This window comes from Phoenix dactylifera, chromosome 9 (genome assembly GCF_051530095.1).
Source record: "Phoenix dactylifera cultivar Ajwa chromosome 9, Ajwa_hap1_PhDact_Kaust_v1.1, whole genome shotgun sequence".
Taxonomy (NCBI): Eukaryota; Viridiplantae; Streptophyta; class Magnoliopsida; order Arecales; family Arecaceae; genus Phoenix; species Phoenix dactylifera.
The window spans coordinates 30402687-30541912 of NC_143198.1; the positions used below are offsets into that span (position 1 = coordinate 30402687).

Sequence of the window (139226 nt, forward strand, 5' to 3'; positions counted from 1 at the left end):
ATTGTTGTCTCCTTCACCCGATTTGCCAAGGCGAATCATTAACAGGCCAAGGACAGCAACTGGACGGATCACAAGAATGGCAACATTAGAGGAACTAGTTTTTTCCCCGGGTATTGAGAGTATGCACAAAGGTGTTGGTGTGGCTGACTTCCTGATCCTCCTCACTAGGAATCAGGAAGTATGAGAATGTCCTCAATGATAACCTAGTAAGACAATAGGAATGGAACTGTACAAAATAGATGATTAGAATTTTATAGAATAGAAGCACCCAATACTCCAAAGTAATTAGCCTAGAATATCATGATGTACTTATTTCAAGTAGATATCAATATATCTACGAAAACATTTACAAATAGTGTTTGTTGCTAAAAGCATGAGTGCCTCACAAAGCAATATAGATATATTGAGGGGGGAAAATGAAAATAAGACAAGCTTTTATATCAACAAAAAAAAAAAATCAGCAGCACATGAAAATGTCAAAGGCAACAGATCTACCAATAAAATACCTATAGATATTTGAGTGCCAGTCATAGCTTCTCCAGTGCAACTGCCTGCCATGGAAACCAACAAGCCACCCATGCCGTTGCCACTGCCTGGTCCAATGGAGGCTGATTTAGCACCATTTATCTTATACCTGATATACTTCAATTATGGCCAATTCTGCTGGGAGCCTGAAGACTAAGAATCATGGTCCTGGAGAAGAAACCAGAACATTGTACTCATTCAAATGCCTCTGAAACTGAGCCAGACGAGCCTGCAGATTTACAATTCCAGCAGCCTTCTGTGAGAGGAGAGCGTTCAATTTGGATATGTAATCATCCAACTTGCTACCAGGTTCATCTGCTTTAACCAACAGGTTCATCTCCTGTAAAACGAAAGAATGAATGGACCAAAAAAAAGGAAAAAAGAATGAAGTTATGTGATGCAGTTTTCTTTTACTGGTCTATATAATAAAACACACTTGCCTCCCTAACAATATCAATAGTCTCCTCCACTTGTTTCCGATGTGCAACCACCAGATCTTCCTCTTCCTAACATTCACCAATCATCATGAGTCAAATGGGATGTCCATGCATAGAAAAGGAAATATCCGTGTTGAACCAGTTCCTACCTGCAATAGAGCATTCAGTTCATCATCTTCGTCATCATCAGCCACGTCCTTCCATTTTTGAGGTGGTGTGTTAACTCTATTCACTCTATCTTCCAAAGATGAAACTGAGTAGATCTCTGCTTTTCCTTTCCTCCATGAAGTTTTTCCCTGCTCACATGCCATTGCGGATAGATCAAACTCCTCCGCCGTTGTTGAACCCTTGCTTCTTTGCTCCTTGAAATATTCACCATTTAACGAAGCCACATGCACCTCCTCCCTCTTGCTCGGGACATGGTCCATATTAAAAGGTGGAGATGTTTCTCTTCTAGATTGTTTGGATATGCCAAATTTGTTTTTTTCATTGGCACTATCATCGTTGCTGCCCTCAAGGGTGGAGACAGGCTGCAAAATTGAAGATAGGGGCAAAGCAGTCGACTCTCTTAAAATTGCTGATGGAAGATCCTTCTTGGGGTTGCTGCCCTTTGAGAGGCTCTTCACCCTAGTAAAAAACATAAAGCCTCTTTTCTGTAAATAAAACAAAGAATATGTGATTTCTTATGTATATGAGTATAAAACCAAATAGGTTACCTATCAGCATATCTCAATGTGTTAAGAGTGTGTTCACATGAGCCAGAACTTGGAGAAATGCATGAAATCATAACAGTGCGTGAGTCTCCAACAAAGGAGTCCCTCAGAACTTCCGTCAATTTACTACCTCTGAAAGGAATATGAACTTGATCATTGTCAAGTGCTCTAATACATTCCTTTAGTGCAAGCAAACTTTTGTTGATCTCCGCACCTTCAATTCTGCATTGTATTTTTGGGACTGACTTCTTAGAACAGAGAGCTTACACTGCCACAATTATGGTGAAGAAGTTCATGAAATTATTACCTTGTCTGCTTATCATTATCAGTGGTATCTGCACCACGCTCACTGCCGGCAAGGTCGATGAAGGATAGTTTGCCAACAATTCGAGGTGGCTTTGATTCACTACCATCAACTGACTTTTTGATAGCAAGCTGAAGAATGGCATGAGATCGTGAAGATTCTTCATTCGCACCAGTAATACCTGTACTCCTGGTTGCATTTCCTTTTTCGATTAACTCCCTGATAGCATCCACATTGGAAACTCTATACTCTTGTAAACCCACAATGCAAACTTTCTGTTTACCATCCTCTCTCATGCAAAGCTTTCTGCAAAAGCCAAATTCAAGAGTCAACACACACACACACACAAAAAAAAAAATCCAGAACTAAAGTAAAAACAATTTTGACAAACCTCCTGTCATTTAGAAGATCAAAGAGTTTCCCACCATATATCTCAAAGAAACTCACAAACAACTGGAAACCTTGATTGCAGTATGTATGGTGCATGAGTCTCAGAATATCTTGTGATGCTCTAAGGGGGAGTGGTTGCATTGTATATGTCTTTCCGCTACCTAATAAAAATAAGGACAAAACAATAGAAGCTTTTATAAGTTAACTTGGAACCAAGATGGCGAAAGCAACATAATCTAAAACAGTCAAAAGTGGCACTAAATAAAAAAAGGCATGCATTTAGAAATATATAATCTGATAAAACGAAACTGCACTTGCTCCATAAAATGTAGCTATAATACAATCTACATGCAAAAGATTGCATAAATCCAGGTATCAAAATGATTTAGACTATGGGTATCCACCTATTGACCTCATCAAGAGAACACCAAACAAGTGCCTAAAGGACATAAATCAAGAGTGCTATATGTTAAGACATTTGAGTTTATTGTTACAAAAGCAAACTACTGGCAAAATTGACTTTTGATCATAGAGTAAAAGGATTTCAGGAAGTAATTAACGAAACCTAGACCAAATAAGTCATGTAGAGCACAACAAACCAGAGTTCATTAATATCTTAGACCATTAATGCGGCTTCAACCATCTCAGCGCATATAGGCATAAGCTGCCACAATAGACTGATTATGATGTTCCCATAGCATAACAGCAACTGCTTCAGAAATTATGAGAAATTGCAGGTAGCACAAAACAAAGTATCAGAAAAGTGCTGCAGATTCGGAATATCACAAAAAAAAATTAATGTGTACAAAGCATAAGAAATGGTCATAAAAGGTAAGAAAAGGAGTACATAGGATGGCCTTTGACTTGGAGAAAATAGAAGTCAATTCATGAATTGCGCATAAAATACACGATAAATACGATCAATGTTTGTGAAAAAGGTTTTCTAAACATCAAGCGACAATTTTTCCATCTATAAGAGAATCAAAACAGCAAACAGAATGCCACAAATCTTTCAAAAATGTTAAGCATTGCAATACCGAAAATGCTACTAGAAGTAATATGAAAAAATGTTACAGTGTGGGTTTTTCAAAAGCAAATTGAAGTCTGTTGAACTCTCCATATGAATATACGAAACAATCACTTGCCTGTTTGTCCATAGGCAAAACAAGTTGCCTTGGTACGCTGAAAAATTGCAGGGACAACTGGCTCCACTGTCTCCTGATAAACCTAGAAGACCAAACAAAAATCAAATATTGGTATAGAGAATATTCCTCAAGAAAATTTTGCATCAGCATCTTGCACTTACTTCATCATTCGAAACATCCTCATCCAACACAGCATCAAATACAAATTCATGTTTCTCAACATACTCCGTTAGGTCAACCTGCAGGAAGACAAAAGATAAGAGGTGAACAGCATACACTGTACAGTATAACTAAAAAAATATGAATCAAAAAAAAGAAAGAGGAAAATTCTCTCCAGGTGGCAAAGATGATGTTTCTTAGATCTGGGGCAAAAATTGAGGTACTGGACAAGAGTTCATGGACAACTATTGCTTATAAGGAGTGTAGGATAAGAAACGATGACAGCAATCATAGTTTACAATGAGTGGCTTCCCTCTTCTAGATTGCTGATCTTGAAGCAATCAATGTATTTTAATTTTCCTCGTTTTTGAGATCTTGTAAACCCCTCTGTTGTCCATGAAAGGAGATTAGTGACAAAAGAAACTCCCATTCCTGGTTGAAAAGTAATGGGCATCTAAAAGGCGATGGACAGAGTGTACAGCAATAGAGTTGCATGCACTCTTTTGTTGACAAGTGTTTTGGGGATTTTCTATTAAAATTTCAGCTTAAGTTTCTAACAGGTTGGGAATTATGTTAATGGAACAGGCATGGGATTTAATCAAGAGAAATTTTTTTACTCAGATATGTTTCTAACAGTTCTTGAATAATTCATCCAATTATGGGTAAAGAAAATACAACTACTGGTGACAGATATAAATAATTTAGTCAAAATATTTGAACTTTTCAATTTCATTGGGGAATGAATCATGATAAGCAAATACATTGATAGCAATTTTGTCTCGTGCAGGAGGCAAATGAAGTTAAAAATGAGAAACCTCACTGCATTGTCATAGCTGCTGCCAAGTCCTTTAGGTCTATAGAACATTTGCTTTAAGTATTTTACTGGCTTTTGGATGTGAACTTTCATCTGGTGAAAAAATAAAGTTTTGTAACTAAAGATCATTGAGATGCGCTGCAAGATCACTTAATGAAGATCCATGGATTATCTGATTCATGATTTTTGCAATAGTGACTAATCAGATCATGATTTTATAGTGCAGAATTAAGTTTTAACAGATTTTATCTGAGACATAAAATTTTAATATGCCCTGATTATGCAGAAGGACCTTCATATACGTAAATCTGGGGAAAGTTTCATCAACAGATCCTCTTGAATCCATATTTTCAATTCTTGAGGGCATGTGGGTTTTCTGTTACATGAATGTTGACCGATATCAATTAACATCAACACCTTTGGCGCGTTCTGATGTCTAAGACGTTTAATTTTGTTGCACATATTCCGACTGTTCAAGTGCATTTGGTGAACATAAATCAAATGATTTTCAGGTTATTGTGGTGCCCATGGGTTTTTTTCATCCTCTTACAGGTGACCAGGGGCTAGGATAGGGGTTCTCCTAAATGTTTGCCTAAATGCAGATAAATGAAGATTGGGGTTTTTTCCTTGAAATTTTGTCAATTTTGAAGCATTGCTCAGATTGGTCCATTCACTCTGAAAAAGTTAAGGGCAAACAATTCCTGGAATATGGTCATTGGTTTGTGACTAGCATGCTCACAAACATGCGTGACCCCTTCAGATCAGCTTCACTTGAAGGTTCACACTTTAAAGCATGGTTCTGAAGATAATTTTTTCTATAAGTCCTAGAAAACAATAGTTTCACAAGCTGAAATGCCTACATTACAGTCCAGAAACAGCTTGGCGAGAAAAAAATACCCATCATCACTTCGGACATGTTTCTATTAACCAAACAGGTTGCATCAAAAAAATAACCAAGGAATCAATAATTGAAGCTTTCAAGGTTCGATAAGGTAGCAATCAGAAGACTTTAACAGGATAGAATTGGAACAACCCAAAAGACACTCACCTTCAGTTTAGTCTCATGTACAGTAAGAGAATTGGAGCTTCGTTCTATTGTGATGATGTCTTCCTCTTTCTTTGCTATTTCTTTTTTGTTAAGTGGCCTCTTGCGCACCTGCATTCAGAGATCCGGACTATTAGAGGGCTTCCTTACCACATTAAAAAAAAAAAGGATAACTTTTTTAGCCAGGGTATAGAACATGAGCATGAGATTGCATCTATCTCTTGTGACAACAGAACACAGTCTAATGTCACAAATATGCACTACAGCCAAACTCATGAAGAACACTACTAATTACAGATGTTAGATTAATTTTAAGAGGTTATGATCATATCCTTCTGACCAAACATACTATAAGCCATTTGAAGGCAAGCAGTAATAATTTCGCAGACATCATACCACTACTTTGATCTTGGCAGCAGAAGCCAGCTTCTCTTTGTCAACTGAGAAACTTTTCAAGGGATTGATATCTGCCTTGCTCATCTGTTTGCTAGTAAAAAAGCTTGGATCCAAATCATCAAAGCCTCTACCTTGAGCATATCCTAATGGTTGAACACCATCATACAGTACAGGAAGTGGAATCTGCCCACATTGGTAAACAAAATAAGCAAAAAAACACAACAAAATTTTATCTTGCCAAAACTTGAACAAATTAATGGGCAAACTGTATAAGGTATAATTTCAAGATATGAAATGTAGCATTTAAAATATATGATTTGGGAACTTTTAAACTTAAGAACCATCAGGATGGAGATACGAAAACAAATAGAGAGCGGATTTACTTCAGGGAGGAGCTCAGTGTCTAGGGAGTGGAGATCCAAGATCCCAGGGCTCAGCTGGCCGGTCGACACGGTATCATCCCCATTCCTCCTCTGGCTCGAAGACCACGAGCCCAATGCTCGCGCCGGGGACTCAACCGACAAGAAGAGCTCCCCTCCCGCGCCTCTGTTCACGCCCCGCGCCGCCCTCGAGTACTCAACCTACATGCCAATCCAATCGAAATCGATCAAGATTTGATCTCAAATGCCAAGAAGAAGCCATTGATTTCGAGTAGATCTCGAGGGACAGACGGCGATAGACCGGAATACCTGCTGGGAAGGAGGGAGGCTGGAGGAATAGGGGTGGTTGAGGCCGGAAGACCCGAGCCACTTGCCGCCGGCACCACCGCCGGCACCGGCGCCGGCGGAGTCGAGGAGGAAGTGGTCGGACGAGAATTGCCGCTGGTGGTGGCCAGATCGCGGCGGTATCTGCCTCCCACCGACCGCTGCGCCGCTCATCGTTCCGTCCTTTTCGTTCCGATCGGTCGCGATGAGATTGCCGGCCGGCCGAACGGTGGGTAGAAGAAGAAGACAAAGAACCGTCCCCTTCTCGAAATCGCAACGCGTCCGAGATTTTAAATTAAAGGCGAGACGGTCGTTGGGGGAGATTTGATTTAAAATAAAACTAAGGAAAAGTAATCACACCAGCAGCGATCGATTAAAGCTTATTAAATAATGGAATTCTAACGCATATAAGAAATGGGTGTGAGATTTCAAAAGTTTGAAAGGGGTAGGTGGACCGGGGGGACGGGAAGCGCTCGGGACGAGGGAGGAGAGTAAAGCACGGAGTCGCCGGTCGCGTGTTCTCGGCCAGGTTCATTGGAGGGGTGGGTCCTGGTCGGTCGCGGTAGGATCCGACGGAGTTCTTCTGAGTGTTGGCCCACCACGGACGGTTCGTTCACACACTGCAGCATGGGCTGGGCCGGCTCTGGGCTGGGCTTGGGGCTTGTTAGACTTAGTTATAATTTACATATAGACATGGCTGCTAAATATTTTGGATATAAAATAACTTAGTTAAATTTAAATTCCAAAAATACGAAAATCTGATCAATGGTTTTAATTTACAAGTTTTTCTAAAAAAATATTTTAACTTATAATTATTATTTTTAATATTCTATACCTATTTTTTTTCCTTTTCCATTCAATTTTTCTTACATAATTTTTTTTAACTAAATCAGTTTGTTATTTCCAATGTCAAGCAATGTCGGAATCTCTTTTTTCATAGAAGTCTGGCATGTTGTAAATTTTTTAAGAGAGAAATCTGATTAAGATTATTATAAAAATATTTTAAATCTTCTGATCGAGATTGCTTTTGAAATTGAAGAATTATGAAATGAAGTTGTTTTTGTACAATGCAGGGATAGGGACTAGTAGGCTTTGCGAAGGCCTATGGTGTCAAGCCACGTCTGGGTTTAGCAGCTGTTAAGATACAAAATGATGAGAGATCCTGTTACGATTCCAAATTAAAACTCGAAATATTTTTAGCCATGAGTGGTTTAGACTTGGTCATGCCTCAATCGCTGATAGAGAAGACCAGCAGCCCCTTTTTTTTTTAACCTTGCAGGATGTCGGCTGAGAGGTCTGTTTGATATGTGCCAGGCCCAATTTGGTTTTCCCCAAACAAACAAACGGCATGATGCTCGTGAAAACTGAGAAGCATGCAATTCCTGATTGAGTGAAGCATGCAAATCCAATTAACCCTAGCAATATCAAGTTCCATAATTTAACTCTAATCCAGCAACATCAGTCCTTGCATACTCTTCTCTATTTTTCTTTTCTTCATGATTACTATTTCTATCACTGCTTTTGTTGCAGTGCAGCTGCTCCTATTGGCGACAATTGCTCGCTCCCACCATAATACCTACTATCGATACAGATATTCTTTTTACTGGAAAAAAAATATATACACACTTATACTAGATATGAGAACACGATTAAAGTTGGAATCTCCACTCCATTTCAAAATTCAGCGAAGCAAATATGGCATTTAAGTACAGTGCCCTAAGTTCGTATGTGCACACACTGCAACAATTTCTAGTTGCCGTATCGGATTGGTAAATTGAGCAATGACTCCTAACATGTTTCTTTTTTTAATATACAATACACCAATTCCTAAGTTCTATGTCGGATGGATGACCTAAACAATTAGCCGCGGTTGATATCTAGCCATATTCTTTTTATTTTCTTTTTTCTTTATATATACCCAGTTGTAAGGTATTCATTTTTCTTTATTTTTCCCTTCATATTTTTCCCTCCAACTACCACAACTCCAATTGCAAGGCTAAATTAGTAAAAGCCAAATATTCCCACTTCCATGGACGTCCGCGGCCGCTCCTTCCATTATCGTCGTCGTTAATAAAAGGCGAAGGCTTCTCCTCTTCGCCTCGAGTTTCCCTCCTTCCCTCCACCAGCGATGAAGGTTATCGATAAGATCGCCGGCGACCACGACGGCCCCGTCGTCTTCTCCTTCGAGTTCTTCACTCCGAAGCTCTCCGGCAAGCTGGAGGACCGCGCACGCGCCTCCGACGCCTTCGTGGCCAAGGTTGCCCGCATGGCCGCCCACGGCGCGGCCTTCTGCGACATCACGTGGCGCCCCCGCGACGCCGACTCCACACTCGCCCTCGCCGGCCGGATGCAGCGCGAGGTCGGTGCCGAGACCATGATGCACCTCACGTGCCTAGGCATGCCCCTCGACCGCATCGACCACGCCATCTCCGCCGTCCGCGCCGCCGGCGTCCAGAACGTCCTGGCCCTTCGCGGCGATCCTCCTCAAGGTTCCCCCGATGCCGCCGTCTCCGCGGACGAGGCCGCCCCCAGCGGGCCCGCCTGCGCCCTCGATCTGGTCGAGCACATCCGATCCAAGCACGGGGACTACTTCGGCATCGCCGTCGCCGGGTATCCAGGTTCGTTCCCTTCTCTCTCTCTCTCTCTCTAATCACCCGCCATCCATTTCTTGATCTTCTCTCATATCCAAGGACGATCCCCGAACTCTCCCTCTCTCGATCCCCAGAGGCGCACCCGGACAAGATCTCGGACGGGAGCGAGGTCGCGACAGTGGAGGGATACGAGAGCGATCTGGAGTACCTCAAGAAGAAGGTGGAAGCCGGGGCGGATTTGATCGTGACGCAGCTCTTCTTCGATGTCGATATTTTTCTCAAATTCGTGGGGGATTGCCGGCGGGTCGGGATCGATTGCCCGATCGTGCCAGGAATCCTTCCGATCGCGACGTACCGGAACTTCCAGAGGATGACGGAGACGTGCAAGACGAAGGTGCCGGCGGATGTGAGGGCGGCGGTGGAGGCCAAGAAGGGGGACGAGGCGGCGCTGGCGGCGTACGGTGTGGAGCTGGCGACGGAGATGTGCCGGCAAATCTTGGAGAAAGGGATGAGGGAGTTGCACTTCTATACGATGAACCGCGAGGAGCCGACGCTGGCGGTGCTGAGGAATCTGGGGCTGGTTACGGGAGCCGACAAGGGGGTTCCGAAAACTTTGGGAGAGATCCAGAACGGCGAGAAAGCGGAGTCGGAAAAGAAGCCGGCGAACGGGACGCCGTAGATGCGGGATACTTTGGTAGGTCCCAAAGAAGATCTCAACGAGGAACACGTTGTTGACCAAGTATCGTCCAAGCGTTCACACTATAGTTTTGTATTGGCACGTGGGACGCGGCTCCGCAGGACGGAGGCCAAGTAATGGGAGAAATATAGTAAGACAGGAGATGATAGCAATCAAGTGGATAATTTTTTATCACTGATATCGCATGAAAGAACAACATATAATACTCATCTTGTTACACCTGCAGGACAATTCTATCTGTTATTTGTAATCTTAAAAAAATGCAGTTCCCCTTCTCACTTATCTTCTTCATATGCCTCCTTTTAACAACAAAACAGAAGATTCAACTTGTAGGAAAAGTTTGAACTCTGGTATTAATATATAAAGTTGGGTTCAATAAATAGTATGACACTGAGGAGAGGTAAAATAGCATTATATAACTAGGATCCAGTCGATCTCATTTATGCAACTTCACATTAAAAATTTGGAAGTTTTTTGAAGAAAAAATCCTGTTGGATTAGAAAACTGTTAAGAGTTTTAAAGAAATAAGCGCCGACTCCCATCAAACAGAAGATATAGACTACAAAGCATTGATTTAATTACCGAATAACATTTTTTCATGACTGATGTTAAGTATGACACAACTTTACCTTTCGTTTTTGGTGATAGCAAAATTTACGACAAAAACTTAAAAGGCATCAGATCCCTTATCAATTTAAAGAACATGTTCCTTTGACATTTTCACCAAAGAGCCAGTGGCTTTATTCCATGATGTTGTGTTAGAGAAGGCAGTAAGCTACAGGAGAAAACGATCTTTGCAATACAAGATACTTTGTAGCTGTAGTCCGAATTTTCCCTGACTAGTGTCGATAAATTAATGAACCCTAATTCTATACTACAACCGCACTTCCTCCAAGTCTTTTTCTCCAGAATCAATACCAAAAGTCTATCCATGATCATGACCATGCCTCGATATGGAACCTACCAGCCTTCTCTAGTTGTCTGAGCCATCTTGCAGCTGATTCCTTTGAAATCCCACTTTCTTCTGAAATAATCTCTTCCAGGGTTGATGTCACATTGGCTGGCATATTTACGGAAGACCCTGCAATGTATATGGCAGCTCCAGCACTCAACAAACTCCATATCCTTGTTCTCTCTTCCTTCATCTTATGCTGCACATAGACCTTTTGGGGCTGATCTCTAGAGAAGGCAACAAAGAACCCTCCACCCTTCTCCTTCGACAGCACCCCATGATCTTGTGCATGAGATAACCAGAAATTATTGTATAGAAAATCATTTTCCTGATTCCTACAACCAAAGAAGAAGATGACTGGAGATGTTGACACAGTCACATTTTGCATTGCCCGTTCCTCCACAAATGCATGGAAAGGTGCACAACCCGTTCCTGGTCCAATGAGAATGAGAGGAAGAGATGGAGGAGGGGAAGGAAGGGCACCTCGATGGATCCAAGCAGGAATATAAACTCCTGTTTGAAATTTGTGAAATTTTAGCAATTCATTCAGAATCCTGTGTGATAGCAATTTCTCTACAATATCTACGGGCATGTACCTTTACTTTCATATGGATCAAGTGCAGCTAGCCATGACGAGCAGAGGCCACGTCGCTTCCTTTTGAAAGGAGTAATCCATGATACAATGCTCACAGTTAAGTGTACTTGGTTCGGATGAGCTGAAGGAGAAGAAGAGATGGAAAATGCTCTGGTTTTTAGTGGAGGAACCAGCTGCACCAACCATTCAAATGGCATCTGCACAGATGGAAAATCCTCTAGTACCTGCAACACAGGGCTAGCCATTTGTAAGAACTTGATGAGCTACGACAAACAGTGAAAGCAATATACAGCCCCTTGTTGTAATATAACACTCTTCATGCTTAACTAAATTCTTCAACAGAAACAGCAGAACTGTCTCCTTGAAATCAGACAGCTACGTAGAATCAAAATAAGCACGGCTGAAATTACAAAGTTGCCTACCTCCAAAACAGTTCTTCGTTCCTTCTGATTATACTGATATAGATCATCCCTCCCTTCAGGAGAAGCAAAATATTGAAGCCTTTCCTTTTCGTGTTCTGCCATTGCATAAAAGCTCATGACCTGAAATGCATGTACATTTAATGGCAATATTAACTGATAAAATATGACCAGGTCATGAAATCATTCTTACAAGTATGACAAAAGGGCCCAATAGATAGTAAGGCAATGTTATGATTAATTTTATACTTAATACTCGCATTCTTAAGAAAAAAAAAGAGCCTCTCATGGGATAAGGAGAAAAGCCCTGTTCCATCAACTTGGGATAAGGCTCAGAATTCTGTATCTATTAACATCTCTTTGGAATAACTCTCATAATAATGAATATGATAGCTTTGCAATTATGGATTCCTCTCTGATCTGAAATGTCACTTTGATAAAAATCACGAACAACCAATACGGTTAAACATACTACAAGCCATAAACAAACAATAGATAGGTTGCTTAGAAAAACAAGTTTCAATAACTTAACTTACTGAAGTTCAGGTTTAATAGGAATGGACTTTAGCAACATGCATGAGTATGTATCATTTTGCATCACAACATACTTCTCACTACCTAGGATGCATTGCAACACTGACCAATGCTGGGTAATACATAACCTCAAAGATATAGAGGTACAGATTGCGCTGTATATGCACCAATACTTGAAAACCTATATAGAGGAGTGCATGCACAACCAAGAAAACTTTGAATTGTTTCTTAAAACTGACATCCTCTTTGGCTACGAGTAACTTAGAGAATATTCTCCAGTGCTTAGAAGACAATGTTCTTCCCACTGTGTACATACAATTTGGGGCCTGGTATTAGCTGCACCTAAAAGCAATTATTGGACACTTAACCCTTGGCTTCTGAACTATGGGGAGTCCTTTGAAATCACATACAAAGCTAACCGAATGTCAAAGCTGACACCCGCTCAAAATCTGTCAATTGCAACATAAGAAACTAAATTCGTCGTGCTTTTACATGAAATGACGTAAAACTGATACTCAAAATGCAAGATTATGTAATGTATTTAAGAGGTCCTGGTGAAGCTTGACTGAGTGTAACATCATATTTTTCAATTCAATCCTCCTGATTCTCCATCTCTTGATAATATCTTGAGGCCACCACCTCCAATCCTCCTCCAGTTGGAGTCCATGGCTCATTGGCTTGACCCTCCCCTTACTAAGCCTTTTGAATTTGAGATACCACCTGATTGAACGTATGCTGATTGTAGAGAGCCGGCATGAGGAGACACCTTTGTCTCCACCCACCGAACAAACCCTAAAAATTGCAACGAACAGGTTCAACAGGAAAGCCAAAGTGAGACAAGGACAAAAACCCCTTAATCTATCCCCAAGAAGCGAACCCTGAACAATGATCGCTAGCTGAGTGAAAAATGGCAAACGTTAGGAAATTGGGAATGACCTAAGAAGACATGGATGGACGAGGGGAGAATTATTTGAAACAAGCATCGTGATTAAAAATCAGAACCTAAAAGATGGAACAAATCTTGATGTTTATTGTTCTTATTTGTAAGCATGTCTGAATCTAAAACCATATCTGAATTTGATTCGAATATGGATCTGGATCAAGTAAGATCCATAATCCATGCTCATATCCACAATCTAAAATCCTAAATATGTTTTGAAGTCTAATTTATGCAGAACTTAATCTTAAGCAAACCTCGGAACAGTCTTATATAGAATTTCATAGTTGACTAGTCCATAGGGCGCTACATGCAATAAACAAAAATTAGTCAAAAATATAAACTATATTCCTTCCGCTTTCTCTTCAACTTCTATTCTGCTACTTGCCTATTTGATTCACAAAGTTCTAATAAACTTAGCATGACATCAGAAAAGAAACTACGGCTTCTTCAGTAAAATCTTTTCAGTAACTATTTAAAATTATATTGGATTACAATATAACTAAATTTGTGCAAAATATTTCTTAGACTGCAATGTTTTCTTGATTTTTAAGTTAGACAGTTTCGCATTCATTGCATACAGACTAACAAATGGACAAGAAAAGACAATTTTTATGCATTTCTGATGAAGAGCTGCATGTTTTAGAGTTGACTGCAGTTTTCAAAATAAGATGTAAGTACTTAACATACAACTATCTTGCCTCAAAGAAATACCGTCGAGGGGAAGCTGATGCAACATCCATGGTCAGTGCCACGAAGTCTTTTAATTTGACAGGATGCGTCAGGCTTTTAACATGTGAATCAATAGATTGTTTCTCATTATCTCTGGGTTGGACCTGAAAGATTAAGAAGTTGTTAATCTTCTATACATTTACATGAATATGTAAAAAAGCAAAACAAATGGTAATCATTCAATTTATATCCTTAGATTTTTATCATAAAGACAACAAACTGAAAAGATGAGACACAAGTCACAATGTTAGACTATAAGATACGCTTAACACATGAGAGAACAAATACTACTGCAAGTTGGATGTTAATATTGTGAGAGCCAACAAACTTTATTCTTTCCTGATGGATAGAAATGTCTAGCATGTAATATGAACCTATGATGGTAAAACACACCTCAGTGTATGATGCAATATGAAAATTTTAACTGACTGAGAAAAAAAATATCACATACTGTGATGTAACAGTCTGGATTCAGGTTACAACGTTGTATGAATGCATCAACAGCAATAGGATCTGGACTTGGAAGAATCTCTGCAATATCACCAACTTGATAGTCCATACCCTAAGAAAAGTGTCAATAGCCAGATCTATATTTATCCAGAAATATATAAAAGAAAAACTTAGACCTGGATTGTGCATGGGAGGGTCAATTTTATATAGTATACTACAGTCTCAAAACAAACAACCCATTCAATCAGGATGGTACAAGTAAACTTACAAGTGATAAAGCTTCAAACTCAAAATGACGCACATCTCTATCATAGTCCACTTTGGTCAAACGTTGATTTGTTATCTATCAAATTATTCACAAGCAGTTCCATATATTAGAAACAGAACTTACATAATAGATACAACAATCATAAAAGTAGACATACTAAGAAGTAAAAATGTTGCTAGATACACAAATGGAGGGGGCAATATGACTTCATTTGTAGTTTTTTCCCTTAAAATGATATAAGCTTTTTTAAAAAAATATTTACCAGGAAAACTTCTTTCAAATGTATAATCATGTATTTTTTAAAAATAAAAAAAGAAGCATGACCATGTAAGTATATGAAAAACTAGCACCTAACCCCACAATTTTGTGCTCTCTTCCTTCTATATATTAATAGCATCTATGTTTATTCGTAATAAAACTTTTTATGTATACGTATACATGCACGCATGCATGTATGCATGCATAAAAGCAGACAGTTTGAGACTTTGAGTGTTCCTAAAGTGTAAATTTTTTGATTATGTCTCGGTTCAAAAATACTTGTGCGAGCCATTCAGATAGATTCCTACCATCTAAAATGATACAAAATATTCAACGTCAACTTTGGTTCACATGTGCGCTAAGTCGCACAGATTCTAGAGAATGGCTGCATCGACATGATGATATCTGCATCAAGTTTGCATGTTGCAACATTTCAGACTTCCTTATGGAATGAAAAAATACAACCTGCCAAACTCTATCTAGTAAGTGTGGTTTGAACACAATCACAGCAGCAGACAAACTCAAATAATGTTGAAACTGAAGCTCAAGAGAACTAAGTAACGCTCATTGAGCCCATAGGCTGACTCTTGGAACACCTCATTTGAACATCATATACTGGGGGATAAGCCAGCTCAGAGTTCTAAACAGCTACCAAAAAGTTGAATATGCCTAATCATGCAACCAAACGTACTCCAAACAGATCCAGGTAGGTCCAGTTGATCCATTGTGTTTCAAGTGATCCTCCTAGATCAGGGCACAATGATCTAAGAGACATCAGCAAGGTGCGAGTCTCAGATTTGTGTTGAAAGGTGAACAGAGAGGAATACTACTACAACAACTTGAATGGAAGTTGTAGCAAAGGATCCAAAACAGACCACAGCAACTGCACATGTATTCATTATGTGACAAATTCACAAAGTTTGTTAAAAAATACATAAAAAGGCATCACAAAGTTGAGATAAGGCTTGATGATTATGAACTTCTGTCTATGGTTTAATATCTTTCAAGAAAGAGCATACATAGTTTGATAGCATATCAAAGAGGGAAAGGGATCTGCTGTAGCTAAATTTGTTACTTTGCATATACGCCTAATAGTAATAGAAGATACTATTTGCATTAGATAAAAATAAACTGCATCCATATTAAAGAAAAAAAATGATCAATTAGGTAATTCATACCATCCGCAAGAAGTAATGTGGCTTATTATCATCACAGAAGCAGAATGCTGGAGACATGGAACGAGCACTCTCAATCATCTTCTCGGTACTCTTCGAATCTAACACATACAAGAGTCACATTTTGACAAACTCTTCAACTAATTCTACAGCCAAAATAATAACAGTTTTAGAAAGAAAATACCTGAGATGGTTGACATATGTGCTTCTACCTCATCAGCATTATGATATATAACTTGAAATTTCGAAGGATCCAAAGTTTTCATATGAGAATTCGAAATATCTGAAACTCTTGGTAAGATTGTTGGGTTCATTTGATTCAGCATGTTCCACAGAGATGACAGCCAAGGGTCAAAAGCACCTTCATATCTATAGAGAATGCATTCCAGGAGTCATTTTGACGTGCTTATGTAGTACTCCGCAGTGTTTTCAACCAACTCAGATGAAACAATCAACAACACTAACTTACTGATGTACAGATATCTTGCACCATTAAAAAAAAGTTTATCCAATAAAGATGCACTCACAAAATATCAAAAGAAGACTGAATAATGGACATTGAACATGAATCATATATCTGAAATAACACACTGCAGAACAGCATAAAATACACCATGAGAGAGTGTAAACTAGAGATATACCCTGAAGGGTGCTGGTCATCTCCCAAACCTTTTTCAATTATTGATTTTGCCCCAAGATCAGCAAGCCTTTTATCCAGCTTCTTTGCAGTAAACTGCAGCCAAAAAAAAAAAATACAAGTTTATCTAACAAATTTAAGAGACAATCAAGCAGTTTTGTAATTTGCTGACATAATATATACAGAATAAGGCCTACTTCATCGGATACAGGTTATAAATTGGTTAAAAAGGTATTTGAAAATGGCTTACTACAAACCCATGTCAAGAATGGATGCGATAGCATTGAATATATAGCCTAGGATTATTTCAAAAATATTTTGCTGGAGGGTCAAGCTTTGCTTGCTCTTGTATGAAGCTGAAATCTGAAAGTTATGATCCTGCCTTAATAGTCATCAATTAATCCCTCAGTCTCTTCAATGTAAGGAACAAAGGCATGATGGGAGCGTTACAACCAGATCAATAGTGAACAACCACCATTCCATACTCGAGCTATTCTTCTTGCCTTGTCCTTTCTTTATTCCTTAATCACTTTATAACCCAATCCCCTGTAACTTTAACAGATATCCATTTAAAAATTAAAAGATAATAACATATGCAATGTGCTTTCTGGGCTGACTAAGAGAATAAAAGTTCATCTTGATCCAATACTGACAAGTCAACTAAATATATCACAAGCTCAAAGTCAACAGATAAAATTGTTAATATAATTGTTACGAAATTGTATACATCATGTATATACACAAACAAATAAAGAAGACATGTTCAAAAAAGAGATTTCTACAACCATAAAACTGGCAGCCACAATAAGAGTATGATGCAAGATTGTGTTGCACCAACAAAATGGCAAAGAGAAAAATCAAGGCAAGAACAGCAGACCAACATGGAGCATGCACTAATCATGAAGTGCACTATGTCGAGGTATTTTTCACGTAATGGTGGTGTAAAAGAGGAAAAGACTTAACAGTCAAAAATAACAGTTTCTTCCACTGTAAACGTTTCCTAGCGATTAGTGACTTGACACAGATAGTTAAGCATGATTTTACGTGGCTATTCATGCAAATATTCATCATTCAGCTTGAATAGCGAGCCACGCACAATGTTTAACATGTCTGTGTAAAGCAAAACTGAAGCAAATGATTCATGATGCAACTAAAAATGATGGGCTTCAAAAATTCAACAATAATGTGTTAAAAGATTAGTAGTGATTACGTTGTATTTCTGGTATCCGGAGTCACCCAGTCCAAAAACCGCGTAGTGAAGACCTTCCAGCCACCTATTGCTGAGATTTCTCTGCAAAAGAGACCTCCAGAACACCTAGAAAAAGCAAATCCAGTCACAGCCAACAAATGAAACAATTCACAATAAATAAATGAAGACCAACCTTCATGGAATCCGGTGCATCACCCTGACCAGTAGTCGACACGACAAAAATCACCGTCTTCTCATCCCGTAAACGACTCTGCAAGAATTTAAAAAAAAAAGAAAGAAAAGAAAAGAAGAAAAACTGTAATAATTGCATCGAAAATTGGGGAAAAATTTTGACTCGATTTTGTAATTGCTAATAAAACTAGCGTTTGTTTGTCTCTAATTTCAGTTAAACGGATAAATAAAAGAATAAGAGGGGGCAGAGTGAAATCTAACGGCGTCGAAGCGGTCCATGGAGAGGACGGTGACGGAAGGGCAGCCGCCGCGCTCGGCCTCCCTCCCGACGCGCTCCGCTGCGTCCATGGCGTTGCCGGTCTGGGAGGCGTAGAGCACCAGAAGACGACTCGGCTTCTCTTCCATCGCCTTCGCCATTCGAGAACTGAAAGGGGGAGGGAAGGAGCAAGGAAAGGGTTTTGGCCGTGGCTTTATTTTTGTCTGCCAGGTTGCAGTATCAGCCGTTTGATATCAATCTAATGGCCAGCAGATTTGTTAGAACATGGTGGCGGAGGGGTTCCAGATCCGGCGGCTGGGGACGGAGACCGCGACGGAGAGTGCGGGCGAGGCCGCCGGGGTGAAGGCGGACGGCAATAGTGAGGTCGGGGGAAGATCGGACGGCGGCATCGTGCTGTCCGGGCGGAGCTTCCTGAAGGGGATCCAAGTCCATGGATCAGAATTCAAAGCATAAAGTTCTCGTGGACTTCCCAGAGCCACCGGTAGAGTTAGAAGTGGGCCCATGCTCCGGCCCACCAAAGTTCAAGTTAGATTTGGACCTGAACGATGTCAGGCTAGGCTCCGGTCGATGTTTAGCCCGGTCCGATCCAACCAAAGCCCAAGCCTCTAAGCGGCCCAAAGACCGGGATGGGCTTTGTTAATATTAAAATTAGGGGTTTTTTTTATATAAATACCCTCCTCAATATCGAATTTTACATGAATACCATTCCAAAATTGATATTTGCATGAATACCCTCATTAAAACTATTCTACCCATTTTTTATCTTTATTTTTGCATTTGTACCCATGCAATCTAACGCCGTTAAAAAATTAGCAATTGGTGTCGGCCACCCCATACTCAGGGCATCTAGAGGTTGGTTTCCAGTTGCCGCAAGATTCAGATTGCCCATATGTTCCGAGAGGCGAACAAGGCTGCAGATTGGGTTGCCTCTTTTGTGGCCCATCATTTAGGAGATGTTTTATAGACTGAGATTGATGTTGCCTCCTACCTTTATGTCATTTTATTTCTCTTGATACTAAGGATAGCACTCATGCTAGATTGACGTGAGCTACTGGTGTACCAAAAAAATTTAACAGTTTTAAATTTAAATAACTAAAATATTCTTAATAGGTAGATATGCGGAAAAAAAAATTATAAGACAATCGTAATGGAGGACACAACAAATAATTTTAAAATTTTATTTTATTTTTAATTGAAATAAATATAGTTTTTATTAATGGTGTTAGAAGAATCGTTGTATTAGAAGTGTTTATGCAAAAAAAGTATTTTACAATAATATAGAAGTAAATATAAATTTTAAGTAGGTATCCGTGCAAATTTAAATTTTTAGAAAGTATTTATGTAAAAAAAAAAAAAAAGACGGCGTTGCCCGTACTAGCTTCAAATTCAGAGGCTGCGCATACCAGGAGAAAGAATACGTGAAGTCTGGGCAGCTGCGCTACTCGCTGGCAGATGCATCACTCAGGGCTCGTTTGGTTCGCGGGAAAAGAAGGGAGGAAAGTGTGGTCAACGGAAAAGTAATGAGATGCCTCTTGTTTGGTTGGAGTTTTCAAAGGAGAGAGGAGGGAAAGTTATATTCCCATGGGAATGTGATTCCCACATTTCATGGGAAAGTCTTTCCCATGAGAAACATGGGAAAGTTACTTTCCCATGAGGCGGGAATCACTCCATTTTTACTTTTTTCCAAAAAGTCCCTTCAGCATTAAAGAAGCATTAAAGAGGCATTAAAAACCTAATTTTTATTAAGGGCATAATAGGAATTATATATAACTTTCCTAGGAAAGTGGATGGCCAACCAAACATAAGCACTTTGGAAATTTGTCACTTTCCCATGGTCAACCAAACATGCCAAAAGTACTTTCTTAGGCATCCTCTTCCTAGGAATTTGTTTCCCAGGAATCATATTCCTAGGAAGGAAAATGCTTCCCGCGAACCAAACGAGCCCTCAATGCTTTTGGTTCCGATAACTCATGTGATCTCATGGTCAAATTGCAAGGTATGCTTAACGTATTAAAGGCCACTACATTGTGCAACACAGAAATATTTAAGAGCATACACGGATAGACTGATGTATATCCTTGGAAACCAACAAAGATGCTCTGAGTTTTTACTCATATCCTTCCCACCCGTAGCACGCCGGCCGTTTTTACTCATATCCTTCCCACCTGTTGCCCGGCTCGGTTATCTTTCTGGGCTCTCGACCTGAATCTCCGTGTGAATAGGTATGATATGACTAAGCTCCGCCGCTTGCACACGGGCACTCTCCACTACAAGTTTCGGTGACATACTGCATTCGCCAAAGGTACGAACGTTCCTAGCCAGCCAAATATGGTAAAACGTACAAATCGCTTGGGCCGCCTCCTGGCGAAGCAGTGGGGACTCCGAACGTCGGCGCATGGCTTGTAAAAACTGGTCCCTTCAGCCCCGAACCTCCAGCGGGATTGCTGCCAATCGCCAAGTTGCCCTAGCCCATGTGCACTAAAACAAGGCATGGTCTACTGTTTTGTCCACACCATAATTCTTATATACCGGGGGAATTCTCAGTCCTCGTCCACTAAGTACTACTCTCATCGGAAGACAGTCTCAGACTAACTTCCAGAGAAACAGGGCTACTCTCGGGTGGAGTTTCAAGCGCCAGATCTAGATGCAGTCTGGCCCAGACTCATACTACCATTGGAGAATACATGAGAGATCGCCTACCGTGACGCTGGCCCAGGGCCCTCTTACGTTGCTATCAGCACAACAATAAAAGAAATTTTCAACTGATTTATTCCTGAAGGATCCGGAGGCTGCTGGGCTGACACGGCGGTGGGGTCGAACTCCTAAATGGCCTGAAAGAGAGGTGGGCCTCCTACAGTCGCCCAACTGTGGAAGCACACCCTTTTCCAAGAAAGCTAGAACCCACTATAAGGGCAAGTGGTGAGGTGCACATTTGATGGAAGGATGGATTGGATAAAGATTTGTTTGAGATCACGTTGAGAAGGAGTGGTGCATCAAACGTAATCTAGATGGATCCCCGCTTAAGGACCATTAAGATCGTGCTATGACCAAGAGAGCTCATGGTGGGTCCTGGGTGGGAGTGGGCATCCCCCATTCCCTTCTCATGGATAAGACCTAAAAGGAGGTTGGCGCTGAATCAGTGGTGATCACGACTAACACGTAGAGAATTGTTGTGGTTTGCCACTATTGAGGACTAGCGTTAGGTAGCTGTCACCAGAAAGCCTTGTTATCCATGTAACATGACTTTTTTTATCCATTCTACAAGCGCAGAAGGCCTTCGGCAGAAATTGTAGTTTAGGTTCATCACGCAAGAAATGTTGCGATAGTTAGGAAGAATAATATTTATACACTTCGATCTATTGACCTATATCCACAGACAAAGATAATATAAAAGCTTTACGATAAAAAAAATAAAGATTATAAAGTGCAAGATTATTACACAAATTTTAGCTATTAATACATCTGATCTCTGGGTACTCAATTGCCCTTTTTCTTTTGATATTACAATAAATATTTATAATAGAGTAAATTGATTTAGACTCAAATTGATATTTCTATAATAATTAGATTAGGCCAATATATAGGCGGCGTCCTAAGTCGGCAAAGATTTGAACTGGTATCCTATCAACCTTTTAGAACTGAAAAGGTAACAAGACTGGAAAGAGATAGAAAATACAAATCATCGGTTGGCATGTGATGCCGCATTTGGTTCTCTAAGATGCCATATAAGAACCTACTTAGCCTTGTTTAGGGGAGCTTTTGAAGGGCCAAAAAGAACTTTTAGATAAAATAGGAGTGTTTGGTAAAAATTTCAGGAAGCTGTTTTAGCTTTTCTAAAAAGCTAAAAATAGTTTTTTGGAGGAAGCTCTATTTTGGAGCTTTTCGAAAAAGCACTTTTAGATCCGGTCGGAAAGTTATTTTTTTGCCCAAAATACCTGTGATAATATATAACAATTATACAAAATGTCCCTTTATAATCCTGAAAATCTGCTAGAAAATTTATTACAGAGATAAATGGTCATCAGGAGGGTAAAAAGTTAATTTACACGAATAATTATAATATTTTATACCTTTATTATTGTATTATACTATAAATATAATATTATGTTACATTATATCATAATACATTAATATGTTATATTAAATAATTTAATATTATGTTATATTAAGAAAAAAATAATTTATACTAATAATTATAATATTTTATATCTTTATTATTATATTATACTATATATATATTACATTATATCATATATGTTATGTTAAATAATTTAATATTATATTAAATTATTATGCTATAGTAAACAATATTATATTTTATTATGCTCTCTTGTATAATACTATATATTATACTTTATGGTCATTTTGTCCTACGAAAAGTATTTCTTCAGTTTGTTTACCAAACATATGTTAAAGTATCACAACACTTTAGAAATATAGCTATCGAACAACAAATAACATTTTATAAAAACTCTACTTCCAAAAGCTCTACTTCTGAAAACTCTACTGCCAACAACTCCTTCAAATATGGTTTGAAGCTCACAGCTGCTTTTTATATACTCTGTTGCATCCCATGCTCTAAATGCAGTTCCTTGATTAAATCCATCCAGGGGTGGTCATTTGTACCTGGACAGAATAATCCAAAGAGAATAATAAGAAGCTAGCCCCATGTTATCATCCTCTCGAGCAACAGAACAACAGAATAGCTTGGCCCATACTATTAAAATAATGTCTTCCAGGTTCGACCAAGACGACATGCGCACGCGCCGCGGTGCCGTAGCGGACGCGCCCGCGCTGGCTGCATCACCCCTCGCGCCTGCTCTCCCCGTCGCCCTCGTGGAAGGATTCGTCAAACAGGGCCGGTCCCCCACCCCCAAAACTCCAGACGCGGGTTTCAGTACGACTCCCACGCCCCGTTTCATCACCCTGTTTTTTTTTTTTGCTTTTGTTCATCACCCTGTTTTGGCTGACGAATATGTTGAGGAAATCCCCTTTTGGATTGCGTTTTGATGCGATGGATCGACGAGTATTTTGATTTGATCCTATCCAGTATCCAATTTATATAAACATATATATGTCCTGTCACGCGAAACAGACCTTGACCTGTTCGTTTTTGCTGGACCTTTTTTATGATTTGGACTCGGTGCACCCAATCAAATCAGCATTCGGGTCCCGGTCCCCCACCACTTCCGCTCCCGAGTCGTCCGTTCACGGGCACGTATCGGCCGACGGCATCGCGCGGTCCTTCCCAGCCCCGACGTCCCTCGCTGTGGCCCTGCGGCGCAGTTTATTTTTATTTCTATATTTATTTAAAATAAAATCTATATGAATATTAAAATAGTTTTCATCTTATTTTTTGCTAAAGATTTTATATAAATAAATAAAGGACTCAAATCTTTGATCGTGTGGGTAAAGTAGGAAAGATGATGGAGGTTGCGGGCGGTGAAACACGGTCTCGTGCATGGTAAAAGTTAGTATTACATTGCTAGTATAGATTTTATGACATATTTCAGAAGCTTGTGATATAAATACTGTAGATTTATCCTTTTGATATTAATAAGTGTTTAGTTACATATCTAAAGGAAGCTTCTTTTTTTTTTTTTTTCATAACTGTGCAAACCTCTCCGGCAGTACATGTTCTAGAGAGACAGAAAGGGATTTAGTTTGTTTTTTATTAATTGGCGGTGCACGAACGAGGGGGTGCGCGTGGATTGTGAGGTCGTAAACGACTCTGTTTTTTTTTTTAAAAAAAAAGAGAGAGATAGCGAAGGAAAAACGAAAAAAAAAACATTTTCTCACTCCTCTGACATTTTCACAAAGTCAGGTTGCGTAGAAAAAGCGGCGTTTCAGTCATGGGATAGCGGTTTTGGATTTTGGAGATCCATCACCGCTCACATCTTGCACCGCCGTGACAGCCACCAAACCCATTTATATAAATTCCCACACCCCGCTCCTCTCTTTATGCTAAAAACTCCATCCCAAGCTTTCCTCTTCCCTTCGCTCCAGCCTTCAGTGAAGTCCCAGGCTTCCCTCTCTAATGCCCAAATAAAGCTGCATTGAAGTCCCAACAAGTCGTTCAGCAATCCAAATCCATGGACGTCGACAACTGGGATCTACAGGCAGTAGTAAGGGGATGCTGTTTGACAAGACCATCAACAGATCCCTTCTCTTCCTTCCCCCCTCTTGTCCTAAAGGAGGAGCAGGTAGATGGAGGAAAGGACATTCTTTTTGACTTTCCAGACATCATGGACACAGAAACCTCTTTCCATGAGTTGGAGGAGCTCTGCAAGCCCTTCTTCCTCAAACCCCATCAGCAACCATTACGGCAGCAACCATCCCTGCTCTCCCCCCAGCTTAGTAGTCCTTCCCAACAACAGCCGAGGCTGCCTCAACGGCCAGTAACTGACACCCCTCGTTCCAAAAAAAGGTAAATCTTTCCTCTCTCCACACTGTGTCTTCTCTTTAAGCAAATAACAAAGGAGAAATCTTTTATCTAAATCTAATGTATCTGAGAAATAAGAAACAGGAAGAACCAGCAGAAGAGGGTGGTTTGCCATGTCCCCGCCGACGGCCTCCCTTGTGACCTGTGGGCTTGGCGTAAATACGGCCAGAAACCTATAAAAGGCTCTCCCTATCCCCGGTATAGACTATATAACTCCGCTTCTTCTCTTCCGTTTGTTTTTTCTCATTAGTCTTAAAGATTCTAACTTGGAGGGAGAACAGGGGATATTACAGGTGCAGCAGCTCGAAAGGGTGCTTGGCGAGGAAGCAGGTGGAGAAGAGCCAGAGTGACCCGGCGATGCTCGTCGTTACCTACACAGCCGAGCACAACCACCCCCTCCCTACCCACCGCAACTCCCTCGCCGGCTGCACCCGCCAGAAGCTGCCCCCTCCCTCGTCGCTTGTCTCCACCTCTCCGTCCGCCTCCGTTAGCGACCGGATGACACCCTCCATCCCCGCGTCGTCGTCCGTGAAGGACGAGCTCCTCCGGCAGTGGAAGGACATGGAGGAGGAGGAGGAGGAGGAAGTGGAGGAGATGTTGACGGTGGGAGACATCGAGATGGCGCGAGAGGAGGACGTGGTCTTCTTGGGGGTGGAGGGGCTGGTGGAGGGCACGGACGTCGGCGCCGCCAAGTTGCCGGCCCTCTCGGGCTTCTACGCCGACGGAGGTGGCCTCGCGGAGTATTTCTTCGCCACCTGGCTGGCCTCCAGCAACGCAGCAGCCGCAGCTGGTGGGAGTTGACATATGAGGCTGAAACTAGAGCATCTGAGCCGTCCATTTCTGTTTGGTGTACTTAATAGCCGGTCCTTTCATTGGCCGGATTATAACTTTTGGTCCTGTTTGAAACTTCCACTAGCATCCTAAATTCTAAAATTTCTTTAATTTCGAATTCCTAGCGGCTGTGCCTACTTTTTCTTTAAGTATGTATACCCGTCCAAGGATAACATAACTAAAGAGTATAACTGTGCGGAAAAATAAAAAAAAAAATATGCAAAAAAAATATAAATGTGTGCAAGAGTAAAAATTAAATGATAATAGTTAGGGAACCGCATGTTAAAGTCCAGTGGTAGAAAAGATTTAATATTTTGTCAAATTTATAATGCTGATTCTATCTGTATATTTTTGACTTTTTGATGTGTGGAGACTGGAGAAAGATATCTAATGGGAGTAGCAGCAAGACAAAAAGAAGGGAGTGTCAACAATAACTCAATATCTTGTGATGTTCTCCTATTATTTAATACCTCAAAAGTCTGGCTACAATGTAAGGCTAGGTATTTTTCAAAAGTCAAAGGTGACCCGGTGTAATCTTATCTCCACTTCCACCAATATTTCTTCCTTGCAATATTTATGCCGTATATATCAAAAGATGAGTCATATATACACTGTTGAATGTTTACTGCTAATGAATTGAGATTTGTCACAAAAAGCCTAAATTTAATTCTCTGAGTCTTGGCTAGTGCATCCCTAATAAGTATTTCATAATAGACAATAATAGTGCGTCTGAGTCTCTTTCTCTCTAAAATCCTTCTTCACCTCGCATGATAAAATCATTTTATGCTACTAAATAATGGATTGCTCCATAATAGATGGCTAAACTTTTAGTTGCTTACCAATCTGACGGATTATATAGCAGTACTAAATTATAAAGGATCGCAAGCTCCACTCAATAATCTGGTATTTCTGGACAGGTCCATGTCCACTTTGAAAAGAATGATCTACATAATCCCATAATTTGCAAGAACGGACTTGGAGAGAAGAAGATGAAAGAAAGGGACTTCTTGTATAGATAGCAGCTCTTCTTGTGAATCCATTGTGCGATTCTGTCACTCTTTTATTAGATTTTTTCCATATCCAGTTGTCATAATCTAGCCGCGAGAGAGCTTGGCTGGTTGATGCAGGCTTGTAGATATACAAAGAATATTCTTTTTATGGTCATACAAACTCTCCGCTGGAAAATAGAACTATCGACCATGACTCATCCGCGGATGAGAAATCCTGGCACGATCCAAACAGTGGCTGGTTTCACGCACGAGCCGAATCTGGAAGGAAGGAGGTGGCTCGAGCGGGTTCGGTGCGTCCTCCGCCGGTCAAAGGACCAGAAGGTGGCGGTGGTTTCTGACGCCGTGGAAGTGGAGCTGACAACCCACGTGGCACAAGGCTGGCCGCTGTCTGAAAGACGTGCAGCCGTTGCTTTTACGGATGGGTACGGATCTCACCGGGATGACTGGTTTTGATTGTACGGAGGCTTTTGGCAAACGCGAGGCAGCATTTTGCTTATCCGGTTATCCCCGAAACGAACAAATCACTCCATAATTAGTTGAATAAGTGCTCCGTTAGCTGCATGGCTTTATTCCCCACCTTGTGAGACGCGGAGATGACCAAAATAATGATTTGTGCCTTATTGGTTTGATCTGATCATGCTGGATTTGATCCATTTATTTTGGCATATAAGCATATGGTCTGTAAGCACTGGCATCTAACTAGAGGAATAGCTCGCATGACGTGGGATGTTACATTATAGCACTGTATTGTGCCATTTGGACTTGCATGACTGGTATTTTAATTGTTAACACTATGCTTGCTGCTATTCTCAGGTTGTTCTCGGAGGAACAGCGTTCCTATTTTCAGGAGAAACACTGATGGTCCTCCACGTTATTAAACGGCACGACACGGTCTCCTAAGATCTGGTTCATTCCAGGAGCAAGGTGTAGCTCATGGCCACAAGAGCAAAACCTAGATTCTAGGTTTATTTGACTTGCTGATGTCTACTTCGAGTAACAAGTAGAGTGGTCCTTTTTTTGTGGCAGAATATTCGGGCCATGACGAGCGGCGATATGATTTTTCAAGCCAAACATATGTTCAGAAAGGCAAACAGTGTCGCAGACTCGATGGTTTCGTACGTCGTCGGTCATTTCAAGAGCACCCCGTGGGTTGGAAAAAGAAAAGTTGCCTAGAGCAATTCGGAACTTGCTGTTTTTTTTATCTTATTGGATGTATTCGTATTAGACCTGCATTGTATGAATCATCCATTTTTTTTTAAAAAAAAGGAGGGAAAAAAATTTCAGGTTTATCTTAAGAGTTTAATGGGCCGTTCTTTCTTCTTGTTTTCAGAGAGAAAAAGGCCCATTAGATAACGAGCCATGGCACAAGGTTAGCCCACTGCCAACCCCCATGACTTGCCCAAGTCACAATGAAGATGGAATTCAAACCTAGATTTCTGATACCACCATCGAAAGATCTCATGAATAGACTAAGCTGGAGCCTTACAAAATTAATAGGTCTCTAACCATTGAAACATAATGCAACATCGCCTGCCATGATTAGCTAACGTATACTTTATATAAAGTGAAATGACAGCAGCAAAAAGTTTGCAAGATACTAGACATTTCAGATTCTAACACAGCGAAGGCACAGTTTGTATTGCGCTCCACTACCACCACGGTGGCTCTATACATGATGCTTGATGCCTCAGTTAAAAGTTAAGCAGATGTTCCACGAAATACTCCAGTTGTTCAGTGCCCCTGCACCTGAAAGGTACTAAACTGCAATCAAAGGAGTTTGCTTACACTTCCTATGCAATACCCTCATGCAACCAATCTCAAAGAAGATACATCTAGGACTATCATTAAATCATCAGCAGGCAACTTAAATTCCTGGTATTCGCTAGCACAAATAGCACTTGACAGTATATACACAATTGGTAAAGATAATATGAAAATTCTAGGAAAAAAGCAATATACTTTAGTTTCAAATCTTAATCTACTCCACAAGCAAGCAACATAGTTTTGTTACAGTACAAGTCAACAACATATTTCAGTGAAAGCCTGATAAGTTATTCTTTGTCTCTGCACCAAGGAGCATTCTTCCTTCAGCACAACTGAAGCAACATCCAGAGAACATTAATCCAGTTGCTTCTGTACCATGTGGGTCTGACTTACCATAAAGTGAAAGAGATCGGATAAGAATCACATAGTTAATGAGACTTCAACCTCTACATCTGCCCCATGGTTCCTTCCTTGGAGATTCTAACAGATCCGGAAGAGAAACTGAGGTCATGGTACTCTTTCAGACGGCAATTACCATAGGCCAGTATCCCATGCAATATGTAACATAACTGAACTGGCATTGCAAAAGCTTATCTCCCCAAAATGGAACACACCTGAAATCACTTACAGGCCAGGGGACCTCATACCAAGAAAAAATGCTGAAATTTGAGTATCCAAATTTCTCGTCCACCATGTGGAACTTGGACACTGTATCTGCTAAAGATGAAATCATAAGATTTCAGGTAGCCTCTGCAGCCGGCAGGTGGCCTCAGCTGCAGATACTTGTGGTCAACCATAAAAACAGACAACCCTTAGATACAAAAACGAAAACCAGTTATGCTCTTAAGCCCATCTGCGACCAGTGGGAGCTTAACATAATAGACATACTCCATAGCATCTCTCTCCCTCACACACATGCTCATCCATGGTAGAAATTGTTTCTCTGTTTTCCATGACAGATGAGCTCAGTTCAATGAAAACAACCTCCAAAGTACCTATGCTCTATAAAAGTGGAGGACCGCTTCTGGTCAAGACTATTTTTGTGAGATATCAACCCCCTTCCCATTCACAAAACGTCTCAGCCTCTCCATCTCACCTATAGCTGATAACCATTCTGTAAGAATATCCATAGTTACGTAATCAGGATTGCATCCTTCTTGTCTCATTCGATCCATCAGCTGAAAGGCTTCATCCGACATATTCCTGTCACGAAGACCCTTAAACATGGCATTATACGTTATAACATCAGGAGGTACGCCTTTCTTTTGCATCTCATCCATAAGAGAAATTGCAATATCAATCTTCCTATCCTTGCAGAGAGAATCAATAAGACTGTTGTATATCACAGTGTTTGGGGGCACTCCAGCAGCATCCATGTTCTGAAAAATCTTCGAGGCCTCATCAAGATTGCCAGCCTTACAGTAACCATGGATTAGGGCGCCGTAAGTGACCACGGAGGGCTTGCAGCCATCATTGACCATCTTGTTCAACAACTGACCCACAGTTGGAAAATCCCCGGCTTTGCATGAAGCGGCAATCAAGGTGTTGTAAGTGAAGACATCAGGTCTAAGTCCAGCCTCCTGCATTTCCCGGAGCACCTCACGCGCCTTATCTAGCTTCTTCTTCTTACAGAACCCACTAATCAAAATATTGTAGCTTTTGGTATCAAGTTGGAAGCCATTCTTTTTCATGGATGATGCGACAGAGCATGCATCCTCCAACCTGCCAACCTGGCTCAATCCAGATATCAGCGTAAAATATACAACCGAATCTGGAGAATGTCCTTCGCTAACCATCTCATCAAACAAATCCATGGCTTTGCCCACATTGTTTGAATGGAGGAAAGCACTAATCAGAGTGCTATAAGTGACGGCATTGCCTCTGACATCGGCCCAAGTGTGACGCTTCTGTCGAAAGAAGTCAAGGGCACTGCCAAGCCTGCCATGCCGGCACATCCCAGACACAAGAGTGTTCAGCGTGACCACACTGGGAGGAACGCCTTCTCGCTCCATTCGGGCCACCAATTCATGTGCCATGTCCATCTCGCCGGCCTTGCAGAGACCATCAATAAGGCTATTATACGTGACAGTATTGGCGCTACACCCATGTCGGATGCTCATCCGGTCAAGCAGTGCCATCGCATCATCCGGCCTGCCGACCTTGCAGAGCCCATCGATGATGGTGTTGAAGGTGACCGTATCGGGGCTCACCTCCGAGTCAGGCCTTGTCATTACGTCGAGCACCTGCAGTGCCTCATCCACGCGGCGGGACTTGACCAGATGATTGATAAGGATCCCAAAAGTGACAACATTGGGGCGAACGCCCATATCCTTCATCTCGGAGAAGAGTAGATTCATCTTTTGGAATTCCCGGTCTCTGGCGAGGCCGGCCAGGAGAGCATTGCACACCGGGGTCTCGATGGCACCACCGGCGTCCTTCACAGCGCGAACAAAATCCCAAGCCCTGGCTGTGCCGCCGCCGTAGCAGAGCTTGTTGACTAGTTCTGTGAATCGGAAGGCATCGGATCGAAAAATTCCCATCACGGCCATCTGGACAACGAAGTGAAGAGATTCGTCCTCCACCGGCTGGCTTCGTTTGGAGAGATTGGAGAATAATATCGAACAGGTGATGCGGTCGGGTCGGCAAGTGGAATCCGGACGGAGCATGTGGCGGAGGAGGGCCAAGGCTTCGGCTCGGTGGCCGGGTTCGCCGGAGCGGAGGAGGGAGCGGAGGAGGTCGTTGCAGAGGGGGGTGCGGCGGAGGGAAGGGTCGAGGGAGCGGAAGGCGAGGAGGGCGTCGGAGGCCGTCTGGGAGGCAGCGAGGGAGCGTAGGCAGTGATCCTCGCCGTGGTGGCCGCTGCGGCCGCCGTCGCCAGCCGTCGCGGGGGCTGCGCTTGCGGCGGCGGCGGCGGCGGCGGAGGCATGGCGGGAGGGTGAGAGGCGGCGCAAGAGCACCGTTAAAGACTGGTTCTTTATCACTCTCCGCCCGGTCGACATGAGGTGGGTTTGAAACTGATAGGAGGGAGGGGATGGCGGCGGAGTGAAGCGGCGCTCTCAGTTCGATCAATACCTTGGACGTCAAGCTGATCGTGGGCCTGGTTCTTCAAGAATGGCCTGGTTTACCACCGATTCAATACCTTGGACGTCAAGCTGATCGTGGGCCGGGCTCGGACACAGAAAATGCCAAACACTATAAAGATAAAAATATCCGAAATCAAATTCAAATTAGAAAATTATTTGTATTAACTTTCTTTTTTTGAGGTCTGAACTAGTCCAGGAGAGCTTCGTGCTAGGACAAGTTAAAACCCACACAAGGGAACGTTGCATGGAAATCCAAATAAATTGCTATTATCACAATTTAGTTTAAGTTTTTGGAAGTGAACTAGTCCCGTCATGCCAGCTGCTAAACCGGACTTTTTGGTTCAGCTTATATTAATTTTTTAAAATTAGTTTTGGTTTGAAAAAGTTTTAAACTCAAAAAAATTTGATTTGATTTTAGTTTGAGTTTTTGAAAAATCAATTCAAACCAACCCAACCCATAAATATCTCTACATATAAATTTTAATTTTATTTTTTTATATTTTTTTTTATAAAATAGAATTTATATGTTTAAACTAAGTATAATTAATTTATTTTAATTCATTGAATATCAACTCTATGTATAATGGAAATTTTGCATATTTAAACTCAACCCAGCCCATTTAGTCCAACCTATTGAATACCAATCAAATAAGCCGAACCGGATCAAAGCAAACTTTTAAGATCAACTCTAATTTTTATAGATGGTTAGCTCCATCACGATTTCGGTTTTAGAAAATCGATTTAAATCGATTCAGTTTTGGGTTTAGCTCTAAACTGACCAGATCCAATCCATGCACACCCCTATCAGCTGCCGGGACTAATTTAAACCTGAGCTAGAAAGATATTGCGTCGACGTCCTTACATGTTGACATTGTCGCATTTTAAGCATCTTGAATTTTTATAAATGTAGTTCGAATGCTGGGACTAGTCGAAACATGATGCAAGAGAATATTGCATCGAAGTCCTTACAAGTTATAGATACTACAGTTAAGTCCCTCAAGTCTCTCTTCCTCCCTCCCCCAAACTACCCCACCCGATTCGTTGGTCCGTGGCCGAGTTCTTAAACCCTAGCCGAGCTCCTCCTTTCGGATCTTTCCTCCCTCCCTCTAGCCTCCAGCGCCGGCGCACCTCCTCCGCCGCTCGCCGCTCGCCGCCTCCGGTCCATTCTCATCCGTCATCTGTTCCTCTGCTCTCAGTCTGAGGCCGTCCATGGCGGAGGAGGAGAACAGTTCTTCGAAGCCCAAGGTATCCATCTTCTTATCTCTTCATCCTGCTTCCTTTTCCCAAATCTTTCGTTGATCATGTCTTTGTTCGTCCAATTCCTGGCTCAGGAGACGTACCCTCTATTCTCCTTCTCGAATCCCAACCTGCAGGGCCTGGGGTTTGGGCTCTTTGGTTCTCCGGAGAAGCCTCTTCCTCCCCCTCCTCCTTGCGTAGAAGTGCTCCTATCTGAGGTAATTCCGTTCCTGTTTTCCTTGCCCATTCGGTTTTTCCGCTATGGATGAGTAATTTTTGTTCATAAAAACCAGTTCTTTATTTTCCAATTCCCCTGAATCGTGTCCTGCTCACAGGAATCATCGACAGTGAAATCAAATGCAGAACCCATTGTTATTAACGACGAGCTTACACTTCTCAAGGTATCTGATTTATATATTAATTCGAAGGAAAAGAAGGAGCTCTGTAGCTTAGCACTCTTTGGGTTTTCATTTTTAGGGAAGAGTAAGTACTTTCGATGTTTTTGGGGTGGTCAATTCGGATTTGCTCGCGGGAAAATACGAAGGTGAAATCTTTATTATTTGCTGCTTTCTTCTTGTTTGCTAATAACTTTTGGTCTTTAGCACATTAATTTAAGCATATTTTTACAAAATTGTTTACATCATTTATGAGATTAGGAGGATTGAAGCTGTGGGAAGGGTCGGTTGATCTGGTCAAGACCCTCTGTTCTGAGGTCCGAGAAGGTCGGTTAATGTTTAAAGGAAAGCGAGTATTAGAGGTGCGCTGCTTGGTCTCAGGTGGTATTTTGTGCTCTCAGGTCGTGAACTTCACGGGAAATGGTTTTGAAATGGATTTTTGTTTGCATTATACTTGGATAATTAGCAATTAGGTTTTCTTGTTTCCATGATAAGGCATGAGCGTGGAATGAAATTTTCTTCCTAACTGCATCATGTCAGAAAAAATACCATATAGTCACAAATGTCTAGTTAATGGATTAAAACATTGTATTAGAATGGAATTTTGTGGATTTGAAAGTCAAGTTTCTATATTTGACAATCACAATAATAAGTTTTGAGGATTTCCTTAGTGATAGAGCATAGATTTGAGCATATGTAGCAGTATGTATATGATAATATTACCAGATGATTTAATGGGGAAAAGGAACAAGAGACAAGTTAGTTTAAACATGTTATTGAAGATATCTATTTTACCAAAAAATAGATATGAACAACTTACAAGTTCCCAGGAGCTTGTATAAGTTTTCATGGTCTCATTAAGTTATCTTATTGAGCAAGATGTAGATATTAAAAAGTAACACCTTGTACACCTTTACTAGCAACAATATGCATGTATGCAACTTCTTTCTAGGTGATAATGACATCACTGCTTGATAATGTATCATGATGCTATGTTTTCAGTTTTCTACAAATGTGCAATTAGTGTTCATATATTGGCAATCAAGTATAAAGGTACAAGAGGGGCAGTTATAATGGAAAAACTGTATATCAAGGTAGCCAGGTAGGCGATTTGGTGATAGCTTCCTTACATAATGGATGAATTTTTCTTGTCGATGCATTGTGTTGACATGGAGCAAAGCATGATATAAGCTGGCTTAGCTGTAGTTCATGCAGTATATTTGTGAGCAGTAGTAACCAATGAAGCTGCACCAAATTGCATGCCTGTTGTATCTACAATACATAACCTTTTGAATTCTGGAAAACAAGAAAGTCAAAGTTGTTAGCTGAGGATTATTTGTTTTCCTATCCCTAAAATGCTTAATATAAGCAATTCCTTCTAGTATATTCCATCAAATCAATTGATCATTTTTATGTCTATATAACAACCTATTCTCAAAAGTGTGTAGCAATGTCTTTTGCAAGTAACAATAGTTTTCCATTGTTTGAGGAGAAAACATGGAAATCCTCCTTGATGGGCAATCCATCCAGCATGAATTGGAATAATTTGCTTATCTATGCAAATTCTTAAGAACATTTCCAGTTCGTAAACAATAAACAAACCAAATATATGGGAAAGGATAGTTGGTTGCCTGCCCATAGACTGTTTAATTTGCAGTATTAATTCCAGTATATGCAGCTGGAACTATTGATGATCTTCACAATGACATGAATTATGAAACATATGTTCGCAAAGTGTAGAATTGCCTTCCAGGACAATGGTTCAAGCTTTTTTGTGCAGTCAGGCAATGCAATCATTTTGCCTAACTGATGCAAGATTTGTTGGCTTCAGCCCCACAGCCTGTGGGGGAAATCAGTGTGCATATTTCCAAGCATGTGACAGTAGTTTAAGTGTGCTTCCAAGTTCCAATTGCAAGGAAAACTATGTAAAACTGCAATTTTTTTTTTGATTATGGGCTAAAGTTGCTTAAATGAGAATCGATTTTTATGTGTAGGATGGAGGATTCTCATGTTGTTTTTTCTTATTGAAAGTTTTCCATGAACAAGGCCTTGCTCGCCCATTTTTCTTTTTAATCAATATGTTTTGTTTTAATGAGTGCTGGAATAATAAGTTTCCTATCATGTTCCATTCTGCATATGAAAATAGTGACCCTCATATTTTTGTCTTGAGATGTTGGCAGTCAGCTCTGAAGTTGCCCTGATTGCTACTGACAATAGTTGCTTTTCTGTCTTATTTTCAGCTTGGATGTGGTCACGGTCTTCCTGGGATCTTTACAGGTCTTGAAGTATGATTTCTACTGTTTCTGATTAGTTTACTTTGGACTTTATTTTCAATTTTTTGATTCATGTGTTCCTTTATTCATCAGGGTGCAGCTGTTATACATTTCCAAGACTTTAATGCTGAGGTCCTCAAGCATCTGACGATACCAAACGTAAAAGTCAACCTCATGAAAAAATTGTCTCAACAACATTTTCTGATTACAAACAAGACGGATATGAGTATCTCCCCTGATGTACGATTTTTTGCTGGTGATTGGAGTGAAATCCACCAGCTGCTGCACTGTGGATTTAATATGGACCAACAAAAAGCAACAGATGATCCAGAGCAAAAGGGATGTGATGGCTATGATATCATATTGATGGCAGAAACTGTGTATGCATTATCCTCCCTCCATAGTCTTTATGGGCTTATCAAGAAGGCAAGTGCCCTTAACATGAATTGTTGCTGTTTACCACTGGCATATAGTTCTTCTCCCTTTGTTATATGTTGGTAATCATTGAGATTAAGAATATATGTTACAGTGTTTGCACCATCCTTCTGGAGTAATCTACATGGCAGGAAAGAAGCATTATTTTGGAGTAGGTGGGGGTACTAGACAGTTTCTACATTTGGTCAAAGAAGATGGTAAGATATGCTCTTCTTTGTTTTATTGAAAAACTACATCTTGGAGAATATTTGTTAGTCCAACCTAAGCTTAAGCCAGTAGGTGGGTGGCCCATGAGTATATAAGCACCTTCAGGGTCCTCTTAACCTATCCAGTGTGGTACTATTCCTCACCAATATCATCTTTCATGCTCTCAATCCTTTTTTTTCCACCCTGTGTTGAAAGCCCGCATTGCTATACGTTGACAGAGATATTTCACCATATTTACCTTTAGATTGCATACCTAACTATGTATCCTACCAGGAAGCATTCATCATTACTCATGACTTCTAGAGAAATGCTTGTGCATTTAGAATGTAAATTCGTTCAATGCATCAACTTTCCTTACTGGGTTTATTGCATGCATGCTATGTGATGGGGATTCATGCATATTTTTACATTTCAACATCTATTCTTCTTCATGGCTCTGTGATGGGGATTCATGCATATTTTTACATTTGGATCAACATCTATTCTTCTTCATGGCTCCATCAAGTCTAAATTTATTACTCGGGGCCACTTTCATTAGGCATCATGGAAGCTTGTTTGCTTGCTGAAGTTGCTGATGGTTCATCCAACGTCCGGGAGGTGTGGAAGTTTTCATTCAAGTAGACTCGTACTTTTGACATACGCAGAGGAGCAAGCTTTTAGGTAGAGGTATTTTTCTTCAAATGTATTCTTGTTCTTATGTTAAGCTGCTTCCATTAGTCCTCCATTTGAGAACAAGGTCCAGAGCAATCATATCATTGGGATTGCTAATGCTCAACATGCCAACTTCTAATGTACACTATAAATGTGCCACTGTCCCTCTAATGGTAAGATATTTTAGATATTGCAAATTCCATGTTGCTTCCTTATGTAGTGGATATTTGCACAGCACATAAAATTCTCCTGTTTTTGCCTCTGAATATTTTCTAAAATATTTGTTCTCGGCTTTCTCATTTTCCAATGAACTTCACAGTCCAACTTTTATTATTGATTTCTTCAAAGAAAAAGGAATCAGTGAGCTACTTTGGTTTCCAATCTACATTGAAGTAGTTTCAATCAGTTAGCTGATTGACTCTCAAAAGAGTTAAACCCGCCCCTCAACAAAAAGGGAAAGAAGTGAAGGGGAGGAAGGAGGGAAGGAGAACTAAGCACTGAAAGATGCACACAATTTCCCACAGTACTCACTGCTTAAGATAGGAAACATGGATATTGTGTAGAACTTCTTGTAGTGATATTAAAAAAAAAAAAGTTTAACACAGGCCCCTTATTTTATTTGATAAAGATTCTCCTTTACTATTCTAAAACTAATGCTTAAACAGTGTCTATAATTTGTTTATTTTGTCCGCCCATATCCCCTTGCTGGAAGAACTGAAAATTTGATTTCAAGAAAACATTTTTGGGTTCATGCAAATCTCATCGAATCCCATTACATTAGCATCATTTATCTAAACATTCAGCATCCACCCTGATGAAACAAATAGCACAGAATTGGAACCAGACAACTAGGCCTGAGTTTTAAGAATGCCAGAAAGTGTTTATTTTTCTGAGCTATAACAAAGCCACGAAGGTTTATTACAATCTCCATAAATGATATTTTTACTAATATGACATCGCACCATGAACTATCATAATCATCTGCTGAACTAGGAAGCTGATGCCATAAAGCCTCCATCATCCAGTGGTAGCTGCAAGCCACATTTTTCATCGAGCAGAGGTGCTGAGGCACCCACAAAGGCTGCATTCATGTAGGTGGTGGGCTCTGAGTGTATAGATTCTGATCTAACATCACCAAACTCATCGCCGGAATTAGGACCACCGACGATTGCTCCGACGTGAATGTTGGCATTAGGGTTGTCGGTGTTAAAATAATCTGCGAAGCCTTCGCCGCAGGCCACCTTTGCTGGATGAACTTGGACGGACGGTATGGATGCACCTCGGTGGTGTATACGCCTCGGGTACTTGGTGCCGAACCCCACCATGTATGAGTAGCCAAGTGGATTCTTGCCTAGTATGTAATCCACCTGAAAGAAATTGTACTAAAAATTTGTTAATCAAGAACTAATTCGATGCCCGAGCAGTACTGATTAACCAAAACTATGATGTTTGCCTGTGATTTAACAAATGCTCTGATTTGAGCAGTGGAAAAATTAGCTGAGCTGCACTGGACTTCGCTAATCCCAGCTGAATCTAGGGTATTTGAGTAGTAAAACAGCACCATAACAGCACTCGTCACGTATTGCAAGTTAACAGTGTCCCGTGTGAACAGAAGCCCTCCTGGAAATGGCATTACAAACAATATGCTGTAAGATTAAGATACTCAGGATCCAAAGGAGAGTTGCATTCTTGTGTAGCGTACGAAGAGAGAAGCATGGGCGATGTCTGAAATCTACTCTTGCTTAAGAAGAAATATTCGGTACCGGGTGTGGTTTGGATTTTCACAGTGCCACTTCCTGGCATCAACGAACATACAAATCCATCAGCATGGGTCTTGTATATAGCTAAATCTTTCTTCCCTGCCAAATATTCCTGAAGGAAGAAATCACATTAGAAATTTTTGGAGGGATGTGATCGTTATGTGCAACAGAGACCATCTCTTAGAAATGTTATAGAAGGTTGTCTATGGATACTTTTGTTAGCAATGCTTGTGCTCCAACGAATTTGTTGTCCCAGCTGAATTCAGGAACAACACCACTCCAGTTCTGATTATTTGATACAAATGTCAGAAATTGGACGTCTTTAGTTGCTTTGTAGAGCCAAGTAGCACCCCATAGAAGCTCATCCTATATACAGAGTAAATAGAACTGTTACGATTACTCTTGAGACAAAGTTATAGCTGATCAATGAGAGTCGAAGTCTTGCCTGGTAGCTGGAGAAGGAGCAATAGAACGGACAAGAGGCTTGGTATGACCCTCTATACTTATCGGCAAATTCGAAAAGCTGATCAAAACATCACTAATAAGCGCATCATGAGAGAGAAGATAATTTTGTTCTTTCTCAAAAGAATGGTTTCTATGTAAAGAAGAAATCAAGTCAGATGCATCGATCCTGGCCAAATGGATCAAGGAAGAGAGTGCAACCATCTGAGATTTTCTTCATCACTTACTGCTTTTGCTTCCTCCAAAAGTTTTGCTGCATAGTCGGGGTCGACACTCTTCAATACCATGTAAGCAGAGGCGAGGGCTGCTGCAGCATCTGCAGCCACCTCTGTGCCTGGTGAACTTTCAGTGATCTTGAAGAGATTACGAGGCGTATCCATGTCTTCTGGACGCTCCCAGCAGGAGTGGTCCGATCCATCACCTACCTGCCAATTGCCAAAAGAAGCATTCGATCTTGCTGCTTAATGGTTGCAATGGATGCATCTTTAGTTTTTTGATGTTTCCAAAGGCAAGGAGATCGACCTGAGTATAGAGTGTGGTTGGCGAAGTGTGAGCTTTCAGTATGAAGTCGGCTCCCCATCTGATGGCCGAGTGCAGGTGGTCAAGCTGGCCAACTGCAGAAATCTGTGCCTCGTACTCGGTGGCGGCCCAGCTCAACAGGGCGACGCTAAATGACATGGGCCAGCCAAACTTGATGTTGTCTCCAGCATCATAGTAGCCGCCGGTGAGATCCACCTGAAGAGAGGAACAAAACGGTTGGTTATATTTTGCTTTCTCAAAAACAAGAAGTATTCTGCACCATCTTTTATATGTTTAAACTCACATTATTAGGTTTTGTTAGAGTCCAAATCATTATAAGTTTACCAGATGGTTATATTTTATCTTATCCCGACTCTCTCTTTTTTGAGAAGCCGTATCCTATACCGCATGCACTATGCCAATCACATCATCTCATTTCTATAGATCCTATTCGTTATGTAATAAGACTTGATTGGTATGGTGTCTAATAGCCCTCGGCTAGGTTATGCTGCTGCCTAAAGCTGCATGCAACATATTCTCCATGCTTTTAAGAACTATATGTTGGAGTGTACTGAAAAACGGAGCTAGAGAAAAAGAGAAGTAAAAAGATGAATGCGAAGCTAATTTTGGATTGTTTTCAGTATGCACAATACGCTACTAGGATTACATTGTCTATCTGGCCATCTGTGAGAGCTGAGTGGGCCCTCCATTCAACTCGCTGGTCGGCAGGCAGCTTTCCAGAGCGCTGCCCTTCGAAGAACAGAATGGCCTTCGCTAGGGCATCGGTGTAGTTGTAAGACCCATCACAAAGGACCCTGCCCTCACCACCCTCATCTACTGCACTCCCTATAGCTAAACCAAATACCAGTGCCCATAGGCATAACGCAACAGCCGAACCATTCTCCTTCCAGGCCATTGTCTCTAGTTCTAGCTACTGCTATAGTACTATCTCTCTTGCTATGATTTTATTCTTACGGAGACCTGTATATATAGTGATCATAAAGCAAAGATATATATGAGTGTTTAAACACTATCTACACCCAACATAACAGACTACAAGTAGGATGACAGACCACCCATACCTTCTGTTTCTCCATTTCACTCTTTGCACCCTCCGACCCATGCCACCTTTGCCTGCTTCCCTCCTAAAAAGCAATGATCTCTTAGTTGGAGAAGTATATACCGAACAACATAGGCCTTGGAATGGTGCAAGTTGAGTAATTGCTGACATAAAGAAAATAAAAGGCTGTTATAAAAACTAAAAGGAGAAGAACGAGCTGTTAGGTAGTTTTGTGGAATGAACTTTTCGTGTATCAGTTTGTGCCTGAGATTGTTGTAAAGAGAGCGAGGAAACCGCCATAGTTCTATGGCTGGGATAAGAAGTTGCAACCAAAGTGGCCGCCTGGTTGGATGAATGCCTCGACTTCCCCTTATAAGCATGGCAATATGACATACGTTTCATGGTATAAAGCAAATAACCAAATAAGCTTATAACTTGTGCCAATCGGCATGAGATATAGCTAGGGCCCATTTTGTAGGCCATTTGACGTCACTGAGATTCGCTATTTCTGAGAAAGTATGGTGGTGCTTTTGCTCTACTTCGGCTGTAACTTGCATGTTGGCTCTCGAGGAGCACTTAACAGGCGTAAAAGTTGCACCGATAGTGAAATCCAAGGTGCCAATCTACGGTGCCCAAGTTGTACGAACCACAGAATAAGGATTTGATGGACCCTTTCCATCTCGGCATTTTGCATGCAGCTTGCGTTGTAACACACTACAACTGATTAAAACATTGAACTCCTCTCTTTGTTGCATGGCATCAGTATGGAAAAGTGCTCAAGTTGCAGTGTTGTTTTATATAAAACGGCGGTCCTTAATTGGCATTAATATTCACTGAGATTGAGATAGATAGATAGATAGAGAGAGAGAGAGAGAGGTAGGTGTACAAAAATATTTGCGATTGGGAATATTGCACTAAGAAAAATACTTCAGGATGTCCGTCGTACACACAAAAAAAGTTTATCAAATAGAGCAATTTTGTAATTAAATGATTTGAGTATGTGAGTTGTGCCAATCTTTTCGCACAACATGGCAAAAGGATATCGTTTGTGCTTGTTAACTGACACTTATTTATGGACAGATTGGTTATTTAGTGGAGTAGATCACCAACTATAAATTGCGTGAAACCACGGAAGCCTGAAGCGTGGACCCATACGTATGTAGTTTCTTCTATTGCATTTACCACTACCCTTCTTACACAAAAACTACAAATCCATTTGTTTATGGGTAGATATATATTGGCAGAGGCGCGCGTGAATGCGAAGGATGGCCATGGGGTACATCGAGATGCCTATTTGGCTTCATGATCAATTTTTTTTTTTAATGTATTGTTGAACTTCTTAGTTGTATTATGTATAGGTCGAACATAAATCTTAAATTTCACCACATATTATACATTTGAGCGTAACTTAAAAACCACCGTGTAACGTTACAATAGCTTATTAATTTGCATTGCATTGCATTTGTCCCCTTACAGTACGTACCAATATTTGTGTAGCCTATTACATGACCAGATGGCTTGTATTTAGGAGATGTAATTTATCTTGTTGATTCCTGTGAATTGCCTATAGCACCATGATGCAATACTAGAATTAATACCTATTATATATTTTTTTAAAAAAAATATTCTTGTTTTATGTGCATAAGTGCTTATTTCGAAACCGACTCTAAATTCAAAAATCTTTTCATTTCATTATGATTGTTAAAATTGGATTCCAAATTCTAACACTATATTAATATTAAATTTAAATCCAATAAAAGAAATTCCAATGATTTTTTTTTAATAACTTAAAGGGTCTTAATAATATGCTTTAAGTTGACAAGTGCTCCATTGATGTCTTGATTAGTTTAGCAATTATCAAATTTGGATCCTTTTCAAGTTGAGGTTGTTCTAGGGATACTCAGTCTTTCACTCACTACAGTGTGTATTATGTGAGATTTGTAATTACAAATATCCCATACAATGCACAGAAGTGCGAACTGCATTATTAAATCATGTAGGCTTCTTTAGTTATAGCCAACATGTAAAATCTTAGGGCCTCACTCAAAAAAAGTTAACTAAGAAGATATTATTTAAGGACCTCACTCAAAAAGTTAACCAACAAAGTATTATTTAGATTTTTTGATCATATATAATTATCCAAGATCGTCCTAGCACTCAACTACTGCGATTAAACACATGTTTCATATAGGTTCTCATATAATCTCCTTGTTTAAGCCTTCATATCCTTATTAGATTTAAGGTCCATCTAGAATACAATCACATAGCACAAATGGCTCACGGATAGCCCTAAAAGTGCTCGTGTTATAGTATCACTTAATCTATATAGGCTTTGAATCAAGTCCACTTTGATACTATTTGTGATGATCTAGGATCTCGTACCAAAAGATTAGCCAAGTATAAGTATTATTTTGATTTTTTTAGCCTCATTTAAGTATCCAAAATCTCTTAGATGTGAGATTAAATACACATTGGCATGGTCCTCACACATCTTGTGCAGTACACACGTTGTCCTGATTGATATGTTGGCCCTTTTGGTTCAAGGTCTGGAGAGGGCCCCATCTCAAATATTTCAGTTGTCTATATAAAGACAGTCATGTTGATGACTTTAACAATTGCTTTTTTTTTGACAATAAAATTTCTTTCATACCGGGAATTCCATGAATTCTTGAAGATAAGCCTATAGCAATATTGTTCTATAAAACTCCAGATAGAATGGCCATGGATCAAATCCAACAGCCCTCTTTGAATCATGCCACTCCCTTGTGAGCCGCACAAGTAGACAAGTTAAAAGCAGGTTTGATTCACGAGGAGAGCTCTATTCTGGTCATGAACATATATATATATATATATATCTTCTGGTGCTCGTCAGTTTGCAAGAATTTTGTAAGGCGTATTCGGCCGTCTTTAACTGGGTATTCAAAGTTAATTCAACCAAGCGAAAGACCACTTCGGATATTTTGTTGGCTAGTGAATTCCTGAAATGTCACATAGAGGCCAAAAAATTGAGTCAGTGAAGTAGACTCCTGCTTAGGCCTCGAAGTGTTCTGATGAGTCTTTTTTTTTTTTTTTTTTTTTTTGTGCGGATGTTTGTAAGGTAACCGACGCTTTTGCCTCATCCGGGGAAATGAAACCCGCAGGAGCGACTGCATATGGTGGTTGAGGAGCGGTTATACTGATCGTAGGCAGCAGTGGCCGACCAGTAGGTCTTTTGGGCATTCGGATTCGGAAGCGCTCCTCCTTCAAGTTTAGGATTCTTTCCCTGCTATGCAGTATGGCCTGTGCAAATTACTTTTCAAGATGTGGAGGAGAGCATTCATCCAGAAAGAGATTATGGACACCAGAAAATTATCAAGGGCGGTGGCGGCGGCCGCTGGGGGGGGGGGGGGGTGCAGTGGAGGCGCTGATGAAGTAGGGTCCTCGAGTGTTTTTTATAGTATAATGATGGATACAACCAACAAAATTTTTTTAAAAAAAGTGTAAATATGGTTATCTCACAAAAAACCTCCGAAGTGATGAGCGGCGTAAGAAGCAACCCAGTCAACAGCATTGTTCACCTTCTAGTAGGCATAAGTGATCCGGAAGGAATCACACTCTCAAGAGTTTGCATATAGAGGGGGGGGGGGGGGGGGGGGGCATATGGTAATGGTCATTGGAATGTTTTCAAACAGCCCATAGAAAAGGGCTGTGGCTACTGGCAACTTCTGGGGGCTGGAAAGTCGCCATCTTATCCGCATCACCCTCCCAACTAATTGGTATCCAAAAGTTGGTTTCCGTGGTTGCCCACAGTCATGCTATTTAAGAGCCTCTAATTCGGATTAACGCCTTCCAAGCATTTCTTACCTGACTTAGATTTCGTGGCGAGGGCGATAACTTTAGGTTAACGACACGTAATCCATGTCATGTTCCACTTAATGTTCTCTCCCGAATACATTATGCTTCTAAGCAGACACTTTCTTTAATTATACCCTCTTTAAAGGGCTAAAGCCCAGCTACTACTTGCGTGCTCCTTTTAATTTTCCCTTTTAACCGTAGAAAGTAGATGTCCTGGCGCTCAATCATGTCTCGTTCCTTCAAAGTCAAGCCTCTCATGAGCAATCTTATGGTTAACTCACTCCCTTTCGTCACAAGAATAAAGAAGAAGAGGAACATATTCAAATCATTTAGCCCGGTCCACTTTTCCAGCTTTCCTGTTTAACTAATTTCTTAACAAAAAAAACTCTTTCCATCTAACAAATTAAAGACGTTTCATATAAATTGTGTTTATTGTAATAACATTAGACAACGATCATTATGATTAATATATATATATATATATATATATATATATATATATATATATATATATATATATATATATATATATATATATATATATAGGCCTCTATAGCTTGGAAGTTGGCCGTGTATGTGCCTGCCTGCCTGCATGCATGCAAGCATAGAGAAATATCATTCTGCTCTTCAGTCATTTCCATAAATAGAAAAGAGCCAGTGCCAACCATGGTTAAGTGATCGACAAGCTCCATTCAAGATTTCAAATGGCTAGGGGACGGGCAGGGCAGTTGAACTGAAAGAAAAGTAGTTGGATATTGTTGGTTCTCTCTAGCACGTGTGCTTCTATTATCTTGGCTATTACAGTTTGACGCTTCCCGACCTATTCTCACCAGTACATCTAATCTCCACAGGAACAAAACTTTCCCTCATCTCTCCATCTTTCCTTCCTCCCTTTAAGTCCTGCAGGGCTCCCTAGCTATATCCTTTGGTGGTCGAACTGGTACGAGTCCAATGGAACCCTTGGACGGAGACGCACCACCCGTGCCTCAATTCCCTTGCTTCTCACCGCCACTTGCACCAGGCTTGTCTCAGTACTACCCTCCTGCTCTCTCCAACCTGCAGCAGCAGCAGCAGCAGCAAGAGTCTTCCTCACTGAGCTGTGGAGGGGCACCACCAGCCATTGACTGGGCTTCACTGTTCTTACCGAGCCCGATAGGGCTGCAGCAGCCGATGCCGGCAGGATTGTTACAGGCTGTGGGGAGGCCAGGCGAAGGCGAAGCCGATGCAACTGGCGGTGGTGGCGTCAAGGAGAAGGGAAAGGGTACTGGAAGGGCAAAGAAGGTAAGCAGGCCGAGGTTTGCCTTCCAGACCAGGAGTCCCAATGATATCCTTGATGATGGTTATCGATGGAGGAAGTATGGCCAGAAGGCGGTGAAGAACAGCACTTATCCCAGGTCTGTTCAAACTCGGTCTATAATTCTTTTCTTCACCAGTGTAAACGAGAATTAGTCTAAAAGACAGATGCTAATAATTAAGGGATATGATGGAAAAAGGTCTTGTAAATATGATGGATAATAGAAGCAGACCGAAGTAGTTGTGGGAATAAATAATAAGAATGCAGCGTACATTTGTCTGCTATTGTTGATACCCCTGAATAGTGTAATGAATGATAACGAGTAGCCGAGAATACCCGAGATTGGAGAAATGGGAGGTGTAGTCACAAGTTCCATGATCTTTATATATAAAATACATTTAGGAGAGGTCATACAAACCGTCTCCCAGGGCTCACCCAAGGTTTCCAAGTTGGGAACTTAAGGTAAAGAGAGAAAATAGCATAATATAGGTATGGCATTAACAGCCATTTATTTCCTTCTGATCGGGTTGTGAAATTATCAGGGTTATTTTTGTTGTTCTCAGAGCAATATATAGATTGAATATTATCTCCTTAATTTCATGCACAACGTTCAAAATATACACTGAGGGGTCATGGTTTATTGCTATAAAAACAACAAAATTAGCTCAGTCAGTATCGCTATCTCTATTAAATCTCCAAATTAACCTGTTTGAATTAAGTGACAGCTAGGAGTTTATTTCGCACGACCTCAAATTACAAACCTCAATGTTCCCAATTTTGTTAGAATTTTATAGAGATGCTGCTGTAGATTATTCATACTCAGTAATATCCACAACAGTAAAATTCATGGCAACTTGGACGAAATAATGCATGTCCAAGTTCAAGGTGGAATTCAATTGCTATATGTACACTCGCGAATTAGGACATGTTAGATAGCCAGCCCAACCAAATGCATAAATGTTGCAAGTTAAGCTACATGATACTGAATTTGCTTAAGATATTTTAAAAGAAACTTCAGTTATTTAAGAAAAAAAAGGGGTTAGCATTGAGGCCAATCGGTTTAGTAGAGAAGTGCATGAATATTTTGGCATAATTTTAAGAAAATATGTTAATAAAAAGGGAAAAAAGGATGCCAGATTTGCTTGCATTCCATGTATTAGCAAAAAGCTTATATCTATAGGGAAACTTGGAATAGTATCAAAGATAATCTTAGAAATATTTGACAAATGAGAATTCACAAAATCAATCCCAAATAATTAGGAAAAGGCTAGATGATTATGATTATGATATATGCACAAATACATACATGTATGTTCGATTATTTCTATTTGTGCAATTTTTATTATTTTTTATCATTACCTTTCTATATGACTCTAGCATATTTATATCTTTGTTCTTATCTTCGGATCTTGTTATTGTGTCATTTTGTGGATGAAGGAGCTATTACCGTTGCACTCACCACACATGCAATGTGAAAAAGCAAGTTCAACGTCTATCCAAGGATACAAGCGTTGTTGTCACTACATATGAGGGAGTACACAATCACCCTTGCGAGAAACTAATGGAAGCTTTGAGCCCTCTTCTCAAGCAGATTCAATTCCTCTCTCGGTTTTAGAAATGCTTTCATTAAGTTGGGTAAAGGAAAAGGCTGCCCATCTTGACAAATTGTACTCGTTCTATTGCATAAGATGTATAAAGACAACTCAAACTTACAGTTTATAAACTTGTTAAATGAAGAAGGAAAAAAAATACTTCTTTATTAACGCTTGCATTACCATGATGCACCTTATTTTTGTTATGTTGTTTCATTTTTCTTCTTTTATTGGACATTAATGATGCTCCAATTAATGGTTTGTAGCGAAGAACATACATGCTTGAGAAACAGGCCAGGATCTCAAACTATAGGGCTCGTTTGGTTCGCGGGAAAAGAAGGGGGGAAAGTGTGGTCAATGGAAAAGTAATGAGATACCTCTTGTTTGGTTGGAGTTTTCAAAGAAGAGAGATAGGAAAGTTGTATTCCCATGAGAATATGATTCCCACATTTCATGGAAAAGTCTTTCCCATGAGAAACATGGAAAAGTTACTTTCCCATGAGGCGGAAATCACTTCATTTTTACTTTTTCCCCAAAAAGCCCTTCAGCATTAAAGAGGCATTAAAGATCTAATTTTTATTAAGGGCATAATAGAAATTATACATAACTTTTCTACGAAAGTGGATGGCCAACCAAACATAAGCACTTTGGAAATTTGTTACTTTCTCATGATCAACAAATATGCCAAAAGTGCTTTCCTAGGCATCCTTTTTCTAGGAATTTGTTTTCCAGAAATCATATTCCCAGGAGAGAAAATGCTTCCCGTGAACCAAACGAGCCCATAGTTCTAGATGGGACTTATAGTCCTTCTATGAGTTTATAATTATGGATATAAAACTTTCAAGGATAATACTTTATATGAGAGTAATAACAATGTTGGGAGCTTCATTAGATAAAGGAAATGTGAACGCTCCAGCCTGATGCGTCCCTTTAAGGAGCGCATTGAAAATTAATTTGTCTTGATTAAGAATCCTTATTTCATATTTAATTGGTTTTTATGAGTCACTGTTAGATCAATTAACTATCAAAAAGACTTGTGATCAACTCTCAATTTTATATTAGCAACAATTCTAATACGAAACTTTTGCACACAGTGGACATAGCCAAATATTTTGAAGATTTGACCATATATATATATATATATGAAAATTTTCAAAAGCAAGTTGTTGCTTTCGAATGCAAATGATGAATTAGTAAACAAACTTATCAATTAAATGTGAAGCTCATGCATGTGATTGAGATCTAGGTATAGACATACTATAGGTAGTGATCCAGCAAGAGCTACAACCATTATTTTAAACAAAAAACTTTTTATTTGATTCATATATTCATACTTTTATATGGGTAAAATAAGTTATGATATCTTTGTTTCTTTTTACGGCATCATCTCAACCTAACACCAACTTTCGAAAATCTTTGAGTAGCTTTTACGAGAGGCGTTGAGCTTTAGGCATCATATTCAAAATAATAGAAACTAAAATTAATGACATTCAAAACAAGAATTAGTTAAACTTTAACTCGTGAATATAGACTAAAAGACCTGTTTGGGAGAAATTCCATTAGAATTAGTTGGACTGGCTATGGAGCTGGAGAAGAAAATATGGTACCTAAGAGAGGCGTCTTAGAGGTTGTGGGGCTTGATCCTCGTGGGATTAAAAAAATAAAGCCCTTTGGGGACCATCTCTTCTTCTCTAGCACTCTTTCTTTAGTTAATTCCACAATCTCCATTCACAGGCTTGGGCTCATGCTCCTACATCAATTCTCTCCTGCTGAGAAGAGCTTGACTCTGTCGAGTTGGGGCTGATTTGAAAAATTCTGCTTTAGATGGAATTCGCCATTTGGTGCACGCATGGGTGCAGATTGATGCGTGCCAGGAGAGCTCACAATTCATTCTAAGAATAACAAGTAAACACAAAATTTCTTATTCATATGTTCTGCATCCACATGTTATTTATAATCAAGGTGGAACAGCTTGGATACGTTTTCAGTTTTTGATAGGCCTAAACATTATACAATTAACATACGGCTTTTCACAAGAATGACACTCCTTGTTAAGTTGTATAATAACTAGCAGTTATTTCCATTCCCAATTGGTAGATTGTTTTCACAAATTCGTATCGTAGGAAGTTTGTTATATATCATTTAGAAACCAAGCAGTGGATTGGAGACCTTGAATGCTTCAAGAACTCAAAAGTACGCCCACATCCTACATTGTCTTATATTTTAAATGCAGATGCCTATAGTTTTACAGTTTTGAGATATTTATTTTGAGGCTTACCACTTCTTATGTATTAAAAGAAGAAAAGACTATAGGAACCAAATTAAAAAAAGCAAAAGCTATTCCATGATTGTGATGAATTAGGACTGATCCCTTTCTTCTCTCTCAATTATTTTTTTTTTTAAAGGTAAAAGCTATATATAGAATCTCTTTTAGGTTGGCAAGAGTAACCAAGTTCCTAATGATTGGTGATGCACAATTTATCATCTTTTCATACCTTTATATTCACCAATAGCAAAATAACATGCTTATATTACTCACCAATCATCAATAATAACTGCTGATGTTGACGAGCATCGCATCATCATCATTGGAAAACATAGAAAAATTCTGATCCACATTTTTTTATTTTGTTGATAGACTAAGCCAATACTTATCCATCCATTGATTCATTTTCCAAAACCTTTTTAAATTATATATTGTTGACTAGGTCTTCTCTCAAGCCAGAGGGTGGAGTCAAGTCTACGCTCCATTATAATTCGAACACTCTAGATTTTCATCTCTGAGGACCAAAATTTGTTCGGTCTTCTATCTATTTTATTTTTTTTCTGGCTTTATGGGTTGCACCCGCATCTATTGTGTAAGTTTGCGAAGTACCAAAAAAAAAAAACAAAACAAACAAAATTCGTTTCTTGCAACAACAGACTTGGCGAGCGTACCAGATTAGGATTAGATTAGCCTAGCTACGGACCCATTGTACCACGAAGAGGCCGGGTCTATAAGTAGTCTCGCCGGCCGCCTTTTTTTTTTTTTTTTTTTTTTTTTTTTTTTTTTTTTTTTTTTTTTTTTTTTTTTTTTTTTTTTTTTCTCTGCTGCTAAACCGGGCATCTATGCAACATATGGATACACCCAATAAAATCGGAAAACAAAATCTCCCGGAGCTCCCGAGGCAGCTCCGCCGGCGTTGTGGTTCGCCCACCGGTGGCGGAATCTGAACTCAAGAGTCCGGAGTCCAGTCTTCCCAAGATCTCGGTCGTTTCACGGAAGCCTCCAGAAACTAGAAGGTCCGTATAAACTAATACCTCCTTCTTCCTTCCCCCTCTCGCTCCTTTAAACTCCGCCCTTTCGTTAATTCTCCTCCGCCTCGCCCTTTGGCGGTGCTATTCGCTTCTCTTCCTCAGTCCTTCTCCTCGTCTCTTTCGCTCTCGCTCGCAGTTCCCGTCTCCCATGGCATCAGATCTTGAGAAGAGGGCGAAGGAAGCCTTCTTCGAAGACGAGTTCGAGGTCGCCCTTGATCTCTACTCGCGGGCTCTGGAGTTGGATCCCAAGAACGCCGATCTCTACGCCGACCGTGCTCAGGCCAACATCAAGCTCAAGAACTTCGCCGGTAAGAAAAAGAAAATTTCAGGTCTTGCTACATTGCTCTCGGGAATTTTCGACTTCTCGGTGATCATTTCGAGGTTTTCGTCTTCTTATGATCCGTTTCTTGTGAAATTCTTGTTGTTGCTTTCTTTGTATATTCGATGAATTTGTGCGATGGTTTCTGTTTTTATTTCTTGATCGTCTCCTTCTTTTTCGTGGCCGGAATAGTTTGTCTATAGCATCAGCAGTGTGTTGATGATCTCTTCTTCATCTTCTTTCTAAATTTTAAGATTGTGCTGAGAAAAATATTTGATGATAGATGAAACTGCTCCCTTAAGAATGCTGATCTTTATGTGGACTGTGCTGAAGTGATCTTTTCTTGGTTTCCTAGTTTCTTGTTCTATTTTTCTTGTGCCTTTTTCTGGTATTCTTGTCGCGGTACGTGAATTGCTAAAGCCAGCTGGATCAGATCGAAGTGGAGTTGTGAGGATAGATACTGGTTTGTGTTTCTTCCTTCTGTTGATTGGTATCCTTTCTCTTCTTGAAGAAGTGCATGGTCAGATACATATTATAGGATTGATCTTGCTGTTTGCTAGATGACTAGAAGAGAGACGTGAAATTTTGTATTTGAAGATCAAGGGATTTATATGATTTGATTTTTATTTGTTCGGTTCTTTAGTGGTTGACTGTTTAGTGAGAAACCTTCTATCAATTTTATTCTTTTTTCCTAGAAATTGAGCGAACTTTCTCTTCATCGTGTGCAGGTCAAAGCTTCAATTTGTAGAGTGATTATTTGATCTGTTCTCTCCTCTCCTTTTGAGAGAAGACAAAAGGAATGATTCTAAGGGCATTAGTCTTTAAGTGCAGAGTTTTGGTAGTGATCAGGAATTATCCTGGTCAGGACCTCTGAGTGATCCCTGATCAGAATAAGCTTTCTCCTTCAACTTGGACATTTCAAAAACAAAAAAGAAATCACAATAATTTTTACAGAATACGTGAAACTACTATTTTTTAGGTGGTGTGCAATAACATTATTGTCATGCAATTATTATGGTCAGCTTCAGTAATTTGATGACTTTGGGTTTTGAGCTTGAGTCATTCTGAGTTGTGAAACCTAACCTCATGATTACAGCAACTCTATTCGTACTGCCACTCTGTGAACTCCAACTATGATGCTCAGCCTAGGCTATACGAGTTTACAGTCGTATATCATGGTACTTCCTGACAGTCCTGGGCTATGCAAGCTCAAAAAAGTATATGGAGGTACCTCTGACAGTCTCGTTCAATGTCCGCAGTTAAAGTTTTTCCTGGATGACTAATTAAATGAGGTTAAGGAGAATAACTTCTCACATGGTGCGGGAGTATAATCTTACTTGTATACCAAATTATGCAAGTTAACTAGGTGATTGAGTGAAGAAATGTGAAGCAAGAACATTGTTGCATGGTTTTTATTCAACAATCTATTGATGGATGTTTCAAGTATATTAGTTTTAAGATGTAAAAGTTTCGATGTTCAACTTGTTTCTGAGCATTTTGTAGTTTAAAATGCTGTTTTATGATGCTTCTTTTGTTCCCTTTAATAATATGCAGAAGCTGGCCATCTCTGGTTTGCTTCAACAATCAACATTCTTTTACATGGTATAAATAGATAGCTTGTTAACGTCAACTTTTTTTTTAAAAAAATTTGGGTGCAGAGGCTGTTGCTGATGCAAACAGAGCAATTGAGTTGGATCCTTCGCTGTCTAAAGCTTACTTGCGGAAGGGGTTAGTAAAGTTCTCTCGGAGTATGCTCATCACTTGTTGTCAACTTTGCTGTGTATCTTGTTCCTTCAGGAAAGCATTTAAGTTTCAAGGAGTCACTCCCATTTTCCACCTCATATTTTATGTAGATGATGCAGTTATGATATATTATACATTATGTTGGTTCAGCCTCATGCACGAATGTTACCATCGTTTTTCTGGCACAAGCTGTTCATGTCATGGGCTGGTTGCATATTTCAGACTTGTCAGATGCCTGTTAATATCGCCCTTCCTCAAAATTTGATGGTGTATGTTTATTTTTATCAACAGAACTGCTTGTATTAAACTCGAAGAGCATCAGACTGCAAAGGCAGCTCTTGAAGCAGGCTCCTCTTTAGCACCTGGGGATTCAAGATTCGTACAACTTATTAAGGAATGCAATGAGCTAATGGCAGGTCTTTTCTTTGTTTTAATTTGATGACCCCCTCTTTTCCCGTGATGAGCAACAACAATTATTTCTCCTTACACCCACAAGGTTATGATGAGGAAAAAGTCTTGCAATTAAATCCAATCCTCTTTACATTTTTATGATGCAACTTGTGGAAGATAGCCACCCTTTTGGCTATGGGTTTCAGTCAGCTGGCCCTTTCTCAGTGTCAAACTCCTCCAAACTTATGCAGATAGGACCACATAGGTTTCTTTCCTTTCTGTTCTGTATGCCTTTGGGGAAATCATGTATTATTTGAGGACTCAAACCTAGGAAACTCCACATGCAAGCAGACCTTTCAACCTTTTGGGTTATGCTCAGGACATACAGAGCTACATAGGTTATGTCAGGCTTATATGTACTTATGGTTGTTTTTTCTTTTGGGTGTAAATGAGGCATGATACACAGACATACATGTTTTTGTGTGTGTGTACATACATACTTTTTAATATATGGATATATGTACATATAGAGAAACATATATACATGTAGATACACACACACACAGAAACAGGGTCAGATGTATACACACACATCTCTTTTATTTTGTATACATGCACACATCGGTATACAGACATGCATATATTTATAATGTAAAGTATGGTGGTGCCTATATACAGAGGTACCATAAGCATATCACAATACGATATTACTTATTAATTTAATTTCAAATTCATGACTTCGGTTGAATGTGATATTAGATTTTGAGCAAATTTCAAGCACTATTTTTTGAATGAGACATTCCTAGATTTCGAATATTAGTGATATTGCTTGAATGACTTAAAGCAAGTTTTGAAGTACCAGTTTTGGCATATATACTAGTAGCCACTTAGTATTGGTTAGTATGGTACATTCCTTGGTATCAGCACTCGATACAAGGGGGCATTGGTTCCCTAGCGGTATGGTATGGTATGTCTGGTATAGCTTGGTATTGTTTAGTATTTAAAATTCCGGACTCAAGGATGTTCGGAAGTCCTACTAGAAAGCATAAGTAATCAATGATGTTTTTAAATATGATAATACTAAAATCAAGAGAGCTGTAATTCTGTAAATGACCACATCTCTTTTTCTTTGTCAAATAAGCCTTTCTCCACACCCTTCTTCTTCTTTTCTCAAACTAGGATTGAAGTTCCATGTTGAGCATTAGCTTGACTTTCTCCTAGGTTTTTTATTTTGCAAATCTCCATGCTTATCTGCTGTTATTGTCATCACCATTATTTTGGCTAAAATTTGTAAACAGAGGAGAACCAGATTTAGGACATGCCAACTTCATGGATCATCATTGATCTGACACAGCAAACTGTTGAAACATGTTCATCATTTATATGCGCACTTTGCATAAAAATGGCGCATACTATTAGAATCTCAACAGGTTCTGAGAGGTCCAGGTCATGATAGTTTCATGCTTGTCTTCTACATTTTAAATCTGACCTGCCCTCAGTTTGGGCCTCTGGGTATGGGCTTGAGTCTCAGAAAATAAATTTCATTAGCCCTAGGTATGACCTGACTCAACCTTTACAAGAAATTTTGGTTGAGCTGATTCGACCAGACCTAACACATTAACTGCTCTGCTTTACGCAGAAACAGCACATCTATATGATGCATGCTGAAAAATACATGTGGTGTTCTACTTTTATCCTGTATCAAATAAATTCACAAGTCTGGCGTGTCTTTTGGTATACTCTAATATCAATGCCGCTGCAGTTTGGTTATCAATTAACAGCCTAGCTAATGCCCTTTTTATTTTCATTTCCTAGTTGAAGGGGAGACAGGACCTCTGGCCCCAACCCCCACTTTTCTTCTTAGGAGTCAATTGGATGGACTTGTTCCCTATTATTATCCTGTATCAAATAAATTAGCAAAAGAGAATGAGCCTTGGCGTAGCAATAAGCATGGGTTTGGAACATGGAAACAGCCTCTCCACTAAGGTTGCATGCATCTGGCCCTTCCTAGACCCTGCAAAATGGTGGAAGCCTCGTCACTGGGCCACTCTTTTTTATCAAATAATTTAGCAAATCTAGCATGTTTTTTGGTATATTCTATTATTAACACTGCTGCAGTTTGTTTATCAATTAACAGTCTAGCTAATTGCCTACATATTTTATTGCCTAGTTGAAGGGGAGACAGGATTTTCCCCCCTTCACATCTTAGGAGTCAAGTCAGATGGACTTGTTTGAGAAAAGAAGTCTATCCATTCAGATTCTACTTAAATCTAGATTCTTCTTCTTTTCTGATTTTTTTTAAACCATTAAAACCTGAAATAAGATCTAGAAAGCTGACTTTATTATTTGGCACATCAAAATTGATTAAATTGGTCTTGATTCAAGGCAGGTTAATTGAGGTCAAGCATTGAGGATTAGATAGGGCATGGACTTGCTATGCTATTCGTAGGTTGTACTCAGGGATGTTGTTATCTGGCTTCATTTTTTGAGATCCGTACAGAGAGGAGTATATGATATTTAGACCTAGTGGCCTCTGCTGACAAAAAAATGAGATTCTTACAACTAAACTGTTAAGTTGTCTAATACTAGTTGAATTCCTTTAAAAACATGACTATCACTTTGCATACATAATGGGGCCAAATATTCTTTTACTTTCCTAAGTGATGGTTTAGCATAGGGTCTTTATTTAAGACTTGTAAATTATGTTTGTGTTATTGCAGAGGAGACTCACAACCTGCCTGAAAAAGCGATACATGAGACTCCACCTAGTGCAGTTACTCCTTCAGAGGATGTTGGGCCCAATCATGATACATCCTATCAGTCCACTGTAGTTGAGCCGAGCAAACCAAAATATAGGTATTGAAGTTATTAATGGTAAATGATTATGTAGCCCATCATGCATAGCTCTGGGGCTGTGGCCACATGAATATTATGCCACACGACTGCATAGAACACAGAAAAGCTAAAATGCTTCTTAAAAAATTCAATTAAAAATCTGGTTAGAAGTTCTTCCTTTGGTTCATCTGTGGTTAACTCTATCCTCATACTATGCATCTTTTGCCCCATCCTTCCCATGTTCTTCCACCCCTGCCACTTCTATTCTACTTCTATTCTCTTCCATCTTTTCCCAACTGGTGGCTGGGGTCCATGGTAGGATGGGATGGCTGGGTGGCAATATAGGGTGGTGGAAGGGGAGTGGCTGGAAGCAGAAAGGTGGTTTTGGGTGGGGGTGACATCCAATGTGATTGGCCAAAATAAGAGATGGTTGGCCATGGAATATTATGGGGTGCATTACATATGGAATTTGATTGGATTCCCTTTTCCTCTTGCAAGGAAATCCTCCCGTAGCATCCCTCCCTTTGCCTCTTGCAAGAAAATCCCTCCCCTACAATCAAGCTAGCTGCACTTTCCTTTCATCTAATCCAATATCATACCCAGCCTTACAACTGCTCTCCTATTCTCTTCCATCATTTCCTAACAGAAGGGCGCATGGTAGGATGAGATGGTGGAGTGGTGGGTGGAGGAAGCAACAACAGTGAAGATATAGAGCGGAGGAAGTGGGGTAGCTGGAAGCAGAAAGTGGTTTTGGGCTGGGTGACATCCAATGTGATTGTCCAAATAAAGGGGTGGTTAGATATGGAATATAATGGGTGCATTACATATGGAATATGCTTGGATTCCTCTCTTACTAATGCACATGCTTATAGAGCATGCTTTCTACTTTCAAGTTTGAGTTAATATAAGATTGCATTTTAATGCAGACATGACTTCTACAATACTTCTACAGAATTGGTTCTGACCATTTTCGCGAAGGGCATCCTAGCTAAATGCGTGACTGTTGACTTTGGTGAACAAATAGTCTGTCTTTTTTTTAGTTCGTTGATCTTCCCAACTTCTCTTTTTTTTACCTCCTTTCTTTCATTTTATATGATTCTATACAATTATTTTATGCATATTGTTTTCTTTTCAGTTGAGTGTCCATCGATATCCCTGGTGAAGAAGCCTACCATTTTCAACCACGTCTATTTGGAAAGGTATGCTTAAATCTTGTATATTGTATTGTGCGCCCATAAGGAGTACATTCTTGGTTTGTTTCCTCTTTCTAACGAGCCTTTAGCTATACTGCTTCCAGCATCATTCAAAATACACTTTTGTACAATGATTATTAGCTATTCCACCACTAATTGTTTGTTCGGATGGTACCACCTTGCCACTTGGGCAAGAGAGCAGGTGTTTGATTCGGGTTGGCATCGGCCCTCAAGAGATGGGGTGAGTTTGGGGTATAAAGTGGGGAGGAGCCCCTCCTAGTCTCAAAATAAAAAGAAAAAAAAAATATTTGTATTAATTCCATGCAAACTTATTTACATCTTATTGCCTGAGGTGATATAAGTTAGCCGCTTCTGTTATATTTTCACTGTAGCAAAAATTTATGAATAATACTAAAGGCCATTCTACTTTCACTGTTATCTGGTTTAGAAAGGGGAGAAATTCATTAGCATGTTCCCCTTTCAAACAAGCAGCCTGTTGCTGTTCATCAATAAAAGAAGTGGGTACTTTCTTTTCCATAAAATCTATAATTCCAATGAGAGGTCAACATACATGATGTTGTGAAGGATTTTCTTTTAACAAAAGGGGCTCTAGGTAGTAAAAATGTCCAAACTTGAGCTTTGGCTTTACTTGGCAATTTAAAATGAATGTCAATGTAGAAATGCATATATATATATATATATATATATATATGTCCCCAAGATTTGTATGCTCACCTTCTAAAACTTGAGCACCAATGCTATGTTTGCTGTAGACATCAAAATATTAGATAATCATGTAAAAATAACTCGGGGGCACAAGATGTGTTTTAGCATGCATATATATTATATTTTTAGGTATTAAAGGATATATATTGTCTTGTTTTCCTGTGTGCTCTAGCTTTTCTTTGTACCAACCCCTGCTCTATTTGTGTTTGGTTCAAGCAATGCTTGAACTTGTTTCATTTATTCCTATAGCATGCAGTGCACGTCTTATTAATTTTAGTTATCCAACTTGTCTTGAAGTGATTCAGTGGTAGTGTTGTTTGTTCTTATGTCTAATTCAGGCAGCTAGTTGAGAATTGATACCGTTTGGCATAAGTTCTTGTGGCTAATTCCTTTCTTTCCCCCTCCTCTCAATTGATTCTCTGACAACCAGATTATACCTGAAAAATGCAAATATCAAGTCTTGTCTTCAAAAATTGAAATCCGTCTTTTTAAAGCTGAAGCCATCATATGGACATCCTTGGAATTTAGTAAAGTGAAAGCCCTTCCACAAAAGATCAATGCATCTGCAGGTAGCGACTCATTATTTCTATCTCTTGTCTGATTTTGTCTTCATATGTCTTGTTCCTAATAATCTTAATCTTATGTCTGCACTGTTTCAATGTCTTTCAGTCATGCAATGAGACTGTTTTTGTTGACCTCGAGCTACTGATTCTAATGCTCATTTGTGGCTTTATAGAAGGGCTTGTTTGTTTGTTGGTGTGTCTCTGCACTTGCTTTTTTCCCATGGCTGTTCTATTGTCTTCATTGGCTTTTGCATGACCATTGTACATGAATCTTCTTGTTGTTGTTCTGTTTATTGGATTCAAAAAATTCCCAACAATGATTAGATATTTCATCAACCTAGTATAATGAAAAAAAAAGCTAAATAAATGTGAAATATGTGATAGCGAAGGTCACGTTAATGCTTTCTCTTGCACCTTATGCATGCCTAATGCTTTAAACCCTGTCTTCCCACATAAGTTTGTGTGAGATATTTGAATAGATGAATAAGCTAGGCTATTTACTCCTCTTCAATTGAGAGAAACTTTTCAGTGAAAATGGCCAAATATTTTTGACTAGGTTATGGTAGAACAAGAACCTAAAAGTGCTTCAACTTTTCTGAAATCTCAAAAATACTCTTTCCTATTCTTGTTTTGAGTGCCAAAAAAGTCGTTTGGCTGCATAAAGCTGGCTAAGTAGTCTTTATTCTGGTCTTTTCCAAGTTATTCATGAACTACACAGGGCCTTACTGGAAATGAATTTTCACTTGTTTTTGAGGTTTATTGTATAACCTACTTCACCATATCGTCCCTATATGCTGGCAACTTTTCATGTCACCTTCTTAGCATGCTTCTTGGGCCAATATGGATCAGTGAGAGCATACGTCTGTGCTGGTTTATTCATGAACAATACAAGGCCTTACTGGAAATAATTTACCATATCATCCCTATAAGCTAGCAAGTTTTCATTTTACCTTCTTAGAATATTTCTAGCGGCACGGAATTACATATGCATGGTCAAGAAGGGCAATGTAGCTTGAAGACTTGGGCCAATATGGATTGGTGACAGGATATGTGTGTGCTGGTTGAAGATTCGCCACATGCACTAATTGGAACTGCCTTGCAACATGTTTTTATCTTGATTCCATGTTTTGTGGGGTTTCTCTTGATCTGAGTCTCTATCACTGTGAAACACATTCTTAGCATCCCTCTTATTCTTCTCAGTATGCAGAGCACTCATCAACCCCTCTCCCTCCCATTTCCTGCCCCTCCTCCCACGCCAAAAAAAGGTAAAAAAGAGGAAGAAAAAGAAATTGTCTTCTGCCAATATGCACTCTTCAATTCTTCACACCATTTTCATCTTTCCTTCTACCCCTCTGTGATTTTGATTTGCATTATAACTGCAGTGACCAATCCATCATGGAAACAGATGAAGAAAAGAGTCAGGTAGAAAGGAGGAAGATAATAGTAGGGTGAAGAAGGTGAGAATAGCAATGAGGGGGAGGAAGAAAAGTGCATATGATGGTACAAGACTTAGTTGTTGTTGTTCATCATATTAATGGCCATGAGCATACTCAGGTGCAGGTGGAGCCTAAAACCAATATATCTTCTGATAAAAACTGTAGGTTGTAAGGGACATCATTTCCAATTGAAAAAACTGAGGATGGAAAACCAAAAACCAAATAAAATGCAATTCCAAAGTCCCAAAATGAGATGATCGCTTCTAATTTATTATAGGGTGGTGCAAAATTTTAAAACAAATGAAACCCACGCAACTTAGGGAAAGTGGACCATTTAGATACATGTTAATAATTAGCTCACATAGGGACCACCTAGGTTCCTAGGCCTGAAGCAGGACCTCATGAGTCTAGGCGGTCTCGGTGGATAATATGCAAAGAAAGAAAAGAGGTAATTTTTGTGTACATTGCAAATTTGTTTGATAGAGTTCATTAAAATTCTGAACCTTTGCTCTTTTTAGTGCCCCTTCTGATAATTTTACAATATATTATAACCATAATCTGCGAGCTTTGTCCAACTATTCAGGTTTAGTTTGATGACCTTTCTTCACCACTTATCCAAGCAAAGCAAAGTATCTGTCATTGCTGGTCTGCAAAGATACCTGTTTCAGATAGACACATCAATTTTTTTTCTCTTCCCTTTTTCTTTAGCTCTTTTCTTTTTTTCATGGGCGGGCAGGGCGGGGAGGGGCGGGGGGTGTGTGGGATTTCATTTAGCTTTTCCTTATTTTTTCCAAGATTAGATAGTGGTTTGTTTTTCTATTTGCTTCCAGATTCGATATTTTGTAATTAGAGCAATGGAAGGTGCCAACTTACGAAGCTAGTAAAATTTCTGAAAATTGTACCAAATGACCTGGGATCGAATTCCACCTTCACTAGAGGTTTGGGTGTGACAATTAATCATGTAATCAAATCTGGTCATTTTAGGCCTGACCCTCCTAGGCTGATTTTGGGCTGGCTTGGGCAAATAGTTTTGGCTTATCGGGTCAGACTCAGATCTATAGGCCCGATTAAGATTCGGGCTGAGCCCAGCCAACACTAAAAAGGGCTAGACCCAAACTTCTTTTAATTAATTTATTAAAATTTTGTTGACCCTAATCCGATTGCAGGGTTAACTTTCCACCACCTTGCCTTTCACGTCCGGCACTATTCTTCTCCATCCATCTCTTCTCTACCCTTTCCCCTTCATCATCCACTCTCTCTCTCTCTCTCTCTCTCTCTCTCTCTCTCTCTCTCTCTACATACATGGATGGAGAAGAGATGGATGTATGCATGTATGTATGTATATGTATATCTATGTATATGTATGTATGTATAGCTATGTATCTATGTATGTATATGTATGTATATCTATGTATATATGTATGTATATGTATGTATATGTATGTATATCTATGTATATATCTACGTATATGTATGTATATCTATGTATATATCTATGTATATGTATGTATATCTATGTATATATCTATGTATATGTATGTATATCTATGTATATATCTATGTATATGTATGTATATCTATGTATATATCTATGTATATGTATGTATATGTATGTATGTATGTATGTATGTATGTATCTTCATGCTACAAAAGGACACACAAAGCTCTTTGCCCCACCTACTCTTTGACAATGTTGTTGGGCTGGGATTTGGCTGCAAATTGTTGGCCTTTGGCCTGGCCCGAATGATGCTCAGATCTATTTGTAATTTCAGCTTCAAAAGCGATACTGTTTATGGAAAATAATTGTCACATGATCTCTAGTATATTAATCTATAGAGATTGTCGAACAAGCTCAGTATTGCTTTTCACTGCAACTTTGTTTGTGTAGCCTCTATCATCATAAACGAATGATGTAATCAATGATCTGTAAGATTTTCTTTGCTTCTGCACTTTCTGTTGTCCTTTCCTCACTCATCTTGTTTGAAGTTGATTGGTTTTGTGTTACATCTAAAATGGTAGTCGTCTTTGTGGGCGTGTAATTCAAAAGTGAACAGAATTAATAATAATGTAGTTAGAGCATTATGAGTGATCTTTAGTTTTCTAGGAATTGATGATGATCGAACCGGTCTTTTGGTTCTGCAGCTGTGAAGTCCCAGAGGCCCTCTTACCCCTCTTCAAAATCCAACAAAGATTGGGACAAGCTGGAAGCCCAAGTGAAAAAAGAGGTAAACTAATCTTCCACCTCCTCTATCTCCTCTCTTGCTTTGTTAAAACTAACATTATTTTTGCATGATCTCTTGTTGTGACGTAACATCATAGGAGAAAGAAGAGAAGCTAGATGGTGACGCAGCGTTGAACAAAATGTTCCATGATATTTACCGAGATGCAGATGAAGACATGAGACGAGCCATGACTAAATCTTTTGTAAGATGACTCATGCCTGTACTCCAAACTTGACTGCAGCATTTTTTTGGATAAATAACTTTGGTATTTTTTCTGTTAGGGGACCTCAACTGGTTCCTTTTGGCAGAATATTGATGCTTTTATTCTACTGGAAAACCAGAGTAGCAAGTTCTTTTTTAAACCAGAGTAGTGGAGTTTTTTTTTTCCAAAGCAAGTCATCATTAATGATTATAATTTTCGTTCTTTAAGAGAATCTGAGTTGCAGATGGATCTTTTTAACTACTTTGTGGAAAAAAATCTGGCTTTTTTTTAAAGACTAGGCTGTTGTAGGATTTTGTTCAGGAATAGCCCGGTTATTTTGAAAACACACTCAAGTTTGCTTCATTTGGTTGCCTGATGTGGTTCTGTAACTTGATATAGGTGGAATCAAATGGAACGGTGTTGTCAACAAATTGGAAAGAAGTGGGCTCAAAGAAGGTGGAGGGGAGCCCGCCTGATGGTATGGAACTGAAGAAATGGGAGTACTGACATCATTTTCTATTCCAATGTTGTGGGCAGTTCAATTTGTGCAATCCAATTTTCTATTCGAGGACGGAATGGTTTTTGTTTCTGCAGTTATTTATTGGACATGCTGTAGTCTATTGTATCCTTGGGTTTTGTGGTGTATTGTCTGTTCCTAAGTTGTGACGGTTTGTCTGGAAAGTGGTAAAATTATTACTCGTAGCTGGGAATTTCAAGCCTTTTAGTCACTAAAATATTTTCATCATGAAGTGGAATTTCTTTCAATCTTCTGCAAGGTCTACTGCCATAAAAGGAGGGCCTGATGTTAGACTTGGTTTTCTTGCGTTGATTGATGTCACCTTAGGATTGCATTTCGGGTATCTTGAAATATCAAGTTGGCACTTAGATGCTAGGTTCTCTGTTTGGGTGTAGGGTTTTTTCTTAGTCGGTCGTATGCATCGACTTGAGACTCGGTATTCTCTATAATGCATGCGTTAGTTCTGTTTCTTCATATGGAGTCTATTTTTTATAATTAAAACAGTAAGCCCGAGTCTCGATGTTTTGTTCAAGCTTAATGTCCGGTGAAATTGTATGGTGTACCATGAAAGCACTTTTTGGAAGCAAAATCCTATTCCGGTTAACTTGTTATCCCTCACAGGCGCAGTTAATACCAGAATGAATGGGATAAGGAAAGGATGATATAAAATATGTAGTTAGAAATTAGTTATTTTCATGTGCCGGTTATTATTCCGGTTAAAAGACTTGCACCTTTGTCTTTTCTGTTTTGTTGATGAAAGGTTATTTTACGAGTTGGGGGCTGTTCGGAATGGTCACAGCTCTTTGCTTGGTGGTTCGAGCCTTGGGTACCGTATCTTAAAATTACTTGGATGGTTATAATACAAGTGGGATTTTCATCCCCCCCTCTCTAAAATAAATAAATATTTGCATCAATTAAGGGAACAAAAAAGAGGGGATGGCAAAGTTTTGGAGACTCTAGAGAACCATCGATCTCCGGGTGTCCCGATTTGACCGAACGGTGTGGATCAGCGGTTCCAGCTCCAAAATGCGGTGTTTGTCGCTTATACCAGGGATAGGATAGGATAAGTCTGCTATGCACCTCTGGTCTTATCCGCTTCCCGGACTAGGTCATGGAGTGCCTTCCGGTATGCATGCTTAAAAAGATTTGGCCAACAACTTGGCGGCATTTCCTACTAATACTTGCCACATGGCTGCTCTTATCTTGTGATGTTCTCGCTGTACCAACATGTAGACTGATACTAGAGGTGATCCATCAGAGGCTTCGCACGTAAGCCATCTGTATCCGGTGACAGCCGTGTTTAAATTAAGCCCTACTTACTTCCTCAGAGGGCATACACGGCTGCTGAGGCTTAGCAGTCTTAGAAAACAGTTTTCCAGTCATCAGCATTGAAAGATGAAATTTTGACCTTTGTTCAAGAATGTTGCTAGCAGAGGCTCATACATGGCCTTTGTTCAACGCATTTGTTCTCCAGGTTTTCAGTCAAACCATCAAGCTTTTAACTCTTAAGATTCAGGCACAGCTGATGAGGGAAACTGGACTTCTTGCAACTAAATGCATTGGACCCTTTGTGTTCATCACATTAAATGAAATATATATAAATAATTAGACTTCAAGATTAAAAAAAAAATAATCAGGCAAGAGCCTTCGTGGTGCACCAAAAAGCTGATAAATTTAAGCTTTGTGAATTTCAACATCTCCCAGTTCCAACAAAACTGAACTGTCACAGCTGGTGGTCTACCAGGAGCAACCAAAAAAATTATTGGATAGCTGGGACGACCGGCAGGCAACTATTCTGCATCAGGGTAGAGATGTCACATGAGAACAACGCTCGAGGAAACTTTTCATGGCTTCATATGTGGACCAACAAATGGCAGCAGCTGGAGCATGGAATAGAACTCTGGGCTTCAGACCTTGTATTAAAGCTCGAGGTCCATCTTTGGCTACTATTTTCTTAATAGCCATTATAATTGAGCTACTGCTAAATGTATCAGCACCGCAAACACCCTGCAGAGAGACACGTAGGATAACTATGAGAAACTTGTCATGAGGAGAGCCTATGAATACGAAACATCTCAACAAATTACCCACGAGCATAAAATACTGCACCCCAAGCAGCTTATATGCTTCAGATGACGCCTCATTCAAGCATAAATGTGTTGACATCATTACTAAGATTTGAAAGGAGCTAGAAGGGAACAACCTTGGAGATTTCAAAAGTTAATTATGAAACAGTTGTTAACAATGGATTACCCCGAAGAACATCATAACTTACGTCTTGGAAAACATTGTGTCCTTTCCCAGCAAGAAGAAAATAAAGTAGAATTGCAAAAGCATACATGATTAAGCATGACATACAGGAAATTGGGACAGAATTAGTTAGATAACAGAGGTGGCAAAATGCTTCAAGGCACCCATTATGCGCACATGAGAAGTTCATAAGACCCACAAATGCTGATCTAGCAATTTTGTAGTCAACCAACTTCCAGTGTTTGGCAACAACTTCAGTGAATTACACTAATCTCCTTATGCCACATAGCAATAGAATTGTAACATGAGCACCATAGAATTACTTATTGAGATGACATGCATGTCTGCATGGATGGGAAACAAAAGGCTAATAATATAGAAGATAACCAGGCTCTTTGTCATGTATGTACAAGCTAAAAACCTTCAGTACTAAAGATAACTGGCTGAAAAAAATCAAAGCAGGCAGAGGATGATTATAGTCTCATCTGAAAAACAATTCTTATTAAGCTATCTACAGTAGCTTTTAAGTTCTTTAGGTTTTTGGCATAAAAAAGGTAATTTAGATAGTGCCAGAATACCACTCAAAAGTTAAACAATTGTTTAAGAGCATTGCTTACAAACCTCCAAGTACCAGACCATTTCCCAGTGCCACTGCAAGATGATGCATCCCTCCCCCAAACGGAACTAGAAAAGATGAAACCCACTAACAGGAGATACAAGCCCATCTTATTTACATTCTCATCTCGTCGTTGGTTTCTATCCAATGCAAAGTCTTTCGGAGACAATCACTATTATGTATTCATCCAAGTTCTCTTCAAGTCTACTCTTTTCTGACCTTTCAACGTGGATAAAAGTACCGTTTTCCAAACCGACCCGAACGAGGCGATTCATCCCGTACTAAACTGAGCCACCGCTAAATTGGAACAGTTCGGTGGGTCGGTTCGGTTTATAAACCATGCCCTCCCCCTGTGTTCAATCGAAGGTTCAAAAAAGTGCTTTCTCTCTCTTCTCTCTCGCTCGCCTGCTCACTTCTTGCTCGCTCTCATTCTCTCTCCCCTCTTCGATGTCGACCGACATTGACTAACACCGAAATAAGTCCTTCTTTCTCTTTCTCTCTCTCCCCTCCCTCTCTCTCTTCCTCCCTCTCCTCCCTCTTCCCCTTCTCGGTAAGCCCCCTCCCTCCCTCTCTCTCTCCCTCCTTCTCCTTCTCCCTCTTCCCCTCTCCACAAACCCCCTCCCTCTCTCCATATCCCCCCTCTCTCTCCCACCCCTCCCTCCCCCTCTCTCTCTCTTCCTCCCTATCCTCCCTCTTCCCACTCTCCATAAGACCCCTCTCCTCCCTCCCTCTTCTCTCTCTTCTTCCCTCTCCTTCTCTCTCTCTCTCCCCATCTCCCTCTCCCTGATTCGATACACCCCGGTTGGGTACCATATGTACCAATACCGTATCGGACCGGTCACCGGCCGATACAAACTCTAGTACTGGTCCGGCAAGCCTTTGATAAGAGATATCTCCTCGGCATGCCCATAATAGCTTATGTTGCATATGCTCTCTTAACTACCTAATATTTTAATCCACAGTATACCATATTCATCTTGCTTTTTTCCTCTTCAAGGCATCACTGTATGTTTGTCCTACAACAATTCACAACATACAGAAGAAATGTTCTCAAGATATCTAATCTCATCAAGGTTTTATCTTGGACAAAAATTGTACTGATATACAGTTTAAGCACATAAACACAACAAACAATACTTAAACACATATACATAAACATACAGATGGAGACAGAACTAGATATAAAGACAAGCAAGCAGCAAGTAGGCATGTGCGCACGCGCAAAACGTGCGCGTGCACACATACCTATAGAAAAATAGAGTGCTTTTAGAACTACCTGAACTCAAATACTTCCCATACAAGCAAGCAGCAACTATGCACCACCCAAAACTTGATTCATCATACAAAAATGCAATTATAACATGGGCTGATATAAACCATATATTCGTGTCTTCAATACTTTCACACCTAGAGGCAATCAAACTTTGCCACTTTGACCACAAAATCAGCTGCAAGATGTGCATCATCAGCCTCCTTTTCTCTTGTCATATGGATCTAGAAACAAGCTGGTACAGCTACTTGGAGATAAAGTTTCTAAGTGCATTAGCATATGCATCTGCAATCTCAATCTACCCACAAACAATGTTTAGCAAATATGTGACAAGATACCTCCTAGCTGGCCTTCTTTGATGGTTTGCATTCCACACCGATCTAGTTGTAAAGGTAGAGCCAAGACACATCTAAAATATGATGGTAACAAGGTTCTTGCTGTTATATTTATTCATTAATTGTTCTTTGTCAATAAAAGATTGATCAAATCAAAAGGATCTTTTGAAAAGCTAAATGCACAGGCGTTACCCACATTTAATACACTAATTTGGGATACAGGGTTGTGCTTGAATTTTGTCCTTTGGCCTGTAATTTTGTCTTGAGAAAAAATTTAGACCCTACACTAAATCTTTCCTCTTGTCCCACTACTTCGTGAATCTCCTCATCTAGAAAAATCTAGAGCAATGCTCAGTGCTTGACTTTAAACTGCATAAGAGATAGTATGCCTCTGTATACGACAACAAGCTCTACATGTTTAACGAAAGGCCCATTTGTTGCAGAAACTCAAAATTTCTCAGGGCTTCTACACCAATTCATGGAGGACTTCCATAAGACTTGTAGTCGGCCAAACTCTGTTGATTCAACTTGTGATCCATCCAAGATTTTTCATTTTGGAAAGACAAAATTTAAAAAAAAAAAAAAATGTTGTCTAAAGTTCGATCAAATATCAAGATTTGAACCTTTTAGTACTCCAATGACCAGAATCCTTATAAGATGCCCTTAAGACATTAAATCAATGTCCTTGAGAATTTGATAAGCTTCTCCCACAAAATCAAAGTAATATATTGAGAATCTTTAAAGTGGGATAAACGTTGCTATTCCATTAGATAGATAATTTGAAAGGCAGGTAGGCATGCAAGCACGTGTGCATCGCCATACCCTTTAGAAAAAGAAAACTCCAGTTCATGAAATGTCATATTTATATCTTGCAAAAAATTAGATTCTTATTCTGTTGAAAATCTGGTATACCTTGATGAGTAAAATTTGAAATTTTGAATCCTCGCATTCTAAAGAAAAAATAAAAGATCTGTTCTTTAAATTGTAAGTGCACTATCAGCATATAGATATCACCCAACCCTTGCTTTAAGAGGGAGACCACCACACCAACTACATCCTCGAGAGACAAATGGGACAGTTCTCTATTCTAGAAGCTGTACCCAAAGTTAAATCCAGTCACCTAACTGAATTTGATTGTGATAAGCAGTATGAGACTTTTGTTTAATTTTGACAAGAATCCTCCACATCCTTTCATTATCCTCTCTTAACAAAACACAGCAAAATGTGCATACTGAGGTAATGTGTTCTTCAGTCCCGACTGTTTTTGACATCAATTTTTTTCTTTTCTTAGACATCATGTGTAATATCCTATTCTTTTTCACTACTCACAAGCACACCCAGTCCAACAAATTCCACCAAAAGAGCTAGCGATCTCATCACCCTAAAATATTACATGCACTGTCAGAGCAAACACTAGAACACTAGTTTTGTTCCCTCGTGCATTGCTTCTATTAATGCAGCAACAAAAAAGAAATACCGACATCAGTGATACCATTCAAGGATCTTCCAGAATTGTTGTGTATTTCCATCTATAGTCTAAAACTTCTTGATAATTATCAAGCTTCATTCGCCCCGTTTCCGCAACCAAAACTGCAAATTTTCTATCATTCACATATTAATACAGGGGAGAGAACGAAGAATACAGGACAACGACCATACCTGGCACTGTAGCCTTGTCTTCACGACGTCTAATGGAGTCGTGACGGCTCCGGCCAAAGCTCCGGCGGCCCCTCCCGCAGTCACATGAACCAAGAGCTGCTCCTCGTTCAAGTTCTCCGGCGTGATCCCATTGAGTGCCTTCTTGACCGCCTCATAGGTCGCGAAATGCACCGCGGTGAACGGGGCATTCATGATGACGGTGGTCCGATAGGAGGCGTAGAACGCCCCCAGCCCTTCCTCTCTAAGCATCCGAAATACGCAATCCCTCACCCCACCGTAGGGGCTCCGGCGGAGCTGGAGGCGCTGCTTGACGACGTCCATGGGGGTGAGGACAGCGTCGCTGGCGGTGGTGGCGAGGACGCCAGAGATGGCGTGGATAAGGGGGTGGTGGCGGCCGTCGGGCCGGTTGCCACCAAAACGGTCCTTGCAGACCTCGTAGACGGCGAAGTAGACGGCGTGGGCCGGGCCGGCGCCGAGGCCCATGGCGGCGATACCGCGGTAGAGGCCAGAGGGCCCCTCGGAGCGGACGATGGCGGCGAGGAACCGGCCTACGAGGGCGTGGTGGGGGGAGGAGGCGGCGAGCATCTGCATCCGGGTCTTGAGGGTGTCCACCGGGAACATCGCCATGTGCTCCACCATGCCGGCGATCGACCCCGCCACCATGAAGTTCCAGAATCCGAGGCCGTCCATCCGGTCTTCGGCGGCGGATGCGGCGAGAACCGGGGTTTCGAGCTCTCGGGGGGGATTCATCGGAGTAGGTTTGCGGCCATCGAAGTAGGGTCGGAGATCACCAGAGATATGGGTGAAACCCCGGCCCTGATCCTAGTTTTGGGCTTGGACGAAGTATAGGGGAAAGTGTGGACAGGCCGCACGGGTGTTTGTCGGAATGAGAAGCTCGCGGGAGTGCAACTGGGGCTGTTACTCGTACCGATAACCCGTTAAGGAGATCCGATTTTTGAAAGCTTTCGGATTTAGCTCCGAAATGGATCCCTGATAACTGGGCCTAGACTCGACATTTCATACACCCAACCTTAAAAATATATATATAAAAAAACGGGTATCCTGGAATAAGTTAATATAGAATAAGTGGATTAATTTCCATCTACGCAAGCATGCAAATCTTCAGATTGCCATATGGTAAAGAAATTCTAAACATACAACTATAATGTAGTAATTAAACTTCCCAAAAGACAAAACCAGTCATCAACATATGGTGTATTATAGGAGTTACTGGCCAGCTTATTGGGTTTGTTTCGAAAGACTTAAACTTGAAACCCTAGTTCAACAGACGGCCCTTGTCTTACATGTTTTGCTAAATCGAGCAACCAAAGATAGTAGGCACCTAATCTCTGTCAGTTATCTCAATGGCAATGAACAAGCACAAGGTCTCCAAATATTTAAAGAATCAATCATAGAGGATCTAAACTATTTGCTTATTCATGGCAGAACATGCTTTAGGGCACTCCTATAGTGGAGATGAAAAGTTTTGCGTACTCATGATCATTGAATTGGCCATCCACAATCAACAGATCCATTGTAACAAAATTGTGAGTTGCACCAATCCTCCCTCCACCTAGTAAGAAGATTGTTTATAGCACCTTAAAAGTTTCATACGTTTATAGCAACCTACAAGTCATTCATGTTGTTTTTATTACCCTCTCGGCCTAGCTTGAAGGAAGGGGCAGTGCATGCCTTTATCGCAGCATAACTTTTTATTCTCCTGTAATTTTTTTTTTACTGATTGATGCTTCGGGATGTACTAGTATCCGTTGTGTGTGAGCTGCTAATGTACAAAAAAAAAAAAGTGATTAAACCAGCATATCATTGTAATCTATTTTTGAGTTATTCATTCTAAATTCACATTTGGAAAATCTCAAAGATTTATTTGTTCTTCTCGAGCTTACATTTGAATTTTGCAGCATCAATTGTGTCCATATAAATTATTGCTTGATGACTAATTCTTGTTGTGGTCTCCCAAATCATATTATAAAACAGGCATCAATCATTGAATACGAATATTTTTATAGACCTTGACTTTCCTCCCAATATTTTACACATGCCATGCACGTGCATTAAAAAGAGCGACACGCCAACACTTTTTCAATTTTGCTCGAGTTATGCTCGAAGTCCCTTTCTGTAAAAAATCTGAAAGGGTCCGTCATTTCACATTTTTGCTGACTGGCCCTTCCATCCAACTTCTCTAAACAAGCATTACAAAATGACTCATCTGACCATCACACCTCAATTCAAGTCAATTAAGTTTTTCGAGTCAGCTATATGTGAATCATTTTCCTCCATTCGGCTCTATTTAGGATCATACTTTTTAAAACATGCAGCATATCAAGGTTTTTTTACTACTTCAACCCATATGAATTTTTTTCTACTTCTACTTTCCTTTCTTTCTACATCTATCAAATTACTCATTCATACCAATAATATCATCCGCCTATATTATATATATCCAAATCATTTGAGTCATCCTTCTCTGTCCTTAATTAATGCTACATCTATCTTTTTAGAAATTGGTTCATTTCTTATTCCATCTTTTGTTACGTACTTACGTTGCCAAGCATTCATCTCAATAGTTTTATTTCAACCGTACTCATCTTATATATATGTGTGTGTGTGTTATTTTCTATCCAATGTTTTGTACCATAAAATATAATCGGTCATATGACCATCCTATAATTTTTTTTCTTCAACTTGGCCAATATCTGCGATCGCATTATATCTTAGTTGTACTTCCCCATTATCCAATCTCCTCTAATCTTATAGATGACATCTTTTCTAATCTTCCTCTATGAATAACTGATCCTAAATTCCAAAAATGATCACTCTAAAGAACTTCACAATTCTCTATTTTTAATCGATCTTTATTTATATTTCTAATTTTACTAAAACGATATTGTATATATTCAATCTCTATCTAATATAATGTAAAACTCATTGTTTTAATACAAGCTTCCATAATTCCAACTTAAGCTAAGCTTCATCTTTAGTTTTATCCCCTAAAATTATATCACGTAAAAGTAGAATGCATCAAGGAATATCGTTATTATGTGCCTAGTAAGCTTATTTATAACCAATGTAAAATGTTAGAGTAAATCCATGCTATAAACCTATTGTGATGGAAAACTTACTAATATTATTACTATTAGTATTTCTCATACAAGTAACCACTTATGTGACCATTGCATGTCTTAAAACTTTGCAAGACATCTTTTTTTTCAATCCGGAAAACTCGAATCTATCGAATAGCATGATAAATAATAAAAAATTTAAAAAGAGAAGTTTAAACTTTTTATTTTTATTAAATTTTCATGATCTATAAAGTATGATATAGGATTGGGGTGTACTCATCTTCCTTTTGGTGAATTCACTTTTAGATTACACAATAGTCGCTTCGAGATCTATGTAGACGGATAAATGAAAAAATTCTAAATGCTCGGAGATCTATGCAAAGCACAATCTACGATCCATGGCACGAGAGGAGATGAATCACTCTTTCATGGAACCTACGCAAAATAAATATTTCAAGAACTCCGGGCTAAAATAGTACAGTTAAAGAATATTTTTTTTTGTTGATATTGGAAATCTTGTACGACCTAGGTTTGGCCAGCCTTAGTCTTTTCAAAAAGGAGCCCATTAATAAAATGCATGTCGAGGACGACCACGGGGAAGGTTTCAACGTAGAAAGGTTTTATTTGCGCATGTTGTGACGTGTGCCGGTATTTAACGATCTCACTCGCTCTCCCTGCCGGCGTGGCCCCCACTTGTGAAACAATATAGATACGTTTGGGGAACGGGGAGGACCGAGCATTATTAAACGATGGACATATTCCTTTACCTCTACGTGCTGGAGAAAGTTGATAGAATCACGCATGCGACTGATATTGATATGAAGCACCTTATGCTCGAAGCTCAAATCAAGATGTTCGCATCGATGCAAAGAACAAATATGATCAGATATTGAATGATTTAGGCAAAGACCTCTTACAACTCTTGCATGGTTGATGCAGACTTGATTATTGGCCACCTAATTCAAATAAGCCACATCCTTACATCTCACATATCATTATAGCATTGGCTTTACTCAACCACATCCTCCCATCAGTGCTACCATGTGATACGCACCTCGTGCTACTGATTTGTTATAAAGTGTTACACTTAATCGCTATCATCATATGAACCTATAATGATCTATGATTTTTTAGAGCTGGAGGAGGCAAACTTATTTATGATGCGGTGTTAAAATCATATGATTGATTGATTGTACCAAATTTAGTCGGTCTTATCAAATTTCGTCAGCTTTCTAGTTTATATAAAGGCTGCTCCTGTACATTGTAAAACTAGAAAGAAATACAATTATTTTTCTTCATTATTTCTTCTCAATATAGTATCAGAGCCAAGTTGTGCACAATGATGGATAAGCACAAATTTATGAGACTACGATTTTTTGAATTTAAACGAGATAGGATTTGGGCACTCTATGTCATAAGCCAATTACTAATACGAATAAAATCATGGTGACAACAACTAATGTATCAATAACTGCATTGATCAGTAGAACACGCTTAGAATGTCCAATGGCTAGTAGGCCATTTCACTAGAAGGATTGAGTGGAAGCATGGAGCAGTAAAAAATTCATCAAAATAATCGTCGTGATCGCAACCATCCAACTTCTTCTTTTTTTCAAACTATTGCGGATCCGTTCTATCCATTCTATCATAATGGCAAGGGAAAGTCAAAAAGCTATAGTCCCAAAATTCGAACGTCTTTTTTCAAGCTACTTCGGATCCGTTCTTTCCATCCTATCAATTATCATAATGTCACGAGAAAGTCAAAAAGCTAATGACCCCAAAAATCGGACCAGACATCAGATTATTTCACGCGGTGGCAGAATGTGTTAGATTATTTAATATTATAATTTTAATAATAAAATTATATGCTGCATGGGAAGATATATTATATGTAATAAAAATTTTAAAAACTTTCCTATTTTAGAAGGTGACTCCTGGACAATAATTAAACGGATTTCTAGATCAAAAATTTTATATATCAATATTTATTCTTCAATAATTTTAAAAATAAAAATAATTTTTTATTCTTATGAGGTTAAATATACCTACAGAGAAGAGGATATATTTTGCCGTCGATTTGTGGAAGATATTTTTCATGAGTTGTTAGATTTTTTTATTTTTTGATAGCCATGGATAGATTTATTTAATTAATCTGCTTTTAAAAGAAAGTCAAGTTGTCTCCACTCACCCGGCTGGCGTCCGCTCCTCTCTTTCCAGTTTTGGACCCCCGCCGCCCCGTTCACACGCCGCAGACAGGGAGAGGAGGCCCACTAGATAACGACAGAGATATATATCATCGTGATCCAAATCCAAAGCTCCACCTGTCGACATCAACGGTCGGATCCCATTCCCCTCCTCCTTGTCTTTTTTTCGTTTTTTTAAAGATCTTCCTCTTCCACGACGGCAAGCCGACCATTAATGCCCGCGAGTACACGGGCGACATTTTATACATATATTAAAGAAAAACTGATTCTCCCCCACTATCTCATCCCTTTCTCTTTTTGGTGAAGTCTCCTCCCTTTCTTGGCCGCCGCGAAGTCCTCGTGCTTTACCCCGCTCGCCTTGGATCGATCGACGAGCCGCTGTGGAGTCCGGGGTTTAGGATTCTGGGAGGAGGAGGAGGAGGAGGAGGGGTGGGAGAGAAATAGGGAAGGAGGGTTCAGTATGCCCCCGATGGATGAGGGTTTGTTGGATGATATCATAGCGCGGCTTCTTGCGGCGAAGACCGGGAGAGGGGCGACGAAGACGGTGCAGCTGACCGAGGCGGAGATCCGGCAGCTCTGCGTCGCATCCAAGGAAATCTTCCTCAGCCAGCCTAATCTTTTGGAGCTCGAGGCGCCGATCAAGATTTGCGGTAATAAATTTGAAATCTTGATTAGAATATGGGTTTCGATTCTGAAAAAGATGATCTTTTAGCACCTTTCTACTTCTCTGGGGTAACTGGGTGGTGAAACCCTCCGTTACATCAAAAAAAGAAAAAAAAAATCTTTGGTGTTGCTTTTTGCTTCATCGCAGTGCCTGCCTGTAGCACGGGTATCCCGTTAGTCTGCCGTTCATAGTGGATCGAAATTTTGGTGGGAACACTTTGATGTGAAAAGATGGATTTTTGACCCTTCTAGTTGTTTGGCGTAGCTATCGGCTCCAAAATTTACTTAGCTTTTGTCTTGGTTGTGCTTGTGATAGGCCGGTATTTTCTTTAGGGTTTATACACTACCCTTGTACGATCAAGTAATTGAGGGAAAGGAAAGAGTTACTCCAAAGTTTTTTTTTTTTTTCTTTCAAAAAAACTGTTTTCTTGCTGTTTCTCTTCCCTTCGTCCGACAAATCCAAATATCCAATAGTTAAAGTAGTTCCTTGCTTTTACTCGGGTCCCTGATCTGGGGCATAATAGGCTTAAGGTTTCTTGAGTAGTGTTCCCACTGCCATTGTATGGGGGTCTTTGGAAGAGAAATTTTAGCCTTTTCTAGATCTCTTGTTTAAATATTGATTTTTAGGTGGAGGAGAATCAAATTTCCTTTTCTTTCTTAGGAGAGTTTTTCTTTGCTGGCTGAATGACTTCAAACAGACAAACGTGCTCTTGATTTGCCTACCTCATTGGAATCTTTTTCAGGATATCTTAATTCATCTTTAGACAACTTTGTTTCATGATATTGGCAGACAACTCTTTCCAGTGCAGTTCATGAAGGGGTTGAGGGTTAGCATGGCCATTTTCTCCGAGTCTGGGCGCTATGCCTATTTCAAGTCTCTTTCCGATACTTATTGTGTGTGCGCGCGTGCGTGCACACATCAGGGAGTTTTGACCTTCATTTTCTTCATTTATTGATTCCATGTCTAGGATTGGAATTTTCCTGTCATGTAACATGTGCGGACATCATATCAACCTGGTTGCTCTGAAATGATAGCAAGAGCGGACGTCCCATATGTTCAGTGAAACACCTAGGGACTAATTTTCTCAATGTCATGGAGACCATGCCTGTGACATAATATCCTTAATTCTAACTTTAACTTAGTTATAGATTGAGTTTAAGGCCAAGATACATTATCCTAGGGTTTAGGTCTTCATCAATTCTGGGGTTTTACATGATTCATCTTTTTGTAATTCTAGACTTGTTAAGCAAACAATCTTCTCCGAAGTCATATCTTCTTCTTCATCTCCTTCTTCTCCTAAATGAGATATTTTCCCTCCTTCTCTTACATAAATCTGTTTGATCAATTCTCTCATTATGTTTTTAATATGGAACAAAGTTTTAAATGGAGGCATCCAGTGAGCTCCTAAATTCCTTCTTTTTTGTGTTTTTTTTCCAAGCTTAAGTTCTATTTCTTCTCTCAGTTATCATTCAAATAACTTGCATTGTATAAGCTATGTGATGTACTACACACATTTATGTACTAACAAATTTAGGCACTACTTTTTTATGAAAGAAAAATTACACTTCATTTGAACCTTGAGTGATGATTTGAGCAAATCAAGTCCTTTCAAGTTGCTGGAATGTCTGGAAAACATGCAACAAGATCAACACTATAACTACTGTTCTCATGCTAGGAGATTCTGAAGAGAACAATTAGGAAAGAAAGTTCGGGTAAAGTTTGTTCACTAATTGCTAGTGACTTGACCATTATGTGTCCTCCTGTGTCTGTATGCAATGCCTCTCAATACCTGCCTCTCAACACCTATGGTCTTTGGTGACTGAAGCCATGAAATAGGTTTACAGGGACACTTTTGTTTTGTTTTGTTTTGTTTTTTTCCCATGAACTTCATTCTGTTTTGTAATGCTTACTGAATCTTGGAGGTGCCTGTCATCAGAAGTGGAAACCTCGTCAGCAACTACATGAACTTGTTCTTCCCTTGATTTCTGAAAGATGCTTCTTGAGCAATTCAGTGCAATGTGGAGCTACTGCAATGGTGTGAAGCTCTTAAATAAGCATCTTTACAGTTCGATGGTGATGATTTAACATATGCAGATGCTACTGTATGGGCATCAAAATGTCTTGGATCTCATAACTATATAGAAATTTATGAAATGTAACTTATATGTAGTCAACAGGTTTAAAGCAAAAGCACCTTTGTCACCGGGGCTACAAATGATCTTCAGGTGCTGAGAGGTTAATGTGTGTAGTTTTTTGTACAGTTTTCCTTCAGTGTTTACCAGCTTAAGATCTTGAGCTTCTTTTAGTTTGTAATCATATGCATGAAAAGAAGGAATAAGCAGGCCCATCTTTTCCGTGCATATTAGAATAATTGTTTGCCACACAATTCTCTGAGGATGATGCATGGGTTGTTGATGCTGTAGTATTATCTAAGCTTTCCCTTGTGTTTTATTGTAATATATGAGGTTCAAATTAGGGTTCAGGGATAATATCTTTCTGTGATCGTAAATCATAATCACTCAGCTCTACTTTTAAAAATGATATTGTTAGGCAACTGATAGTGTCTGGTTATTTGTTCTGAATAATGTTTTTGCAGTTGGATTTTACTGAGTTATCCTTGCTTCAGTAGGTTATCGAAATAGTAGTATATACCAGAAACAAGTGAGAATTGGGTCCTATTAACACACAATCATTTTTGTGCTTGCTACTTGAGGCATTAAGATATAAAATACTGTAAGCACCTTAGCAGGGGGGACGCTAGCGACGTCAAGTTTTGCTATACCAGCATCGGGGATCGTATCCATACATTACTGGTATGGTATAGTATGTCCTATATGATATGGTATATCCCCAATACCAATGTAGAGTTGACACAAACATTTTTGTGCTTGCTACTTGAGGCATTAAGATCTAAAATACTGCAAGCACCTTAGCAGGGGGCACACTAGCAGCGTCAAGTTTTGCTATCCTAGTATTGGGGATTGTATCCATACATTACTAGTATGGTATAGTATGTCCCATATAATATAGTATATCGCTTGTACCAATGTAGAGTTGAGAGACTCTTTTTTCACACTCAAATATGTTGCCACCTGAAATTGGGTAGTACGGGTCAATACATCATGAAACTAGGCAGAACTGAAAGGTGTATAGGCCAGTTCGGCCCTTGCACCATATCAAACCCAGTACCATACGAGTATCTTACCAGTATGGTATGAGAGGCCTGTTACATGGCGGTACTGGTTGATATGGCAAATCATGAGTGACACTTGCATGTGCATGCATCTGGGTGCACATGTTTTTCTGTGTATATGTATAAGCTTTTATGTACTGCTTGTCTTCTAATTAAAATAGCCACTCCTAACTTCTTAATTGGCAGGAGATATCCATGGTCAGTATTCTGATCTTCTCCGGCTGTTTGAGTATGGCGGGTTTCCACCAGCGGCAAACTATCTATTTCTTGGGGATTATGTTGATCGTGGCAAACAGAGCATAGAGACCATATGTCTCCTCCTTGCATATAAGATAAAGTACAGAGAAAACTTCTTTCTTCTGAGGGGCAACCATGAGTGTGCTTCCATTAATCGTATCTATGGGTTTTATGATGAGTGCAAGAGGAGGTTTAATGTTCGGCTATGGAAAGTTTTTACCGATTGTTTCAACTGCCTTCCAGTGGCTGCCCTTATTGATGAGAAGATACTCTGCATGCATGGGGGATTGTCGCCTGACTTGAAAAACTTGGATCAGATCCGAAATATTGCTCGACCAGTGGATGTACCAGACCAAGGCCTCCTTTGTGATCTGTTATGGGCTGACCCCGACAAAGATATTGAAGGCTGGGGTGAAAATGATAGAGGTGTCTCCTATACTTTTGGGCCTGACAGAGTCTCTGAGTTACTTCAGAAGCAAGACTTGGACCTCATCTGTCGAGCTCACCAGGTAAACATAATTAATTCAACTCCGATCAGCTGATATAGTTCTTTTGTTGATCCAGTAAACATTTAGACCAATTGTTATATATTCATTAGAATAATCTTAATTTCAGTAAACTATTTGTTTCTTTATCCTTTGCCTTAGGGTGGAGCATGTATTTATTGGCTAGTGGAATCATATTCTGTTTATATCCTTCACCATGTCAAAAAACTTAAATTGGCAGCTGGTCTAACTTATTATCTCTCATGAGAATGATTTCATCCCAAGTTGGCCTTTTCATGCTGAAGCTAATATGTATATATATATTAGAGCATCTGGCTTGATAATTTAGGTTTGAACAGGTTGTGGAAGATGGTTATGAGTTTTTCGCAAAACGCCAGCTGGTGACTATATTTTCTGCACCAAATTATTGCGGGGAGTTTGACAATGCTGGTGCCATGATGAGTGTAGATGATACTTTGACTTGTTCTTTCCAGATCTTGAAACCATTAGATAAGAAAGGAAGATTTGGATTTGGAAACAACATATTGAAACCAGGGACTCCTCCAAGAAAGGTAAGTAAATCCTTGCACTACAAGCTGCCTTATGGAATAAATTATAATGTATAGTGCATCTGAACATGGTTTTGTAGTTCTGGTGACCCAAAAATTGTTTTTAAGTTTGTACTGTCTTCTGCTGTTTCAGAACTCTCATGAGATGGGTATGGTTCAATTGCTATGAACTAGTCCAACTATGTTATTTGTTGCGTTATGCAAGATGAAACTTGTTATTTTCAGATATCGATGATATTTGTTCTATTCTTAACAATATCCTGAGAACTACAGTGAGGAAGGGAGGTTTCCACTCACAGATCATGCCAAATTCATTCATAAAATCATTGTATAAGGGCTTCTTTCTTCTTATATTATCACAAATTTCCTTTTTATCTAAAATTAGTTTCTCAGCCATCAGCTATACTACGGAATATTTAAACTGGGCTGAAGTTTGTCTGTGGAGTGCCATACATGCTATTGTTGCTGATGTTGTTAAACAATAGATACTAGAATTCCTTATTATGTAGATTTTTGGTGGCATGCATCCATATAGAAAAATTTGGTTTTCAGTATCAGATGACAGGTCCTTTTACCTAAGACAGTAACTTGATGTGTAACATGCCAAAAGATTGCCAATGGTGTTTGAATCTCTTGATCTAGTGGTTTGACTAGTTTACAGTATTTCTTTTGAACAAAGATATGATGTTGATGTATGAGAATATTAGTGCCAGGAAACTAATTTTCTCTTCATGAAATTCTTAATCTAATGAAATTATTTTCATACATGAGAATCCAGTTGTTCCTTCTACATTTATATGCAAATGCTTCCAGCAGTGACTTTCATGAGGTATTGTTCAACATTGCCATCTTCAAACTTGATGTTCTAATTTTCAGTTAAAATTTGAATAAATAACTTATGTGCTTTTATAATAGGCAATGTCCAGAGTGAATCTACTCTTGCAATATTGTGCAAGGATTAACTGCCACTGGCACAGGGAATGCTGGTCAGTGGTTGGCTCAACAAGTGCCACGGTGAAAATAGCAAGTGAGATTGAGCTGTTATGTACCTGTACTGAACTGGCATAGGTCAATACGGGATGGCACAGGTCAATACCCTACAATATGTAGTGTGATGCAGAGTTGTGCCCATTGTGGAACCAGCATGGAATGACACAGCATGGATGAGACAGACTGGCACTTAAAAGTTAAAACCTTGTAACATTATGCCACAATTTTATATATCAAACATGGTTCTTCTAAGGCTTCAACAATGATAGATGCTAGGTCCAATTGATCAACTTTTACTCTATTTCTTAAAAGTTGTTGCGGACATGTTGCAAAATACTGTTGATACTGAAGAATTTTATTCTTGTCACAGTAGCTTCTATTGGTTCCCTTCTGTCTCCAATATTGAGTTTGCGGATGACATTCTCATGAAAGATTTTGGACAGTGTTTTACAATTGTTAATTCTTGGTGGCTAAATGATCAGCTCTTTTTCTTATACTTATAGAGGAGAAATATGGCAAAATTTTTGTTGATAACTAAAATTCTAGGCACATGATTTTGGCTTCTGATGCGACTAGTAGTGTTCTACCTCCTATATTTCATCTGCCAATGATGATCTTGTTTCTAAGAAATCGGTTAAGAGCCATCTTTTTGATGTGCATTGCCGTTAAGAATTCTAGGCATATTCTGGGCATATATTGCATCTTACCTACTGTTACTTTGGATGAAATTTTAGAGCAACAGTTGCTCATATGTTGGTGATTTGTATGAATTAGGAAGGAGAATTAAAAAACACTGTAGTTATTTTTGCTTTATTAGAATGAGAATTAGTAAGCACTGTTATTCTTGATTGATGACAACATCTTTTTTATCTTTGGCCATCGTTATTGGATTGTCCTCTCAATTCTGTCTGGGATCTGAAAGCTGAGAGATTGTTCAGGGAATCGGGCTCTATGATGGAAGATCTCCATGGACAAGACTCACTTCTATCAACTAGCATTTTGTACTTATCTCTTTTCCAAATACTTCTAGTGATGATGAGGGAAGTGGAGAAATGGAACAATTTTCTTTTTGGAGGGGAAAAAGCTTTCCCCTTTTATGGTCATTTTTGAGACTTGATAATTGAGGATTTAAAGAGAAAATTGGCTTCACTAGGAGATGCCTCTCAATGGAAGAAGATATCTTCTGTTAGTTAACAGGTTTATTATCTTTTGAGCTCCCAATTGATGATAATGTCTTTGGCGGTGACTGAAAGGAACAAAATTTAGACTTTTCTCTAGGAGGGAGCAAGCTATGATAGAAAGCTCCATTTAGTCATATCTGGTTCCAGTGGATTTGAAGGCCTTGATTTAAAATAGGTTTGAATTCGGAGGAAGGTCCGTGAACCTGATTGTTTCACGGGGTTGGAAATTTTAAAACACGAGGAAGATTAAAATCTAACATTTTTAGTTCAGACATATAAAAATTCATTTTATATCATCTTAGTGAAATTCATATAGTGAATGTGAGTTATGGCTGCATAGGGTTTTGTAGGAGCTCTGGGTGTAACGGATGCTGATGATATGACCTTGGGATTAATCAAGGAAAAAAACAAGATTTGTCAGGAAATCATATCTGAGGAAGAAGGAGAAGTTGCAGGAGAATCAGAGAGGAGGAGGAGAAAGAAGAATAAGAAAAAGGACGGCTAAACATTGTTGAAGAGGATAATATAACTGTTTGAATTTTTTATTTCCTCTTGAAACATGTGGAATGGCACATTTGTGAGAATCCCAACTTTTAGCCATTTTGGAGTGAAGATGTCAAATGGAGTCTTAAGAACCTACCTTGAGAACATATTTGACTTTTCCTTTTGAAATTATTCATCATGGCTAGTGCACGGATCAGGGAACTTGCTTGGCAAAAGGAAATTAGATGTCTTGAAAACTGAGTCGTATCTTTAATTACTCCAATATCCCATGTGCTTAGAAAGGCTAATTCTTTGTTGAAATACCTCTTCCTAGGACAATGTTGTTAGACAAACCTCCTGCATGCAGTATGTCGCTTTGATCCATTGTATATATATCTTTTTGGGTTTATGTGACAGATTTTCATTCTTTTGTCCTCTCTGTAAATTATTACTATTACCAATACTCACCTATTTTTTTAATATTGTTTATCAATACAAAATTGTTTCGTTAAAATAGAATTGCCAAATAAAATGTGCACATGGTGCTGTATTTTTTCTTCAAACTATTAAGGTAGTTTTGTTGTTTGCACTCCATATGGATATCTTTTGGGATTTATGCTTCATTATTGCTCAGTGCTTTATCATACAATTTGATCAGCCTCACCTCTTTTTTTTGGTTATCTGGTTTTAATGAATTTATCCATTCAATGAATTGGTTAATGATGATTTCCAGATCTTTGTGAAAACTGATTGTAGATATTTCTCTTTTTTTTTTTTTTTGCCCTTCCAATAAATTTCTACCAAATATTCACTTTGTGTAAAGGTACCAAATCAGAAGTTTTTATTTGTTTTTCTTGATAATCTCATACGCATTAGTTCTAATTATTAAAGTTTCTTTGTTTTTTAGATGCCCCCACTTCTTCAATTTTTTGGAATGATGCTTCCCTGCCATTGTGCCCAAATCTGCTCCAGCTTTCGCTTTTGGCTTCTAGGGTTTTGACGGTATCTAGCTATTTAGTTAAGAAATATCATTGTTGACCTTTACAGTGTCTTAGCAAGGTTAATTTCACCAATTAGCATTTTAAAAATATGAAAAAAAAAATCAGTACACCAATTGGCATTTTTTGCTTTCTGTCCATTTATTAAGGATAATCCTATTCATATATGAATAATTATACGCCTGTAATGTATTCCATGCCATAAGTAGGATTAATCATTTCAGTCTAGCATCATTGCTTTTTGTTCCATCTCCATTTTCATTTTCATATCCTGCTCAAGTGGATAAGCTCCAGTTGAACTTGATTAAATATTATATCAAATCAACTGTAGTCGAGCTCAAGCTAATGCTTTAGTATGTGCTTTTGTCAGGGTGGAAAAGGTTAGGAGATGAGGCATGCTAGCTCTTGTAGATGTATGTTTTTGGAAGATGCAGGAGACCATATTCAGCTCTTTGGAATTCCTACACACAGTGGAGAATTTAGTGCTTTGCCCCCCTATAAGAGACAAAAATGCACCTTGTTTCAATTAAAGAGGCAGAGGCCTTTTTTGGCAACTAGCCAAACTTCTGGCTTGAAAGTGTGAAAATTAAAGGTTGTTTAATGTTATCATCAAATTGTATGGTGTATATAATTTCATTGTTTGCACCAGATGTGCTCTAGATTACACCAATTGGGCACTTTGGTTTCTGATATTGTGGGATGCGCTCATAGCATCACACCTTTTTCCATGGTCTATGGGATATGGACCTAGACGGCGATGGCTCTGAATGACTGCAATTTGACAAGCAATGATCTCAACAATTTAAATTACTTGTACAGCCAGAAAGGAATTAAAAGAATCCAGATGGCACCACAAAAAGAAACACTATATACGCAGCATAGCCTTCATGAGCCAGCTCCTTTTGGTTACCTTTTGCAAGCACCCGGAAGCCTTGAGGCCACCCGTCTTTCCATCCATTCTGGAATAATTTTGTGCAGAGCATGTAATGGGGTTATTCAATTCACTTGTTTTGGAACTGATTTTCTGAACAGGATCTAATGTTGTTTAATTCACTTGGATGCATGTTATTACAGCTGATGGCCTGCATATGCGACTGATGCCCAGCATGTGGCTTTTCTGGTCTTCATGCAGGTCATTCCCAGCTTGCTTCATCAGAGAAGAGCCCTGCCAAGTCGTCAGTGAGGAATGGTGGACATCAGAAATCTGATTCTCACTATAAGACATGGGAAGTCAGAAATCTGATCCACTCTAGAGACACAAGGATTTCTTGCAATGTTTACCACCTTGCAGAATGTTAATCTCTATGTTTGGCTTGTGAGCCTTGTCCCTCTCAGAGGCAGATCTTCATGTTCGAACTCTGTTTCCTCCAAGCTTTTTGGCCACACCTCCATGGGTGTGGTGGGAGTCCCCATTCAATGAGGTAGACCCAGAAAGTATAGGCCTTTTGCATGCATACTGGAAAATGCTTTGAGGAGTCCGTCTAAGCATACAAGTTCCTCTTCGTTTAGTGATGCTCTGAGTCGGTCGGTGCACAAAATGCCTCAAGCTCGTATTGGAGCTCGCTCGGCAAATCAGCATTCAAATATGCTTGTGTCGTGCTTATTTTTACGAGCTGTATCCGTCTCCTCGCGCCCTTCGCATTGCTCTTAAAGCACATAAAACTGGCTAGATGAGTGTGTCCTGATTTTTTTTTTTTCTAAAAATAGTAGTATCATATATAATGTGTATGGATATAGCCAAAAAAATCAAAAAATAGTTCATCATGGAGAGCATAGGGCAACTCTGTTTCCCCTACTCAAAAATAGTCCCTCGAGTGGTTGATAATAAAGGAAGCCATCTCGTCAGCGGTTTCGTTGGCCTCTCTAAATACGTGCCACGTGGCATAGTGCTCTTTTTTTTTTTTTTTTTTTTTTTTTGGGTTAACACGCTGAGACCCTATACTATTATTGTTGAAAATATATCAAATAATAAAAAATAAAGTTTTAAGTCTCGTAAAATGGAGATATTCCGGTTTCCCTATAAGGATGCTCCGATCCATATCATAGACATCCTTTCTTTTTCTTCTGCCTTTATTTCTTTTCATTCCCTTTTTATCCCTCTCTTTTTTTTCCTTTGTTCCTTCTTTTCTTTTTCTCCTTTATTTCTTTTACTCTTTTTTTTATTCACTTTTTTTTTTTCTTTATCTCTTTGACCTTCTTTTTTTCGGATAGCTTTTGGAGTCCCAGCCTCGTCCCGATGAAATAGGATTGCTGGGATGCCTCTGTCCTGTTGGAATTTAAAATTTTGGAATTTAAAATCTTAAATAATAGTATACCAAAAATTAAGATACATTAAAATTAGTATTATTTTATTAAATAAAAAAGGAACTGCTATTCTAGATTTTATTTGCCAAATTTTGAGATCAAGATATCCTTAGTTTCTAGAAAATAAGTGAAAAAAAGGGATGAAAACTAGATATATAAGCTGCACGACCAAATAAATATATATTTTCAAATATTTCAAATATATAAAATAATAAAAAATCAAAATATTTTGAATATTTTATTTGATTGAGTTTTTACATTATATATGATATTTATTATTATTACTATTATTGCTCTTTTCAAAGGACAAAAACCTCGTGAATGGAAATAACTATTGATTATAAGGGAAAAAAGCTCAATTTGTCTCTCGAATCTGTAAGATTTCTTCGAGACAGGCCAAACTAGTTGGACTCTTTTTTTAAAAATAAAAAAAAAATCTACTCACCTCGCATGCACATCCTCAATCCATTCCTTTCAAAATTTAAAAAGAAATAAAAGCATCGATACTTTTCTCCAATATGAATGTTTTATGTCTCTTACCTCCAACCTCTTAAACTTTTTATTAGTTTAAACACGTATCCCTTGCTAATATACATACATGCATGCATATATAACGTTTGTGGGAAGTGATTTTCCTAGGAGGTTCTAACATCTAGAATCAAATATGACAGTCAAGTTAAACATAACAGTACTCCTGTTAATAAGCTTTTATATGATAAACATTCAACTAATAAGAGCAGAAATTTAAAATATGGATGGGGCCGGCCACATGCCATGCATTGCTCTATAAGCATTCAGAGAAGAAAACAAAGTAATTTTTTCAACTGGGGAAACCTCAGATCTTAAAAAACCTCTCATTAATCCATGAACTGAAGCAGAGCCACTAAGAAGACTCCACTCACTAAAAGATATCAGAGAGGGTCGGAAGCTTCATCTCCCCCTTGGTCGAGAGTGGAAGGGTGAGGTTGCCGACGATGGGGAGATCAATGGTGAGCCCTACCTCGAGCTCGTAGTCGATGTCCCAGTCCCGACCGATGTCCTTCAACAAGCTTATCAGGAAGTCATATGGCACCTTCAATGGAACCTCCAACTTTGTCACCTCTCCTGCCGCCTTGATCCACCCTGGGTCCGGTATTGTGCCCGACACCACCACCCTATAGCCATCCACCATCAAAACCATCGCTTGTGTTCTAAGAAAACTAGTTTTTTCTTTACATGTTTCTCACAGGTTGTGGTTTAGATCTCCACTTCGCATATCTAACAATCATTGTAGTTTCTAGGCTGGTGAAGGAGAAGAACTTCTCATATCAAGATCTTATTCTCTCTAAAATTTTAGTATTACTTCATTGTCATCCATAAAACTACATGGGAGGAGAAACTATCTTTATTTCTTTTAAAACTTTATGGTCATTGCCTCATTCTTATCTATATGACTGCATGGAAGGAAAAAAGTAATTAGAAATGCGCATGCATGACCAACCTGCCGGCGCTCTTGAGCGTGTAAGAGATCTCGCAGACGGGGAGGGCCTTGCTGTAGGGGTTGGTGACGGTGACCTCGCTGTGGAACGTGGCGGAGCTCCGGTTAAAGCTCTTGACCGAGACGTCGGTCAGCGCGGCTTCCGGCTTCGGGATGTTGGCAATCTTGTCTGCAACGAACTCCTTCGCCTTGTCGATGAGGCTCGCCATGATTTCAGTCTCTGCTATGAAGATGGGAGAAGCGGAGGAAAGGAGGGAGGAGAGATGGGGGAGGACATGGCCTTTTATTTGAGGGGGAGAACCTGGTCCGGGTCGGTCCGCGAGCCGCATCCTCCGGCGCCCAATTTGGGCGCCACGTGGTTGGGCTGGAAGCGGCGCCGATCCCGAGAAGGTCGGTGCTGAATCAGGGAGCCATAACTGGTTTTATTGATTAAATTTGTGTTTAGACTTTAAAATAGCACAACCCTAAGGATTAGTTCTTGGCAGGGTACTGCAGAACGGTACTAGACATACCATACCATAACAGTTCGATACTGATATCATACCAGTAGTATATCGATACTCGATACGACAAAAAACCGCATACCATACCGTACCGATAATATGTTAGTGCGACACCGGTACAGAGTTCGATATCAAAACGGCAAATTTTGATTTTTGGGCACGTCGTTGGGTTCTAATTTGGATATTCGTATTGACGAATTATAAATTCTATGGAGATTGTTACTTATGGAAAGGTCTTTGGGGCGATAAGAAAGGAAAGAAAGTTGTCAAAATTCTTTTGATGGAGAGATGGATAAGATCGGGTCCAATATAATTGAATTCCTTTCTTGTTAAAGGTGATACCGACTCCATGGGCACACATAGGAAGATAATGAAAATTTAAATATATTCTAAATTTTTAGATTTTTTTCTTTGTTTATTGTTGCTTTTTTAATTTTTTTTCCTTTTTTTACACAAAATTTATTGTGAATTTTTTCTTTTTGATTATTTCTTTTTAATGATTTTTTTCTTTTTGTACAAGACTTAGGATTTATTTCATATGCACCGTTTGTTTTTCGTTTTTAAACATGTTTTACATGAAATTTATTAATTATTATAAAGAGTCCTAGGAAGAAAAAAATGAAATGTTTTTTTCTTTTTGAATGAATTTTATTTTTCTTTTTTTAATAATAATTATTTTTGGATATTTTTCTTTTTATTACGAGTGAAATATTTTTTTCATGAATTTGTTTTGAATTTTATGGAATGATTTTCTTTTTGGATGTTGCTTTTTTAACGAACCTTTTTATTTCTGTTACGGTATTTTTTTTTTTTACATAACATTTATTTATTAATATTAGGAGTCCTATGAAGAACGAAAATTAATTTGGATTGTAAAATGTTTTTGTATTTTTGAACATATTTTTTGTTTTTTATATCAAATTTAAATTAAATTTTGTTTTTTTTCTTTTTTAACGTTCCTATTTGAAAATAAAATTTCTTTTTTTACACTACTTAGGATTTTTTCATGCGCATGGTATTTTTTTCCTTTTTGAGCATTTTTTGAGCGAATTTTTCCTTTTTTATGCAAAATTATTTTGGATTTATTTTTTTAATATGAGAAACGAAATGTGGAGGATACTTAAATTCAAATTTGAACTTATTTAAACAAATTATTATGAAGAGTCCTAGGAGGAACAAAATTTATTCGGGATTGCAATTTTTTTTCTTTTTGAACAAATTTTTTCGTTTTACATGAAATTTATTTTGGATTATGAAGAGTCATATGAAGAAAATATTAGTGATGAATATTTTTTTTACATGACCATGGAACAAAATATTTTTTTTATAGAACTTCCTAAATTTATTAAGAAGTAATTTTTTTGGTGGACTAAAATATAAGATTTTTTTTTCTTTTTTCCCACAACTTCCAAAAAGATTCAATTTTTCTTCGGTTTTCTTTCTCTTTTTTATAAATTTTGGAGATGGCTAGAATTTTCTCTCTCTTTTCTATTTAATAGGTATAGAGATAATCATCTCTCTTTACCTATGATATCGAGGCTATAATGATACCACATTCATCGTGTTATCTTTGAACAAACCAAAGTCATTGAAAAAGTATTGCTAAATAACTAGTTTTCTCAAATTATAACAGGCTATATTTTCTGATATTAATTATTTGAATTATATTACAAAATAGTTTCGAGTTTATAATTAGTGCTCGACAGAAATGGACTTTTAGTATGGTGACAAAAGAAGAATGAATGCCTTGCAGTGAGGCTAGTGATTGAGATGGAGAAAGTATTGGTGATTTTGTGGAAAGAATCATAGAAATTAGAAAGACATCTGTTATCAAAAATATTTAATTAACTACTTTAAGTTTTTAGATGCTTAATGAAAAGTCACATACTTATCAAAAAAATTCAAGAAAAATATATCATCTTTTTCATTTTACAAATTTAGCATCATTTAAATTTTTTGTAGATTCCATGTAGTTTTTTAAAATTTGGACAATATTACATCTAGCTTGCTCTTTCATGTATTTTTTTCATTTTTTTTTTCCTATGTTGACATGTTGATTATTGAGAAAGGTACACAAATTTGTAAACTTTTTATGCTGAGTTTTGGCTGTGTTTACGAAGGAGAGAGTTCAAAAATATACTTAATGTGATAGCTAGTTTATAAAATTGATCAATAACAAATATATCAAATAGAAAACTAATGATATAACTTGATTATAATGCTAAAATATTGATAAACTTGCACAACATCTATGTAATTTTTTTATTATTCTTTTTATTTTTAAATTACATTCATGATTTTGTATCAATTTCATTCAAAACTTACATTAGTCCAATTGGTGTTATGGATTGGTGAGCTATTGTAACGGCCATTAGTCATTCTAAATTGCATCATTTCGCTGTGTCATGTCTGCATGTTACAAGTTTTTACTATTTTTTTTATAGAAATTTTGAATATGGTTTGCATATATTTTAAGGTGGAGAGTTTAAAAATATATTATAAAATTTATCAATTATATATATATATATATATATATATATATATATATATATATATATATATATATATATATATATATTAATACTGTAACTTGGTAAAGCACACAAAACAAGCATAAAGCTAACATGCTAACAATTTTCTAAAATTTTATAATATATACATATATACATATAATTTATATTTATTAGTTTAAATAAATAAAAATGAAAGGTTTTTAAATAATAAATGAATTTCAATCTACGCGAAGATCATATGCATCTATGTTTCCTTGAAGATGGATATATTGTTCCCCTGAATTACTCAAACTCGGTCTCCCGTGTTTTGAGTCTGACACTGGAATGGAGTGATCAGAGACTGCCATTTTTAGGTCCTGAAAAAGGCCAAAATTACTTTATTGCATACCTACCATTCTGAGTCCCACGTCCCAGTTCCTTCTGACCCCTTTGCCGTCCTCTTCTCCGAGCCGTGTAACGTGTGACCCTATAAAAGCATATAATTGGAACTCGTAATCTCAAATGGTGACCACGTAACTCTTCCTGCTCATCATCACAGCCGTGTGATTGCGCGTCCCGCCTAAATGTCAGGTCTTTCTATCAGCGTTTTAGTCTCTCGTGCGACGGGTGGACCAGCTGATCCAACCGAGATCTAGGCCCCATTTGGAAAGCTTTTGGAGGACCAAAAAGCACTTTCTGACTCTCAAAAAATACTTTTAGATAAAAAATGGTGTATGATAAAATTTTCGGAAAGCTGTTTCAGCTTTTGCGGGAAGTTAAAAACAGTTTTTTGGGAAGAAGCTTCAATTTGGAGCTTTCCGAAAATGTTGTTTTCAGCTTTGTTGAGAAGCTATTTTTTGGACCAAAATACCCCATTTAAATCTCATCTTTTTTCCCAAAACCCTCATCCCACTTCTTCCTCTCTCACCCATCCTCTCCCTCTCTATCTTCTTCTTCCTCTCAACGCCGCCGCCTCTGTTCCTTCGTCCTCTTTTTTTTTTCTTTCTTTTTGTTTTGGGAACTCGTGGCTGCCCACGGTGGTAGCCACCATGCCAGTCACCACCCATGACTGGCGACCCTTCTATATTTCAATAAAATAAAATAATAAATAAATAAATAAATAACTAAATAAAATAAATAAAAAGAAAATAATGAGTGAGTGGTAAATAATCTGATCTAAATAAATAAATAAATAAAAATATTAGTAATTATTTAACCAATTTTATCACTTAGCTAGAAAATTTGTTAGAGAGATAAATGGTCATTAGAAGGATGAAAAATTAATTTACACTAATAATTATAATATTTTTATATATTTATTATTATATTATACTATATAATATTATATTATATTATATCATAATACATTGATATGTTATGTTAAATAATTTAATATTATATTAAATTATTATTCTATAATACATAATGTTATAGTGCTATATTATAATAATATTACATTACATTACATTAATATTATATTATATCATATATTTATGTATTAATACATATTATATTTTATTATGCTCAGTTGTATAATACTGGTAATATCCTTTATGGTTATTTTGTCACACAAAAGTAATTTCTCAGTTTGTTTACCAAATACATGTTAAAGTGCCACAGCACTTTAGAAATATAGTTACCAAACAGCAAATATTTTTTTATAAATGCTCTGCTTCAGACAGCTCTACTTCTAACAGCTCTACTTTTAAAAGCTCTACTACTAACCGCTCCCCAAACTGGGTCTACTCATCGGTTAGCTCGGCTCTTGGAGTTTGTCACTATGCTTGCTGGGCGGTGACGAGACCTGACCACTACTCGGAAGGGACCAAGAAGAGAGGGGCAAAATAGTAAATACAACGCAATGTCGGTGGCGGAAACCAGGGTAGTTCTATATACACCCCCCTATTGCTAAGGACACCCCCCAAAAACCAAAAAAAAAATACCCAAACTAACCTTTAGTGTAATTACCATATTGCCCTTGAAATTTTCTCAGTACACCCCCCTTCCTCCTCCTCCGTTTCGTTTTGAAAAGAAAAAAAAAAACACCCCTCAAACCCCCCTTAAACCCCTCGATCCATTTACATCGTTTAGGCGATCTTTGAAGGAGATTTAAGCCCCATTCGAAGCATGGACAAGCAACTAGTGATTTGGGACGAAGAATCGGCCGCAAAGGTACGTGTTCCACCTTGTTTCGAAATTTTTTTTTTTCACGGTTCGTGCTCCGTTCGGCACTGGATCGCCGAACAAAAGGCTTCTGTTCGGCTGAACAGTGCCGAACAGAAGCCTTCTGTTCGACAACCCTCAACCGAACAGAAGCCTTCTGTTCGGCTGCACAGTGCCGAACAGAAGGCTTCTGTCCGGCACTGTGCAGCCGAACAGAAGGGTTCTGTCTGGCTCTGTGCAGCCGAACAGAAGGCTTCTGTTCGGCTGAACAGTGCCGAACAGAAGCCTTCTGTTCGGCACTGTGCAGCCGAACAGAAGGCTTCTGGTGCCAAATCGCGTGCCGTGCTGAATTTTGTGCCGAACAGATCCTCTGATTCATTAATTCTTGGTGATAAATTATTTTATATGTAGGGCTATGCTACAACCGAATCGAGTATAATTGGATCAGAATTTGTACTGGATTACACAAGCGAATTATTTGATATTCGTAATCGAGTATACTGGTTTTATTATTTGATAGAGCATTTGATATGAGATAATCATTCCAAGATCAAGAATGACATCGATGAAGGTAACAAGATCATCATATTTGGATGCACCATGTTAATGCTATATGATAATGATTCTAAATTATCCCTACTTCTCAAATTACTATCTAATCTAGTAATGAAAAACTTGTCCTTGATGTTGGGTATCCAATTCACCCTAAGGACGTGATCTAGGCTAAAATTTGGGAATAAAAATAATCCTTAGTCTAGCAACAGAAAAAAAAAAAAAATTTGGATTCGGCCCCATGGGGACCAAGATACATTGGGTCGGCCCCATGGGGCCGAACCAATGTATTTTGGGGCCGACCCAATTGCAGCGGGTCGGCCCCATGGGGCCGAACCGAAGGCACTGGTTCAAAGAACCAGTGCCGAACGATTTGGGGAGGCGGGGGGGGGGAGCTACCTCGAGGTGGTCGTGGAGGCGCCGGCGAGGTGCTCATTGCTCGGGAGATGGCCGGGGAGGTGGTTCCGGGAGAAGCCGGCGAGGTGGTCGGAGATCGGGAGAATGCCGGCGACGAGAGGGAGAAGGGGGAACGGGGGGGTTTTGGGCGTTGGCGAGGTGCTTTGGGCGGAACAGTTCAAAGGGAGACGGAGGGGGTTTGGCCGCCGGCGAGGTGCTTGAGGCGAGGTTTTTTGGGCGGAAGGGAGAAGCCGGCGGGTGTTTTGGAGGGGAAGAGCGGGGTGGGGGGGGGGGTTTGGGGGGTGTAGAGAGCAATTTAGGTGAGGGGGTGGGGAGGGTGGGGGGTAATTTAGGAATTTTTAATTTTTTAGGGGTGTCCTTAGCAAATGGGGGGGTGTAGAGAGTATTTAATTTTTTTTTAATTTTTGGGGGGTGTCCTGAGCAATAGGGGGGGTGTATATAGAACCATGGTATTCGAGACCTCCGGTGTCTGCTTTCGCAGATATATTCAGATTATGCCACGTGGATATAAGCCAATCCAGCGGCTGTGCTAGATCTTGATGCATCATTTACCGCGACACCAGAGTTCTCTCTAGCTATAAGCCCAACTGGCGTGCACCAAACGGTACCCACGCTCGCAGGCTCGGGCGACGAAGAGGCGTGCAGGAGTGGGGCCGCGTCGCCATATCTTCCCCGAAAAAGAAAGTTCCCCCACCGACTCTCCCGTCCATTCCCGACGTTTTTCTCGAACTCTATATTATTATTATTATATATAAGAGAGAAGCCCACTAGACCGGCGAGAAGGGATAGAGGGAGGGGGAGTGGGGGTAAACAAGTCGACGTGGGGGCAGGGGGAGAGAGATAGAGAGAGAGAGGATGGGTAGTGGGATTCGTCCGCCGCTACTTCCTCCCCAGCGACCGGTGGCCATGGAGGCAGTGACCACCAATCTTTCCGCAGCGGCCGCCGCTCCGCACCGAGGAGGCGTGTCCGCGGCCGCGGCCAACTCCTTCCTTCTCCAACTCGCCGTCGAGCGTCTCGTGTTGGTCCTGAAGAGCGGCATTGGCTCCAAAGACTTCTTCCAGTGCTGTTTCTTTGTCGCCAGGTGTCGGAACTCATCCTACTCTAACTCGTTCTTGAACTCCGATTCTTCTTGAATGCGTCGTTTCGTCCGTTTTCGGGATTTTATCCTGGTTGTGGAGGTTTTTCTCGGGATTCTTGTCGCTGTAGAATCTAGGGTTGATGCATGGTTGTTTCCAACGTTCTTGGATGGGAGGAATATGTTGGTCTTTGTTCTTGGATTTTTTCTTGTTAAAAAATTCATAGCTAGGTTACCTTTTTTTTCTTTGATACTATTATAATATAATTTCTTGGGGGGAAATGGAAATGCTTTGTATTGTTTGTTCCTTCGTTAATTTCCATGATATTTTTATATGAAAGATCGAGATGATTTGCTTCATGTGCATGAGGGCTGCAAACTTACAAATCGTTTGTTTATATCGTTGTCTGGTGAGTTTTTTTTTCTTCCCTCACGGTTGGGGAATGAGTCGTGCTCATTTTTTACAAATGCAGAGGTATTGACTATGCACTAACCAAGAACAATATTCCTGCGGTGGCTCATCGTTTACCTTCACTTGTAAAAGAGGTATTCTTTCCATTAGCGAAGAGTTTATTTCCATTCTTTTCTTAAAACTTGTTGGGATTTATTAGTATGCTGTCCCTTCTTATGAGAGTGCTATTTTTTTCTTTCACAAGATTGACAAGAGTTTGCCTAAGATGATTTATAACATTAAGTGTAGCCATTTCTTTTTCTTTTTGGCTTTTATCCTTTTCTTCTAGAAGTGGACAAAAATCTTTGATGCATCAATTTTACGTTCTTACATTCTTACATCTAACTTTTTAGTCGTATGCATGTCATCATTATTAACTATATTGTTTTTAGTATCTTTTTCCTTACGGGTACTCAAGTCAAGGACGCCTATAAAACTAGGAATGTACTGGAGGATCATGTATAAGATGGATATGGCGTCTCTATCTCTCTTGAACTCTGCTATATGGCAAGTTTGAGAGGCCAAAACTTGAAAGATATGGTATTATATCTTTTACTCATAAGTTTAAGAATAATATTTTCATGATTTCCCCTTTTTCTTTAATTTATATGCAATGAGAATGATGACCTACTAACCATCTCCAGTCCAAGAAATCTCTGTTTTTTTTTTTGGCTGCATTAAGGATACATAAGAACTCTTTAATTTTTTGCCAGCAATTTTAATTCAGGTAATGCTAAACAGAACAAAAGGATATTTCTAAGCAAATTCCCTCGTTATTGAGCTCTTATTTGATTGAATTGGATTTTCTTTTCCCTGATGAATGAATTTTAGTATGAAAGCAATTAGGTTCTGCCTGATCTTTCTTACTAAAAACAGAATGCATTTCAGTAAGCTCATCTGGCCAATTTCTCTCTCTCTCTCTCTCTCTCTCTCTCTCTCTCTCACACACACACACACACACCCACACACACACACACACCCCGAACCCTTTTGCCTTACTAGTAGAGATGTTAGACATCCTTTGTAATTCTATTTTTTTTCCGAGATGAGTTGAAAACATGTTACTGAGTATGTTAGATTGTCAGAAAGGGAATTTCTTAAGGGGTAGACCCAAATCATTTTATCTTTGATGGAAGTAAATGATCTCAGTTTAAGCTTGTGATTCTTAATAAATGAATATATAAGAGTGAGTTACTTGAAATTCTTGAAATTTATCATATTTTGATATGTTTTTGGTTCTGTAGAAAACCTATCACAAATATATCATTCTATATACTTCATTTGTAGTGTTTGTGCTGATTCTTTTTGCTATATCATTCTATTTCTATCCAAGGTCTACCAGCATAGAAACAACAGTTCACTTCGATCAGCTATTATGGTGCTAATGATTTCTGTCAAGGTATGTCTTGCTACACAGGCAACTTTGGTTTTATGTCTTTGTAGAAACAGAGGCATGCAAATACCAATCATTGGCTATTCACAAATTCAATTTTTTTCTTTTCATGCTTTTATCTTTCCCCCATGTGACTTGTGCCTGTATCGCATCTTTCTTTTGTAATTGTTTTTTCAGTATTTGTGTTCTAAAGACATCCATATTTAAGAAAAAAACTATTTCCAGCACTACTACTGGGCAGGTGCAGATACATGATCTATTGCTACAGTGTGGTCAATTTGCATGGAGTTGCTCATGCAGAAAATTTGGAGTGAGTCATGCTGTCTGGTATGAAATTGTAGAATCTAAATGCTTTGTAACAACTTAGAAGTCTTATGTTAGTGAATGACTGAATAAAAAATGTCTGAGGAGGATGATTAAAGGTTATAAAAGATTTAATATCTGTGAGTTTAATAGAAAAGGTAGTGAAAGATGTATAATAGTTATAACAAGAGACTGAGAGATTTGAGGATATCTTAGATCTAATGCTTGAAGTTATGTGTGAATACAAACTATAAGGGCTATATTTATGCGAGCAGAACACATATATCTGGGTCAATTGATCTTGTTTCTTTCAATATTATTTGTGGCAAGGTCCGCGGTACCGGTCCGGTCCGGCGTACCGGTCGCCGGCCGGACCGGTACGGTACCGGCCGGGCTCCACGAGTCAGACTTTTTTTTTTTTTTTAAATGTTGTCTCTGTTGGATCTTAAATTAAATGAAAATTGATGTTTTTTTATTACTTTTTTCATGATTTTTGATATTTTCATATTTAAATTTAGGGTTGAAATTTGAAACATATATGATGCATGATTGCATGTTACGTTTTCCTCCCGTTCGAAATGATAAAATCATACACATAAAATATCTTCGAATTAAGATACAATCATTTACATACATTTAAAGTACTCTAGGATATCTAAAATCGGGACGAGTGCCGATGGCTCTCGTAGATATCTGGATCATAAGTATAATCAGGAGGAGGCAAATCAACCCAATCAGAAGGAACACGCGCCAGGTTATAAGAACTGTCGGATCTCTCGCTCACGCTCTGGCTCTGAGAGGTGTCCTCTGATTGTGTAGGGGCCCATCCAAATATGGCGGAAGCAAAATCCAATGCACCATATCCGTATTCGTCAGGCTGAGGCTGTGGATAATAGAATCCGTATCCGTATGTCCTCGGATCTGCAGTCGTATCCTGTCTTCCTGAACGACCTCGAGGAGCCTGTCTTCTATATCCAATAATATCCTCACGATCTCTATCAGGTGGTCGACCGTGGTCCGTATCCTGTGTAGCACCCATAAATTGGGACTCACCGGTGAAATAAAGACCACCCTCCGGCTGTGTCTCATGAGTACCATACTGTCCTCCGCTCCCTCCATGGCTAGAAGATCCATCACCACCAGAACCTTCATCGCTACTAGTCCAAGTCTCTTCCTCGACACTCTCCATTGGGATTCTTTGTTTTCCTTTCCTGGCCCTCTCTGTCTGGCTCCCCTGTGCCTGCGGCTGATCAGCTCTGGGAGTGCGTGGAATATTGCGCTCAGCCCATTGCTCTGGATCGACCCCAGCTTCGGTGGCTATGAAGGTAGCTGGTCGTGGAGGCGATCCTGGCTCGTCAAGCTCGGGCTCCTGCTGCTGGCCTACAAGCCAGCCGAGTAGTGGATCATCGTCATCAGCGGTGAAGGACCCGTAAATCGGATCTGTATACTTGAGCTCCACTTCCTCCTGGATGCACTTTAGCCTCAACCGCAAATTGTAATGCACATAAACAAGGTCGTTGAGGCGCTTTTGCGTCAAACGGTTTCTTTGTTTGCTGTGGATAAGGGCGAAGGTGGACCAATTGCGCTCACATCCACTAGAGGAGACTGTTTGGGAGAGGATCCGGATAGCTATCCGCTTTAGATTTCTCGCGGATCCGCCAAAATGCACCCACCATTCAGCTGCAAAAATATTTATGAAGATTACATATATGATAGTTCCATAATAGTAACTAAGTAACACCAGGTGAATGTTTTGCTGATGTGTCACGTACCTGGATTCATATTGTGTTTGCTGACGACAGCCGCTCGTTGGCCAAAACTGTAGCTGCCCTCTCTAAATAATTTGCTCTGTGAAAAATAAGCATAAGAAAACCATGTTAATAATTGAAGATGCTGATATACTTACACATGCTAGTAATTACTAAATCATAATTACCTCTTCAAGACATAGGGCCGCTTTTTCTGGATCTGCCTCCATCTTGTAAATCACATTACGCAAAGCATCCAGAAGTGTTTCATCCATACCAATTCCATCTATGCTGTACTGAAACCGGGGGTTTAGGTAGTATGCTGCACATATACGAGACTATCTTAGCATAATTATATAATTATATCCATCACTATAATTGTCACTATAATTATATCTTAGTTTACCTGCTAGATGTAATTCCGTACCCATTTGCGCTCCCCACCGTTGCTCAATGATGTTGATGTATGACCGGCCATGTGCTGGATCTGCCTCCATAATCTGATCCTTTGCCTTGACCATCATGTGATACAAAAATCCCATCTGGGGGTAGATCTCGCTATCTACGGCCCGCAGCACTTCATATAATGGTTTGATAGCCTTGACTATTGTAGTAGCCCGCTGCCAGAATGGTTGTCTCGTCACCAAGTCTTCTATCTTGCTCCCTTCAGAGCCGGCATAAGAATATCTACTATCATACCACTCCGGACTGGCAAACATCTGACGTAAGGCTCCTCTCTTCTCGAGTATGCTATCAAGTGCGATGAAGTTGGTAGCAAACCGTGTGACTCCTGGTCTCAGAATCTCTCCCCCTGCATACTTTCTCATCAATGAAAGAACCCAGTTATGGTTATAAATATACCTCGTAATGCGTTGGGCTGTCTCCACCGTTTGTTGCACCCTACGGATCTTTCCAATGTCCATCAACATAAGATCGATACAATGTGCAGCACATGGGGTCCAGAAAATATGTGGCCGCCGCTCCATCAAGACTTGCCCGGCAGCCTTATATTGCGGCCCATTATCAGTGACGACCTGCACGACATTCTCCTCTCCTACCAGATCAATCACATCCTCCATAAGTTTCAGCATGTACGAGGTGTTGTGCACAGAAGCCGAAGCATCAATCGACTTGTGGAAGAAGGTCTTAGCATCACAGTATGTCAGAAAGTTGATGATGCTCCGCCTGGTCGGACCGGTCCAACCATCGCACATGATGGTTAGTCCATATATGGGCCACTTGCTCTTGTAGGAGTCAATCCAATTCTCCAGCTCCTCCTTATTGTTGTCAAGAAGCTCACCGTATATATCCTTCGGGCCTGGAGGAGCTACACCGGGACCGGCAGCTTGTATGGCGGCAATGGCAGACCTGTAGTATGTATTGTCTGCCACATTCGCTGGGATGTGGCTGAAGTGAAACCAGGATCCAATAGCTCGCCACATAGTTTTCTTCTTATCCTTCATCCACATTGTGTCTACCCTCTGCTGCCTTGAATCTCTACTGGGGAGAGCATGCGGATCTACATCATGAATTGTCGCTCCTTCTGCAACTCCTCTAGATGACTTCTTTCGGCTACCAAAACCACCCAGCATAGATGCAATCCGGCCACGTTCTTTGCCGACGCCCTCCCTTACTGAAGTTGTCCTCAAGAACTCTGGATCTTGTCTAGTGCTTCGAGAACCGCCGCCCGACTCGTATGCAGAGGGCCCAAATCGAGCTCTATGCCTGGCCACCTCCTCCTGCTGCCACTGATCATCCAGGCTTGCATGCATGGCCGCCTGAATATCTGCCTCCTCCTCATCTAGATCCTCGACCTCCTCTGGCTCCCTAGAGTGATAGGAAGGTGGCTCTGCCGCTTGGCGATCGACCTCCGCCCTCTTCTTGGAAGCCACCTCCTTCGCTTCTTTGGCCTCAGCAAGATTCTGCCTCATCAGCACACGAATCTCGTTAGGACAATTTCGGCACGTAGCAACCTCACCGGAATTTCCGGCTAAGTGTTGCTTCAACCTGGTTACCCCTCCTCCCTTGAAAACCTTGTCGCAAAACTTGCATTGAAACTGGTGTCGTTGCCCCTCACTTCCAAGTCTTCGCCCATAAGACCAGCCAATATCACGCTTTGCAGGGTTCGTTTTTCTTGATGGCTCCATTTCTATCATAAAAGGACAACTTATCAAAAAATTAAGCTAATAAAGTAAATTTTTGCATTATCTTATTATTTAAGTAATTTATAAACTATTTTTTTTAAATAAATTATTAACAAAATTAATGAAGTAATATAGGATAAAAAAACCGCACCTTAAATAGTCTCCGCTGGATTTTTTGGGCAGGACCTCCTCCTCGCTATCTCTCAAATCTTTCCGTCTCCGCACCTTAAATAGAACCCATTTCTATCATAAAAGGACAACTTATCAAAAAATTAAGCTAATAAAGTAAATTTTTGCATTATCTTATTATTTAAGTAATTTATAAACTATTTTTTTTAAATAAATTATTAACAAAATTAATGAAATAATATAGGATAAAAAAACCGCACCTTAAATAGTCTCCGCTGGATTTTTTGGGCAGGACCTCCTCCTCGCTATCTCTCAAATCTTTCCGTCTCCGCACCTTAAATAGAACCCATTTCTATCATAAAAGGACAACTTATCAAAAAATTAAGCTAATAAAGTAAATTTTTGCATTATCTTATTATTTAAGTAATTTATAAACTATTTTTTTTAAATAAATTATTAACAAAATTAATGAAATAATATAGGATAAAAAAACCGCACCTTAAATAGTCTCCGCTGGATTTTTTGGGCAGGACCTCCTCCTCGCTATCTCTCAAATCTTTCCGTCTCCGCACCTTAACTAGAACCTCTCAAGTCTCAACCTCAAATTGTTTGGGAAAGAAGTGAGCCTCGTTCGGTTTTTATAACCGAACGAGAGGCTTAAGTTAATCCCAGATTAACAGAAAATTCCAGCTTAGTAATGTTAAATTCGTACGGAAAGAAGTGGCCGGTCGGCCGCTTCTTGGTTTTTAATGGGAAGGAGTGGCCTCCGGCCACTCCTTTTCCTATTAAAAAAAGGGAGAAAGCTGTGGCCTGTCGGCCACAGCAATTTTTTATTTTTTTTTTTTCATTGAAAGAAGTGGCCGGTTGGCCACTTCCTTCACAAAACCACGCGCGGCGCGTGGTTTTTGAAACCACGCGCCGCGGTGGTTTTGGGAACCACAGCGCCTCGCTGTGGTTCCCCGAAAAAAAAAAAAAAATTGAAAGAAGTGGCCCCGTGGGCCACTTCTCCCTAAAACCACGCGCGGCGCGTGGTTTTTGAAACCACAGCGCGAAGCTGTGGTTTCGTAAAAAAAAAAAAAAAACCACCCGTACCGGCCGGTACACAGATGAAAACCGGATATACCGGTTTTCATCGCTCTCCGGTACCGGTCAAGCACCGGACCGGTTCGTACCGGCCCGTACCGGCCGGTACGGACCGGTACGGCTTTCCTTGATTTGTGGTAATAAGTAAATCATAAAACATTTGTTTGTAGAGTTGTTTTCCCTGGAAAATTCTTTAAAATTTTCTCTTATTTTCTTTTGTTTAAGCAAGTCTAAATAAATGCTAATTTGGTATCACAGTGTGAAGCACGAATTTCCTCAGAAAAAAGAAGAAAAAGAAAAAGACATTACTAAACATGATGTGAAAACTTGGTTTGCTGAGTGTTAGTTCTAGAATGACCTAGATTAGTCATGAATTGGACTTGTTAAGAACTCATAAATAACTTAAATCCCCCAAAATAGATAAAAGAAAATTGGAAAACCAATTAGAAAGTAAAGGCAATTGGACATATTTCATATGGGTGCAACTTGGGTTGGGCTCAATCTGAGCCTGTCCACCCAACCTACTCATTGGGTCAGTCGGGTTAAGGTTTTAGAAATTTGTGTTGGGCTTGGGCTCTAAAATCCCAATAGACCCTAGGTTGTGTTGGATTTAGGTTAACCTTCAACCCAACTAGAACCCAACCATAATCTAACCCAAACCCAACCCTCCCTGATCCAACTGAACCCAACCCATATATAAGTTAATGACTAGTTCATATACAAATATGTTTCAAATTCATATTTACGTTTTGTACAAGTTACTTGAATGTTTCATATAATTATATCCTTAGCCTTATTAAATTATATTTGAGTGTGTCATTATATTGGTGAATGAGATCTCAATCCAACAACTGTTGGTCTAACAATTCAGCTCAACTCAACCTAATCCCAAATTAGTTAGGGTCGGCTACCATGAATCCTTTTCTTCCATTCCATTCTATTGAGGGGCCATACTTTCTGAATATATACCGATATTAGGTCCTTCTTTGCTACTTCATCTCATGTGATTTTGATCTACCTCTATTTTGTAGCAAATCACTCCTTTGTATCAGGGTAACCGTCTGTCTACGTTGTATATGCCCAAACTATCGAAGTTGTCCTTCTTTCAATTTGTCCTTAATTGGTTCTACCTTTACCTTTTTATGAATGGCTTTATTTCTTCATTACTACATATCGATCTCAACATTCTCACTTTAGCGATACTTATCTTGTGCACATGTTGTTTCTAATTGTAACATTCTGTGCCATAAATCATAACTGGTCGTAAATATTTTCCTTATCTTAATTTTCTTATTCAACTTGACTGATTAATATGGCTCAACTTGATCTGAGTTGACTAACCTGACCCAAACTGAATTTTGCTTAAGATGGGGAAGGGTTGGGTTGGGTTAGAGAAATCCCAACCCATTATCACACTAGATTGGGAGGTATAGAGGCAGGGTTGGTTTAGGGTTTGCCGTTAACCTGATTCAACCTGCTCGAGTTGCAACCATGATTGAGGAAATCATGCGAGGGAAGATTGAAGAAGTATATTCTGGTTGAGAAATCTGCTATGCTTAACGGGATATAGTTGTTCAATCACATATCAGAGGGGAATCTTGTTGCTTTAGTTTTTTAGGTGAATCCTTTTCAGATGAATTAGTTTAAAAAGGTTGGGTTTTGACTTGCTTGAGAACTTGTATGCAAATTTCGGTGAGGTCTTGTTTATTTGGAGGAAACACAGGCTGATCTCAGATGAACAACATGTCTAGTTTCTGCCAAAACAATTCTATATATCTGCATATTGTCCGTTAATTGCGTACTTATTTTTGCGTAATGGACCATCCATGTCAAAGCTTGTAGACTACTTTCTTATGCATGTTATTTGTGCGATGAGAACCTGTCGTATGTTGTTAAAAAGGTGGACAAGTATTGAATAAAAATGAACTCATTTGATAATTGCACATCTAGTATCATTATGAATTTGCTGTGGGGTCTATATAGTGTTAAACCATTAATATTCCCAGTGTAATATTTTTTTTTAGTTAGCAATTTATTATGTTTGGTTGTGAGTTGTGACAGAGGTAAGGATAGTGGAGGATATATCTCCATGTTCATCTTTATTTACATTTATCTATGCAGGCCTAGCTTTTCATGAGAATATTGTTGGTATTCGCTGGTGAGCTTTTAACTGTTTAAGGAGCCAGCACAGTCTTTCTTCACTTTTGACTTGCTGCAGGAAAACAATTTAATTTTTTCTTTTTTATTTGCTATGCCTACTGATTAAAGGAATGGATGTGCCACCTTCAGGAAGAATCTTTGTTATTCTTTGTCATGGCTGTCAAAAAATGGAAACTAGTTTTGTCATTTATTTGCTGTTGTTTTGCATTAGTTGGAAATGAACCAAGAAAAGGTACCTTAAAGGACCAAACACCACAGCGAAATCTTTCAAGTATACCAAAGTTTGGCATGTAATACTATCTAACCTTGCAAATTGGTGATGTTTGGTCATAGGCTTCTTCCTGTGATGGATCTTTGCTTAACTATTTGAAGCTTTTTTAAAGAAATCTAAATTTGATTTTAATTCGTCCAATTGTAGTTGTGCTAATCTGCAACTGTCAATGCTTGCTGCCTTGAAGGGCTGGAAACCAAGTTTCTCACAGTTTAACTAAATGTGACATGTAATTTACAAATTCTGTTTGTGGTTCCTTTTCTACTTCTGTATTACACATTCATTCAGTTAGATGTTTGTCATGTCCTCGGTAGAAATTGTTTTCAGTGTATGTGGTTAAAATCCCAAGGGCTTCAAGCAGTTGGTTCACTTTGAAAGAGTTGTATATCCATCTTAGTTTATTCTTTCCGGCATTTTATTCTTTATTGTTTTTGTAGTCCTTTGTTTGATCTCAGAAGTGTGATGTAACAGTCTTCTATACTACATAATTATCTTTCTTTTGGTGAGTGCAAAGTTTTGTTAACTGCTGGATATGATGTTTGTTTTATAGAATGCTTGTAAGAATGGATGGTTTCAAATTGCAGATGCCGATGAACTTCTTAGCATGACAAATGAGGTCTGAAAATTTGTTTGTATACATCAAATTGTAGCAACCTCTATCTTGTTTATTTACTTTGGCCATTTAATGGCAATCTTTACGAATACAGGTTTTTTTTTTGCATAGTTATATAGCAGCTTTTGTACAAGCATTACCGAGGAAGCGAGCAATGCGTTAGATACTATTTCAAAAGTCATGTCTAGGTATCTTTATTAATCTCTATGAACATTTTTGTGAGATGGATTTAGTTTTTTTGGTGAATTTTATGTTTTGTGAATTGAAAATTTTGTGGTCATAATAACCATTATGTTCTTTTTGGTAGTGTTTCTTCTCTTGATTGATATTCATGTATTCTTAAAACCTTCTTTGATCTTGATTATTGACTGTCATAATTTCTTTCTTTTTTTTGACATTTCTCTCCTCTTGAATAGCAATATTTGGTCAGAGAGTTAGATTCAACAGTCATACATTTGTGGTTCTTACCAGGGTAAAATAGCAAATTTGCCGAATGCATCATGCTGATTTCATCTCCTCCACATGTTTATTCTTTAAAAATTTCCCATAGCACCCATGGCTTAAAATTTAAAACGTTACTCGCCATAAGTCCTTCCACTTAAAATACGAGGGAAAGTCGTATGCTTCTGAAATCATTGTTTTTGCCACACTCAGCAGTCCAGCAATTAAGCATATCAAAAACATTAATGCAAAGATTTTGACATTATGTAAAAATTCTGCTTCACCTCTTTTTGATATCTTTAGGGGGATGTGGCCATCACCACGTGATGGGGTTGAAAGAATATATTAGAAGACAATGGGAATAGAGTATGGTATGCTAAATCCACATAACAATTGCTAAATTAATGACTTTTCTTGTTCAATAATTGTTTTCAAACTAAAATGATTAAAATAACCTTGTGAAGTTTAGGTGATGTAGGACCTGAGACCTACATTCACCATATCATGCATGACAAATCAATCATGTGTCTTCACATCCTCCTTGCATGTCTAGCTGTCTTCCCATCTTCCCTTGTATACATGTAGTTTACCATTCTTTTGGGTGCTATCCTCCAAAAAGAGGGAATTCTGTATCTTCTGATCTTCATGGATCACTGGCCAGTGACACTTTGTCTTTGTTTAAGATAAGATTCCACGTGTTCTCTTCTTCATGACAATAATTTGTATATACTTGAATTTTGGTTCATGAACTGCCTCCATCCTGTTAGAGATCTGCTCTGTTCAGTCTGCATGAAGGCCATTATCGAGGTTGATTGATTTACTTTACCATCTGCTTATTGCTGGAGGTCTCACCAAACCAAATAGGACATGTAGATTTTCTTCTTTTACAACCATTCTAGGAGATTAAAGTAATGAAAAATGTGCTAAATTTGGAATAAGATTTTCTTCTTTCATATCGTCACAGAAAGTTGATGTTTGGCCTACCTGAGCAAGCGATAAGAACCTTAACTTTAATATCATAGATTACTAGTTCTTCATCTGAGCAAGCACATCTAAGAACCTTGACTTTCAGATCATGGATTTACTGCTACTGCAACTTGTTCATCTGAGCAAGCAATAAGAACTGTTACTTTCATGTTATGGATTTACTGGAACTTCTTCCCAACCATTCTAGGGGACTAAAATAATGCAAAATGTTGTAAATTTGGAATAAGAACCTTAACATTCATATCATCACAGGAAGTTGATATTTGGCCTATATGAGCAGGCAATGAGAACCTCAGCTTTCATATTATGGATTACTGCAACTTCCATTGATGTTTCTTTTTACTGCTGAATTCACAGAAGTGATGCACATTGGAGATAATATAACTAGTGTTCTAGTGTTGGCAGTGCCAACTTGGCACTGCTTCAAATGCTGCTTCGTTAACTATTAGGAAATTTAAAGTAGAAATGGAGGTCCACAAAATCATCCTGGGAGATGATTTTAAGGTAATCATGGGTTTACTGCGACTTCTATTGGTATTTCTTTTTATTGCTGAATTCACAGAAGTGATGCACATTGGAGATTTTCTCTAGTGTTGACATGTCTTTGGATGTGAATATAATATTGTAGGGTGAGATTTTCAGATCACTCGTTATTCTTTTGGGGAAGTTGGTGGGCTGGATGTGCCTGTGAGTGGTGAGATTACGGCATTACATATGATGCCTCACAAAACCACTGGAGGTAACTTTGGGTAGAACTCCAAAGGATGAGGAGCAATTATTGTCAAATATCACTTTGTCATTCCTTTTCTTATTCTAGTTAAATGTTGTCAACAATGAATTACAGAAGAGAGGTCTTTGTCCAAGACACTGACTTGAAAAGAGAACTTTTTTGAACAAAGAATTTAGGTGTTGGCTCTGCCGGTCTCTACCAGCCAGTGCATAGCAAACCAGTAGAGGCACATGGCACGGTTGGCATGACACCTACCATTTAACCTTCTATTTGTAGTTTAAACTTATTTTTTAAATGTTTTTTTCTTTGGTCTGGGCATGATGTTGTCTGATATATATGGCACATGCTCTGCTGGTTGCCAACAGGCTTGCCCACCATCACCAGCTTTAAATCTTGTTTCCAACACCTTTGGTCCAACAAACATCTGGACTGAGCTAATTGGATGATAGGGCTATCATTTTAAGCTGAAAAAAAGTGGAGTTTTCAGCCATTTGAAACTGTTGATTGATGAATAGGAGAATAGAGAGCTTACATGAAGTGACTCAATACCTTTCAACTATAGAAATCTGTTCCTCATTGCCTCTCTATTCATGTTTATTCTCCCATGTTACTGAATTGCTTTGACTCTAATTGTTATGCTGCTATCTTTTTTAGACGCCGAGACAAACATTGATACTGGCATAAAAATCTTTACTCTTTATAGTTTAGTGGTGCAAACACTTTTTATAGTACATGGAGTATAGCATCGAAATGGTACTTAAGGCATGATGATTCTAAGTCAAAATATATGTTGTATGTACTGACATTTATGGTTCTTGCATTTACTTTAAACTAGGTTACATGAAAAAGGAGAGGTGTTGGGTGCAGGTAAAGTGAATTGTTTCATCATTCAATTTTTTTTATCTTAGGGAGCCTTACCCAAGTGTCATGTCTTACGTGTTTGATTTGTGTATTTTGATGCTAAATTTAAGGGCCTAGGTGACTAACTGCCACATATACTGGGGTGGCAATCATGCCTGTAGGGCCTGACCTGACCTGCTAGCAGGTCAGGAATGCCTGACCTTAACCCAAACCGCAGCCGACCTGCAACCAGACTGCTGACCTGTTTAAGGCCCAAGCCCCTTTAGTTTTGGCCTTTATATTAAATGATTAGGCTATTTTTCATACTTTTTGGACTAGTTGTACTACAACTCATCTCTCCTTTTCGTTCTAAGCCATCTGACAAATGGTCCAATGGCTCATAAATTAGTATATTATAATTTTCTAAAATATATGAAAATCAATATAGTAATTTAAAAAACTATATATTATATAATCTCCTCGCTATGATTTAATGGGTTGGAGGCCCTGACCTAAACCTGACTGACCCGCTGGCAGGTTGGAATTGGCTGATCCATACCCGACTCAGGAACCTGATGGGTTGGTTTGGGTAGGGTCAGAAATTGCCACCTTTACACATATACCTCTTGTACTTTAGGTCATATTGTCTCATATATTGACCTAATACTAGTTGATACACTACTAATTGTATATGGTAGTCATAATTCTTCTTTGGAGAATGTGAATTTATTTTGTTTTCCATTTCCATGTTATTTCATTTTTCATTTGTTTGTTTAGAATGCTGTAATGTCGTGAATCTAGAATCTGTGATTTGATGGGAGCTAAGCTTCTTTCTGTTTGAAAGATGATGTCCTCTGTGTTTTATAGCTTTTGGGAAAGAATACCGTCTTTCATGTCTAAAAGCGTGTGAGATGTGCTATAACATGTATTTTTTAGTTTTTGACCGAAGCTATTGAAAGAAGAAATAAAAGTTTTTTATTATACTGCATAGGAGTTTCCACATTCATCTTAGTGGAGTGTTTCTATGCTCGTTGGTTTGGGCCTTGATCCTTTTCTTTTCTAGGATTGATTCCTATGAAATTTAGTGGAAGAGAAAAGAATCCACTGGCTCATATAATGTCATTGCCAGGGTTATGTATTGGAAGAGAAGGGAGATAACAATATGAACTGAGGTTGTTTTGTTTTAAATTGCAAAACTGCTCTAGCATGCTTGTCACCCTCTGATTTCTTACACCCTTTTGAATTATTGATGATTTTTCTTATTAGCTATTACAGATTTATCATTCTTGATCATATTTGTAGGTTTTATCCCCAGTTGAAGTTATGCCGTGTCATCGTTTCTTTGGAAGCAAAGGTTTAATCTTTTTCCTTCTTAAATTATTTATATTAGCTATTTCATATCTTTCTCTTGTGCATAAATCTTGAAGCTACAGCTCATAATATTGGAAACATGATCTTGATCTTACATCTATCAACATGGTTATCTGGGATAGTTATCTGATATCAGAGTATTTTGATAAAAATAAGTAGTTTATGAGAAAACATACCTTACCCTTCCTGTATTTTTTTATGCATATAATATATAGATTATATATATATATATAATCTATATCCAGATTCACGAGAGGCTTTGAGTACTCAAACATTTAATCAACATGGTTGGGCGGCTCTTATTTATAGAGTAAAAAGAAGAAAAAAAAATTCTTTCCCCGTGTAGGGGATTATGAAAAAAGAATGTATGGAACTCATGCCTTATCGAACATCTTGTCCAATTCTACAATTGGTTTATTCTGCAACAGTAAACACTAATCATAATTTGGGTTTGAATGAAGCTGATTTATTCATTTAGTAAAGCCGAAATCAATAGGAGTGCTATTGGGAAAAAGACCTTGGGGTTGGGGACGTAGTTATCCGATAAAAAAAACCCACTTGTCATGTAACAATTGTATTACATATATATGTGTGTGTGTGTGTATATATATATATGTATGTATGTGTGTGTGTGTGCAAGGTTTGCCATCTCGGTACCGCACCCCGTATCGGTGCCACACTAGCACGGTATCAGTGCAGTACGATACATGCTTTTTTTGGTATATTGAGTATCAATACGCCACCTGTACCAGATACTGGTACCGAACCAGTATGGTACGGTACGCCCCCATACCGCTTGGTTCAGGCCAGTACGGCGTACCTTGTGTGTGTACGTTATGGTACGGTATGCCCCCATATATACATACATACATGTGTGTGTGTATGTATATAGAGTGTATGTGTGTTTATAGATACAAAAAAATGGTGTATCCAAATGTCGATAGCTAAAAAGGCTTTATTTTTGTATACCATAAGCTGAAGACTCAAATTTTTGGTTATCAACAATTCTGTAAAATAATTTTTCTATTGTTCTTTGGATGTGGAAATATGGCCAGCACTTGTATTATAGATATGGGCATTGCAAAATAAATTATTTGTTGCCGTGCTTTGCCTTGTGTTGGTTTATGACCAAGATGCAAAAGGGTTTTCCCCCTTCTTTTTTTTCAATCACTGCAAGATAGGTTGTTAGGTTTATGTTCATAAAAAAAGCTCCATATTTTTGTATCCTTTAATCTTCTTAAGGTTGTTTGGACTTTGGAAGATCTTTAGTCAATGTCTACATTATATGAGGGAATTAGATTTAGGGTTGGGTTTTTGGACGGATGCATAAGATTTTAAATACTGAATAGCATGACACATGATTCCGTGGATTGTTGTGAACTTTGTACTTCTACTGTTGTGAGTTTCATACAGTAAATGGTGGGCTTGTATTATGATTTAATTAGATGCTCTGTCCTTAGAGTTGAGGAGAAAAGTGAGCATGTTTATGGACCAAAAAGGAAAAATTGGAAAAGAAACAAGAGATGTGGGTAAAATTGAAATATGGAAGGGGCATGACTCTCCAGTGGAAGTGGAACTAGAGAGGCATGGTATTGTGGGGGAAGGCTCTTTGTAGTGGCAGTGTAGTTATTTCTTGCTAAGGTTATGAGCTCTCATTGCATATCCATATCTCGGTTCCATTATGACAACAATACTAAATGCAATTCTAAAAAGACAGGTTCAACTATGAAGCATCACTCTTAGAAAATGATTCATAATGGAATGAGGAAGATTTTGTAATTTTCTGTCAACTTGATATCGACCCTTTATACCAATCATAGTTGCTTGGACAAAATTTATACTTGCATTTTAATCCTGTCTTCTGAAGTTGCTTTTTTTTTATTTTTTATTTTCTGCTATATATTGTTTTAGAAATCCTAGAAACAACCTGAACTTCAGCAGTTCAAGTATTAACTCATCGTTGTGTCTGTTTTGTAGCCTGGTTATGACATTTTGATGGCTGATTTTCAGATTGAAAAGAATATATCCCCAGAAGAAAGGATAGTAAGCAATTTTCTTTAGAGCCGATTTATTTATGGTTATATATATGATTGTGAAAGCATTTGCTCCATTTAATTCAGTTGGGTCATTGTATGGAAAAATGGGCAGTTTAGTTTAAAGTTTAAACAAAACTTAGTTTCATTGGAAGCTAAATCTCTTTCATTTCATGCAATCATCCATCCGTACATTATTCTTTACTAGTTTTAGAAGGTCTAATTTAAGTACTTGACATGTGTAGTCACCCAGCTTTTGACATCCTATGAGAAAGACCCAAGTGTCCACAACAACGGTGCCTTAGATCTCCATGCTCCAATAATAGAGGTCTAGCCTCGAGACATTCTTTATACCATGCATAGCTTTTGATTTTACAAGGAAACGGTGCTCTAGGCCTTATTGGATTCTATCAATAGTGCAACATCACTGTCAGTATCTTATTAATGTTAGATTCTTGTTATCTGTACCCTACTGGTGCTACATGGAAACCATTAGTGGTCACCATGTTTCTTGAAGGGGTCAACTGACGTTGGATTCTGACCATTGGTTGTCTACCAACACTTGACTAGTTGGTGTGCATTAGCTTCCAATGGTGATGGTTCTACAGTCAAAAAGGCTCCTTACCTCAACTTCATGTCCAACTCATTATTCGAATTTTCACTCGATTTTGATGAGTTTTAGGTAATTTTTCACTAATTCTTTTTGTCCCACATTGGATGCACAATCTCTAGTCTTGCCCCAAAGGTCCTATATGAACTCCTTGCTCTCAAAAGGTTGGAGGGATCTAGAGATTGCTAAGGAATCACCCAAAAATCTCAAAGAAGCAGATCCAAGCTTTATTGCAAGAGCACACTTCTAGAGATCAAGGCTTTCCTGAATTGAAGGAGGTTGTAATTTCCAAACCTTTTAGCTTCCTGGAGGGTGCAGAGGACTCAACAGGGCTCATAGGAGATTGGCCTGGGATTTAATGCGTCATGAAGGGAGAAGAGGGGGGGGGTTCTTCTTTTCTCTCCTTTGCACTTCTTGGTTTTGCTTTTTTTTTTTTGCATTAGCATGGGTTAGCTTAGTTTTTGTATATTAAGCTAGTTCCTCTTTTCCTTTTTGTGGTTTTTGGGGAAAGTAGGTTGTTCCAATACCTTCCTTTCCTTGCAATATTGCCCAGGTCAGCATAATAGTAATTAGTTTCTTTGGAATTTCTAATATAGATTTATTTAATGCACCTCGGTTAGTTTAGTTTCTCCTAAATCTTTCTTAGGCACTTTGAAACTTCTCGGCTGAGTATATCCTTGTCTTATGGGGGTTGAACAAAAGGTTCACAGTTTCAGTACTAGATTACATACAGATAGGAAGAAGTCGGTACGGTACCGGTACTGTGCGTACCATATCGAACCGTTCGGATAACCAAAAAAAAATATTTTTTGTTTTCAAGGTTTTTAGTTTTTAGTGGAACATAGGATTCTATGAGTTCATTAATGATGTTTAAATATAATATACTTTGATTTTTTATGTTACATGCCTAAAGAATGGTGTGATTAATGTAATACATGTTACGTGTCTTGCTGCCTTTCTATCTAACTTGTCTTTTTTTTTCTATAATCTCTCTTTCCCTTTTTGAAGTTTTGAAGAGCCTGCTTAAAAAGCTGACAGACCTTTTGGGCACATTTTTGGGAGGTTATAACATCGAGATATCCACCAGCTAGGTACTACTTCAATCTTGTGACCCCACCACTCGGAGAAGTACCACTTGCACTTCCAATAATTAATATCTTGTCGTGCTACCATTCGATATCCTATTTCTTACCGTTTTTGCTTTTCGGCTCTACTACCGACCGTGTAATCTCCAAATTTTTAAATCCACTTGTTATCAACCCTAGAAAAAAGTTGCATAAATTATCACTATGCATCTACGAGTTATCCATGAATTTTCATGGGTTAATTAATTTTAATTTAAAATTACTCAAAATTTTGAAATTTTCAAAAATTTCTAAAAGTGTGCTAGTTGTCTCAAAAGATCACATCTAAACTATATTTATATAATTCTAAATTTTCACAAGTTTTCCTTTTATTAATATTATTTATATTAATTTTTCAAAAAAGTATAATTGCATAACTATCAAGAAAATATGATACATGCTCCAAAAAAATCTGAAATATCTTTATATGCTACTGAAATGTCATGAATTTTTAAATTAATAATATTTTATTAAAAATAATATTTAATTTAAATAAAATATTGAAAATTAGATTTTAATTATGGCTAATGTAGCCTCTGGTATTTTTCAGCCCATATTAAACACTAATCGCCTAATTAATCTAGGAATTACTTTAAAGGACTGGGGGATTTGGGTTAGAACCGTTCGGAATAGGGAGGAATTGGTTGGTTCAGGTCAATTTGGTCCAATTCAAACCGGTTCCATTGGCGTTCCATTTTGGTTGGCAGAATCTTCGACGAACTGCTTGGTTTGGAATGGTGCAACATACATTGTTGTATACTATGGTCAAACTCGCAACTTCCATCTTTTGTGGAAGCAATCTTGATGCCTCGGTGGCCGTTGAAGCGTCGGGTGGTGAGAATGAGCAGTGGGTTGTTGCAAGCAGATCAAGTTCTACTTCTAATGGCAGCCCTTCATTCAGGAGCGAAGAGCGGTGCAACCAAGTCCTATAATGCGGATTCAAATATTTGTTTAGTTGATACTAAGTTGAAGTCCCTTTACTTAATTGTTTTTGCTACAATGATTCGCAAGCTGCATTGTAGTGGTATTGGATCGCTACCATATTATCTTGTCAATTTATTGTGGTTTGATTGGATGCTATCTTGTTGCTTTCCAATGTTGTGGATCTTGACATTTTAGATTGAAAGTGACTGAGCATGATGTTTTGCTTCAAAGCCTTCTTCCATGCTATGTGATTGACTTTTGAATGCCATGGATAGCATGTCAAATTATGGATTGATTGCCAACAACTGGTGACATAGTTTGTTGATACCTCACTCCTTAAGGCTTGCCCTTCAAGAGGTCCTGGGTTCAAACCATGTATTGCCCCCAAAAGAACAAGGATTTATTTGCATGCTTTGTCATGGCTTCAGAAGTATCTAAATCCATTTAATGATGCCTGTAGTTGAGTAGGAAATATGCTTCTAACTTGTTTTGCTCCATAAATTTTTTTTGGCAGGCTTAGTGGTATTAAAACATATTTTAGATGCATTGAGAACATCTTCATTATGAATATAGAGAATATGTTCCCACTTTGCTGTTAGCTGTTACTGAATTTCAGAAATACTCTACATGGAATCAAATAGATTTACTTTGTGTTATTTTTGCAGCGGCTGTTTGTAGCTCAGACACATAATTTAGAAATATCATCTTGCATCATAAGCCCTCCACAAGTAAGGTATGTGTTGTTCATATTCCTGAAATTTGGAAAAACTAAAGCTCTTTAGGAATAATAATGTGTCTTGCTGCAGTTTTTTGGTAAATGGAAAAGGAGTAGAGAGGAGAATTGATGTTTCTCTGGTTTGTATCTTTCTCCTACATTTTTTTCGGAACTGCTTTTTTCATATCATGTTTTATCATGCTTTTTGAATGATCCAGCAGAGAAATCATGCTGAAATTTTTTATTCACTAGGACCACGGGCCTCAACTTCCAACAGATATTACCAAAATGCTTAAATATGGAACAAATCTTATCCAGGCGGTTGGATATTTTAGCGGTATATAGATGCACCCATTTTTAGCTACAGAAGTTGTGGTTAAAGGGCACTAGATGGATTTCTTTGGTCATATTTGACCTTTAATATGTCACTCAAATTCCAGGTAACTGTATCATAGCTATAGCCTTCATGAGCAACATAACTTCTATTGCTCCAATGCTTAAAGATTTTGTTCAACCAGTCATTTCGGCTCTTGATCCAGGTAAGCGAGTTTCAGCCTTGGTCCCTAAATAGGTAATTGCTTAAAAATTGATGTAGACATTTATTTTTTGTTGATTACTAATAGGTAGGAAATAGAAAATCTTTTCTTATTTTTTTATTTTGCTCACGAGTTTATTAAATATTTGCCTTTCCAACATCTTGAGCACCTTAATTTTTTTTAAATTTCTTTTGACCAGTCCAATTAATTTCTGAAGCCATGTTTTTATAACTGTTTTGTGCTTAGTAGAGATGATTTAGCATTTTCTAGTTCCGAGTTATGTTAAATTAATAATCATGACTTGGTGATGTTGTGGTTAAAGCCTGTAAAACTATAGCAGTCACCTAACCTTGATTTTAGTGCTTTTATAATATCATCTAGAACCCAAGAATATATATACATATACACCATGTATATGTTTCCTTAGAGATTTACCTACAAAGGCTTGCTAAATAAAGTTCCATTTGTCGTGGGTAAAACCAACATTTTGCCTTATTTCATTTCTTTTTATTTTTATTCATTTTTAGCTGTTATTTTCCTTTTATCATTTTGTGGTGTGTTTAGCGTGGGGAGGGGAGTGTATAAAGGTATCGATCATAAGATGAGAATGTATGAACAATATGTGCAAGTTTCAGATTAAAAAAAAATTCATAAAAACCACGAGAGTTCTAAAGCAAGAAGTAAAGATTCAAGTATTGGTGCTAACTGGTTCCCTTTTTCCTACCAGTGAGGTACTGGTACTGGTACTGGCTTGCCCTACTAGTATACCCCACAGATGTACTGTATTGGCACGTGCTATTTCATGTCTATTTTGTTGTGCCAGCATCAGGAGGTGTACCATATGTTGATGTCATATTGGTATTGCACATGCCTGTATTGTATCCACAAGGTGCCTGTATGGGCACCGACATCAATACTTCAACAATTGGCAAAAAGGCATTACATGCACGGGCACCGGTATCAATTTGGGTTGGATGACCTAAAAAGGATCAGGTTTAAATCATCCAAGAGCAACTGATTGCTGATATCTAGAGTACTTTATAATAATAATTACTACATGAAGACAAGATCTACTATGTATTTGGATTTATAGATGAAATTTAATGAGGAGAGAATTTAAAAGTAGACAAACTAAGATAAATTGTGGAATTCTATGGGTCATATCCGTTGCAAACATACCTTTTGAGATTTGTTGGCTATATTGTAGAATAGTTAATAGTCTTATGCTAGAAGTCGTCATCCTGAGTTAGAGTTTGCTTTACGTAACTAAGAGAATTTAAAAGTAGACAAACTAAGATAATTTGTGGAATTCTATGAGCATATCCATTGCAAATATACCTTTTGAGACTACTTGGGTATATTGTAGAATAGTTAATGCTTAATAGTCTTGTGCTAGAAGTCATCATCCTGAGTTAGAGTTCGCTTTATGTATTTAGAAGAATTTTGGGCAACTTGAGTTGTTGCAATATCAAATCTTGATTATGTTAATTGTGATGTTTTGAGAAAGAATTTGTATGGTGGAGTTTAGATGTGCAGGACTAATATGTTATAGAGTCCTAATTAAAATTCTTTTCTGGAGACATTAAATATTATATTGTTGTCTTGACTTAAAACCATCTTCTTATATATAAGTCCTTTTTTTTGTTGAAAAAAGTTGATTTTGATATTGTGCACCCTATTGGTCCAGATGCCCCTATTCCCTATGGTCCATTGTGTCACCTTAAATGCTAGTAATTAGGAAGTCTCATCACATCTGGTAAAGCCACCTCTTTATATCATCATTTTTGAAACCCCCCTTAAAAAAAAAGGTCCAAAAATAGGCAGAATCAGACTTTGCTGACATTGTGCTACCAGGCGACATGATGAGACTTTCTGGGATTTTTGGCCAGAAACAAGTGCTTTGGCTTTTGTGTTGGCCTATGGAAAGAGATGATGATGGTTGTTGACATTTTGCAAAGACTGGTGCCTCTGCAAAACCAAGTATTTGCAACTCGTATATGGTTTCCCCTTCATAAGAACCTCAAGCAAACATTAGGTTTATTGTTTAATTAGTGGATTTAGTGTAATTTCCCCTACATTGTTTCCCTTTGTGTCTCCCAATTGTTACAAAACCTCCATGACTACCTCATGTTCTAATACATTGTCCTTTGCAGAATTTCCTATTTCATGTCATGTAAAGTGTTTAGTCTTTCCTTGCTTTATCTTGTCAACAGGGTGAAAGCACGAGCACAATTCAAGAGGTAATGATACCCTGTCAGTCATCTTCTTGAGCAACCTATCGCCATCTCTTGTTGTCTCATATTGATTGTGTTGCCATAGGTCTCAAAAAGTAAAATACTGTAACAAGAAGGAAGCTGAATCCGTAACTCACAAGTTCAAAATGACTTGTTTTCTAATATTATATATGGAATTGAGAAAAAAATAAAAGTTCTTTAGCATTCATACTGTTCTGCATAAAATGATAGGTATGAAGATCAAACACCTCTAAGTTAGGTCTTTCCAGGAATATCATTTTAAACAGCACCGATAAATGGTAGACCAATTATTGTGCTAAATGTTTTTTTTTTCTTTTTAAATAGAGTTTTTCTGCTTGTAAGTTTTGGTGCATCTCCTTGTCTCTGAAGTTCTAATAGTTGTATGTTTTTAACCTTAATGATGTCTTCAATTCCTGAGAGCAACTTTAGATTGTCAATATCATGAACATGCGGGTGAGGAGATGAGCATTGAGTAATGATAAATGAGAACCAGATTTAATATTTTGTGTTTATCTGACTTCTTGATTATCAGTTTGCTAGTGTATTTGTAATGATGCTGGTTAACTAACATGTTCTCTGGATTAAAAATATCTTTTCTTACAGACCAAGCAATTAAAATCTTGTAGTGCTTGTTTTTGTGTATAGCACCTGCTCAAAGTTATCATTTATTCTCGTCTGGCATATGCATACATCTTGTTTCTCCTGCTATTATTTTTCTTGAAAGTGGATAGTGCCAGTAGATTTTACATGCCCAATGAACAAATGTGGAATAGCTATTTACTAGACATTTTGTTTTGCATTTGTTCTCTCTCTGAAGTTGACTAACATCTAACCTTTGAGTTTGATTTAGATTCTGAGATAATTGAGGGGCCGTCAAGAGTATCACTTAATTGTCCAATAAGGTATATTTGTGAGCTTTCTATTTTGGTATATAGAATTGTAGTTCATTTCACTACTGTGATATTAGTAGATATTTGAGTTCGATTAGTCCACTGTTTATAAGTGTCTGCCACTTAAAATATTATGCTAAGGCAAACTTATTAGTTGGTATATTGTATTTCATATGCTGCATGTGTCATGTCATGCTATATTGACTGGGCACTGTTAATGGGATAAAGAGAAGCTAAGGAGATGCTAGGTATGCCTCTACATGAGCTGAGCTGGACAAGTTCGGCTTAGCTAGTTTATGTACAACTTATGATCCCAGATATTTTGGTTGAGGAATGAACCATCCTTTTCGTTGACCTGAAGGTCAAGTATGGCTAGCATTTTATATCGATAAATATATTTAATTAACATGATATTTTAAATACGATACAAGGAAAAGAATATGTAAACACTTTTGTTGCTCATACTTGAGAATTGGGTTCGCATTAGGCTAGGGTGTAATGCAAAGCTTTCTCTTACAATTTAGTTCTTTCTACTTGATATGTTTGGGTTGTCCTTGTAAATTGAGTATTAATATGCAATTGACATGGAAAGATGCACAAGCCTGTAAAAAAATACAAACAAATATGATGCAAAACCGTTAACTTTTGATCTAGGGTTTTCTTGATATATTCGATCACATGATATACTATTTTAACATCAAAGCATGTTTGACACCTACAAACATAGAACTAACAAATGAGACTGGCTACAATGGAAGGAAATTTTATAATATAATACATTTCTAAAAGAAAGTTTGGGGGCATGACTAGAAAGAAGATATTAATGTACTACTTACATGTTCTGTTATTGCATCCATGTCCTTCCAATATATGGTAGTTCATATTGTGTTAGTGCAAAAATCTTTAGCTATATTGGAGGTTGTAATACATTTCCTTTGTATCATGTACTAGGAAAGGCATCTATATTTCATTATTTAGTTTTTGTTTCTAATAACTGGTTCATAGTTTGACTTGTGTTACTATAAATGCTCATGGATCTTGTTGAACGCCGTGATTGTAGTTTCCATAACAAACTAGATAATGTGGTACCTTGTACCATTATGTGGACTAGCATTGGGCAGGAGCATGTATGATTTTAAGATCAAGTTGTGATGATGCGTTTTCTATTCTAAATGAGTGATCTTGTCCTATGACTCTTTCTCCATACATCATGTTCATGGAGAGATGGGTCAGTGCTGAGTACATTTTTGAAAAAGGGGAATATATTTATCAATGCCCCTTCCTTCAGAGTTTCACACAATCTTCATGTACAAAGGCTCTCATGTCATACATATTGCACTACCAGGATGCCAGTATCAAAGCATCTTGTATGCACAAGAAAATAGCTTGTCAAATACTGACCATACACAGGATTTATGAGTTATTTCTTAGGCCATGGCACCATTTCTTAATTGAAAAAAAAATCTGTCTACTTTCTCAAGACCATCATACATATAGAAGTTCTGCATGTCTGTCTATCTTTTTAACCAATTCGGTACCGGCAGCAATGGTTTTTCATGGAGCATATGCCTACCTTTCTCACACATTTTATGTTAAAAATGTGTACAAAGCTGGACTTAATTTTAGAAAAAGGTAAAGACTACCTGATAGCTTTATAAGGCTTATTTTCATCACATTATCAAGATGGGAAATCAACCATGTCTCTTGAATAAGCCTCAGCTTTCAAGTATAAATTTATTGTAATCCTTACACTATAAATTCAGAGTATGATCGTGCATTGGTCAGCTGGAACATTTATGGGTAGCATTTCCCTGTAAATTGTATTCTTTGTAAATTTAACACATTTCAAGAGATTTGGCTTGTACTTCAATGATTTTGGCTAAATCTATATAATGCTATGAACAGCTTAAAGCGTATAAAGACTCCAGTTAAGGGACATCTATGCAAACATCATCAGGTTAAATCTCATTGTTTATCAAATGCTTAGATATTGAAATACTCTCCCCCTGCCCCCTCTTGTCTCTCTCCATCAATCTCTTGGCTCCATGAATATTGTTGCAGTGTTTTGACTATGAGAACTTTGTGGAGGTGAATTCAAGGAGGCCATTATGGCGTTGCCCTTGCTGTAACCAGCCTGCTAGCTACATTGACTTATGTATTGATCAAAATATGGGCAAGGTACGTGCTTCAACTATTCAATGATTATGGATTCCATAATCGATGATGCATCACATTTTTCTTTTTCCAGATACTGAGCAAGACAGGAGAAGATACTGCTGATGTTATTATTTTTGCTGACGGATCCTGGAAAGCGGTTGCTGATTGTAATAGAAGTACAAATCAACTGCCTGATGGGACAATTGCAGTACAGGAAGATGGTAACTTTGGATGTGAATCTAATAGATTTTCAAACACACTGACAAATGTCGTTGATTTGACTATTGAAGATAATGGTGAGAGTGATATTTTGAATGGCTCATTAAAGTGGGTTGGTGAGATTGAGGATACAAAACCTTTTAAGGATGTTCCCATTTTTCCTGTTTCTGAAAGTTCTGCATCACCACTTGGCAGCTGCATAGCTGTAACAACTCAAGCTACTACTGATCAGATGGGGAATGATACCTGGCTCAGGAATTGGTCATCAACTTCTACTTTTAATGGATCAACAATTTCCACTGCTCTGCTTGATTCTCGTATTGACGGAACCTTGGCTTCTCTGGTCCCAAATTTTGTGCTGAATCCTGTTATTACAGATGCAGTTTCTCCTGCACTTAATCAAGAGCTTGCTGCCCGTCACGAGTTCTTCCAACCAACTCTTCCGAGCATATCTCAGGTTAGGCAGGATAAAATGCACGCTCAAGAGTTGCATTTTGGAAATTCTGCTATGGGCACTGTGACTGCGAGGCCACTAATACCTGGAACTGTCACGAGAACCCCCATAACAGTTCCAGCCCTGCCAATGCGATCACAGGTAACCGGCTCAACTCAAAGGAGACAAACGAATGTAGTCCCTTTCAACATCACAACCAGTAGCAATCCCTCCTCTGTGCTTGGTACAATTCCTTCAGTAAGGGCCATCCCAAATGGATTCAGTGCAATGAGCAATGACTTCCAAGTTCAGCAAGTTTCAAGGACTTTGGATGTACTTTCCCCATCACAGCAATTGCACTCAATTACACAGGTCAAACTCCTTTCGAATCAAACTTACAGGAACGTGCATTTGGTATCTTTGATTATTATGAGTTGCTTGAGTTACTTCATAGTTGCCTTAATTTCAGAGCTTAAACTCACTTGCTGGTTATAATCTACAGAATGTTTAATTATAACGTATAAAGTCAATAATGAGGGAGTCTTTCACCAGGAATGTCAGGATTATCTGGTTCATAGGGGGTGCAAAATCCTACTATTGAGTCTGCTCTTAATTAAGCTCGGTGGCCTTCTCTAATTAGTAGTCTCATCAAGATATTCATTTTTATGTGTCCACTTTTCTAATAGCATTCCGATGATCACCCTTTTCTTTAATCTTACCCAATTTGTATGTTGATCATTCTTTTTTATTTCTATGATGCTTCATCTGGAAATCGATCTTCTTGGCAAAGCTACCTCTTTTGACTATAAAATGATCACATCATTTTTGTCATCAAAAAGAAAATAAAAGAAAAGATAAAACCCCCTCTTATTATGTATGATGCACCATTCTATTTTTCATCACATGTATGCCAAATAAACTTGATTATACATATTTTAGGTAGACCAAAAGAATTTTTGAGGTACTTAGCCTAGCATATTTTTTGAAGTGCAGCAACGTGAAAAAAACTCAAATAAAAGCGTTGTACTGTCAATATATAAATTTGTATGCAACAATATGAGACAAATTATTACATGATTTTTTTCATATGATGTTATAAAGTGTTGAGATAGGTATGTAAACAGCAATCATTTGTATCTATTTAAATCAGCATTAATCCTAGGCCTCGTCCTTGAAAGCGGGGCTGATCAATTCCTTATCTCACTATAGCTTTTCACTTCTTTTGCCTCGCCATCATATGAATTTCCACTCCAGTTTGAAATATATATATACACATGCCTTGCCATCATACTAATTTCCATTCCAGCGTGAAAAGTGAACTATATATATATATACACAGAGATGTAGAATATGATACATCAATGAGAAACAAAACAATAGGTGCATATAATTATTGGTTGAAAGAATGTAAGAGGTACTTTTCTTACTGTGATGGTCGTATAGGCAAAGCTGTGAGACAGATTGAAGCAAAAGAAGGCGAAGTGCAATTTATTTTATAATATTATTTGTTTTCTCTGTTCTTCTTTTTGCCTCTTTCTTGTTCTAGTTTTTAATCAAAGCAATTGGTTTCATATGATTTGCCATTAGAGTTTTTTAAAGTTGAATATCTAATATTGCTTTCTCTAGATTCAACTATTACAGAGACTGTCTACTTAACTGCCTGGGTTTTGAATAGCAGGATTGAAGGCTTGACTTTCCGTCAGCCTATGAGTAACCGAACGATAATGTTTGACTCATGAAGGTTGCAATCTATAGTTTCATAGAAGGCATATATTATGTGAATTGATATGGATTGAAGGTGACTAGGATTATCAGTGCCTCTGTTTATATTGTCAATTTCCATGTTTTATGTCGTACAATGCTGATAAAGCTCAAGTTGATGGTGCTGTATGTTTGTGATGGTTTTAGGTATCTCTCCTCCATTCTGATGTGTACTAGAACATGTTTTTGGCAGCGGTCATATTGACCCCCATCCTATTTGTGCTAAATGCGTGAAGGGATCGTATGAGAACGTTGCATGAATGCTGCATGTCTTTTTGTAACAACTGCTGAATAGCATGGACTAGGTTTCTTATGGGTATATTGCTTATTCAATTGTTGCTGCTTTTTGCCTTTTTCTTATTTGCATGAGCTCTGTTGTTCCTCTTGCACTGAAACTAATGTTGTGGTCAGCAAATATGAAACTAGCGTTGCTTATTCAACTCATTAAAGGTTACTGTATTATGAATTGTAACAATGGTAAATCCATTTGAGTCTCATAAATGGTTGAAAACCTCTATTTCTGTACCATAAATAAGATTTGTTTGATTTGATTTTTGCGACTTTAAATGGCCTTATCCATCAGTTGCCTTCACATTTTAAAAAATATGCTTCTCTAGCTGATTTTGCTCTTTGTGGTCATTTACATTGATTCAAGATTGTGAAGAACATCGCAATATTCTGAATCTAGCGTTTCAACAGGTGGTTGGACTTCCAGCACTTGACCAACTCGGCTTGAGAACCTTGGTGGACCAGCAGACAAGATTGGGTGCTTATAGAGCTCCATTGCAGCCTTTATCAGACATTCAGAATTCCCATCATCAGCTACGAAGTCTGAGGACACATCAATCCATGAGCCATTCTACCGATATCCTTCCACAATCTTCATGCATCCCTTCTATGCAAGGGTGTCAAGCATCACTAAATGCTACTGTTGCATCATCGGGGAGCTTGTCAAATGGATCGAATCATCTATTAGATGCCCATCATGCAGTGCACATAAGGCCACATTCAGGGTTAGCTCTTCCATGTACATCCAGATCAGGATTATCCTTCCAAGCAACTGCTGGTGGTTTCAGACGGGCAAGCAATGAGCAATTGCAAAACACGTATGGAGGGCTAGAGGCAGTGGCAGGCTTTGATAGTTTTGCAGAATCACCATCTGAGCGGAACTGGCAGCCAATGGGACGGATGAGAGGAAGCTTAACAGGTGAAGCTTACTCAGCTGCCCTAAGACACTATGCAGCTCAACCAACCCAACAGGTGTCTGCCAGGCTATCAGCTGCCTCTACTGATCAACATTTGTGTTGATTCCTGCTGGTATTAATGTCCATGGTTCCCTTGTACATCAGGCTAACTGGAAGTATGGCAATTTAATCAAACAACCAGGAGATCTGAGCATCCAAGCGGAGCAAGCTTTTGGGATGCGTTAATTTTGGTTCCTTCTAACTATAGACAGTGGAAAGTACTGGAAACAACAAAGTTACATGGGAATACTCTCATCCATTTTTCTGTATCTCCAGGCATCTTTCGAGTTCTGGGCGTTGATTGGGTCTGACTGCACGGTCTCTTTTGGACACAATTATTTCTATGAAGCGAATAGGGATGGAAATTGATTTTTTTAAACTTTTTTTTTTGATTATTATGCAGAAAACCTTCCTATTTTACAGGATAGCTTTATTGTGAAAGTGACATGCACTGCAAGAATTATTACATTGTCAAGACAATTGGTTTATTAAAATGGCGATAAATGGTTGGAAAGGTACTATCTGATGTTTCTTTTCTTTTATTTTAGTGTTCCATGTAGGGATGACATGTATTTGCAATCACTGCTTGGTTGAACATGAAGTTGGGATACAGTTATTTTTCCAGCTGTGCTTGACTAAATGTAATTGGGTATGTTGGTCTTTCTTCAGTTCCATAAGTGAACTTCAGAAATGTAGCTGAACTTTAAAATCTAAATTTCATGGCTTCACAGGACTTGTTTGGTTAGGAAAAAAAGTATGGTCAACAAAATAAATAATAATTTTTTATTTAGTTGGAATTTTTTAAAAAATAAAAAAATATTTCTATGAAAATGAGATTTTAATGCTTCAAAAAAAAAGAAAAAAAATTAACATGAAAAAGTTATTTTTCTATCGATTAAGATTTGGGATGTTTTTTTTTTCAAAACTATTTTTTGAGCCATTAAAATTCATAAATAAGATTTTTCTCTTTATTAAAAATATATTATATATTTTATATAGCTTTCTCTAAAAAGTAGATGCTTAATCAAACATAAGCTACTTTTTTTATAGTTAATTAAATATGTTAAAATTATTTTTCCAGCAATTAGATTTTTTAAAAAAATATTTTGATGAGGAAAATTTTTTTCTGCGATTCAAATGAGTCCTATTTGGCTTTGTATAATCATCAGTAGACAACATCCTATGAATGATAGGCTGGGAGCCTGCATTCATGCTCGGGATAAGTTATAGTCACAGCAACAGCAAGTTGGTTCTTCCAAATATAATGCAGACTTACAATATGATCTATTGACACGTGATAGTGCATTTTGTCAACCGATTCTCTCATTAACGGTTTCCATTTTTAATGAGGGTTCTAACTGGCTGAGTTGGATCAAATCTCCTATTTTTGATACATGAACACATGTTTGATCGCATCCTTCAACACCATTCTAGGTTGCGAGAGAAGAAACTTTTTGTTTTGAAGAGCCGAACATTATTTGTTTCTATTGTCTTCGTAGGCAGCATATTTTTCGGAATGTTACTATCATCGAGGCCGCATTGAAGATGCTCATTATAGGTCTTTAGTGGTGTCTGTTTATTAGTCTGTTGGGGGAGCTATCCCCATTCTCCTGTGTTTGCTGATGACCCCAGATTGTGATATTCATTTCTGGATTCATCCATTAGCTTGCCGTGTCCGCCGGACATGGATCCCATTGAAAAATCCAAAATATGTTGATATGCTTGGATATGTTCGCACTTCCATCTCCAAATTTGTATCGTTCTGCCACACGTAAACTAATTATAAAGGAAACTCGATGTAATAAATTTAGAAAGGGAAAAAAATGGCACCCATGTAGATGTTTCTTCAGAAATCAAAACAAATTCTCCACAGATCTCATCTCTTTCAAACTACTTACCGATCAGGCATCCAAAAAGTAGATGAAATATATTGCAATCATATTCTTGTCGCGCTATAAATCACAGGAAAAAAATTATTATTTTTCTGTAATCCACTATTCTAAACTTTACAGTTCTGCCATTTGTGTCCATTTAAACCTTACCTGTAACAACTGCTTGTCTAATAAATTCTTGCCAGACCTAACCTAAATATCAAATTGGAGTTCTTTTACAAGTCATGCCCGTGAACATGGACAAATCTCCATAATAGGCAGACACAAGTCACTGTAAAAAAGGAGGAAAGATGGTGAAAATAAAGCAATAATCAGGTGGGCCGACACCCGTAGGTGGACCGCGGCTTATCTCACCAACCGACCGACTCGCCGGCCGGCGGCCCTGAGCTCGGCCTGGCCGAGTTGGGGCTCGGGCCTAATATTTGGGCCCTCGTGGCTTCATCCGCGTTTCTACCCCTACACCCTCTGTCGGTTTAAGTTTCGTCGAGTCTACGCCACACTTCTCTTCTTCGAGGTGCCCAACCACCTCACGCCGCTGGCGTTTTGAAGAAGACAGATTATTCTCTATCCATCAGAGGAAACAATACCTCAGGCTCTCCGTTCTCGTCTCACTCCCCACGGGGCCTCGGCGCTTCCACCGGCTTATCCCGACACCGTCATCCGTATAGGTATATAGATGATTTACTCGTTTTCTTTAGTGAGAAATTGATGTGACGGCTTCAAGCCTGATTGGGGTTTCGGTTTTTTTTTTTTAATAGCAGCATAGATACGGGATCCGACGATCCTCGTCTCGTAAGCGAGAAGCCCATCCGGTTTCCATCTTGGGGGACGGTCGTCTGTATATAGAAGTGGAAGCGTTGGAGTTGTAATAAAGGGTTGTCTTCGAGTTGCAAGTGTTTTCTCTTGCAGTGCGAGGGGGCGGGGCCTTCGCTCTGGTGAGCTTTCCTGATGCCTTCCGATTTTGGCCGGAGGGTTCTCCTCTCAATCTTTTTACTACCCGTAAATCCGAACTATATTCTGGTACTTGTTATATGTATGTATATGCGTCCGATTGGAACCCATTTGTTCATAGAATTTGACGGGCAAATGTTGGTTCCATGCGCGAGCTTTGTACCATGCTTCCAAGAAATTCAGATTTATATAAAATTTGCATTCAGATTTTAGGTATATTTCACCATTAATTCGTTATTAGATATGTGATTATGTGAGACGTCTGGATGAAAAATTATGCATCAAGTAGCCATTGATACATCACTTGAAGATTTGAGCTGAATTTGTCTAGTTACCTCATTCTTTAGGTATTATGTAATTGGACATGTTGGGAGTCTATGGGCTGTATTAGATCATAATGAGCACAACTGGATGCAGGTTATCAATATAATTTCCTCGAGAAGTAATATTAGGGTTTAATAGTTCGGTTAATTATGGACTTTCCAATAGGTATTGTTGGACATATGGGTGTTAAAACTTTCTTGATCCATACTGTAAATACTCTTAGGAATACTGATGATGTTATATGTCTAGCTGTAAATCGGTAGTACTGTGTCACCATAAATCTCGAGTTTGATTTGAATTCTTTTTTGCAGTTCATTTTCTTAAAGAGGTCTTTATCATTCGCTTTTCTACTTTCTAACTTGAGCAGATATGTAAAGTATTCTCAACTGAGGCCTTTTCAAGACGTTATTTCATTTTATTATACCTAAAAACCTATAACATATACTGCATCTAGTGTCTTTGTTGTCTGAAAAGTTGGAATTGTATTATGGGATGGTGGTTATAAAGTAGAAGATTGAGAGGTTGTGGAGTGATCATACATGGTTTCATGGATCCTGCAGAGCAAAAAATTGAGTACAATTCAAAAATTGTCCATGGATATTTCTGAAAGAGTTTGCTTTCTTCTTGATCTCATTTGACAGATTTAGCTGTACAGGCTACATGAATAGAACATGTTCATTTCTTTATGCTGCACATGAACTGGCTTAAACTGATTTAGGTTTTTCTTAAGCTCGGCACTCTTTAAGTGATGTATAACTGGTGGTCCGTTCCACATGTAGCAGTCCTATGTTGTATTTAGGTTGGCAGCCTTCTTGTCAGTGCCAGCACTTGCAACTGATTGACTAGTAATAAATATGGGAAGCCAAATGCCTACTTGATGCTAGAATATGAGGCAGCTCCTTCTGGTTTACTTAATTATTTGAGAGTTCAAAGGCAACTATCAATGATATGCAGTTCCTATGATTTGAGAAATGACATGTTATAGTCTTTCTGTCATCATAATTTGCACAAGTCTACAGATGCATTTTTTTGGTTTTAATTTAAGTAGTTTTTAGATATTTTCTCCTCTTAAGCTATGTGCTAATTGGCTTTTCTTTCCTCCTTACTCTCCAGCAGCTAAATATGATATGGCACATCTGAGTTAATCGGAGGGGTCTTTTTGTCAGTACGAATGGGGCTATTTCTTCTTTCCTACAGCCATGCTCACACTGCATTTGCAAGCATTTGGTTTTGGCTTCTGCTAGTACTCTTTTTTCATAACTGCAGAGAAACTCTCTCGGATTCAACATACTTGATCGGGCTTGGGAGCTATGACATAACAGGACCTGCAGCTGATGTCAACATGATGGGGTATGCTAATGCCGAGCAGATTGCATCTGGAATTCATTTCAGGCTACAGGCCCGCTCTTTCATTGTTGCTGAGCCTGGGGGGAACCGTGTGGTGTTTGTGAATCTTGACGCTTGCATGGCATCTCAACTTGTCACCATCAAAGTGATTGAAAGACTAAAGTCGAGGTGACGATAAGTCATAAAACTTTCCTATGCTGTTATTCTTAAGTCCTATTCAACTACCCAATGATACTGCTCTTAAGTTAGATTATCTAAACCTTGCATTATGAGTCAGGCACTAATGAGGGTCTATGCACATTAAGTAAACATAACAGAGCTAAAAATGCTGCATAAATTTGCAAAACTCAAGACAAATGGGGTCACAAATGAGTATGTATGAGGAAGCTTAGGGGTTGCACTGGTTGATGAGTAGGTGATGAGGCACCAACTTAAATGTTGGTACTTGGTACATGTCCAATGAAAGTTAGTGGACTCCTTATAAGATGGCCCAGTTTCGTGCAGACGGGCCAGAAAAGAAGTGGAGAAGTCCTAAAAGAATATGAATAAAAAGAATTCTTAGAAAAAAAATTAATTGGAATGTTTGATGAAGAATGATTCATGGTTTTGGTTCCAAGTAAATGGGATAAAAAACTGTTATTTATTGCTACATGAACCTTGCTCTAGTTTAGAATGGAACTATCCATGGGATTCTACACTGTATAAAAGCTCCCGGGTATCACTATATGCATATTGTGCATTGCTAGCTTTGCATTCTGAACATTCAAACAAATAGTTGATTGTGGATTTGTTACTTTGTTCACCAAAACTAAGTGCTAGCAATTTATTAAGTAATGCACGATTCGCATCTTGGGCTAGTATAGATTATGGAACTTTCATGGATAGTTCAGAAAGGTTGAGCCTTGGCGCAATGGTAAGTTGTTACATTGTGACTTGGAGGTCATAGGTTTGAAATACGGAAATAGCCTCTCCATGCATAGGGGGATAAGGTTGCGTACATATGATTTGTCCTGATCCAGCAATAGTGAGCTGCCCTTCATGGATAGTTCAGAATGTTATAATTCCTCACAGAAAATACAAGCTATTTATGTTCATATAGTTTATACTACTAGGTTGATGTTATTTCTTTATTTGAAGTTTGCTGATTAGTCTCTTGGCATCACCATATCATAAATCTTTGTGGTTTTTTGTTATTTTTCCTCAAAAGAAGACAATAGTTTCAGGTTGGTAAAGTCATATAAGTCGTCACAAGCCTCACAAAGTGATATTTTCATGTAATGATCCTTTTGGACATAGTCTATGAGTTCCTTCCTATTCTTTGTTGGCTAGGTCCTTCTATTATTATATTATGGGATGATATGTTTTTGGTTGTAACTCTTGTTCATGGGACCACCATATACGCCTTTCGTTATTTCTAATACAAGTTCCCATAGAAAAGTACTTTGGGAAGGCAATGCCTTAACTTGGGAACACATGATTTATAAATTGCATTGTCTTTTGCTGATGTGTGTATGAATGTATGGATGGATGGATTTCGATTTCTCTTCACAACTTATATATCCAAACATTCAGCTTGTTTTTTTCAGTTTCACAGAGATATTACTTTGTTACTTTAAATGGTCTTGCAGACTGGTGGATCTTATTATCTTTCATTTTGGCAGGTATGGAGGCATTTATAATGAACAAAATGTTGTCATCAGTGGCATTCATACTCATGCTGGACCTGGGGGTTATCTTCAATATATTGTGTATATTGTAACATCTCTTGGATTTGTAAGGCAATCATTTGATGTCATTGTTGATGGCATTGAGAAAAGCATTGTACAAGCTCATGAAAACCTCCGACCTGGAAATATCTTTGTGAATAAAGGTAAAGTATGGGGAGGCATTCTGCATTGCAAATTGTAAAATGGACTATTTTCCTTATTTGTTTATTCTGTCTGGTTGGATACTGTCATCTCTCTAGTTGATGTCATTTATTTAAAACAACTGATGTCATGTATTTTAAACAACAGGTTTTCTTTTGCATAGTCAATTTTGAGTTAAGCATATAATTTTAGCATGTGTTTGTGTGAGTGTTGTGTAAAGATGGTTAGAGCGGTATAACAAGTCTGAGGGTTGAAACCATCAACTTATAAAGCACAAAGAGGTTATTTGTATGGCCTCTTTGTCTATAAAAACTTTCATTGTCTGACAATTAAAGAATATTGTATTAAAGCTTTTATCAATTACTGCAGGTTTCTTTGTGCAGGTTGCTGTGGTGGTTATTGCTCTCGTCATTATAATCATCATTTTTATCACTATCGTTCAAACATTTCATATACCTGCATCCAGTAAAGTTAATGTTGGAGTGTGTACTAGTAACATAGGCTTGTTGACTAATGTTAGATACGAAAAAATTTTGATGGTAAAGAGAGTAAGATATTCCTTTATAATCGTACATCTAAGTGCTTGTATTGTCTATTTTTGGCTATCTTGTTGGAATAATGTGATAAAATAAAATATGCACCACATAACATATTGTGCAATTTCATTTATCTTAGTGTGTGAGCATTATTTATTAGTTCAGTTTCTGCTCTGTTTTGTTAGCCTAGTGCCCCTAAGATTTGTCAACTGAAAAGGTACTGATTTGTTTTTTTTTCCCTTATAATTTATCCAACCTACAAATCTAACTAGAGATATTATCAGATGTATAGCTGTCTTGAAGTCCATGGTATTATTTTAGTTAGTTATTTGGTGAAATGTGTCGACACCATGTCCCTATAGCTATAGTTTTTTTGCTGAAAAATCTCATATTTTTCGTTATTCTGTACTTGTAATTAGTTTCGATAGTTACATGATCCTTTGTTATGGAATTGGATCTTTCGATTTTCAGGAGAGCTCCTGGATGCTGGTGCCAATCGCAGTCCTAGTGCCTACCTAAACAATCCTGCTTCAGAGCGCAACCAGTACAAGTATGATGTTGATAAAGAAATGACTCTGCTGAAGTTTGTAGATGATGAATATGGTCCAGTTGGAAGTTTTAACTGGTTTGCAACTCATGGAACTTCCATGAGTCGCACCAACTCCTTGATAAGTGGAGACAACAAAGGTGCTGCTGCACGTTTCATGGAGGACTGGGCTGGACAAAAGGGTTTCCCTAAAGGAATCAACAGCATATACCACGATGCTTTTGGGGTTGGTAGCAAACTAAAGCGAAGAGTCTCAAGCATAATTCCTCAGCCACATGAGAACTGTATGTCTGAAAATGATTCTGCTCTTCTAGCCATTTATTATCCAACCTCATGTTATATATTGGTGGCAAAATTTTAGGTAGGGGGTTATTCCACAAAATTCTTGATGTAAATTTTTATTTATTATTTTGCATTTATTGCAGTGAATGAGTTACAGCAGCTAGCATCCTCCTTCCAGGCATCAGGTGGAAGGCGATTAGCAAGTTCTTTGAGTGTCGGACAGCGTGTCCGGAGTGGTCAGGGTAGCAAACCAAAATTTGTATCTGCCTTTTGTCAATCAAATTGTGGAGATGTTAGTCCCAATGTGCTTGGAACATTCTGCATAGACACTGGACTCCCTTGTGATTTCAACCACAGTACCTGCAATGGGAAGAATGAACTCTGCTATGGCCGTGGCCCAGGGTACTATTAATGTAATTGCTTAGTATTTTTTTCTAGATTATATGATAAATTATTGCTACAATCTTGAATGATCTGGTTTATGTGCCAGATACCCAGATGAGTTTGAAAGCACGCGCATTATCGGTGAAAGGCAATTCATCAAAGCTATGGATCTCTTCAACACAGCATCTGAGCAAGTAAAGGGGAAGGTTGAGTATCGCCACACTTACTTAGATTTCTCACAGCTTGAGGTTAACCTTCCTTCGAGTGGGGGAGGTCAGGAAGTGGTCAAAACATGCCCAGCAGCGATGGGGTTTTCTTTTGCTGCAGGAACCACTGATGGCCCTGGAGCATTTGATTTCAAGCAAGGGGATGATGAGGTTGGTTATAGCATTTTGTCCTCATCTTTTCATGGAGAGTACTAATTGAGTATTCAACTGTTGTCTGTCTTGATGCTGTTTCAGGGTAATCTTTTCTGGAAATTAGTGAGGAACTTATTGAAAACACCAACTAAGGAGCAAATTGAATGTCAGAAGCCAAAGCCTATTTTACTTGATACTGGTGACATGAAGCAGCCATATGATTGGGCGGTGAGTAGTGTCTTAGACATATATTTCTTGTACCCACCTAACACTTGAAAGGAAAGAAGAGGCTTGCCCATGAACCCAGGAGCTCCCTTCTTAGGTTCCCTGGAACTTGGAAAGAGTCTAGAAGACAAAAGAGGAAGAAAGCAAGGGTTGATATGAGAAACTGCAATCATTCCTGAGGCACAAACTGGTGGATTAAATTGCTGAAATACTGTTCCTAGTTGTTCCTGTGCTTCTGATTATCTAGAAACTGCATGATTTATATAGGCATACAGTAGGAGATGACTTTAATGAATTATCATTTGATAGGTAGACTCTTTTCCATCCTTGTCTCGTGCATTTATTTTAATGAGTTGTACATGATTATAAATTCATCCTACTAAAATGAATTTTTAAGTAAAACCGGAGTTATTAAATTTGTACTGGAGATCGACCTAGCCAAACGGCGAGGTCACTGGGTCACTGGTTCGACCGCCAAGTCAATCAGCCAGACTGGGTTATAATAAAAATTAAAAAAATTAAAATGTCAAAAAATAGATGCAATACGAGAAAAATATCAGTAACTATTGATAAATTTCCTACTTTAAATAATACTCTTCCAAATCACATTGATTTATTACATTCTACACTATCTTTAATTTCAGCATAAATAGAAAAAATCATGATTCATTTATTTTTTTTTAAAAAAAAGAAAAGTTATAAATAATGTTGGAAAATATGCAGAATTTATTAATATTTCTGTTTTTTAAAGGTTAAAATTTTAGATATCCAAATAAATAAAATGAACTATATCTTTTCTATATCTTTTTTGATTTTGTGCTAGAGGTAAAAAGAATTATTTTTTCTTTTTTTAAAGATTGATTATTGAAATACCAAGCAAATAACTCCTTTTAAATAGCATAGATATAATTTTCAGAACTTAATAAGTTATCATAACTTAACCGCTGTATCAATGGTTGAGAGGTTCTTAACCTTACAGGTGGTAAGTGATTCGAACCTCCAATTGGACACTATTTCAAATAACCCAATTAAACTTCTATTTAAACCACCTGAGTCACTGGTTTTCTCTAAAACCGGCTGGTTCGATCTGGTTCTTACCTGGTTACTTGCATTTCCAGTCCTATCAAGAAACCGGACTGGATAGGAGGCCAGTTCACTAGTTTAAAACTGCCAGGGTCACCGATTTTTTGAAAACCGGCTGGTTCAATCTGGTTCTTACCAGCTTATTTGCATTTCCAGCCCTATTAAGATACCGGACCAGACTGGGGGCTGGTTCACCTATTTTTCGTCCAACAGGCCGATCTGTTCAGGTTTAATAACTATGAAAAAGCATCTTAGAGTGGATTAGTGATGCTTGATGATTTTTATTTTAATGGTTACCCTGATGCATCAAAGTGGTGAACTACATGCACTTTCACGTGCTCTTCTCAAAATTGGGATCTCTGACTGTGTTTTAGTGCGTTCACATTTTTTTTTGAATGGTTGCACTATGCATTTATCTCGCAATAGCTTGCCTTTTGTGCTGCTTGTAGAATAAGTAGCTCTCTTTTTCTGTTGCATGTCTGATCACTTTTTCATTTGCCCCCTTCAGCCTTCTATACTTCCAATCCAGATAATCCAAATAGGACAAGTGGTCATCCTGTGTGTACCTGGAGGTATATGTGATTGCTCCTTTTTTTTTTCTTGCAGTGCACTAATATCAAGATGCTGGATGCAGAACATTTTACATATTTATTGAGCAAAATAAATTTTTGTTCCTTCCTGTAAATTCTTCACGTCTTTTTGTTAGATAGTCTCTTCAATTTATTGTTCTTTTGCTCCATAGTCCTTAATCGGGTTGATTTCTACAATGGCTCTTAATTTTCTTACACTGTCTCTCTTTAAAGAATTCACAACAATGGCTGGGAGGCGTCTCCGAGATGCTGTGCAAACACTACTTACCAGTGGTGGCACCGGTGAATTTGGTAGCAATATTCACATGGTTATTGCTGGATTGTCGAACACATACTCTCAATACGTGACCACCTTTGAAGAATACCAGATCCAAAGATATGAGGTTTGTAGTTTTGGTCCATCATACTGATTTTACAAAAAATTTTAGGTCTTCTATGAATCAACTGTTTATTGCTAATAATTTCTTACATCCAAATTAATGTGCCTTGTTCGTTCCAATATCCAAGCACCAAATCTTTGTGGACCCATAAAATGTAAAGTTGCCAGCTTAGATTCTGTCAATACATGATAGGAGTATATGTTCAGATATATTGGGAAGCATGTTGCTAGCCATATCTTCCCACTAGTTTGGCTTGAAATGGAGATATCAAAAGGCATTAATTGGTGAGGTATACATACATGTGTGTTATATTCCTTTATCTTTTATACACACATACATGCATACATACATGTGTGTGTATTAGTTTATACATGCATGCATGCAAACTTTAATTGGCTATTACAAATCTTTTCTTTTATATGCATACATAGAGTTATTCCCTTGAAGCCTGTTTCCTTGTTATATGGCATATTCATTGCTGATGCTTAACCCCATCAATTTTGAATTCCCTACATTAATCTTATGTTTACTATTGAATTATCTAAAATATTGCTAATTCTGAACCCTATTTGGGGTTTCATGAAAGGGTCATCATAGCAACTATGGTCAAGAAATTAAAATTTACAGCTGTTATTTGGATCTATCAATAAAGTTATTTTTGAGGCCCCATCATAAACAAACATCTTCATAGAGATATCATTTCAAATGTGTCCCTTTTTGTCAATGATACTGTACATTCACACATCATTCCCTCAATGCCATGTAGCATGTTTACGACCTTATCAACTACATTTCTAATACCTAAGACAATGTTTTTTCTTTGTCGATAGTGACGTGATTCTATCACCCACCAGCTTTAGGATAAATTCCATTAGGTTATATGTTGCCTTCTGATCTCAGGAAGCATGTTGCAAGGTCCTGATTTTAAATTGTTTGCTTTGAGATCTCTGACATGCTTTAAGAAACACATGGTTCTTGTCAGGGAGCATCAACATTATATGGCCCACATACATTGAGTGCCTACATTCAGGAATTCAAGAAGCTTGCTTCTGCACTTGTCAGTGGTCAAAATGTCCAACCAGGCCCACAACCTCCAGATCTCTTGGACAAGCAAATCAGCTTGCTCCCTGGAGTTGTAGTGGATACAACTCCCATTGGTGTGAAGTTTGGGGATGTCAGTGCTGATGTTCCTGAGAATTCTACATTCAAGCCTGGCGACATGGTGACAGCCACTTTTTGGTCTGCTTGCCCTAGGAATGACCTCCTAACTGATGGTACATTTGCTCTTGTGGAGATCTTAGATGGTAGCAACACTTGGTTTCCTGCCTATGATGATGATGATTTGTGTCTGCGTTTCAAGTGGTCAAGGCCTTCAAAGCTTAGTTCTCGGAGCTATGCAACTATAGAGTGGAGGATCCCTGAAACAGTTATCTCGGGCATCTATAGGTTAAGGCATTTTGGTGCTTCGAAGAGCTTGTTTGGGTCGATCAAACATTTCACGGGCACTTCTCATGCCTTTGTCGTTCTCTAGCAAGGTTAAATGCATGTGTATTAGATTTCATGGTATATTGGAAGTATGTATGCTATAAAGTCACTAATGCTATCATATGATGATGAAGAATTTGCTTGGTTCTCTTGCTTGCTTGCAATTAATTGCATGGTCTTTGTTATCTGATCATTTGGTTTACGGTTAATCGGAAGAAGGGTTGGAGCAATGCGAGTTTTTTGTTTGTAGAAAGGCTGCTTGGTACTTTGCGTTGGCAGGTTTTTTGATGAATGATAGTTTAGGGCAAAAGGTAGGAGGCACTTGGTTTTCCACAAGCACGCTTTTTGTTTTTCCAGGGTGAAATACTCTTGTTCGGTACATTAGTAATCCAAATTTAATGTTACATAAGATTAGAGAGGGCTTTGGTAAACAGTTGTGAATTATTGCTTTTCATATAAGTCCAGTTGGTGGCTTTGATGTGATCGTAAAGAAGGGCTTTTTTTTCAGTTCTAATCACGTTCTAATCTGGGACTTCTCACTCGAATTCTTTCATTGTGTGGAGTCAGTCTACCCATCTTCACTCCTGAGGATCTTCAGACTTGGTCTAGAGTTTGGAGATCCATTTAGCTTTTTGGAAATCCGTTTGGCTTTGTGAATGATAGCTATGTTCATGATTACCGGACTCATAAAACTCGATTAGCAGTTGCCTAGTCTACGGCCCAAACTAGCCGCTTCATGAGAAATTATTCTCTACACTGCATGCATCATATAGCTGTGCTTGCCATTAGTGGCAGCCGCTCATTTTTATTGATTCCATTCTTTAAGCATGCGCCTCGGTGCATCGCTATAAAAGCGAGCAGCTGTGATTGGTGGCATGTATGGTATAGGAAATAATTTCTTCTGCTTCAAACCTTGGGAGGTATTTGAGCAATTTTGCTTTGCAATCAAAAGATTTCATGCAGCATGCCCCAAATCGGCTCGGGCCTCAAGTGAATCTTCCAGAACTAGCACTAGAGCAATAATATTATGCCTTCTAAGAATTCAGCCACTTGTACGCTAAAAGGCACATTTTGTTGATCCTTGATGGAGGAGCTGTCTTTCTTGTAGAAACAACTTTCCTTCTTCTCACTATGTTTTCAATTTGCTAATCAACTGGGAAGGTCAAATCTTCTTTCCCCTTTCCTCTAAGAAAAATGTTATTTTTTCCCCTTTTCTTTTCCACAAGGCTTTTCTTGACCGAACAAAAGATAATTTTTCCTAATCTAACTTTTGATTTCATAGCTTTTTTGTCATGTGTTTTCTTAATTAAGTAATCAGCTAGGTTGGTTTATGTGTAGCTGCATAGGCTGGCCGGATCTAACAATCTAATGAGGAATTATGAAACATAATTAATAAGTAATAATTAGGGATAGGCTATACTCCTACCGATAGGTGAAAGTATTTATTGCTCTCGAGTCCAACTTAATAACAAGGTACATAAATAAAAGATCCATATTAATAGATATAACTAAAAATACCTAGAAATCCAATATCATATATTTTTAATAGTCGCTAACATGGTTTGCCGTACCGGTCTGGCTTGGAATCGGTACCGGATTAGCATGGAACCCGGTACCGGTAGCTTATCGTTGGAGAACCGGTATGGGACCGGTACGGACTGGTACAGATCAGTACGGAATCGATATATACCGGTATGGGATCAGCATGGATCGACGTTGGATTAGCGTAGAATCTGGAACTAATACGGGTCCATACCAGACCGGTACCGTACCGGTCCGGGCTGCCACCGGTACGCTGACCGGTATTGGTACGATGGATCGTGGTCTCTAACCTATGCATCATATGGGCATAAAAATAGTTTTCATTGTGCTAGTGCATTAAGGTATATAATAAAATATTTAAATTAAGAATCCATCTTATTAGTCATGATCTACATATGTTAAAATATATATTGACTGAAAATTAATAGATTTTAATATTTAAATCATAACAAAACATGGTTTCACTTTATTTTAGCCGTTCAATTTTATAAATAGTTGATGCATAAATTAGAGACTATCAATATTATATATATTTTTATTGTTAAATAATTTTAATAAATGGATGTTCTCTATTGATTCTAGACTCTAGAGGAATAGGTACCCTCTTCTCTTAAGAGAAGCAACGTCTCTCTCTTATAATTGTTTACTCGATAGGTTTGACAGTAACCTTTGCATATCATTAGAAAAAAAAAAAACAGACAATAACCTTTGCGTGGTTGCTTGCTGGTCTTTTTCATCTGCTACCTCATCTTTCTCCTTAATCATTTCCTATTACCTTGATTTAATATTAAAGGTTCATCATCACCAAACCCACCCTTGAAATAGTTATTGGATTTTTCCCCTTTTCGGAGAAAGGGATGGAGTAGTATAATTACCTAGACTAAACACTTGGAGAGGCTCCAATAGTTATAATTCTCTTTGAGAGAAGGCATCGTTTGTCTATCCATCATGCATGAACAGGAAGCCTCTTGAGTCCATGCATCTTCCGGAGGTGGATCAAGTGTCAAACTTTTCCATCAGAAAAGATCAAGTGTCAACATTTCACCATCAACGAAAACCATGCAAAAGTATCTTTTGACAAGCATAAAAATATATATACAAGCAGACAATGCAAATGAACTCAGTTCATGGGATTTCATAGAAACAATCCAATCAACATACTCAAGCATGTCTTTCATATCATAGTTGCCATTTAGGAAAGCCGGCGCGAGAAGCAATACCAATGCAAGAAATGTTACAGGATCTCAGAACATCTCGGTGGCTCATCTCTTCAACAGATTATATCACCTTTTGACTTTAAATATTGCAACTTGTACAGTTGTTGTATATCTATCCATATGTATCTCAAACAGTTGTAAACTTTATAACTGGGCTATTGAACATGAATCGAAGAGAGATATGTTCTGATATCCCTTGATAAGAAATGGAAAATGATGGTTAAAAAAATATATATATCCTGATGCATAAATATGCTTATAGAGAAAGCAAAAGTATTGTACAAAATATACACTACAATAAAAATAACTTTTGGCCGCAAATTGCTTATGGCATTTCATATTATACGTACGCCGTTAAAAATATTTTTTGGCTGCATTATAGTATAAATTCTGCTATTTTCCAATAAATATTTTCTTAGTAGTGGTACTTTATTGTAAATGTCCTTATAAATTTGTATTCTACAACATATAATTTAAAGTGTTGGAAACTGGAACTACTATTATGGCTTTGAACTAATATGCCAGTAAATAATACATAATTTGTGAGATTTTGGAAGACTGCTTCTAAAACTTAAATTATTAATTTTTATATAGAACTTGGGTATGATAACATCGAGGCTATCAATTA

At 38.6% G+C, this 139226-nt stretch overlaps 15 protein-coding genes across 35 annotated transcripts; 8 read left to right on the forward strand and 7 right to left on the reverse strand.

Moving 5' to 3' along the window:
- Positions 1-285: 285 nt before the first annotated feature.
- On the reverse strand, positions 286-7138 carry LOC103708993 (kinesin-like protein KIN-13B). Of its 2 annotated transcripts, none has more exons than XM_008794129.6 (12): positions 6618-7138; positions 6312-6509; positions 5929-6111; positions 5536-5643; positions 3676-3753; positions 3515-3596; positions 2371-2530; positions 1983-2285; positions 1679-1897; positions 1112-1589; positions 966-1031; positions 286-865 (listed from the first exon to the last, which is right to left on the reverse strand). In XM_008794129.6, exons 1-12 carry the CDS (start codon positions 6804-6806, stop codon positions 686-688), a joined length of 2244 nt encoding a protein of 747 aa, XP_008792351.4. In that variant the 5' UTR covers positions 6807-7138; the 3' UTR covers positions 286-685. The 2 variants fall into 2 exon arrangements, with proteins under 2 accessions (XP_008792351.4, XP_088561068.2); XM_088704942.2 differs by having other exon boundaries at positions 2371-2526; positions 3511-3596.
- A 1497-nt stretch (positions 7139-8635) lies between these two features.
- Positions 8636-10198, forward strand: LOC103708994 (methylenetetrahydrofolate reductase (NADH) 2-like). The gene is made up of 2 exons (XM_008794130.6): positions 8636-9250; positions 9358-10198. Exons 1-2 carry the CDS (start codon positions 8761-8763, stop codon positions 9900-9902), a joined length of 1035 nt encoding a protein of 344 aa, XP_008792352.4. The 5' UTR covers positions 8636-8760; the 3' UTR covers positions 9903-10198.
- Positions 10199-10637: 439 nt separating this feature from the next.
- LOC103708995 (Flavodoxin family protein) lies at positions 10638-18977 on the reverse strand. Of its 2 annotated transcripts, XM_008794131.4 has the most exons (12): positions 18520-18977; positions 18260-18337; positions 18088-18192; positions 16882-16973; positions 16425-16609; positions 16244-16341; positions 14808-14882; positions 14541-14651; positions 14059-14193; positions 11890-12009; positions 11469-11691; positions 10638-11385 (listed from the first exon to the last, which is right to left on the reverse strand). In XM_008794131.4, the coding sequence occupies exons 1-12, from the start codon at positions 18673-18675 to the stop codon at positions 10856-10858; spliced, it is 1908 nt and encodes a 635-aa protein (XP_008792353.3). In that variant the 5' UTR covers positions 18676-18977; the 3' UTR covers positions 10638-10855. The 2 variants fall into 2 exon arrangements, with proteins under 2 accessions (XP_008792353.3, XP_088561069.2); XM_088704943.2 differs by lacking the exons at positions 14541-14651; positions 14808-14882 and having other exon boundaries at positions 18520-18972.
- Positions 18978-24419: 5442 nt separating this feature from the next.
- On the forward strand, positions 24420-25926 carry LOC103709031 (WRKY transcription factor 22-like). The gene is made up of 3 exons (XM_008794185.6): positions 24420-24962; positions 25062-25175; positions 25259-25926. Exons 1-3 carry the CDS (start codon positions 24628-24630, stop codon positions 25776-25778), a joined length of 969 nt encoding a protein of 322 aa, XP_008792407.3. The 5' UTR covers positions 24420-24627; the 3' UTR covers positions 25779-25926.
- Positions 25927-28659: 2733 nt separating this feature from the next.
- Positions 28660-31695, reverse strand: LOC103709032 (uncharacterized). Its single transcript, XM_008794186.5, has one exon. The coding sequence runs from the start codon at positions 31576-31578 to the stop codon at positions 29617-29619; it is 1962 nt and encodes a 653-aa protein (XP_008792408.4). The 5' UTR covers positions 31579-31695; the 3' UTR covers positions 28660-29616.
- A 1007-nt stretch (positions 31696-32702) lies between these two features.
- On the forward strand, positions 32703-38299 carry LOC103708997 (Putative methyltransferase family protein). 2 transcript variants are annotated; one of them, XM_008794132.6, is made up of 9 exons: positions 32703-32907; positions 32994-33116; positions 33234-33299; positions 33376-33442; positions 33555-33655; positions 35534-35578; positions 35660-35992; positions 36096-36198; positions 36747-38299. In XM_008794132.6, the coding sequence occupies exons 1-9, from the start codon at positions 32872-32874 to the stop codon at positions 36827-36829; spliced, it is 957 nt and encodes a 318-aa protein (XP_008792354.4). In that variant the 5' UTR covers positions 32703-32871; the 3' UTR covers positions 36830-38299. The 2 variants fall into 2 exon arrangements, with proteins under 2 accessions (XP_008792354.4, XP_026661147.4); XM_026805346.4 differs by having other exon boundaries at positions 32706-32907; positions 33555-33694; positions 36747-37125.
- On the reverse strand, positions 37697-39907 carry LOC103709033 (endoglucanase-like). Its single transcript, XM_008794187.6, has 7 exons — positions 39604-39907; positions 39309-39506; positions 39065-39142; positions 38833-38985; positions 38623-38731; positions 38313-38479; positions 37697-38226 (listed from the first exon to the last, which is right to left on the reverse strand). The coding sequence occupies exons 1-7, from the start codon at positions 39757-39759 to the stop codon at positions 37849-37851; spliced, it is 1239 nt and encodes a 412-aa protein (XP_008792409.4). The 5' UTR covers positions 39760-39907; the 3' UTR covers positions 37697-37848.
- Positions 39908-45293: 5386 nt separating this feature from the next.
- Positions 45294-47562, forward strand: LOC103709034 (uncharacterized). The gene is made up of 2 exons (XM_008794188.5): positions 45294-45888; positions 47226-47562. The coding sequence occupies exons 1-2, from the start codon at positions 45446-45448 to the stop codon at positions 47401-47403; spliced, it is 621 nt and encodes a 206-aa protein (XP_008792410.3). The 5' UTR covers positions 45294-45445; the 3' UTR covers positions 47404-47562.
- A 2941-nt stretch (positions 47563-50503) lies between these two features.
- LOC103708998 (protein SGT1 homolog) lies at positions 50504-63071 on the forward strand. Of its 4 annotated transcripts, none has more exons than XR_016396557.1 (11): positions 50504-50662; positions 50814-50985; positions 52655-52724; positions 53031-53155; positions 55850-55985; positions 56891-57163; positions 57360-57398; positions 58314-58452; positions 62025-62107; positions 62202-62306; positions 62706-63071. XR_016396557.1 is itself a non-coding variant. In XM_089925593.1 (10 exons), the coding sequence occupies exons 1-10, from the start codon at positions 50826-50828 to the stop codon at positions 62811-62813; spliced, it is 1086 nt and encodes a 361-aa protein (XP_089781719.1). In that variant the 5' UTR covers positions 50687-50825; the 3' UTR covers positions 62814-63016. The 4 variants fall into 4 exon arrangements, 1 of the variants encoding a protein (XP_089781719.1); XR_016396558.1 differs by having other exon boundaries at positions 50510-50662; positions 50780-50985; XM_089925593.1 differs by lacking the exons at positions 50504-50662; positions 57360-57398 and having other exon boundaries at positions 50687-50985; positions 56891-56991; positions 57105-57163; positions 62706-63016.
- A 1418-nt stretch (positions 63072-64489) lies between these two features.
- LOC103708999 (uncharacterized) lies at positions 64490-69813 on the reverse strand. Its single transcript, XM_008794140.6, has 2 exons — positions 68954-69813; positions 64490-64830 (listed from the first exon to the last, which is right to left on the reverse strand). The coding sequence occupies exons 1-2, from the start codon at positions 69701-69703 to the stop codon at positions 64624-64626; spliced, it is 957 nt and encodes a 318-aa protein (XP_008792362.3). The 5' UTR covers positions 69704-69813; the 3' UTR covers positions 64490-64623.
- Positions 69814-74356: 4543 nt separating this feature from the next.
- Positions 74357-83685, forward strand: LOC103709000 (serine/threonine-protein phosphatase PP1-like). Of its 4 annotated transcripts, XM_026805347.4 has the most exons (6): positions 74357-74887; positions 78281-78840; positions 79176-79388; positions 80164-80214; positions 80301-80571; positions 83408-83685. In XM_026805347.4, exons 1-5 carry the CDS (start codon positions 74698-74700, stop codon positions 80451-80453), a joined length of 1167 nt encoding a protein of 388 aa, XP_026661148.2. In that variant the 5' UTR covers positions 74357-74697; the 3' UTR covers positions 80454-80571; positions 83408-83685. The 4 variants fall into 4 exon arrangements, with proteins under 4 accessions (XP_026661148.2, XP_008792365.4, XP_026661149.2 ...); XM_008794143.6 differs by lacking the exons at positions 80164-80214; positions 80301-80571 and adding an exon at positions 82947-83041; XM_026805348.4 differs by lacking the exon at positions 80164-80214 and having other exon boundaries at positions 83408-83545.
- Positions 83686-86036: 2351 nt separating this feature from the next.
- LOC103709001 (late embryogenesis abundant protein Lea14-A-like) lies at positions 86037-87091 on the reverse strand. Its single transcript, XM_008794145.5, has 2 exons — positions 86822-87091; positions 86037-86495 (listed from the first exon to the last, which is right to left on the reverse strand). The coding sequence occupies exons 1-2, from the start codon at positions 87025-87027 to the stop codon at positions 86243-86245; spliced, it is 459 nt and encodes a 152-aa protein (XP_008792367.3). The 5' UTR covers positions 87028-87091; the 3' UTR covers positions 86037-86242.
- Positions 87092-93727: 6636 nt separating this feature from the next.
- LOC103709002 (E4 SUMO-protein ligase PIAL2) lies at positions 93728-124107 on the forward strand. Of its 5 annotated transcripts, none has more exons than XM_008794147.6 (16): positions 93728-94027; positions 94495-94567; positions 95806-95871; positions 104254-104319; positions 104428-104504; positions 108617-108668; positions 110663-110728; positions 114042-114109; positions 114183-114231; positions 114344-114428; positions 114532-114630; positions 117733-117784; positions 119678-119729; positions 119834-119950; positions 120021-120953; positions 123042-124107. In XM_008794147.6, the coding sequence occupies exons 1-16, from the start codon at positions 93801-93803 to the stop codon at positions 123648-123650; spliced, it is 2691 nt and encodes an 896-aa protein (XP_008792369.4). In that variant the 5' UTR covers positions 93728-93800; the 3' UTR covers positions 123651-124107. The 5 variants fall into 5 exon arrangements, with proteins under 5 accessions (XP_008792369.4, XP_088561074.2, XP_038987100.3 ...); XM_088704948.2 differs by having other exon boundaries at positions 122998-123124; XM_039131172.3 differs by lacking the exon at positions 110663-110728.
- Positions 96708-101098, reverse strand: LOC120107278 (uncharacterized). Of its 5 annotated transcripts, XM_089925598.1 has the most exons (7): positions 100688-101098; positions 100450-100541; positions 100212-100303; positions 98323-100065; positions 98105-98238; positions 97941-98016; positions 96708-97848 (listed from the first exon to the last, which is right to left on the reverse strand). In XM_089925598.1, exons 4-7 carry the CDS (start codon positions 100061-100063, stop codon positions 96824-96826), a joined length of 2976 nt encoding a protein of 991 aa, XP_089781724.1. In that variant the 5' UTR covers positions 100064-100065; positions 100212-100303; positions 100450-100541; positions 100688-101098; the 3' UTR covers positions 96708-96823. The 5 variants fall into 5 exon arrangements, with proteins under 5 accessions (XP_089781724.1, XP_089781721.1, XP_089781723.1 ...); XM_089925595.1 differs by having other exon boundaries at positions 100212-100541; XM_089925597.1 differs by having other exon boundaries at positions 100212-100285; positions 100450-101098.
- A 1639-nt stretch (positions 124108-125746) lies between the features above and the next one.
- LOC103709003 (neutral ceramidase-like) lies at positions 125747-135988 on the forward strand. Of its 4 annotated transcripts, none has more exons than XM_088704949.2 (11): positions 125747-126146; positions 126237-126413; positions 127867-128268; positions 129762-129970; positions 130976-131335; positions 131477-131735; positions 131824-132094; positions 132179-132304; positions 133893-133956; positions 134188-134357; positions 135337-135988. In XM_088704949.2, exons 3-11 carry the CDS (start codon positions 127925-127927, stop codon positions 135883-135885), a joined length of 2352 nt encoding a protein of 783 aa, XP_088561075.2. In that variant the 5' UTR covers positions 125747-126146; positions 126237-126413; positions 127867-127924; the 3' UTR covers positions 135886-135988. The 4 variants fall into 4 exon arrangements, with proteins under 4 accessions (XP_088561075.2, XP_008792373.4, XP_088561076.2 ...); XM_008794151.5 differs by having other exon boundaries at positions 125765-126146; positions 126240-126413; XM_088704950.2 differs by having other exon boundaries at positions 125765-126146; positions 126240-126413; positions 127870-128268.
- Positions 135989-139226: the final 3238 nt, after the last annotated feature.

Bases quoted from the DNA above. Each gene is read 5' to 3' on its own strand.
- LOC103708993 (XM_008794129.6), bottom strand. From the start codon at position 6,806: ATGAGCGGCGCAGCGGTCGGTGGGAGGCAGATACCGCCGCGATCTGGC. The intron at 3,597-3,675 runs GTAAGTGCAAGA...TTGGTCTTCTAG, and splicing joins AGGATGTTTCGAATGATGAA to GTTTATCAGGAGACAGTGGA. The intron at 1,590-1,678 runs GTAACCTATTTG...GTTTTTTACTAG, and splicing joins ACATTGAGATATGCTGATAG to GGTGAAGAGCCTCTCAAAGG.
- LOC103708994 (XM_008794130.6), top strand. From the start codon at position 8,761: ATGAAGGTTATCGATAAGATCGCCGGCGACCACGACGGCCCCGTCGTC. The intron at 9,251-9,357 runs GTTCGTTCCCTT...CTCGATCCCCAG, and splicing joins CGCCGTCGCCGGGTATCCAG to AGGCGCACCCGGACAAGATC.
- LOC103708995 (XM_008794131.4), bottom strand. From the start codon at position 18,675: ATGGCGAAGGCGATGGAAGAGAAGCCGAGTCGTCTTCTGGTGCTCTAC. The intron at 12,010-14,058 runs GCAAGATAGTTG...CATGCATTTCAG, and splicing joins CTCGACGGTATTTCTTTGAG to GTCATGAGCTTTTATGCAAT. The intron at 11,692-11,889 runs GTAGGCAACTTT...CCTGTGTTGCAG, and splicing joins AACGAAGAACTGTTTTGGAG to GTACTAGAGGATTTTCCATC.
- LOC103709031 (XM_008794185.6), top strand. From the start codon at position 24,628: ATGGACGTCGACAACTGGGATCTACAGGCAGTAGTAAGGGGATGCTGT. The intron at 24,963-25,061 runs GTAAATCTTTCC...AATAAGAAACAG, and splicing joins ACCCCTCGTTCCAAAAAAAG to GAAGAACCAGCAGAAGAGGG. The intron at 25,176-25,258 runs GTATAGACTATA...GAGGGAGAACAG, and splicing joins AAAGGCTCTCCCTATCCCCG to GGGATATTACAGGTGCAGCA.
- LOC103709032 (XM_008794186.5), bottom strand. From the start codon at position 31,578: ATGTCGACCGGGCGGAGAGTGATAAAGAACCAGTCTTTAACGGTGCTC.
- LOC103708997 (XM_026805346.4), top strand. From the start codon at position 32,872: ATGGCGGAGGAGGAGAACAGTTCTTCGAAGCCCAAG. The intron at 33,443-33,554 runs GTGAAATCTTTA...TTATGAGATTAG, and splicing joins GCTCGCGGGAAAATACGAAG to GAGGATTGAAGCTGTGGGAA. The intron at 35,993-36,095 runs GCAAGTGCCCTT...TATATGTTACAG, and splicing joins TTTATGGGCTTATCAAGAAG to TGTTTGCACCATCCTTCTGG.
- LOC103709033 (XM_008794187.6), bottom strand. From the start codon at position 39,759: ATGTCATTTAGCGTCGCCCTGTTGAGCTGGGCCGCCACCGAGTACGAG. The intron at 39,143-39,308 runs GTAAGTGATGAA...TGTTTTGATCAG, and splicing joins TTTTGGAGGAAGCAAAAGCA to CTTTTCGAATTTGCCGATAA. The intron at 38,986-39,064 runs GCAAGACTTCGA...CTCTGTATATAG, and splicing joins GCTCCTTCTCCAGCTACCAG to GATGAGCTTCTATGGGGTGC.
- LOC103709034 (XM_008794188.5), top strand. From the start codon at position 45,446: ATGGAACCCTTGGACGGAGACGCACCACCCGTGCCTCAATTCCCTTGC. The intron at 45,889-47,225 runs GTCTGTTCAAAC...TTGTGGATGAAG, and splicing joins AAGAACAGCACTTATCCCAG to GAGCTATTACCGTTGCACTC.
- LOC103708998 (XM_089925593.1), top strand. From the start codon at position 50,826: ATGGCATCAGATCTTGAGAAGAGGGCGAAGGAAGCCTTCTTCGAAGAC. The intron at 50,986-52,654 runs GTAAGAAAAAGA...ATTTGGGTGCAG, and splicing joins CAAGCTCAAGAACTTCGCCG to AGGCTGTTGCTGATGCAAAC. The intron at 52,725-53,030 runs GTTAGTAAAGTT...TTTTATCAACAG, and splicing joins AAAGCTTACTTGCGGAAGGG to AACTGCTTGTATTAAACTCG.
- LOC103708999 (XM_008794140.6), bottom strand. From the start codon at position 69,703: ATGAATCCCCCCCGAGAGCTCGAAACCCCGGTTCTCGCCGCATCCGCC. The intron at 64,831-68,953 runs GTATGGTCGTTG...GTCTCTCTGCAG, and splicing joins AGACAAGGCTACAGTGCCAG to GGTGTTTGCGGTGCTGATAC.
- LOC103709000 (XM_026805347.4), top strand. From the start codon at position 74,698: ATGCCCCCGATGGATGAGGGTTTGTTGGATGATATCATAGCGCGGCTT. The intron at 74,888-78,280 runs GTAATAAATTTG...CTTAATTGGCAG, and splicing joins GGCGCCGATCAAGATTTGCG to GAGATATCCATGGTCAGTAT. The intron at 79,389-80,163 runs GTAAGTAAATCC...ATGAGAATCCAG, and splicing joins CAGGGACTCCTCCAAGAAAG to TTGTTCCTTCTACATTTATA.
- LOC103709001 (XM_008794145.5), bottom strand. From the start codon at position 87,027: ATGGCGAGCCTCATCGACAAGGCGAAGGAGTTCGTTGCAGACAAGATT. The intron at 86,496-86,821 runs GTTGGTCATGCA...GGATGGCTATAG, and splicing joins ACGCTCAAGAGCGCCGGCAG to GGTGGTGGTGTCGGGCACAA.
- LOC103709002 (XM_008794147.6), top strand. From the start codon at position 93,801: ATGGGTAGTGGGATTCGTCCGCCGCTACTTCCTCCCCAGCGACCGGTG. The intron at 95,872-104,253 runs GTATGTCTTGCT...TTTGTTTTATAG, and splicing joins TGCTAATGATTTCTGTCAAG to AATGCTTGTAAGAATGGATG. The intron at 108,669-110,662 runs GTTTAATCTTTT...TCTGTTTTGTAG, and splicing joins TCGTTTCTTTGGAAGCAAAG to CCTGGTTATGACATTTTGAT.
- LOC120107278 (XM_089925594.1), bottom strand. From the start codon at position 100,072: ATGATAGAAATGGAGCCATCAAGAAAAACGAACCCTGCAAAGCGTGAT. The intron at 98,239-98,322 runs GTAAACTAAGAT...GTATATGTGCAG, and splicing joins TACGGAATTACATCTAGCAG to CATACTACCTAAACCCCCGG. The intron at 97,849-97,940 runs GTACGTGACACA...ATATTTTTGCAG, and splicing joins CAAACACAATATGAATCCAG to CTGAATGGTGGGTGCATTTT.
- LOC103709003 (XM_088704949.2), top strand. From the start codon at position 127,925: ATGGGGCTATTTCTTCTTTCCTACAGCCATGCTCACACTGCATTTGCA. The intron at 131,336-131,476 runs GTATGTCTGAAA...CATTTATTGCAG, and splicing joins TCCTCAGCCACATGAGAACT to TGAATGAGTTACAGCAGCTA. The intron at 133,957-134,187 runs GTATATGTGATT...CTCTCTTTAAAG, and splicing joins CATCCTGTGTGTACCTGGAG to AATTCACAACAATGGCTGGG.